The following is a 141,557-nucleotide window of genomic DNA, read 5'->3' on the forward strand; positions in this document are numbered from 1 at the left end:
TATTTTTCATTTGCACTTGAAAGTTTCGAACGCCCATGTTCGTAGTGTAAAAAGAGCTTACGGATATCCGTATCCAAAATAGGGTATTGCATTCCGGATGTAGATATTCTGAATGATGCTGAATGTGTTCCGGATTTGGGGATGCGGATTTTTTTTTGTAATGTATTTATTTATACGAAAGCTAAGTGATTTTTTTTTTCAGCATTCTCAATGGATACAACGGACTCATACATGGGAATTTCAGGGGAGATTGATGTGTGGGATGGATTAGATGATGTTGATCTGGAACAGTCAATAACTTATAACGCGTTAGACAATGGACATGGCACATGAGTGAAGTGAGACATTTACTAGAAATGAGGTATGGTAAATGTTAGGCTTGTCAATGTTATTTTTATGAATGATTTTAAAATTTGGCATATGTTATTGTAGGTATTTCGTGATCGAGATAAGTTGTTAGAGTGGGCAAGAAGTGTTGGCTATATTTATGGGTTTGTTATTGCTATATTGAGGTCAGATACATGGACGGGGCAACGAGGAAGGATGTCCTACGTATTATTAGGTTGTGAGAGAGGAGGTAAATACATACGGTATAAAAAAGACATAGATATCAGTCGAACGGGAAGTAGGAAGTGTGAGTGTCCTTTCAGATTGCGAGGCAAACCAGTGAAAGGTGGTCAAGGGTGGATGGTTAAATTAATTTGTGGTTCTCACAATCATGATTTGGCAGAGACAATGGTCGGTCATCCATATGCTGAAAGGTTAAGTGTAAAGGAAAAGGTTATGGTTGAGGATATGACTAAAACTTCAGTGAAGCCAAGAAATATTTTACTAACCATGAAAGAGAGAAATGAGAAGAATGTCATGACGATAAATCAAGTTTATAATGCAATGAGTGTTCACCGAAGATCACAACAAGGTCACAGAACAGAAATGCAATAATTCATGTTGTTACTAGAGCGAGACATGTACGTGCATTGGTGTAGGTGTGAAGAGGTGTCGAATGTTGTGTAAGATTTATTTTGGACACACCCAGATTCAATAAAGTTAGTGAACTCCTTTAATATTTTCATATTAATGGATACTACGTACAAAACGAACAAGTATAGGATGTCGTTACTTGAGGTTGTTGGGATTACATCAACTGGTTTGACTTTTTCCGTTGCATTTTGTTTACTAGCAGCAGAAAAGGAAACTAATTTTTTGTGTGCCCTTAATAGACTTAAAGGGTTGTTTGTGAGAGTTGATTCATACCCTAGGGTGGTGGTATGTGATAGAGATATTGCCTTAATGAATGCAATTAGAATCGTGTTTCCTGAAGCTTATAATTTGCTTTGTCGATTTCACATTGATAAAAATGTGAAAGCAAAATGTAAAATGTTGGTTCATCCAAGAGAGGCATGGGATCAAGTAATGCAAGCTTGGGGATCTGTAGTGGATTGTGATATTGTTGAAGCCTTTGAAGATCATGTGAATGCTTTTCAAGTTGTATGTTCTCCATGGCCTATATTTGTTGATTATGTGATGGGTACATGGTTACATCCACACAAAGAAAAATTTGTGAAGGCATGGACAAATAAGGTTACACTTAGGAAACACAACAAGTAACAGGGTTAAGGCGGCACACGGGAGCCTAAAGAGAATTCTTCAGAATTCCATGGGGGATTTATGTTTCTGTTGGGATTCAATCAATAAGATGATTATTTTACAACATAATGAAATCAAAGCTTCATTCCAAAAGAGTCTGCATGTGGTCGAACATCGGTTTAAGGTTACAGCTTACAAAAAATTGTTACGTTTTGTGTCAAAATATGCTTTGAACCTTATTGCCAAAGAGCTTGATAGGGTTAAATCAGTGGGGTTTGATAAAGAAAAGGTGTGGATGTAGTCTTACATGTACTCATGGTATTCCATGTGCGTGTGAATTGGCTTCGTTTGGTGTGGGTAGCATACCACTTAAATCAATACATGTCATGTGGAATCGATTAAGCTTTGAAGATATTGCAACTGAACAATGCTCATCTGAGTTGTCAATTGACAAAGAGTTTGAGGTGATCGCGAAGCGGTTCAAAGACTGGGACCTTGCAGGTAAGGTTAATATCAAAACTAAATTGCAAGAGATTGCCTTTCCAGAGAAGACATTTATTTACGCACCACATGATAAGGTCAAAATAAAAGGTGATGTAAAGATGGCTCGTCCTACCAAATTCATGAGATCAACTAAGCGAACCCCTTCTTATTTTGAACATGTGAATTTCTTACACTCACAACATGATAGTTCTTCAAGTATAAAACCTAATCAAGGACAGTTACCATAAATTCTACTAGTAAAATCCATTCCTTTCCTTGAACAATTCCCTGCAGGGTATCATTCATACATTGTTGATGTTGTCGATGTTAAGGCTGATGACCATTGTGGGTACCATGTTGTTGCTGTGATGACTTTTTACGACAAGTGCACCGTGTTTGTCAAAAGTAATAATTGTCCCTAAGGACGGATATCGATCCCACAAGGAACAGTGAATTATCAAGTACAATAATCGCTAAATATAGAACAAAACAATTAAAAGTGTATTGAAAGTGGTTGTGTTGGCAATGATCAATAAGAAAACAGACAAAGAATTAGTTGTTTCAATTGGAAAAATAGGGATTAGGTTTCATCTCTCTCACTCTCATGTATTTTGATTAGCATGTCAATATTAAGTTCTTTGATTGAAATTGATGCCCGTATAAAAATCATCTATATCGATTCCTCGCATATAAAATCCTTAAGAATGTCCCCTAACTATCGATCCCTCGCATAATTATAAGAACAACTTAGAACGAAGCTCAGACGTTTAATAGCAATTAACATTTCAAGTCTATTCCTAGCACTGAAATATGTTAAGTATTGTTGTTTAGGTCCGAACCCTAAAAATACCTCCCGGTCAGATTTAAGATTCTCAATTTGTCACGGAAAATTAAAAGTAAAACAACAATACCAATAATCAATCAAGAACTGAATATTAATATATAAAATATCACCTCAATACATAAGAGTTTGAGCATATTACTCCAAATCCCAAAGGGTAGAATTAGCCACGCATACTTCTATCACCTTCCATTCTCCCAATTGGGTTACAATTCACTCTATGGTGTTTTCCTCTCAATCTCGCACACTAAGGTTGAGCCTCTAGCCCTCTATTTATCCTAGATTTCTAGGGTTGGGTTGTTTATTGTGTCGCGCTAATGGGCTAAATGATAAAACATAAAAAAGGCCCAATCTTTCTTTGCATCTTTTTCCATTCTGGGACCTTCTATCTTTATCTTTTTAGCTCCAATCATTCATCTTTAATCCAAATCTCCAATCTTCCTTAGAAATATGCAATTAACACCAAATTTGGGAATAAAATACTCTTATTCAAATAAAGATCATAAAAAATGTAAAAAGGTATAAATTCATAAATTAGGGATTATTTTATATGTAAATTAGCAATAAATCATCATAAGTGCCTATATTTTAATATGAAATATTACTGAAATTAGACACTTATCATGCTGCCAAATTGGGCAAGGGAGAGGAGTCATGACAGTTGTTTGAATGAATTTGTTAAAAGAACTAAGTGAATGGAGACAAAAATATGTTGAACTGTTTGGTGGTGATGAACGATATGAATACTTGAAGAAGTCACTTCTAGTTGACCACATGTCTATGGTACCAACACTAACACCCTTTCATTTGTACTTTGCATTTATTCATTTACCTTTGTTTGCCATTTGTACTTGCAGGCTGGAACAGATAAGTGGATGACAATTCCAAACATGGGATACGTTATTGCAAATCGGTATAATGTCATTTTTGTTTCATTGTGAGGGATACAATTATTGACTATTTTTCCTTTAAGAACCCAAGCACCAAGTAACTTTAGTCATCACCGAATCATTACAATTGGTCATGTCCACGGAAATCATTTTGTCCAGCTATACTCTAAACGAATAAAAAAGTAAGTCATACTGCTAAATTAAAAGTTATGTAACCTATATTTATTACCTTTATAGGTGAAGTTCAAAGATGGTTGTCCAATTGATAAGTGTCAAATTTCAGTAATATTTCATATTAAAATATAGGCACTTATGATGATTTATTGCTAATTTACATATAAAATAATCCCTAATTTATTAATTTATACCTTTTTACATTTTTTATGAGCTTTATTTGAATAAGACCATTTTATCCCCAAATTTGGTGTTAATTGCATATTTTTAGGGAGGATTGAAGATTTGGAGTAAAGGGGAATAATTTGAGCTAAAAAAAGAAAGCTGGAAGGTCCCATAATGGAAAAAGATGTAGAGAAAGATTGGGCCTTTTTTTTAAGTTTTATCACTGAGCCCATTAGCGCGACACAAGAAACAACCTAACCCTAGAAAACTAGAATAAATAGGGGGCTAGAGACTCAACCCTAGGGTGCCAGATTGAGAGGAAAACACCATAGAGTGAATTGTAACCCAATTGGGAGAATGAAAGGTGCTAGAAGTATGCGTGGCTAATTCTACCCTTTGGGATTAGGAGTAATTTGCTCGAACTCTTATGTATTGAGGTGATATCTTATATTAAAATATTCAGTTCTTTATTGATTATTGATATTGTTGTTTTACTTTTAATTTTCCGTGACAAATTGAGAATTTTAAATCTGACTGGAAAGTATTTTTAGGGTTCTGACCTAAATAACAATACTTAACATATTTGAGTGCTAGGAATAGACTTGAAATGTTAATTGTTTTTAAACGTCTGAGCTTCATTCTAAGTTGCTCTTATAATTATGGGAGGGATCGATAGTTAGGGGACATTCTTAAGGATTTTATATGCGAGGAATCGATATAAATGATTTTTATACAGACATCAATTTCAATCAAAGAACTTTATATAGACATGCTAATCAAAATACATGAGAGTGAGAGAGATGAAACCTAATCCTTATTTTTCCAACTTAAAACAACCAATTCTTTGTCTGTTTTCTTATTGATCATCGCCAACACAACCACTTTCAACACATTTTTAATTGTTTTGTTCTATATTTAGTGATTATTGTACTTGATAATTCATTGTTCCTTGTGGGATCGATATCTGTCCTTAGGGACATTTATTACTTCTGACAAAGCGGTGCACTTGTCGTAAAAAGTCATCACCAATGCCACTTACAGATATATTGTGGGCATCACATTGTTATCCTACGGTTCAATCTTGGTCAACATACTACACTAGCCGGATGCAAGTTTATACACAAATAATGTCCATTAGACGATACTTTTAATCATAACATTTGTAATAGATACTTAATGATAACATTTGTAATAGATACTTAATAGATAGTTAACATTTTGCGTGTTTTAATATATGTATTTAGTAATGCATTATGGATGGCAACATCCGGAATAGATAGTGATGCCTACGGATGTGAAAATACAGATCACAAAATGGCACCTACATATATGGATATCCGCAAGCCGCCGTGAAGGTGTTACGGATATCAATATCCGTAAGTCTTGCATGTGTCTACGAATATGAAGATTCACAAGTCATGGTACACAATGGAAATCAGGTGCCCACGGATATGAATATCCACAAGTTTTGGATTAATATATTCATAACTGTTGGAGGTGCCTACGAATGAATATATCTGTAACTGTTGGAGGTGCCTACGGATGAATATATCCGAAACTGGTTATGCTGAACACAGGTATTAACAAGTTTTCTTTAAAGTGTTGATAATTAAAAATCAAAAACCATTTTAAGTAACATAAATAAAAACCACATTAAATAATATAGATAAGGTGCAAATACATCATCATGGACACAAATATTACATAATAAGGAGTCCTAATACATTGTCAATCATTCCTATGTCACTCATTCCTACGTGAATGTCTCCTGACATATACAGCTCTATCATCAGTTGCTCATCGTGCTAATATAATGGTTGCTTGTATCCCTTCCCACACATGACTGCCCTCCACGAAATCACCATGATTAAGTGATGGTTGCAATGTTTGTGTAATTCTATGACAAATACCCTACAAGCATGAATGTCATAGTTGCTCCCTGGCAATGTCTTGTTTCTTCAGATGCAACTCCACGGTCAACACGGAGGGATTCTACCAATAAATCATTTGCAGAATCTGAATCTAAGGTCTGCTGGGTGTAAAATTGACTGACAATTGGTAAATGCAACAAATTTGACACATCATCAAGAGTGATGGTCATCTCCACGACCAGTAAATTAAAGTTGTTTGTTTCTGCATGTCACATCTCTACAAAAGCACACAACAATCCTCGGTCTAAATTCTCGTAACTAGCATGAAGCAGACCACTTAAGCCAGACATTTCTACAGCAGCCTGTATACGCTCATGAGGTGCTCCTAATTTATTTATCTTCTTCCCATGAGAAATGACCTTCAACTCACCACGATCCTACAATAATGAACATATATCATCAAAAAATACCTACATACCACAGGCAAGAAATTAAAGTTCATTACTTACCAAATCATCCCATAATTGTTTGACTACATGAACTTCATAATTAATGAGTAAGGACTTATCCACTGGCCCTCCTATATAGCCTTCATCATCATCAATTTCAACTTCTTCTTGTTCAATGTAATCTTGAAAGTCTTCATTTGGAACTGAAGTACTAGGACCGCCCCGTCTTCTTCTAACCGATGCAGTTGGTCGCACACAGTCTGAATTAAAAAGTCTTCCACCTCTAGTCCTCACCATCTTACTATTCAGAAAAATAACATTCAATCAAAAATTAGAATGGAACAAAGATACTATAAAAGAACAAATAAAATATACCATATAACACAAATTTTAAGGACACACATAGTAGGCACATTAATGAACATAAGCACAACTATATTCCGCACACAATTACACGAAATGCATTCACACCCTTCCAGATGAAGACAACCGCAACCCACCACGACTACCTTCCGCATACAAATATTCGAAAGTCATTTAGACACTTTCGAATGAACATATCCGCAACACACAACTCCATTCCGCACAAAAATATCCAAAAGTCAAAAATGACTTCCGCCTACAAATATTTGCAACGCAATGCAATGCACACACATACTGACCTTGTCTTCTCCGGTGCCTTCCTTCCAGTCAAGCCTCCGTTGCCGGAGAAATGCCAACGCTGGTGCGAGGATGCAAACGCTAGTGCGACGGTGTTGGGTGCGAAAATGGCAAAACGAAGTTGAAGTAGCTGAAGCTGTTGGATGTGGGATTGGGTGCAGAAATAAATTAATCTAATTTCATATTCGTTAAAGGCATATCGGTACTTTCACAAATACAATTGCTAGATGAATCAACCTTTTTAGGCATATGAAGGCCCAATTTGTCGAAGCCTCAACATCTAATAGCCTTCATAATTAAAAAATAAATACAAAAATCTTAAAAGACATAATAGAAGTGTGTCTTTAGCTCGAAACACATTATAACATTGTGTTGGAAAATTTCTTAGCAAATTTTCTCAACATCCAATTTTTTAACTTGCAACCTACATAGTTTTAAATTTTAAACTTTCAAATTTGTTCTTATTCTAGAAATGAAAATCTGAAATTAGAAATAATACATTCCAGAAAAATAGATCTAGAAGAGATTATTGTGTTCCAGAAATGAATATTTGGAAACAAAATTTAAAATCCCATTTCGGATAAAAAAATTCATAATACAAAAATTTGTTATGAAAACATATTTAAAAAAAGGATTCGGAATGTATTATTCCTTTTTATTTAAGGGTATTTTCGTCTTTTCATACTGAAATTGGGTGTGTGGTGCAGGAAGTAATTGCCATATTCCTTTTGAACCCATTTTCTCTATCTAGCATCCCTTATTTTTTTTTCAATTAGTTTTTTAAATATACTACACGTATATAATAGTTTATACACTAACGTAGAGTTTATCTTATCGGGTCAAATATCATAAATTAGATGTTGACTTTTACTATAACTAGTTAATAATGTTAAAATATTATACTTAACATTATTTATAATTAGTTAACAGTATAGACAATATATAATAAATGAACTATAAAAATAAGGGTGCAAAAATAAAAAAGGAAAATAGAAATAGAATCACTTGATAGACTTATTATTCTTTAGTTAAACTTCACGATTTCTTCCCGTAATTCCATAATTATAAGAACATTTTACATTATCTATATATCTGGAATATTTTTGATTGTATAATGTCAAAAAATATTTAGATTGTGTAAGTTAAAAATTAAAAATACATTTTAAATTATATAATTTAAGAATACATTTGAGATTGAATATATTTTAAATTTAAAAATATATTTCGAAATATATAATCCAAAAATTATTATGAATACATAAAAAAATAGATTGTAAAATTTAAAATTGTAACGGACCATCCAAAATATGTTTTTATATTATAATAAAGAAACTATAGTAGTGAAAAAAAAAATGTGTTTTTTTTATCAGTAAAGAATAAAATAGAATAAAAGGGGTACTTTAGGGGTACCCCAACCCATATACAAAAACCAAGTAGTTCAAGATAAGGGTAATTATACATTCTAGTGATGTAGCATAACAAACAGATCCTAGCTTTACTTTCCTATCTACTTCAGACGACCCCACATTACCTATTTAACCACATCTTCAGAGAAACCCAAATCTTGACCACCTAGCCTCTTTTGTTACGTGTCTTTATATGCTACCTCCAGCACAAGTTTCTTGTATGCCCCTTGATATGGATAAATCTGGACGGCCAACGAGCATTGTCTATCACAGATCAGCTTCTTCACGCTCCCATCTACACCTCCACACGGCTTGTCACCCCAACTACTGCAACAGAGTTCCTGGAATCCACCTCGCACCAAAACAACCTTGTTGCAGCACCTTGAGCCAGCTCCTACTATGAACCAGTGGCACCTTATTTCCTATCCTCACGTCCACCGGAAAAACTGCAAGCAAAAAATTACTCCAGCAAGAATTACCAATTCCTTTACTGCAGCAACACAAGAATAGCTCATAATCCACCCTGCTTCCCCCTACTTCTCTTTAAACCTGAACCCTGTAACTTTTGACATCCTTTCCACCGCACCTGCCAACCATTCAGCTAACACACCACCTTCATATCAGCAGCTTTGCAGACAAATGCTTGGATTAAGAATCCAATCTGAGTAGGAAAAGGTAAACGAACCCGCACCAAACTTCAAGTATAACCACGTGGCCAATTGAGCTGAATGGAATACTTCTTCAGCATCCGGTATCCCTTGTTTGAACACAGTTAAATTTCTCTGATCCCATATGCTTCTAATGATTGCCACCCAGAGCCCCTTCCAGACTTGATTCTGCTTATTATTTAAGTGAATTAAATGGAAGCTCTCAAAATGAATTAAGAGATCCTTATGCTGAACAGACACAATACCCATCCACCTTAGACAAAGACCCCATATCCGTTGTGCAACCAGACACGTCATAAAAATATGTTGAACTGATTCATCAGCTACCCTACAAAAAACACACAGAGGGGAATTGACAACTATACCTCTCCTGGTGAGATTATCATACGTTGGTAACCTCCCAATTAGAGCCCTCCATGCCGTACATAAATCTTTGGGTACCGCTTTGACTTGCCACAACAACGAAAAAACATTATGCAAGCTGCCATTGGAATAATTACACAAAGTAAGGTATGCAGATTTGACAGAGAAAACACCTTTGGGATCCCCACTCCATTCAATAGTATCCTCAGAATCTTTGTTCAAAGTCTTCCTTGTAATGAGGTTCATCATTTCTTCCTTTACAGAATTTTCCCACTCAAAACTAGACATTCTCCACCCTAACCTCCAAGACCAGCCTAACTCCCCCCACGAGCCTACCTCTCCCACCAATTTTCCTTACTCTAAGGATATGGTGTACAATCTAGGAAACAAAGCTTTAAGCTTATTATTGTCCAACCATGTATCTTCCCAAAACATGATTTTATCCCCCTTTCCCACTTTCCATGAGACATGGTTACGGAACCAACCCTCACCTTCTCCTTCTTCACAAACCTTACGAAGATCACTCCACCACCATGAATGATTCTTACCACAGCCTTGAGAACTTGTCGTACCATTACCGTACTTAGATACCAAGATCTCTTTCCATTTCCCTTTTTCTTCACTCATCATCCTCCACTTCCATTTTGCTAACAAAGCCCGATTGAAATTTTGTATATCCTTAACCCCCAACCCCCCTTCCTTCTTTGATTTGCATACATTTTCCCACCGAACCCAGGCTATATATTTACTATCCTTGCCCCACGCCCAAAGAAACCTCCTCTGAATACTAGAAATCTTATCACAGGCTGACTTTGGCGCTTTATAAAAAGATAGATAAAACAGGGGTTTAGAAGTTAAAACCGACTTAATCAAACATAACCTACCGGCAAACGATAGACATTTCCCTTTCCACGCACTAAGTCTGGCTTTAACTTTCTCCACCACCGGTTCCCAAAACTGCACCCTCCTTGGATTACCACCAACCTGTATTCCCAGATAGATAAAAGGTATTTGCATGATATTGCAATTGAGGGTTTTCGCATATAGCTCAAGATTGCTTCGATCTACCTTTAACCCTGCTATCTTTGATTTATGAAAGTTAACTTTGAGCCCAGAAGCAAGCCCAAAAACCCTGAGAATTGCCTTAATTGTAAAGACATTGGAAAAGGAGTCTTCACACATGAACAGGGTATCATCTACAAATTGTAGTAAGCAGCAGTCCACCTGAGCTCTTCCCACCTTGATACCTCTTAACAGATCCTCCTTTACAGCTTTGCGAACTAGACCCGCCAGCCCTTCTGCTACAATAAGAAAAAGAAACAGCGCCAGAGGATCTCCTTGCCTCAACCCCCTTGTAGGTCTGAACTCCTCTGTTGGGCTACCATTGACCAGGACTGACACCGTAGCCGTCTCCAGACATCCTTTCACCCATTTTATCCACTTGCTATGAAACCCCATTCTTTGTAACATGTCCAACAGAAAAGTCCACCTAACCGAGTCATAGGCCTTTTCAAAATCTACCTTCAGGCACACCCCACTCTTCCGATTTCTTCGAACCTCTTCAATCACCTCATTAGCCATCATGACACTGTCTAGCATACCCCTATCTTCCAAGAAAGCTGATTGAACATCATCTATAACCAGATGCAAGACTTCCTTTATACGACACGACAACACCTTAGTGATTATCTTGTAAAGAGCTCCCACTAGAGATATAGGTCTGAAGTGCTCAACCAAGACGAGATTCTTCATTTTAGGGATAAGAGCAATAAATGACGCATTGCAGCCCTTTGAGAAGCTCCCAGAATCTTGAAACAAGTACACAGCTTCCAAGATATCCTCCTTTAGAATCTCCCAATTACTCTTGATGAAATTAAAATTATAGCCATCTGGGCCAGGACTTTTCGAACCCTCACACAACCACACTGCAGCCCTGACCTCCTCCTCGGAGAAATCCTCTACCATTTTCAGACTAATGGCCTCTGGAAGAGTCTTGAAGTCCACAAGACCAAGCCTAACACCATAATCAGGTGTGGCCTTGAACCTCTGTTCAAACACACATTTCGCTTCTCTACGCACCGCTTCTGGTTCTTCGCACCACTGATTATCTATTTCAACACCTTTAACTTCATTCCTAAGCTTCTTCCACCTAATAATAAAGTGATAATACTTGGAATTTAAATCCCCATGCTTAAACCAAGTAGATCTAGCTTTCTGCCTATTTATAGATTCCATCTTTTTATCTAAGATCTTCTGTTGACTTAGTAACTCCAATCTTCTCAATTTTTCCCCTTCCAGTAAATCACATTCAGCATCCTTGACATTGAGGTTCTCAATTTCCATCATGATTTTGCGCTTGCACTCCTCAATATTTCCGAAAACACTCTTGTTCCACTCCTTGATGTCGGTTTTCAGCAACTTCAATTTATCTTTGAGCCTTGACATTTTGTTTCCCTGTACCTCATAAGTATTCCGCTTACCTTTCACCAAGTCCTTAAAACTAGGTTCCAAAAGCCAAGCGTCAATAGATTTGAACGGTTTAGGACCTCAATCTTTAGCCCACGATTTGGCCACTATGGCGCAGTGATCGGAGACTTCCCTCTCCAGTACATATTGCTTACTCGTAGGCCACCTTTGTAACCATTCCAATGATACTAAAAATCTGTCTAATCTGCTTTTGGCAGACCCATCTGCCTTGTACCAGGTGAACTTTTTGCCTACAAGAGGTAACTCCACCAACACATTCCTATCAATGAACTTATTGAAGTCTTTAATCTCCTTCTTTTGGCTGGACAACCCTCTAACACCTTTCCTTTCCTCCATAATCCTAACCGCATTAAAATCCCCGCAACAACACCACACCTCATTCTGACTATAACTTTTAATGGTTGACAAAGCATCCCACATGACAGCTTTATCACTATTCGAGCAAGCAGCATACACATTCACAATAACACATAAGCAATTCATTTTAACATAAATCCCAGGTACAACTATGAAACCTCTTCCTTTAACATGAGACCTATACTCAAACACTTCTTTATTCCACATAGAAAGAATACCTCCTGCCCCATTTTCTCCTTCATTAAGTACCCAACCAATGTTATTATCCCCCCATAAAGCAAAGCATTTAGAATCAGAGAAATTCATAACTTTTGTCTCCTGCAAACATACAAACTCGGCACTCTCCTTGTAAATAATATGCTTAAGATATTTAGCTTTTACCCCTCCTCCTAGCCCTTTGATGTTTAAATTGATAACAATCATAGACAACCTGATTTCATGCCCTTCTTCATCTTACTCAAAACTTGTCTATCCCTATCCTCCATCACCTCCACTTCTTGTAGCATCATATCATCTCCCCATGGGCATGTCGTACCTAACCTTTTGGCTAAACCCCATAATCTAACTGATTTGGATTCAACAACTTCTTTCCTAATTCGGTTATTACATTCAACAATTTCAGAATCAGACAATGCATAGGATAATGAACGTGACCTGATTGGGTATTTGTTCCCAGAATGTAACGATCATGTGCCCCCTTTTGAACGACACCGCCGCTGGATTGTTCGGCCCCTTGCTCCCATAGCGCACGTATGTGACGCACCCTATCTGGGGTTTGACGATCGTCCACCTCTATATGTTCCTCCTCGCCATTATGAACGTCGCCCGTCTTCTTCCCCAAATCTCCCTGGTACCCTTCATTGATCGAATTCTTCCGGCAGCTATTCGATTTAGAAAGAGAATTCTTTACTCGATTTGATGAACAGGCACCCCCTTTACTAACATTCAAGGACAAATGTTTTAATGGATGCTCCACCCACGGGCTCTCCGACGTCGTTGGTTGTCCTCCGTCAACACTCGTTGCACAAACGCCTTCAAAAGATTTTCCTGAAAGTGATACACGCCCAGCGTAGGTGTCCACATGGGCCTTAGTTCCAATAACCTGTAAGTGGGCCTCAGATAGCATTGGGCTTTCATTAAAAGAGTCAAACGACTCCACCTCTTTTACTAAGTCTACCAAGGGGCTTTGTATAGCCCCACACGCCACATTGACATGCTAAAGAGCAGACGCTGCTGTCCCCTCCTCTGCCCCCCCCCCCCCCCCCCCCCCCCCCTCCCCCAGACTCACCTCTTTTTTTGAAGGAAAATCAGACTTTCCCTGACCTGACACAAGATCTTCTGCACCTTCCTTTTCTAGATCCATTTTTGTCTTATTCATAGACCACCCCTTCTCTTCCCTTATGTTTTCCTTCGGCCACCCTCTGCTACCTTCTCCGTCCCCTCCCCTTTCATTACTCAGTTTTGCAGAACAGAGAGAATCTTCCACAAAAGTTTCAAAGGATGAAACACTACCCGATGACCCTCCAAGACTAAGATCACAGTTGCATCTGGACTTAACTCCATCATAATAGTTCGCTTCCTCCACCAATGTAATATTATACAAACATCCATTAATCTGAAAACCTTTGGACAGCTCTACCTTACTCGATTTCAACATTCTTACTTGAAACCGCGCATACTCCAACCTATTCCATGATAAAGAGGCTTCATCCACCTCCACCAGCGTTGCTACATCCTCTACCATTTTTGAGAAACACTCCTTGTTCCATAAGTGAATCGGCAACCCATAGCATTTAACCCACACCCGTTTGTAGCTGACCACAAGAGATTCTGACCAAGGCTTGATGTCTTCAAAAAAATAGTCGAACCATTCTTTACTAGATTTCACAATGTCCTCTATTTTCTCGATAGACTTAGAGGTCAGTAAGACAAGATTATCTCCCAAAAAGCGAATTATGATCATGCTCATCCCTCCCTTAATACATTCTTCCTGCAAAGTCTCATGTTCCCACTCTGCCTTCATACGACCAACCATGCTGTTCTTCATCCACGGCAAGATGTTCGCCTTAGTCGTAAAAGAAGGCCCTTTCCACTGGGCACGAAGTGGGCTTCTTACTACATCAGCATAGGTTTGCTTACCTAAAACATAACCATTAGCATCCTTTCGTACTCCACTCCTGATAACTTCTTTCCCTCTTTTTACCATCCACACCTCCTTGTTCTTCCTCTGATAGTTTCGAGAGGGAAACCCACCACTTCTACTCTTCTCCTCCAAGCAAGGAGCATTTCCCTTATTCACAAACCTTTCCCTCCTGTACCTTGGTACATTAACATGAAGTTTCATGTTTCCGATGAAGCAGTTGTCTAGCTCCCTCTCCAGGCTTGGAACATTTCCCACCTAAAAAAACCTTACAAAGCCAAACCTTCTACCCCATCTATTCAAACGTTTAGAAATGAACACTTCTTTGACCCTGGCCCATTTCTGAAACAGTCTGAACATTTCTAATTCACCATGATTTTCTGGAAGGTTTGAAAAGAAGAAGGTTGTACAAGGCTTTGTCGACTGTTGATGAAGATGCTCCGCCTGTCTTCTCCGATTTTCCTGTTCCTCCTTCGCCCCACTCCACTCAGCCATTAAAGACGGTTTCTTTTTCTTCAAGTATGTAATAAAAAGTGTGTTAATTCAAAATGTAAGCCTTCAACTTTTAGGTCTCACCCTTCAAACCAAATGTGCATTTTTGTTGACCACGTTATTTATTGTACTTTATTCTTCTCTAGTTTGGAAGGAAAATAGAAAAATATAATTAGTTATCATTTATTTATATATATATATATTTTTTTATTTTTTTATTTTTCATTATTAAAACATGAGATTAATCTTTAAAAATTTAACTAGTAAGAAAGATATTCCCTTTGAATTTGATATTTTTACATAATGAGGAGGTAGAAGTGAAAATTCAAGTAATTGAATTAAATAATTTTGATTTGAGTGAAGTTATCGAGATTTTAAGAAAGGTGGGATTGGAAGTTTCCTGGAAGAGTTTGAAAGCGCAGTAATTGGTTGACTCGATCTCAACATTGATTTTTTATTTTGACTCAAGTTTCCTACTTTTGGATTCTTATTCATATATGCATCCAACAATTTCAAATTAAATTAAATATTTTTTTTATATTATAATATAAAATTTAATTTCTGGTTTTAATTTTAATTTTATATTTTTAATATATATTAAAAAATATTAGTAATATAATATCCGTGTTAACTATAAATCAAAGTAAAATATTTTAATATTTTAATTTACATTGAAAATTTATTTATTATATAAAATAAATTGATAAAAATTCATTTTAATAATTTTATTACAATAAATATTTAGAAATTCTAAAATTTGAGACGAGATTTAAAAAAATATTTAACTATTTCATCTATTCAAACATTTTTCTGAGTCTGAAATTGACCTTTTAAGTTTATAGAATGAGAAAAAGTAGATGGAATGTTGAAGAAAGATGCCAACCAGATAAATTGAGAAGCCAGCCAAATCCAACCTCACAGATGCAATTCCAGCTTCACACAATGCCACCACTATCCTTTCTTTATCCATTTTTGCTTTAAACCTTAACTCTTTTTACACTAATCTTTAACTTCACCCAAATTTAATGAACATTTAAATTTATATATTACAATAACTTTATTATTTTTTAATATATTATATTCATATGATCATTTTAGTTAATTTTTTATCATTATTATCAAAATAACTCTTGCAGATTCACTGCACGAGTAACAGTGGCAGATTCTGCATGTCCGCCACGTGGCAGAATCATAAAGCATTGCTTACTTGCTGATTTAGAAGGATAGGGATGAGTTTAATGCAACCATTTATTTTTTCAATTAGAAAAACATTTATTGCACTATATTGTAAATTAAAGTTTTTTAATTATACGCCGTATTTTTTACTTTTGGCTAGTCTGAGGTAACAAAGATTTTTTTTTAAGTAATCTTATGTGTCATGTAAAACTAAGAAAAAGTGATTCCGGAAGAAATTATTTGATAATTAATATTTAGAAATTTTAAAAAATATATATAATAAAAATAGCTTTTTTGAAAATAAAATAATTGATTTTATGAAAAGATATTTAAATAGTTTATAATTTTAATTAATTATAAGAAAACACAAAAAAAAGTAATTATTTAATGAAACAAACTTAATCGAACGTCCTTTGTTTTGTTGACTTGACTAATTTTAACGGAGAATGGCGAATAGGGAAAACTATGGAAAAGTGGGAATAAAAAAAAGGAAAGTATCAGCGGTTCTGGAAACGGGCTTTTGAGTGTTGACTTGGCAAACGCAGCGGTAGTAGTAGTAATAATAAATGTACATAAATAACGTTTGGTGATGTTCATAAGATGTCTCTCGGTGAAGTCAAGGTCGCTCTTCCAAGCACAAGCACAAACCGAACATAACTTAACAAAACATTTCTTCTTCTTCGTCTTCAAACCTCTTCTTCTTCATCTTCAAACCTCTTCATCATCCATTTTCTGTTCCAAACAATACAAAAGCTGTAACCACACACACCGTCTTCGCTTTGAATTCCGAAAGGTATGATTCTTCTCTTTCATAGGGCCGATTCCTGTTTCGGGTTTTTCCTCTCTTTGACTACTTCATACACTCTTTTTTTTTGTTTTTCTACTCGTTTTGCTGGTTACCCTTTTCTTCTCATGTACACGCACGAACATCGAAACTGGGAAGTTTTCTTTTTTAATTCTTTTTTTTGGGGTTCAACTCTGTCCCTTCTTTAACGGTGAGATTGCAGAGTCTCTCTGTAAGAAGGAGGTGACAGTGTATATATTAAACCCAGAATTCTCTTTAATCGGTTTGATTTTTCGCATGATTATCGCTGTGTGGGGTTAATTGTCTTTAAAGTAGTTGTTGTGGTTGTTGGGTTAATGGTCTTTAAAATAGTTGTTGCGGTTGTTGTTAGTATTATTATTATTCTTAACTGTTTTTTTGGGGGGGTGGGGGAACATGTTTAAGGTAGTTCTGCATGTTTGTTTTTCTGTCTGGCCAATTATCTTTTTGGGATTTACACTTACAGGTGATGTGTTGATAGTATAGAGGTATAAGTATAAATAAGAAATTTTATACTTTTTGCTTCCACAAGTTCGAAGGTAATAGGATGCAACTGTAACCTTAACTTTTGGTGAATTTTTTTCTTCTTTCTTTCCGTTTTCTGAAAGTGAAATTTGTTTTCACCACATTTATTTACTGGGAATGATATAATGTGCCGCTGTTGGTTTTGATTGGTGGGATGGTTAGTGATTGTTCTGAATTTTGATTCGTTTGTCGGTGCTCCTGTTTGCACTTTGACTAATTGCATGTCATTTGTTGTTGTCATGCATCAACAGATTAAATAGGAATGTGTTTCTTTCATGGTGTGTATCTTTTAAATGTCCATGTGAAACGAAATAACCTTTTTGTAGTCTAGAGGGGCTAGTTTTCTCGTCATTTCCCTTTCTGGTTTTGAAAGAGACTGAGTATTTTTCTTTTATTTCATTTTATTTTATCATGTTGCTGCAAATTTACTTTCAAATGGCTCATTGGTTCATGTCTAAATTATATTTCCTTGTTTTGTCTGAAGTATTTTAATGGTGCAATTTATGTTCGTGTTCCTAGTTAGAACAATGAATGTTTGGTCATTAAGTTTCTGTCCAAAAAGGAAATGATATTTGATCAAAATTTAGTTTATCGGAATAGCCGAAAAGGCGATTCCACCATGTGAGAACTTCAAAATTCTCCAAGAAGTATGCGCAATAAAAATGGTTGCTATCTGATACACTTAAGACATCGTATATACGCTAGCACCGTGTGGTGTTGTCTATCCTTAGGGGAAGGGGGAGTTGGTATTGATAATATGTGCCTAGTCTTATTGATACTCTTGCAGTAACTTAACTGTTCAATTTGAAACTTACCTCCAGAATTCAGGATCATGGGTTGCTTTGGCTTCTGCAAAGGAGATGACAGTGTGGCAATTTCTGACAGAGGACCTTTCATGCAAAACACTCCCACTGGTAATCCGCTATTTCCAGTATTTTTTCCTTCTTTAAATTTTCTGTTTAGAATGGTATGTTACATTGACTTTCATGCAAGTCATGATTTGAAACGCAAGGGTTCATGCTTTGAGTATACTGTCTGTTCAAATTCTCATACAACAGCTGTTTGAACTTGCTTCTCATTGGCATTTCAAGTGTTATATTTAATTTTGTGCCATTCCCGAGTGGCACCTTCTAAATTTGGATCTTCCAAAAATAGCCTGTCCTAACTTTACATCGCTCTACCGAGTCTGTAGTTTAAGTGATTGTATTAATTGTTTATATGTATTTCTGTTTGCACTTTAATAAATCTGCTTTTATTTTAGTACCACTTTTGTTTGGCTTTAATTCTGTGAGTACAATGCAGGGAACGCAAGTTATCATGGCAGACATAATGCAGTGACTGCTCCTCGGCCAATAAATTTTCAACCTATTGCTGTCCCTTCTATTACAGTAGACGAATTGAAGTCTTTAACAGATAGCTTTGGCTCAAAATCTTTCATTGGTGAGGGTGCATATGGGAAAGTATATCAAGCTACATTGAAAACTGGGCGTGCAGTGGTAATCAAAAAGCTAGATTCCAGTAATCAGCCAGAACAAGAATTTCTTTCTCAGGTTTGGATCAATTGTTGTAGTTGTGAATTTTCCAATGATAAAATTTGATAGTAAGACATCATTGCATCACATTCTACATAGCAGCAACTATATTTTTATTCAGTACTTTTGGCTCCTAACTTGTATAGGTCTCCATAGTATCAAGGCTAAGACATGAAAATGTTGTTGAGCTTGTTAACTATTCTGTTGATGGTTCTTTTCGTGCCCTTTCCTATGAGTATGCTCCTAAAGGATCCCTTCATGATATTCTACACGGTAAGCCATACTTGTAATGTATTATTATCCCTTATTGATGTCTTCATTTTTATATACAATTTAATGATAACTGGTGTGTATAGGACGAAAAGGTGTCAAGGGTGCACAACCTGGTGCATTACTCTCGTGGGCTCAGAGAGTTAAAATTGCTGTTGGAGCAGCCAGGGGACTTGAATATCTTAATGAAAAGGCAGAGATTCATATAATCCATCGTTATATTAAGTCTAGTAACATACTTCTTTTTGACGATGATGTTGCAAAGATTGCTGATTTTGATTTGTCAAATCAAGCCCCTGATGCAGCAGCACGTCTTCATTCTACCCGTGTTCTTGGGACTTTTGGTTATCATGCTCCTGAGTAAGTTATTCCTAGAAGCCTAATCTACTTGTTTGAGAGCATGCTTACTTCTTCACACACTGTTAAAATAAAATAACTTCTGCTTTAGTTAGAAGATGGAAAAGTAGATCATAAGAACATGAAAATCATAATTGAGTAAACTTAAAAACTGATCTGTGGACAGTGAATGTAATGAACTTCAATCCACTTTATGGTTAATTATAATTTGGCTTATGGTCTCTCTTTACTTTTTAAAATTATGGCTTTTTAGAACTTATTGGGTTTGTACTTTTCTTATGGCAGATATGCAATGACGGGACAACTCACTTCAAAAAGTGATGTTTATAGCTTTGGAGTTATACTGCTGGAACTCTTAACCGGGCGCAAACCGGTTGATCATACACTACCCCGAGGACAGCAAAGCCTTGTCACCTGGGTACCAATATTTACTTGTTCTGTGTTCTGTTAATATTACTGTTGTGTTTTCTTCTCCTTTCAAATTTTGGATTTTGCACATTTTGTGATTCTTGTTCGTTGGGTTTTATCAGGCAACACCAAAGCTTAGTGAAGATAAGGTGAAGCAGTGTGTTGATGTTAGACTAAAGGGAGAGTACCCTTCAAAGTCCGTTGCAAAGGTAACTAACTAGATTATATTCTTTGAAATAGAGTGTTGTCTTTTAGTTAAACAGAACACTTGCTTTTGCACATTTTGCTTGCAAACCTTTTATTCTATTCTCAACAAAGCTTAAAAGAAGAAATATATGCCACTCTGAATCTTTTGTCCATCCAACTACACAATTATTTGATGATAGAAAATATGTGAATGGTGTTTCATGTCATCTAAAATGTTGCTTTTCATATTTTGCAACAGATGGCTGCTGTTGCTGCATTGTGTGTACAATATGAAGCTGAGTTTCGGCCAAACATGAGCATTATAGTGAAAGCTTTACAGCCTCTACTGAATACTCGTTCTACTCCCTCAAAGGAATCACCAAACATGTAAATTCTAAAATCATTCATTCCTTCTTTCAGATTGCAGATTGCAGATTTCATTCACCAATTGTCCTTGTGACAGTTGTCAGTAATTTACTCGTTTTGTGGCATACAGCATTAAAGTACCATTATTATATTTGTGGCTCAACTAACCGATGCTATATAAATAGTGATGTAGGTGACAGGAGCCTATCATAGATACTTAAGTTTATGGCTTTTGAATACTTTTTTTTTAATTTTTGTTTGGATTTCCTTTTCGACAAGTCATGTAAAAGTGAATGTATATTACCATATACCTTTCATGGACAACACATGATGTCTGGTTGAATTGCAATCTTTAACTTACATTTCTTCATTTTTTTCCTTTTTGATGTTATTAAGTTTTATATTGAATAAGGTGTTTGACAGAATTTAATACGCCATAGATTTACGTTTAGATAAGTTCCTTTCTATTTAATACACCATAGATTTACTTTTAGATAAGTTCCTTTCTATTTAATACACCATATATTTACTTTTAGATAAGTTCCTTTCTATTTAATACACCATAGATTTACTTTTAGATAAGTTCCTTTCCATCAATAATAGTACTGATTTTTTTTTTCTGGTTTCATTTATACCATTGAGCAAAAACTTTCTCAAAATTAAAATTAAATTATCCGTGTACTTATATTGTCCATACTTCGGTTCATCAACTATTCTTTCTCTTTTTAGTTTTGGGCTTTTAGCTAGATTATTTGTTTAAAACATATTAGTAAAATATTTTAAATGTCATTAATTTTGGTCTTACTTTTTTTAAACGAATTAAGAATAAATTTTCCTTGTCTAAAACATATTAGGAAAATATTTTAAATGTCATTAATTTGTTCTTATTTTCATAAAACGATTTAATAATAAATTTTCCTTTTAAATGAGTAATAGAATAATATTACTAGCTTTAGGTTAATAGAAGTTTATAAACTATTTTTTTGAGATGATGATAAAATTGAGAATATAAGAGAATGTTTAAAACAAATCATAGTAGAACGAAAAAGGTTATTAATTTATTTGTTTACCTTTTATAAATCAAAATACCTCTTCTCTTTAATTCAATAAAACTAAGTTTTTATTAAATGGTCCCCATTCCATCATTATTTCTCATTTACGCATAATTATCTTAATCTTTTATTATTTCATAATTAAGACATTCAGTTTTACATATTTTTAAATTAATAAAAGATTATGGAAAGAATGGATGTTCAAATTTCATGAACTCAGTCCTTTCTTACAACCGTATTATTTTTAAGGAATCTATCTTTTGGATTACCTCCATAATTGCATCATTGAAAACATTTGGTTAATGTTTGAACAAAGTTTATCTTCCTTTAGACCAAACGTCTCTGTCTTTTTTAAAACAAAATCGAACCCAACTTGGATAAAAAATGATAAAACTTGTGATTCTGATTTCAAAATAAATGCTACTTCATATTCTTATTCACTGATTCAAACCCATGGTTGATTTAAAAATGGAAAATCGAAAAGAAATTAGGAATGTAAAATAAATAGAAAAACCTGCATCTCTTCGAGAGACATTTTTACTTGTTCACTCTCCTGTGTTTCAATTGAACAATCTACAGTATTATAATCATTTAACCATGTTCTGTTCTATGATTCAAACTGAAACTGTCACAATCACACATATGCTCCTAGTTAAAAAATAGGTTGCCTGCATTGCTGCCATCTTCAAAATTGTGTTATTCAAAATGCATATTAGAAGACTCTAACTTTGTTCACACTGAAAAGTCCATACCTAACCCCACCACAAGTCAGGCATGAAAACTAATTCATAGTTTCACCTATCTCTACCAAAATCCACCTACTTATTTCAGTAGTTTGACATGGTTTGATCCTTGTTTATGTTAATAAAGCAAATCACTCTTACATGTCTACAAAAGTTATTATGAAACAAATGGTTATCATAGTTTAGCATAAGTTATAATTGAACCTTAATCTAACCAAGCTAATGTAGGTAAACAAAACTAAAAGCCATAAATAAAAAGTTGCAGAAGCAAACGGTTGAACCACTGGATTCAAGACAGGTCAACTTTCTGTAGTCTCTTGTTGTTATAAAATGGCAAGCTATGCCTTCAATTATCATCACATTGGTTTAGCTTGAAGACTTGCAATTAATTGCTGCGATGGGTGATGTGGTAAAGGAGCGTGAAGGGGCAGAGATAGTGTATGGTTCTGAAGAGTGTTATCGGCACTCCATAGAGCTCTTGGAAGAGTTGGGTTTTCCAAAGGGTGTTCTTCCCTTGCAAGACTTGGTGGAGTGTGGGAGAGTTAGAGAAAGTGGGTTCGTGTGGATGAAACAGAAGGCCCCTTATGAGCATTTGTTTGAGGGAACCAACACGAGGGTGAGTTATGCTGTGGAGGTCACTGGCTATGTGGAGAAGTCTAGGATGAAGAAAATGACAGGCATTAAGAGCAAGCAGATGCTGCTGTGGGTGCCAATATCTGAGATGAGCATTGAAGATCCTAAGGGGAAGAAGATACTCTTTAAGACCCCTCTGGGAATAGGAAAGTCCTTCCCTATCATCGCATTCATGACCCCAGAGGAAAAGGAAAAGCACCTGCTGTTGCAGGATAAAGAGATTAAAGACTGATACATCATTCCAGTGAGGTCTTCATAATGAATAATGAGCAACCAGAGTATTTAAGAAAATTTTACTGGTTTAATTTCTATGCAATTTTTACACTATGAACTAGTGAGAAATTATTGTTGGTATCAACTTTAAGATAATTAATATAAGAATCATTGATTATATTATACATAACTGTTTGTTTGTTATCAGATTACAGTGTAAAATTCCTTTATACTTCTGCTATAGATGCTATTGGCTTTTACTATGCATACATTCCTTAATAACTTGAATCAGAGGGCCTTTCCAAGTGTAGTTGTTTGTGTAAATAAGAATTCAAGTTTTTGTATCGAATATGATGTGTTTTATTTTTGTAATTTGATTGCTGACAATAAATGAAAAAATGTGTTTAAGTTGATTAAAATAAGATGCTTAAATTCTCTAGAGTGTCTTATCTCATTACGAAATCCAAACTCTAAACTAAATCATATGGATAAAATAATTTGATGTCTTGATATATATTATAATTTAGAATGCACATGCACTTTATTAACAATCTAAGGTTCTTATTTTACCATCTAGACAAATTGTTAATTGACTCCTAGTGCCATTGTTGACATTACGATCAATGGTTATCATTGTTGATGTTGTTATTGTTGCCACTTCCAAAATCATTTTTATTTTCATTATCACATTTATTTCCTCAAGTATAATTTCTAATAAGTCTGTTGCCAATCCACCACAATAATAGTTCACTAGTTGTAACAAAAACGAAAAATTTGTGCGGTTTAAATTGCAAATTTGGGCTGCTTCTTCCTGCACCTCCATACCTTCTTGTGCCACCCCCATAAATTTTTCTTATTCCAAAAATACCCTTTTCAATATTCCGGATTACATAATTCGGAAGTCATTTTTCAGATTCAAAATTAGCTTCCGGATTATGTAATTCAGAAGTCTTTTGTGATTAGCTTCCGGATTACATAATCCGGAAGTCTTTTCTATACATAAGATTAGCTTCCGGATTATGTAATCCGGAAGTCTTTTTTTTCGATGTGTTATTAGCTTTCGGATTACATAATCCGGAAGTCTTTTCTAAATATGAAATTGACTTCCGAATTATGTAATCCGAAATTTATCCGGATTACATAATTCATAGGCTTATTATTTCAAATCCAAGGGGGTGAAAAAAAAAGGATAAAATGGTATTTTCATATTTAGTATGGGGGTGGCACAAGAAGGTATGGAGGTGTAGGAAGAAAGAGTCGCAAATTTGATATCGAAATTTGAAAACGGAAAAGCCTTATTCACCCATGTTTTTGAACTTTATGTGAAATGGTTTGGGTTTCAGCATTCGATCATCATGTTTTTGAAGGTTTAAGTTTCATCATTACTTTCAAAAGAAGAGTTTTACTTTAATGGTTAAATTGTAATTTAAATTTATTTCTCCCGTAAAAACAATGATTCATTCTAATAATTTTCTTTCCATATAGTATATATAAGTATTTAAGATGTCTAAATTATGGAAAATTTAGTGCAAAAACGAAAAACTTAATTTTAACAAGTTTTTATGGAAAATTTAGTGCAAAAACGAAAAACTTAATTTTAACAAGTTTTACTTTATCAAAAACTAGTTTTACCTTACTGGATCAACATGTCATGTATGGATTAAAATCTCTAGTTCAATTCCATTAGGTTTAATTTTAACAAGACTCTAGTTGGCAAGGGTTTGTTCTTTGGAAACAGAACTCCAACCAGCAGCATGTGAAGACAGAGAAGAGACCAGAACAGGTTTAGAGAGAAGGATATTTTTGTCGACAATTAGATTAATTATATTTAATAAATTACATTTAGTTAACTAATAAAAAGTAATTATAGATCTATAATAATCTTTAAATCTGATGCATTGATTTTTTTTAGTTAACTAATAAAACACAATTATAAATTTATAATCTTTAAACCTGATGATACATTGAATTTGTTAATAATACATCTAAAAGATAGTATCAGTGGTGAACCGGTGAAGCACCAGTTTGATATTATTGATTCATAAAAAATAATTATATTGCTATGAAGAAAGCAAAAAATAAGCATTATTTCAGTTTCAATGGTTTTGGTGGTATAGAAGTGGGTGCCACAACAATTAGTGGAGAGAGGTTGCCATAACCATGCTACCTTAATAATCAAGAAACTTCCTCAATGTAATTATAGACAAAAACCACATCTTCTGTCTTTCACGCTTTGGTAAAATTTTCTGATAATCTTCTACACAGGGAAACATGAATTCCTTATGATCCTAATGAGTGATGAAACAAATGAAAAGACAAAGGAAAATGTATGAATAGCAATGATCTGTACACACTAGTGTAATGTAAGGGATCTTTTTAATCCCATATTAATACACAATAATCTACATTCTAACATCTATATCTATGCTATAACAACAAATAGGTATACAAACCATCCCAAAGTAACTCATTCCTTTTCCATGTCTTTGGTTCAAACCTGGCAGTTATCTCAGAAGCTCAAAGGAATGCAAAAAATTGACCTTCAAAGAGTGTACCTTATCCTGGAATAGGCACTTTAGCTTTAAGTTTCGTTGATCTACTTCTTTTGGTTCCTTCTGCCATTGGACTTTGGATCTGGACTGTCACTCTTCTCTGTATCAGAAATCTCCTTCTGGGCCTCCACCTCCATATTCCCTGTTTGACTCTTTCGGCGTCTTCGATCCTGAAATGTCACCCACTTCATTAGAGAAACATACCATGTTTCTTAACAAAAAGAGTTTTTAATGGCTTTTGCAAAGGAGCAGGATGAAATGTTGTTAACATAATAAACAACTGCCACACAAAGTTGGAAAGTTATTGTGATCTGATATCAAACCTCGCGGGGTATGGGATATTCCTCTGATTCGAGCATGCGGACAACTTGACTCATCTTTGGTCTTTTCTCAGAATCTGGATCAACACACCTCAAAGCAGTCAGAAGGGCACGTTTAAGGGCACTTGTTGAAGGCCTGGTCTCAATGTTAGGGTCTACCACCTCTTCTGCGCGCCTATTCCCAACCATCATCTTGAGCCAGTCAACTAAATTTACCTACAATAACCATCCAATGATCAGACACAGTGTTGAGGGAAGTTTGATGAGTCCTAAGTATGATAAAACAGTGTCATGAAAACAAAGTAAAGTCACCAACTACTCCATGAAAATTTCTAATGTATATATCCTTCTTCACATTTTAAATTTAAGTGAAGATTTGTACTACTGAAAAGTTCCTTAACACAATTTGACAAATATCCACATTAGAGTCTTGATTTAGTAAATTCTTTACAGGACCAGTGACACACCTCAGTTGCTGGTCGGCTATAATCCACTGGGTCCCTTCCCGTGATCGCTTCTAGGAGCAACACCCCAAAGCTATAAACATCACTCTTCTCATTTAGTAAGCCAGAATTGGCATATTCTGGAGCTACATATCTGAAAATGCAATTGAAACACAAAAAGAAGAACGCAATAAGCCAACTACAGCAGTTAAAAAAGCCAATTCGGACAATTTAATAGAACGTTGCAATTTTTTCATAAATATTAAGGTAATATGAAATGCTTGTTATTCCATTTAATCTGGTGCTCACTGTGACATTCATGGTTAAATTGCTGAGAAAATGTAACCTAAGAGATTAACTACTTTGCACTATAAAATATACTAAAAAGAAAGTAAAAAGGGCAATAGTGAGTGTCTTATAAAATGAAAAATACCAAGAAAAAATACTTCTGAATCATAAAGAAGTCCCTAATATGTAAGCATTAGAAAGACAACTTACCCAAAAGTACCCATTACGCGAGTTGTGATATGGCTTTTTCCAGCACCAAGTAACTTTGCCAGCCCAAAGTCAGATATTTTGGCATTGAAGTCATCATCAATTAGAATATTGCTTGATTTAATATCTCGATGTACAACTTTTGGCTCAATTGCCTCGTGCAAGTAAGATAGCCTGTAATAGAATCATAAATCAGAAAAAGGAAACTCACCAAAACCCAAGAAGGAAATAAAAAAAAAGGAAAATTAAGATGGTGGTAAACAAGCATACGCTTTAGCTGTTCCCAGAAGAATTTTAATTCGAGCATCCCAAGTAAGAAAACCATACTGCCGCATGGCTCCATGAAGCCATTGCTCTAAATTGCCATTGTTAACATACTCATAAATCAACAACCTGAAATGAACAGGAAATTCACTAGGGGTCAATAATCCAAATCACACAAACAGTACCCAACTATGCAAACTATAAAATGAAACAATGGACACTATTTACTAATAAATTCTGTTATAAAAATTCTCAACATCATTTGTTGCAGTTAATAGATTTACAAGATACTACAAAAATTATTTTGTAAACTATTTCAATCAAATGGCTAATCAATGATGACAGCAGACACAAACAGTTAAACACACATGCATGCACAATTGGTGACAAATGACAATTCATCTTTGCCAATTCCAAAAATAAATAGAATAAAACAACAGTGGACATCTGAATGTTTAACCGAAATAAAATGACAAAACAATATGCTACCTGTGAGTCCCTTCAATGCAATAGCCCAAAAGTCTAACCAAATTCTTGTGTCGCACATGGCCAATAGCCTCAACTTCCACTCTAAATTCCTTTTCAGCTTGTCCTCTGCATGATGGGCACAAACAGTATTAGATAAACTAACCCGAAGAAAACATGCTAATAAAAAAAAACAAGAGATCAAAGACCAGATTGAAGCTGAAAAAAAAAAGCAAAAGCTGTGACATACTTAAACAATTTAATGTCAAAACTTACAGATTATTGAGTAGCTTCTTAACAGCCACGGGGCTCCCATTGATTAACTGGCCTTGATAAACAACTCCATATCCACCTTCACCAATAACATTGTCTTTCGAAAACCTGTTTGTTGCAAGTTCTAGGTCCCTTAATGTGAACCAGTGTCCCCATCCAAGGTGAGAGAATTCAGGAAGACCAGACAAGGGAGATGGTGCAGTTATAGGATGTGAAGAAGACCTGTAAGTAGAAACAGACTTGGCACCACTTTCTTCACCTGATTGAGAGCCACCGTCATCTTTCTTAAGATGAACAAATGAGCCCGATTGACTGCTATTTTCCCCATTATTTGGTTGGATCAAAACCTTTTCAGAGTCCCTGTCACTAAACCTGTCATACAGACTCATAAAAGCTCCATTCTGAGGATGATTATTGGACGAAACTTGATCAACTCTAATTTCCTTGATTTCATCTGAAACAGATAGCATATGGCTAAGGGGAAGCATGCCATTGACTCTTCTGGATTTCTTTCGTGAAGTAAGACATATTGATACCACCACAAGAATGATTATAATGAACAACCCAACCAGGATCCCCATTAGTTCCCATGCTTTCAACCCAAATACAGACGTTTCCTTGGACAGCCCCGAACTTAGATCAGATGCCATTCGCAGCTGCCAATATATATCTGCAGAAGTCAATGTTATATATAAGAGATCACTTCAATGCACACAGTAAATCATGTTGCAAAATAAAGGACATTATTTGCAAATTACTGGGAAAACACCAAACTCTTGCATTGGAGTCCTCGCACCGTGCATACAACTATTATGAGAAAGAGAATCTCAAAATCCAGTCATACCAAATTCCAGCAGGAAACTAAATTTTTTTATATCCTTCTCATGTGTGAAAGCAAATAGAGAAAGGGCATTCATTTGTTGAAAGAAACTCAGTTCCCCAATAAAAGTGCAAATATAAAGAAAACTAAATTAAATATGACAAACTGAGCATTCATATCCCAGAAAACCAAATCGAGAATCAACCACAGCTGTGAAAGAAATCTGCAACAAGTTGACTCAAAAGCTTTTGGACATTACAAATCTCAAGTGTATAAAATCGGTTTTATGTAGCACTTGATAACCAAATTAGAAAGAAAGACCAAGGCCTCATTCAATTTGTACACATGAAAAACGAGGCAAATAAAACTTCAAATTATCGAACCGAGCAAAAAACCAATGACCAAAACAACCCATTTGAACCATCCCTTTGTTGTTACCTTCCAACAACTTAGCAGAGATTTAAAGAGAAAACACTGTTCACAACCAAAATCCTTCGGAGATTTCGCTGGAGCCTGTTTTCTGACCCCGAATCCACTTAAGCGCCAGATCTCTTATGCAGTCAAAATCTCCTCTTGGATGTGAACCCGGTGGCACATGCCCAGTGAAACCCCATTGTCAAAATATGATTTTGGTTTGTGGGATTCCTCAACTGTGCCAATGGGTCTGTGTTCCCAATGTAAAAAATGGACCTTCTCAGAGCAGCAGCATTCCCCCCTCCTCACAGAAACAGAAAGGAGAAGGTAAAGACAAGGCACCGACCCTTGTGTGTTGTGCAGTTGTAGGAGGGAATTGAAGAACACAAGAGGCACATGAAATTGTGAGAAGAGGGAAATGGTGTGGTTGGGTTAATAACAAGGCATGGAATTATCAGTGGTAGGTGATAGGCAAGTGACATGGACTCACATTGCCATATGGTAAAAAATAAGCATCAAATTGGAAACTTTCTTTGCTGTTTCTTCAAATTTCTTCCCTCCCCCACATCCTCTCTCTCTCACATTCTCTCTGTGCGTATACCTTTCCCTTTCTAATTTCTATTTCCACTCCCTTTTTTATTGTTTTTATTATTCCTAAGGTTTCTTCAGACGGTGACAGATAAACAGATGCTTCCATGGTACTATTTGACATTAAATACACAAGTGTGGAAAACCAAAAACAAATAGTGGAGTGAAATTTTTTAGACATAGTAGTAGTAACACTGCTATTGCAAAAATCACTGCTAATCATGATGTAAAAATTGATGAATATATGTTTCTTTTTCTTTTCTCCTTTCGTTTTATAAGTCAAACGTCAATTTTAGAGTATCATTATTACTGCTACTGGTTTTACATTACAGAGGAAATCACTGTGATCTTGAATAGTGCATATTTGTAAAAAAGAAAAAGAAAAAGTTGAAAAGGTCAAATGAACAGACTACACACCAAATAAGCCTAAAGTCATTTGTTTTTGCAAATTCCAATTTCCTTGAATTGCGTAAATCACTAAATTTCATTTGAATCTCTATATTTAATGAGACTTTGTTATCTCATTCAGTAGGCTGGATAGTCAAGGAAACAGACTGGATACCATACCACTTTTTGTCATACCTATAATACCCCTATACCCTATTCTTCAAGTCCTTGTCCTATGCATCCTAGCTCTGGAGGATGTAAACGTAATCTTCTCTTCTTACCATTAAAACTTGTACACTCTCTTCTCATCTTCACCCACATTCCACTCAATTCTACTTTCCATATTCTGCCTTCCTCTTCTTCCAAAGACTAGGGCAAAAATTAAGAACATAATGGAAAGATAAAATTGTTTACTCTAAACTTTTTAACTTCTACTGTAAAATTGAATAGTTTATTGTTCCATAAACTGTTTACTCATCTATATAAATAAACAACTCTGCATTTCATCGTACTAAATTCAAACACATATATAACATGATTGGTTGGACTTAGTATGAGAAACTATACACAAATGAATAATAAACGGCCGTTTTAGTTTATGAAAGTTCAAAGTTGTGAATTCTTAAAAGATAATAGTTTATTATTATATCACTTTATTGTCTAAATTTAACACTCACTGTCACTTTGATTTTTAAAAAATTGATATTATGCATGTTTATTTTTTTAGTGTTTATGTTTGGATAGGAAGATCTTCTTGTTTTTCTACTATTTTAGGGTCTTAATTTTCAGTTGAAATGTTAGAGAAATATTTGTAAAAAGACTTTTAACGCTCAAATTAGTTTTTAATATCAGATAGTTGAGTGTAATAAATTTTTATCTTAACATGATATTGGTCAACTTATTTATAGTGTTGATTAGACTGTGTGCCTGTATTAATACAATTTTCATAGTTAATATTCTAACATTTTGTAAGATATTATTTTTAATTTTCGTTTAATCTATTATTAAGGTATTTAATTGTGTATGAACAAGGAAGTCTCGACCTCATTACATGGATGCTTAACTTAACTTACATTGAGGAGAGGGTCTTGACCTTATGTGATATAATCTATATACATTCTTAAGTCACACTACAAGAAAATCATGAAATAGAAACCAATTTTTAGAGATCAAAATAATTAGTTGCAATAGTAACTAAATTAGAGATCATTTTGGAAACTAAAACAAAAATTGGTTTCTAAATTAGTTTCTATTATTGTTAAATAGTTTCTAAATTGGTATCTAATTAGCAACAAAGGTTTTAGAGACTAAATTTATAAACTAAATAATTGGTAGTTAAAACTTTGGTTGCTAATTAGATACCAATTTAGAAATTATTTAAAAATAATATAAACTAATTTTTGTTTTAGTTTCTAAAATGGTCTCTAATTTAATTACTATTGCAACTATTTATTTTAGTTTTTAAAAATTAGTTTTTATTTGATGATTTTCTTGTATTGTAACACCACATCATACTTCTAAGATAAAAGTAGGGTATATTTACATTTCTAATTAATCAATATAATGTTTACAACACCGTGATATACCAATTGTACCAAACTGATAATTTGAGAAGCGAGCAACTCTTTGACGAAGAAAGTACTGCTACTTAATACCTAACTAGGGATAAGGGTCTTGTAGAGTTTGATGTGAAAGAGATGGTGTAGAAGACAAAAAAATGTTACAATGTGATGAGAAATATATGACAAATTTAACTTATTAAGGCTATACATTCCATACTGTATGGAGCAATGATTGGTTTGGAAGGCTTAAGCTTATTGCATACATTACACAATATAAACAGATGACACATATAGGCCAGTTTCAGTGATTTGCTTTTGTGGTCCCATGCATGCATCATATTTCTTTTGGCAAAATTATTCTGGTTTGGAAGCAGTGTGACACAGCTAGATCAATTGTTTCATATGCATTGCTTCACATTTCAGTTAAATCTAATTATTTTATGGATTAGTGTTAGTGATTATAAAGTTCTCATCTATTTGCAGAGAATCAGTTGTTATATCGATATGCAAGGATGAATTTTGAGTGATTTTTGTGGGACTTGTTTGTGGGTGAGGGATTTTGTTTTGTAAATGTGTTTTTGGGTTTTTCTTTATATTAAGGAATGTTTATATTAAGGAATGTTTTGTGTGTATTGTTTTGATTAAAGACCGGTTATAAGACTTTTGATAGGATATATGATGATTTTTGTTGATATGACTTATTGTACTTTTCATTTGATGATTGGTTTGGTGGTTTGTAGGGTCTATAATATGTTTGTAGGTCAAGTGTTGGACTGGTTGATTTTGATCACTTTCGTTTAAGGGTTAAGACACTCCTAAAGTGTATGTATAAGGGTTGAGACAGAAGTGTCTCATTTTATTAGATTAATTTTTTGTTAAAAAAATAGCTAAAAGAAGAACATGTAAGATAACGAATAATAAGTTAATTGTGGTGTGTTATGCAACTATTTTAAAAATTAAATAAAAGTATAAATGAAATAATTCAAATAAATTATCAAATATTTCGTTATATTGAATTCAAATAAATTTGAAAGAGACAAGTCTTTTGAAATTAATTAAATAATTGTAGGAACACGTTGCTAAAATCAAAACATATTTGTTTCTATATCAAAATTTGAAAGTTGATTCAAATTGTAAGATTTATTAAAATTTAATATTATAATAAAACAAAAGCATCCACTAAAAAAACAACACCAAATAAAAACTAATATTAGAACTAAAAAATAATTATTCACTATATTAACTAAATATTATTTTAAATACTAAAAAAATTATTAATATCTAAAATAATTTATGTTAATAATAAATTTATAAATTAATTTTAAAATTAATATTTAATTAGCTATCAACTTTAGAATCTAAAATAATTGATAACTAAAATATTTGTAACTAATTAGATATTAATTTATAAATTTTATTAATAATAAAAATTATTTTAAATATGAATAATTTTTTTAATCTCTAAAAATATAGTGATTAAATTATCTTTTATCTCTTGATTTTTATTTAATAATTTAAAATTTAAATAGAAATAAAAAATACAAACCTGTAAAGAATAAAATTTAGTTAAATATTCAATGTTACACCACTTGAACAAAATAACGTCTAACAAAACAAGGACTCGGATTTATAATACAAGAAAAATATTTTCCCAATCACTTTTGTTTATTATTATTATTATTTAATTATAAGAATTACTTGATTCAAAATATCAAGTATTGATATAAAATATTAATAAGACTTCTTTCACTCAACTACTAATTAATATAATATTCTAGTCTGCATGCATGCTACTCATGCGTGTTTATACTTTTATTTTACACTGTGAATCATATTATACTTATATATATGTATTATGAACAACTTAAATTTCACCAATTTGAATTAAATTGTTCATCTAAAAAGACGCGTACTGTGCTTTTGACATTGTTCAAAGCATAATTATTTTTGTTTTCTTTCTTCAACAGATCTTGCAGTCAATGCCTCTTTTGAACACTGATTAATTATTGTGTTTTTTTTCTCCATAATTTTGTTTTAAGTTTGATTTATATACTTGGTTAATCATGTGGTGCTTCTTTATTCAATTTAAACGGGCCCAGTGAAAAGAAAAGTTAGCAGAAACAAAGGTGGTAAATATACATATATACCATGATAAAGCACAACTTTATTTTGATTTAATAAAGCTATTGGCATGCTTAAGTATGGTTCATTCTGGTGTAAGCGTAACAAGGAAGAGTTCCAGTATGATTAATGTTTCTATGTTAGTGCAAGAATTTTTCCCTAATACAATTAATGTTCTGTTTAATTTGACACAAAACCAGAATCTTCTGCCACACGATACAAAACAAGAAGGTTTTTAGGTTTCTTTTCCTTTGTTGGCAAAGGTTAGAAAGCAAAATTAAGGTGCATGTGAAACATTAAATTTTTGGGCTTTCTTTAGTGGAACATCTTTAGCCATTGATGAAATATAATGGAAGATTTTTCTTTGACCAGACAGACACATTAGAAAAGGTGACAAAGGAGGGTGCTTATGAACTAAGAAACTTTACATGTAATTGCATTTTTTTAGGTAGTGATGGAACATTGCTTAATTGTTGTGTTTACTTGGATGCACGCAATATTGTTGACAGGGTGTAGTTAGGTTTTGGATAATTGCAATTATAGAACCCAAAATCATATCATTGGCAGCACACAACTTTATTTTGTAAACCTTAAACTCTAGAAAATTATGTATGTGATAGCTAGTCATCATGTTCCTGCTCACCATTTTCTTTCATTACAGTTTCTTTCTTCAAAAAGGGCACTTAGTAAAACTGCTATTTATTCATGCAGCCAAATTTTAAGTTATACCATGTTTGAATTTAGCTATGGATTTGCATTATATATTTAGGAAGGATTTTTTATCTATTACAATTATTTTATGTGTTTGAATTATCTATTCAAGTTATTTTATTCAATTTAATTTATGTAAATTAAAACAAAAGTTTGCACCTGGATTTCTCATTTCTCAAATACAAACAATATGTTGTTTAAGCAATAACTCTCATCTTTTGAATGTTAAAACAATACTTGATAATCCTGACTTATTTTAGTTAAGATAATAAATTAGAAACTTACTCAACCTACAAAGTTTCATCACTTAAATCAGTTGTTGCTTGAGTGATTACCCTCCATAAAAATAGGATAAATACTATGTTTGAGTATTCTCCTAACTTAAGTAAGGAAGTATAATTGATCGATCAAATGATAGTGTTATATACTTAGGATTGAGTTCTCACTTGAGCTTCACTTACTCAAACGATAATTCGATGCTAAAACAATATATGCAAAATAAAATAAAATTCTTATATAGCTCAAAACTCCTCCAAAATCACTTTTAACCAATAGAACAATCCTAACAAGTGTAAAATACTATTTTGTACTTAAGTAAAAATGCAATTTACACAAAATACTTAATAATACTCAATTTCACAGTTACAAACCATTATCAAATTTAAGGATTGATCTTTTCATCAAATTTCAAGTCAATATAACTAAAAGTCCGTTGTTTATAACACACAAGTGCTTTTTCAACACACAATTAATCAACAATTTTAACATAAAAAGACAATTTTATCCTTCAATCACAATATAATATATACTCATAACATTTCATAAAAACAATAAATTTTTTCTTCAATTATGTAATTTCATAACACCCAACAAATATATAAATATCTATAATTTTTTTTTGTTTGGCAATAAAAAATAAATAAATATGAATCACTTTAGAGATGATTCAACCCTTATACAAAACATAAACCCTAAGCCTCCCTCACCCAAACCAAACCACTCTGCTAGACGCCTATAAACAACCCACGTGACTGGACCTAGAGAACCCACCTAAGAAACAAACACTTGGGAAAAAACTTCAATAAACTATCCTCGTACAAACTAGAAGGTCAAAACATCAGTCAGAAAAGGAGAAAAGCGCAGAGTGAGACCTAATGGTGACCCACGACCAAACATTTAATTGAATCAAGGCAAACACTTCTAAAACATTGGTCACATCCCCATTAAAAATTACATTGTTCATATACTTCCCCGACTCACTTACTACTATAGCCCAAATCACACCCCACACATATTTTGCATAAACGGGAGCATTACTCAACCCGAACTGAAAAAACCCTAAATCCTAAACTCTAAACCTTAAACTCTATCTATAATTATTCAATTATTTAATCTGTTTTATCCAATATCTATTCTATTCTAATTGACTTGATTAGATTCTCATAATACAATTTTCAACATGAAATCAATTTACACTTTAACCGGAAAATCCAAATTGTTAATCATGATTCGATCTAAATTCGTTTAATTTACATGTTTTACCATCTAACATTTTGTCCTTTTTGCAAATATTGTTATGTATATTTTTCTCGTAATTGACCGTTATTTTCATGCATTTTACCCGTCTTATAGAACATCTGTTATCATTAATTGATTGCCCATTTTACTATTTGACGTGGAATTTGGATGCTAGTGTACAATCCACGTCACATTGATGTGAATAAAATGCATAAAAATTTGAAAATATAAGATAAAATGTATAAAATTTTGAAAATATAAAGAGAAAACGTGTAAAACATGATAAGTGCTAAAAATAGAATAGAATTTATTCTTATGTTCTTACTCTAAAACTTCAAAATCACTGTATCTTTTTACTTATTTAGTTAAAAAAAAAACATTAATTATTTTTATAAGCAATAACAAATATATAAATGCAAATTATTTTAGGGGTGGATGTACCTTTCAAACCAAACATGAAAAAACATAGTCCACTCTAAGAACCTAAAAACCTAAAAAGCATCAAATAACCAGACGCATACGTTCCAAAAGTTCAAACACCAACTGGAAAAGAAAACCAAAGCAGTGCGAGATTTTGCAGAAATCTAAGACCAAACATTTGCTTGCATCAGGTACAAACTTTAGACGCGTCTTAAAAATAATAGAATTTATGTGATACGTAATTATTGAGTTGTTTATATTAACTAAATTATAAACTATTTTAGAAATTAAAAAAATTAATTTTAAAATTAGTTTTTATTATTGTTAAATAATTTCTAAATTATTATTTAATTAGTTAACTACCAATTATTTAAATTCTAAATTTAGTAAAAAAAATTCTGATTGCTAATTAGTTATCAATTTAGAATTTATTTAATAATAATATAAACTATTTTAGAAATTTTTTATTTTTTTTAAATATTTTTTAATTTATTTAATATAGTAATTAATTTTTTTTAATCTTTAAAATTAATTTTTATTTAGTGATTTTTTTTAGTGAAATAAAAATTGTCCACGTTAATGAGTGCTGGTTGCACATTCAACCATATGTTTATTATGTTTCAAATAATATTTTTAAACAAAGTAATTTACTTTTCAATGAAATCCTATTTTTCTTTATAAGTTTTGGTGTTTTTTAACCGGAAAATTATTTTTATTCAAAAGTTTTAGATAGATTTAGGATGGATTCAGATAAATAATTTTTTAAATTTTAATTTCTTGTTTATATGGAATATTTTAATTATCATTAAATATAAACAATATTTTCTTGGAATTATTTCTTCGTAAATTCTGATAAGGTTTTTACAATTAATATTAACAAGAGCTTTCACAAATTTGTTGATGTATATTTGTAACATCCAAAAAAATATTCTCTCTTACATTTTATATTTTTTTATCTATGAAAAAATGTTGTTTTCCTCGAAGCTAAGTCATACTTTAATTTTAAGGGTTTGCGACGGCGCGTTAAGGGTTTGCGAAGGCGCGTTTAGGGTTTGTGGCGGCGCGCTTAGGGTTTGCGGAGGCGCGACAGCGTTCCATCGGACCAGTGAGGAGCGGCGATCAGGGGCGGCGGGCGTGCGTTCACGTTTTCCACCAGCGCAGCGGCTCTGATCGCGTTTTGTGCGAACCTCTCCACCAGGTGCAGCGGACGACGACGACCAGGGGTTGTGGGGGCGGCGCGCGACTGGGTCTGTGCGCAGTGGTGGTGCGGTGCGGTGGTGCGGTGAGCTTTTGAAATGGCAGAGGGTTCTAATGGTTTCATCATCCCATGGAAGTGTTTAAAGGATAGGGAAGAATCTCCTGCGAAGACTGTATATGCTAAGTCTGGACAAAAGAAAACTTTTGCTCAGGCTTTGGAAACTACATGTGATATTCCTTTGTCCGAGTTACCCACTCCTTATATTAAGGGAGACATGATTGTGGTCCGGATCGATGAAACAGAATACTTGGCTGGCCTTGAGGATTGCAAGACTCATTTACATGGTCGGGTTATTCTTTCTAAGGGAGATAAACCTCTCACACACCTAGACTTAACTAAAAAGTTGCAGCCGATGTGGAAGGCTCTTGGACCGTGGAAAGCAATTCCTCTTGGAAAGGGTTTTTATGAGTTTGAGTTCGCTTCTTTAGAAGACATGCGGTGGGTTCTCGGGATGGGTTCCTTGAAGTTATCTCCGGGTTTCTTGAGACTTTTTGCCTGGACGAAAGATTTTGTTCCGACCACCATGAAGAGTACAAAAACTCAGGCCTGGGTTAGAATCTATAGTTTGCCTTTGGAGTATTGGAGGCCACATGTGATTTTTTCAATCATAAAATGTCTTGGTACTCCTTTAGTTTTGGATGAGAATACTATGAGAAAGAAAAGGGGTATGTTTGCTAGATTACTGGTGGATATTGATATGTTGTCCCCTCTTCCTGATCATCTCTGGGTTGAACGCTCAGACTTTACCTTTGTAGCTGGTGTGGAATATGAATGGCTCCCTCCTTTTTGTTCTCACTGTAAGGTGATAGGCCATGAGCTTGCTTAGTGCCGAGTGATTCATGATCAGGATCGTGCTCCTAGGTCTCAACATAAATCTTCTCATAAGATAATTTCTGATGAACGAGATCAGGGGAGGATTGAGGTCCCAAAACAACGTAAAGAGTATCGTAAAAAAGATCCGCAGCCGAAGCAAGTGGAAGGTTACATTGATAAATTGACCATTAATGCTTCTGTTGGAGCTAAAGCAGGGTCACTCTTGGGTTATACTGCTCTTGATAAACCAGGTGGAGTGGAGGACGATTTTGCTGATATGCCTTCTCTTGAAGATGCCTCGGATCATGAATCCATGCAAGGATTGCCCACTCACACTTCGAATTTCCCAGAAACGGGGACGCTAAGGAATTCACCTGCCCTTATGCAAGCCAAGGGCTCTGATCATGTGGAGGTCTTGACTCCTGTGGTGGTACCCATCTCTCCTCAGCGGGTTAAATCACCTGTTCCTACTACAACCCTATCCAATAATCCAATTGATGGTCATCATGAGGAGGTCTCTGCTATTGTGACTGTACCATCCCCGTCGTTGGTGCTAAAAAATCACTTCTCCTCTCTTGATGGTTTAGACACTACTGATGTGGGAGGTGATCCTTATATTGGTACGTCTAGTGCCATTGTTGAACCTCAGAAGGCTAAATCTTCTGCTGATGTTAAAGCACTATCGTTGGTCCTGCAAAATCACTTTTCCTCTCTTGATGGTTTGGAAAATACAAATGTTCTTTCAGAGATGGAGGAGGATGACAATGATACTGGGGAGGAAATAGTTTGCACTAAAAGAAACCCAGGGAGACCACCTAAGAAGAGTGGTAAATCCAAAAAAACTGCTAAGGCAGTTCTCTCCACAACGTCGCAATGAAAGTCTCTTCATTTTTCTGGAATGTTAGAGGATTGGGAAACCACAAAACTGTGGAGATGTTGATTAGTTTACTCAAACTACACAAACCTCTTCTGGTTTTTCTTGCTGAACCTATGGTGCCGTACACTGATGCTTTTGAAGTCATTTTCAAATCTGTTAATATGCATTTGGTGGCTACGTCTCCTATTGTTAATAAAGCTGCTAAGCTTTGGTGTTTGTCGGTTCCTAATTTAGTTCGAAATTTCTTGGTAAATGAACAATTTATTTCTGTAACTTGTCATTTGCATGATAAATGTTTTAGTTTTGCAGGTGTTTATGGTGCTACCACATACGTAGCTAAACGGGTTTTGTGGAGGGATCTTAGTTCCTTCATAGGGTCTTGGTGTATTATGGGTGATTTTAATGTTGTGCTCTCAGCCGATGACTGTAAAGGAGGGGTGGCTCCTAATCAGGTTTCTTGCAATGAATTCCTCGATTGGATTAATACTAATGATCTTTCTTGTATGCCTTTTACTGGTACTTGCTATACTTGGTGTAATGGAAGGAGAGGGCTCCATAGAATTCATAGAAAATTGGATAGGGCGTTATATAACGAAGTGTGTTTGGATGAATGGGATTCTTGTACTTATCAGGTTCTTGTTAAAAATTGTTTTGATCATTCCCCTATTCTTACTAGTCTTGCTAGTAATTCTTTGAAGAAGGTTAGCAATTTTCGTTTCTTTTCTATGTGGCTTCAAGACGCTTCATGTATGAAGCTTATTCATGATTCTTGAGCTAATAAGGTTGTTGGTTGTCCTATGTTTATTTTACATCATAAGTTAAAAAGGTTGAAAGTTGAGCTACGTGACTAGAATAAAAATTCTTTTGGTAATGTTCACAATGCAGTTCTTCTTAAACAGGGTCTTCTGCTTGGTCTTCAACAAACCTTAGAGACTGCTAGTATGTCTGATATTGATGGACTTCTCTGTCAAGAAAGGATCGCTAAAGAGGAGCTTGATCAGGCTCTTCACTGTCAATATTTGTTTTGGAAAGAAAGGGCAAAAATGCTTTGGTTTAAAGATGGGGATAGAAATACTGTTTTTTTCCATGCTGTGGTCAAGAGGAGGAATAATTTTAGTGGGATTCATCGTCTACGAATTGATAATGTTGTTACTGTGGATCCTACACTCATTGAGGAACATATTTTGGACTTTTATAAAACTCTTTATGCCGAGTCTATTTCTCATGATCAGGATGCAAACAATATGGAAGATTTTATTGGTACTTATATTCCTGAGCTGGTTTCCTCTGAGGAGAATATGATGTTGCTTAAATGTCCTGATTTTTTGGAAATCAAGAATGTTGTTTTTAACCTTAATGGTAATAGTGCTCTAGGTCCTGATGGCTTTGGTGGTGTTTTTTTATCATTCTTGTTGGGATATTATTGGGACAGATGTTTGTAATGCAGTCCAACATTTTTTTAAACAAAACTGGGTTCTCCCTGGAATGAACAGTAATGTGGTATCTCTTATTCCTAAGATTCAGGGTGCTGAATCTATTAAAGATTACAGGCCGATTGCTGTTGCTAATTTTAAATTTAAGATTATTTCCAAGATTTTGGCCGATCGGCTTGCTCTTGTGGCTGCCAGAATTATTTCTCCTAATCAGTATGGGTTTGTGCAGGGCAGACAGATTCAAGATTGTATTAGTATTGCTTCTGAAGCTATTAACTTGCTTTCTAAAAAGGTTCACGGAGGCAATGTGGCTTACAAAGTTGATATTCACAAAGCTTTTGACACTCTAAGTTGGAAGTTTTTACTATCAGTTTTGTCACGCTTTGGTTTTCACCCCTCGTTTGTCGGTTGGATTAGTACTATTCTCCGTTCAGCTATGCTTTCTATAAGAATAAATGGTAGTTTGGTGGGTTTTTTTCCTTGTAGTAGAGGTGTTAGACAAGGTGATCCTTTGTCTCCTATACTTTTTTGTCTTGCAGAGGAAGTTCTTAGTAGAGGTCTCTCAAAGCTTGTGAATGATAAGAAGATTCTACATATGGCTAGTCCACAAGGTTTTCTCACTCCCTCTCATATTTTATATGCGGATGACATTTTTATTTTCTGTAGGGCGGATACTAAGTCTCTTAGAAATTTGAGAAATTTTCTTAAAACATATGGTGATTTCTCTGGTCAATATGTTAATAATTCTAAGAGTAGTTTTTTCACCATGGATAATTTTACAAGATTTGTCACCAAAATTCAGCGTATTCTTTCTTGTAGTCATGGTTGTTTGCCTTTCACTTATTTAGGAGTGCCTATCTTTGTTGGTGCTCCAAGGGATCGTTTTCTTCAACCTTTGGCTGATAAAGTCAAATTGAAGTTAGCTTCTTGGAAAGGTAAATCTCTTAGCATGATGGGTCGAGTTCAGTTGGTCAATACGGTGATTACGGGTCTTCTAGCTTATAGTTTTAATTTGTATAAATGGCCTGTTTCTCTTCTTAAGCAAGTTGAACAGTGGTGTCGAAATTTTATCTGGACTGGTGATATTATGAAAAAAGGTATAGCTACTGTTAATTGGGATACGATTTGTTCTCCCCTTGAGAATGGAGGTTTGAAAATTATTAACCTTCACCATGAAAATAATGCATATCTTCTTAAGCTTGCTTGGAACTTTGCTTATAGCAACAAGCCTTGGTCTCTGCTCTTGAAAGCTAGGGTCCTTAAATCAAAATATGAGTTTCGAATGGTTTATAGATCGTCATCTCTTTGGCCTGGAATTAAGCAGTTTTATTCTACTATACTTGATTATACTTCTTGGACTGTTGGTACAGGTTCTCTTATTAATTTTTGGAATGATAAATGATGTGCTACTACTTCTTTAGCAAATATTGCAGGATTATCTGATGGTGCTAGTATTCCGGATACAGTCTCTCAGTTTTGGACAGGTAGTGATTGGAATATTCCATTGTCTTTACAGCAGATGCCTCATCTTTTTAGTCATATCATGGTTAGGTCGGTACAGGATATTCCTAATTGGATTCTAGATGAGTCTGGTCGTCTCACTCTTAAATCAGCTAGGACTTTTTTCTTGGATCCAGGGGTTTCCTGTGGTTGGGGTAAATTTATTTGGTCTTCATATATTCCGCCTTCCAAAACTCTTGTCCTTTGGAAAGTTTTCATGGGCGACTTCCTACAGATCAGCATATTCAAAATAAAGGTTTGCATATTTGTTCTATGTGTACGCTTTGTGAAAAGCACGAGGAATCTATTCAACATTTATTTTTTTAATGTGCTAATGCTTTGCGTATTTGGAGTTGGGTTCAACACATTTTTCCTACTTATCATTTCTCTAATAAGGATGATCTTCTTTCTTTTATTAAGAGTGATGGTAGTCCGTTGGTTAAATTAATTAAGCTAGCTGTGATAACTTTTTCTATTTGGATGATATGGCGTATGAGGAATTATGCTCGCTTTCAGGATAAGATTGAGGTTTCTAGGGCTATTTTGGTTATTAAAGACTTAACTTGTCTAGTGGGTAATTCGTCTAAAGCTTCAATGAAGAATGATATGTTTGATTTCAATGTGTTAAAGTGTTTTGGTATTAACACTCGTACTGGTAAAGTTCTACGTCCTCTTCCTATTAGATGGGAATTTCCTTCACCAGGCTGGGTAAAAATTAACATTGATGGGGTTGCTAGGGGATATCCTGGTCTTGCTACTTGCGGAGGTATTTTTCGTGGGAGTATGGGGGAATTTATTGGAGCTTTTTCTGCGTTTCTTGAAGTTCAGACTGCTCTGGTTGCTGAGTTTTATGGGGTTATACATGCTATGGAGGAAGCTCAAAAGATGGGACTTACTAATGTCTGACTGGAATGTGATTCTGCTTTGGTTTGTGCTGCGTTTACTGCTAGGACAAATGTTCCTTGGATGCTTCGTAATCGATGGAATGCTTATCTTAATTACTGTGGGAAAATTAGGTTTACAGTTACTCATATTTTTCGTGAAGGAAATGCGTGTGCTGATAAGTTGGCTAATTTAGGATTTTTTCATAGAGAACCTTTTCTTTGGTATAATAGGTTTCCACCTTGTCTGTTCTTAGAATTCTTTATGAATAGGTATAGTCTACCTATGTATCGTTTTTGTTAACATATGGGTTTTTGTCTAGTCCCCCCGTATTTTTGTATTTTTTTCTTTTTCTTTTTTCTTTTGTTTAATAATATTTTTTTCATGTGATGGTAAATGATTGTTGTTACTTGAGGTGTCAGCCTAGCTGAGATCTTAAGTGGCATAGTGATACCTAACATGAAAGCTTTTATTTAAAAAAAAAAGTCATACTTTATTTTAAGAAAAAAAAGAAGATAAAAATGCAGCCAATATAGAAGAAATTGAACATTAAAATCAATCCAATTGAAATTAAATTCCACAGTAAAAATCAATTGAAAACAAATGAGATAATAATCACAGACGCATCTTTAAACATAAGTGACGGTGATATCAAATGAAGAGAGAAAGGAAGAAATAAAAAAGTTAAAGAAAAGAAAGAAAAGAGAGGAGAGAGAAAAAAATATAACCAAAAAAAAATTAAAAACTTTTAATCCAATTTAAGTGCATTTTTAACAAGATATTAAAGAATACATCTATGACTTTTAAATGATTTATTTGATATTACTTTACGTATGAGGTATACCTAACCTTATCTTTTTTATATTGTTATTTATTTTATGGCTATAATGGTATACTCCACTATCTTTAAATATTACATACAAATACAACTATATAAAGGTAATCAGCCGCATGTTATATATATATAATAATATATATATACAGGTGAACTGCCACACGTTATATATATATATATATATATATATATATGTATTATAAATAAAAATATATAAAATAATTTATATACATTGACGCATGTTATATAAATATATTATAAACAAAAAATATATATAATAATATATATACATCCACGCATGTTTTATATATATATATATATATATATATATATATAAACCTTAAACAAAATTATTTAAATTGTAAATTATGAGAAAGGAAACTAGTAATAGTTGTACTTAAGTTTAAATTAATTTGTACTCGAAAATGTTAGGTTAGAGATTTAAATTAAATAATTGGTAGTTAAAACCTTAGTTGCTAATTAGATACCAATTTAAAAACTATTTAACAATAATAGAAACTAATTTAGAAACCAATTTTTTTTTTAGTTTTTAAAATGATCTCTGTTTTAGTTTCTATTGTAACTAATTATTTTTGTATTTAAAAATTGATCTATTGTAACTAATTATTTTGGTATCTAAAAATTGATTTCTATTTCATGATTTCTTGTAGTGTTTGTAAGATAAAATAATCTTGTATGAATTTATTTTATTACAAAAATAAATTTAGACTTGTCTGTTTAAAAATACAATGGAAACTTATGATATCTAATTTTATATTATTTATTTATTTTTATGATATTTGTGTTCACTTTCTTTATGTTTTTTTAAATGATAGAATAAACTTGTATGTATAGTTTGAAGTGAATAGATGATCTCCTTATGCATTGGATAATTATCTTATATGATACAAGTTACATTTTTGGATATGTGTAGACGTCCATAGCAATACCGTAAATACAACTACAATATACATGACGTATCCTATAACTGTTACTTTCAATATCTTTGCAACTTCCCCTCGTATCAATCCATAAACAATCTGAAAAATAAAAGAGTTAGAATTTTAAAGAATATGTTTATATATATATATATATATATATATATATATATATATAAAGGAAGAATATGATAATATATAAACGTAGTTAGGATTATGTATAAAATAAAGATATGTAAAATGCTTAATAGTAAATAAAGTATTATGTTTTATAAAAAAAAATAAAAGAACAAATATAAATTAAAAAAAGTAATAGTTAAAAATAAGAGACGCACAACATTTTTTAACTTTATATTTTGTTTATGATATTTATGATTATATTATTAGACCAAAAAATCTTTAAAAGTTAGTAGGGGTAATATTGATGGTAAAAGATAGTAAAAAAATGTTGATAAACAATTAATCCATGCATATAGGATTTGGTGGGTGTTTGGCGGTAGACAATTAGGGTTTTGTTCTCTTAATATATAAACGTAATCCATGCCCTATCATTAAGTGGTGTAGTTTTTTGGAGGTGTGGTTGTCTTGGGTTTTTTGTCGTAGTCTGGTTTGTAACGCTGGTCCTCTGATCAATGTCTTGTTTGCCAACGTTCTTGCTCGCGGCTTGGTTTGTCGCACACTTGATGCACTGGTTCTCTTTTGTTGGATGATACTCCTCTTTCTCTTGATGACTGCACTATGAATAAATCTATATTTTTTTTTGTTAGAGTGTTGATTGATATTGATATGTTATTTGTTTTGCGTAATCAAATTTATGTAGGAAAACCTAGTTTTGCTTTTATTGCAGATATTGAATTTGAGAAATTGCCTCCATTTTACTCTTCATACAAAATGATAGGGCATGATATTTCTAAATGCAAAAACGACATCTTGATAACTTCAATAACACCAAACCACCTATTGTTCTATCTAAAGCTGTTATTGTACAATATAAACTTGTGATTGTCTAGATCAAATAAATTAATGATGCCCTTCATAAGGAATTGATTGGTGTCATATAAAAACAAAATTGTATGGTAGAGATAAAAATATATGATCGTAATGCAAGAGTGATAGAAGTTGAAGGAGTTGCTATTGATTTGATAACCTTGTTGAAGTTATTGTTGGCCAGGTGGAGGATGAATCTCTTATTGGTCAAAAGTTTAAAATTTTTGATGAAGATATATGGGCTTATTCAAGGATGATATTTTTGTTGATATGCCTCCTTTGAAGGATGTCCATGAATTAGATGATTTGCTAAAAAAAAAAAAAGACTCAAATCCTCCTTAAAATTATGGTCTTTTAGAAAAGTTCTCTCGTCTCAAATTTGCAACTAATGTAACAAGTCCTAAATTAGTTAATATGTCAAACAAATTACTTCTAAATCTGTTTCTCAAGGTTTAGTCTTGCAAAATTATTTTGAATCTCTTCCAAGTGATAAGAGGTTTAAGAATCATGTCTGACCATCTTGACAACGAATACAATTGAATTTACTTTGATTGATATTTTCTTAAAAGAAGTCAATTTGGTTTCTAAGTTCTATATTGAAAAGATAGATAAGGAGAAATCATTAAGTGAAGACAATAAACTAATTCAAACCTCTAAAAGGCTTAGATGTCCTCCTAAACTCCTAAAGCTGGAGTGAAAGCCAATAAAATGATCTCTAAAACAAGTCAATCCAACAAAAAATAATGGTAGTGACGTTCATCAATATTATAGAAGATGATTAATCTGATTGGATTGAATTTTTGGGATTCAATCGTTTTTCTTTTTTGTTTTTATGAGAGTTACGCATTATAAAATGTTCTTTTGTTCCTCTTCATGTCTTTATTTAATTCTTAATTTTTTGGGTTTAAACTCTCAATGCATAAACTACTCTTGCAAGTTTCTTTGTTTTTTTATTTTTTTCGCATGAGTTTGATCTAGTTCCCATGTTTTTTTTTTCTTTTTTAATTTAATATTATTTTTCATGTGATGACACATGTTGCCTAGCATGATATTTATAAAAAAATATTAATTGAAAATTATTTTGATATACATATATATATAAAAATAAATTTAATATATGTTAATAAAATTTATTGAAATCAGTGAAAAAATTAGGCTAACATAAATACGAGTGATAAAGATTATGGAAAAATTTCAATTTTTTATTTATTTTTTAAATAAACTTTGAAATTCTATAATTTTTAATAATCAATCAAATTTTCAAAATTTTAATTTTTAAACATTTATCATCCAAAGTACATAATTTTTTTTCATAAACTATTTTAGATCATCTATAAAAATAAATTATCTCCAAAAAAAAAATCATCCTAACACATTATTGACCTTTAATCACTTTCCCAAAAGTTGGACATACACTATCATATAAACCTCCATTGATTAACTTTTACCATTAAAAAAGAATTACAGTTAATATAATAGTCTAAACATGGATTTTGATGCTATATAAAACATGCACTAAATTAAATTTTTCACATTAAAAAAATCCATTTGAATGGGTTTGGAAAAAGCTAAAAGCTTTAGAAGATATTCTGAAGAAGAAAAACATAAATGAGCTTTTCTTCCCTTTTGTGTCTGATTACATTTTTGGTAAACAAAGCAAGGAGACAGTGGTGGCAGCAAAGCCACCTCTTCTACCGACAACAACCCCAATTGGCCACTAAATTTCATTTTTCACAATCATGTAAATTCACACTCAATCTTTCACAACATTATTTGCCTTCTATTCTTAGATTTTGTCAGAACCAACTTACATACATTAAGAACAACTCAAATTTGTACTTCCTTACACACACATAAATAAATAACCAATTCCTATTCATTCACTTCACACACTAACAACTCACATTCTTTTTTACTCAAGGACAAAGAAAAATAAATAAAAGAGAAATTACCCTTTTTGGTCACTAAACAAATTCACCTTTAAAGTTATATTCTTATCTTGTCTTCTTCACCCTCATGTATCATACACATGTACTTAAGAAAGTTCCAAAACCAACCCTACTCATGCTTAACAAAAATAAAAAAAGGGGAAAAATATCTCACACTAGACAATACCTTAGTCATAGACATTTCATTAATCAAACTCATCCGAACAAGAACAACATAAGAAACCAATCATTAGATTACATGATCTTTAATTTACTTGTTTGATATCTTTATAGTTGAATAAATTTTGGTCTTTGTTAGTTTAAACAATAAAAAAAGATTATAATATGGTGTGTCCTAAAATAAATTAAAATGATATGTTTTCTTATTAGACAAGTTTATAGGTAATTCAATTTCATAAAATTTAGTTGCAAAATAAAGTTTTCATTTTATTTATATACTAAAATTTTGTCTCATGTAAAGATAAAATCTTTAACATATTTAAAGACTAAAATAACTATTTTTTAACATAAAAGTTAAAAACTAAAATTTGTTTGAAAATTATATCGATGTGAATAAAAACATTTCATATGAGTATAAATTTTGAACTGATTTTGTGAAATTTAGGTAGAATTAAAGTGATTTTTTAATAAATTAATTCAATATTTTTATTACCAATTACAAATATTCATATTGAAACTATATATGATGTTATAAAAAAGAAAAATCTTTCTCAAAATATTAATTGAAAACTCAAATATGAAATGGTGGATTAAGGTGACACGAAACGATGTTGCATATATGAATTGACTTATGTGTTAGATGGATATGAGGAAGATTTGATGGAAATAGAAAAGTCCCCATCATGGGATTCTTGCAAATGATTTGTTCTAATGAGTCCATGAAGAAGAATCCTTGGAGAAAAGCTTTCCCTGGAAGTGGTGAGTTTTGAAAATTGATCATGTGAAGCATTAGGGTGGAACTTGTGGGTGGGGGATATCAAAATTAGGATGTGGTCTTGCCGTTTGAGACATGTCCACACATGGTTTTTAAGTATAGTGTGAACACACACGCAACATTCTGCATTCTGGTTTGGTGCTGCTGTTGCTTATGCATTGTGGTGTTAGTAGTTGAAACTCCTTTGTCCCTTCATCTTATACTTATTATATAGTTAGCTTAGCTGGTTTTGTCATGACAGTTCCATTCATCCATCCATTTTATATCTATTCATAATTATTATCAATATTCATTCTTATTTATAACTGTCACACCCTCAACACTTCACCAAGATTCCTTTTAATAATTATTATGCAGAGGTTGCCTCTGGTTCAGGTTTATGCATAACTCCAACATTTCTACATACTTTAATGTGTTTTTGTTTTTTAAAACATGTCTTATGCAGAGGATAGAAAGTGCTTGTCATGAACCATGATGCTGACTGCAATCCCCTCCTACCTAAAACTGGCCATTTTCTTATTGGAAGTTCAGTTTTCAATTCTTCAATTTCTGCTTCTTTCTGGGCTTCTAAAGCTGAGATCATGTTTGTCACAAAAGAACTTTTCAAACTGTCAAATATATATGGCACTAATCAATTTGGTCTTTTGAATGAATTAAGATTGATTTAATTGGTTGATGATAAGAATATAATATATTAATCCAATGTCTTATTTGTAAGTATTAATTTAGCTCCATATGTCATCAATTTTTACACATCAACCTGTGATTTGCATTACACAATGATTTTGATGTCACTTTTTCAATGATTGAAGGATCAAAGTGATGGTGTCAACTCTTTCAGGAAATAAAATAGATGATAACTCTCAAATGTAGTATTAAAAAAAGACTAAAAGAACTAACAGTAAGAGTAATAAACAAATTCTGAGATATTAATTGTGAAAATTGAAGGAATCATAGACATGCCAGATTGTCTTCAAACTAGGTTAGTTGTTTTTTAAGGTTTGTTGTTGTTCCATCAGTTTAGCTTTGAAATATGAAAAATGAAGTTGGCTAAATTTTTGGCCACCAACTATATATCAGAAGCTATTGCTGTTCCATTTATCAAAAAGTTTCCGTAGTCCATAAGAAAAATGGGCTGGATCAAACATTCGTGGCAAAATCAATACCCAATATGTCAGAATTTTTTTATAAGATAATTGAGTTCATCAATCATATATCAATCTTCATATTAATTTCCAAATGCATCGTATCGATTTATTGAACTACTAATTGAAATATTTCTTATGTTCGCATTCAACCTTGATTACAATTAGTTATTAGTTTGCTATATTTTTATATAGATGAATAATTTTAAATAATATTAAAATCATCTAAAATCTATTTTATTATAAATTTATTAGATTACCGGACCATCTTATATAATTATATGGATATAATATTCCAAAATATTTATCTAGTTAATTTTATTTTATTTTTCTTCAAATTAAGAATTTTTTAGAATCACGTGTCCTATGGTTTAATAAATTTTTTATTCCAATTTTAAACTATTTGAATATGAAAATTATTGACTTAAATTATAATTTTTTATTCCTATCCTCCCTCTCCCTTGGGAGCAACATCATCACCGACACAACGCCATAAATGCACCATGTATCCGTAACGTAAGCACAATAACTACATAATAAAGACACAAAAATTAAACAGAATTTTTACAAAGTTAAGATCATCGCAAGTCAATTTTTATCTCAATTTAATTACAAACTTACATGGATGAATGATAGGTTTAGATAAAATTTAAATTCATTTTTACAAAGACTTACAAGGAGTCTAAGTCAATATATGCTTAAACTTTTATATTTAATTAAATACAATAAACTACAATTATTTTTGTTTAGAATCAAAAAGTCATTTTTAAATTCGGTATAAATAAAATTATTCTGAAACCAAAAAATAATTTATAAGAATATTATACATTTTCTATACATAAAGTTTGAAAAGTATGGGACAGAAGGTACAGTACTGTGTAGTACCAATGTTGCAGGTCCGTTACTCGTCCTATGCAGAATAACATTTCACACAGACACATGCTCCCACACGCTTCTTCTCCTCTTCACGCGCTCTCTGCTCCATTTGAACCCCACTCGCGCGAACCTGGATCTTCCCTTCATTGCTTCGCTTCGCGCCATAGATAGCCACAAACCCATATCTTCTTTGTTTTTCTGCACGTGCCCTTTTCTCTCTGCTTCATGTTCCAGCGTTTGAATCGATGCTGCAACTCCAAAGATACGAGCTTTGCTCCATTTTAGGAGATGGGTCTTGAACAACCGCGTTCACCTCATCCCAGTTTTGGATCCTCGTGTAACTGAACCTTTTATGCTTCTGAAGCTTCTTCTTTCTTTGGGACCAAAATGATTAACAAAACGCTCTTCTTCACTTATTTCTACTTGTTTGTCTACATTTTGCTTTCTTCTGGAGTCATTTTGTACAACAAGGTATATTAGTGACTATATATATACATAGCAACCTTCAACTAGATTTTACTTTTAGTTACAGCATCTCTAATGTAGTATCATGTTTTTTCTTTTCAATAAAATTTGCAGTGGGTTCTATCTCCAAAGTACTTTAACTTTCCGCTTCCTATAACACTGACCATGATTCACATGGGCTTTTCTGGGGCAGTGGCATTTTTTCTTGTCCGGGTCTTTAAGGTATGTTGTGCCGTTTTTGTTTTGGTGTAGTGTTGTACTTTGAGAATATGCTCCTTTTGCTGGTTTATTGTCAATTTTGAGTGCCTTTAGTATTCAGTGTTGGCTTTATTTTTGACCAAAAAGTTGAATTGTGTGCTAAGTTTCTACAGTGGATGTTACTGTGTTCTTTATTCGAGTGTATAGGCTTTGATATTGATCGCATCTAGGGGCACCGCTATCATGTTCTGTTTGTTAGTGTTACCATTAATTATAGTTTTCTTTTGTGGGTGAATCTCAAGTCAATGATGTGATTTCTAAAAAAACCTTTTTATATGCTTACGTGCTTGTGTAAATGTTGATGTTAGTGTTTCACTTTCATTAAGATGTGCTTCTTTGTGCCATTTGCACAACTCTTCCTCTTACCTGAACTTTTAGTGCCTTCCTTTCACCCTTGTTTTGGTCACTTTCTTTGCCTGGTTATTTGATTATCTTAAGTTATTTTCCTTTTCTCTGATTGCAGGTTGTATCTCCTGTCAAAATGACATTTGAAATGTAAGTGTGTCTTTGAGTTGAAGCCTTTTTGAGCTTCTTCTCCTTTGACAAGTTATTTCTTAAAACACTTTCTTTATTGCATTGCAGATATGCAACTTGCGTGATACCAATTAGTGCTTTCTTTGCTTCAAGTCTTTGGTAAGCAGTACAACATGGGCAAACTGAAGTTGCTCTGAGTTGGGATAAAACTTATCCTCAGATTTGATAATGGGAGTATCCTTCACATTTGTGAAAAGTCTGGTTTACTTCTTAATTAGTTTTGACTGTTTTTGGCCTACTTTTTACCCTTCTTTTCTGTGCCACACTTCTGAATAATCTAGACTGGGGACCTAACCAATTTCTTGTCAGTAGGATTTGGTTTTCAAAACTTTTTTTCTAATGTAACCTTTAAGGATATTCGGACATTAGCCCGCATTAGGATGGAGATGACACTCCTGCATCGACTAAAACTATTAAGATGGTACTGTAGGCATGAAGTTATATGATCTCAAATGAAAGCCCTTTTTCAAAGAATCTGGCATAATAAAGAGTGAAGTGGATCATTTAGTATTGGAATGATCACGATTCTCTATCCAATGAAAGGTCATTATCAAACTCTGGAATAGATTGTCTGTGGCCTTAAGTTATTATAATATGCTTGCCAGAAAAGTATATTTTACTTTTTGCGTCACCTACACATTTGGAATTTGTTCATTTTCTACCATTTTAATTAATCCGTTCAATCTAACTATGATGTTTCTAAGAAAATTATGATAAGTTGTACTACTTTGGTGAAACTTGTGTGCTCTATTCACATTCTCACACCTTCTGCAATATCAGTACTTCTGAAGAAACAATCATGTTTTTATGAAGAATTTATTCTGTCTTTACAGGTTTGGTAACACAGCTTATTTGCATATTTCTGTGGCCTTCATCCAGATGCTCAAAGCTCTAAGTACGTTTTTTAACAGACGTCAAATGCTTTGCTTACTCTCTGAATGATATTTTCTTGATTCTAAAACATGATTTTTCAGTGCCCGTGGCAACATTCCTCGTGGCTGTTATTTGTGGCACTGACAAAGCGAGGTGTGATGTGTTCTTCAACATGTTGCTGGTCAGTGTTGGAGTTGTCATTTCCTCCTACGGAGAAATTAATTTTAATGTAGTTGGTACAGTTTACCAGGTCACGGGCATTTTTGCTGAAGCTTTAAGACTGGTCTTAACACAAGTCCTTTTACAGAAGAAGGGCTTGAGTTTAAATCCTATTACAAGCTTATATTACATAGCTCCATGCAGGTATAAATAGTTAATTGAGTCTATGCAGAGGTCATATTAACACTGCTACCCATACAAAGCATGTTCCTATCAATGATAATATAGTGCTAATGTGTATTTTGGGGCGATGTACCTGCACTGCACAACATGCACATACGTGATTAGATGTATGATACACGGATACGAAGAGTATCTGATACGGGGAGATGCACTTTAAAAATAACAAAAGTACGTGATAGATGCATACTATAAAAATCCTTAAATTATCCACTTCAAAATTCGGAATTCCGTTAGTGTTTTATCTTTAGAAGACACATCAAAAGGTTAAAAGAGGAAGGTGTATATAAACTGTTATTGATCTCTATTCTTAAGCGATGTGAGAATATATTGGATGTAGAATATATTGGACGCACCGGAATAATTATCATCATACATCAACAAGTATCCATGAAGTATCTTAGAGTATCAGAAAATACAAATAGAAGTATTCGTGCATCAATGTGTAATATGCAGCAGTCATTCTTGTATTTTTAGTTTCTTCTAAGTATATGATTTTTCTCATATCAATGTTATTGCCTCCGTTATTAGTTAACTGTTATTGGTGGTATCAATGCTGCATTTGTACAAAACCAGCTTACCATATGTGATCTGCTCATTCATTTGTACTTTGTTGAATGCAGTTTTGTGTTTCTCTTTGTGCCTTGGTACCTGCTGGAAAAGCCCGTGATGGAAGTTTCACAGATTCAGTTCAACTTTTGGATATTCTTTTCCAATGCTCTGTGTGCTTTAGCCTTGAATTTTTCCATTTTCTTAGTAATTGGTAGAACCGGTGCCGTAACCGTACGGGTTGCTGGAGTGCTTAAAGACTGGATATTAATAGCCCTTTCTACCGTGATATTTCCAGAGTCAGCAATAACATGGCTGAATATAATTGGCTATGCTATTGGTAAGTTTTGTTTGAAAAGATCAATTCTTTTTAGTCTCCCTCCCTCCTCATCCTTTCATATTTTACCTGCAGCACTATGTGGAGTTGTGATGTACAATTACATTAAGGTTAGGGATGTCCGAGCCTCTCAATCACCGGCTGAAATTATTCCAGATCGAATGACAAAGGTATCTTCTTGGCATAACTTCAGTATTTGTTTGAGCCCATGTAAACTTGTTATACATGGTAGCATGAGTTAAGAATTAAGTAACTGATAAAGATCAAGAAAATTTTCTCACACATTTTATGCATGGTCATTTTAATTTATAGTTTATTTATCTTATCTGATCAATTCCATTGACATACAGGACTGGAAATTCGAGAAGAGGTCATCTGATTTGTATATGCCAGATAATGTTAGTGGAGGAAGTAGTGGGGGCAATGGTTCTCTTTCTGATATGAATTTTGATGAAGAAGCACCGTTAATTTCTTCATCAAGGGTATCTCATATTGGACGCATGCAGCTAGCCAACCATGCAAAATGAAAACCCCAATTCAATATTTATCATATATCTTTCTCCAAAATGGAGAAAGAACAAGTGGAAGTTGGCGAAAACCACTCTATTCTTTCTCAAATAATGGAATCCTTCGTGCTTGCTCTTTGTAATCACATTCATGTGCTGATCCGAGGTTTAAGACCAGAGTGGGGGACCAAATCTCCTCTTAATTCCTATATCAGTTTAAATTTATTACCACCATTTGGGGCACAAAATTTTGAATGAAGGTTGGTTTTCTCTGAAAAGGCCTCTAAGAGTCTATTGGTATAATTATCATCATGTATTGCAAGTATATATATTTCCTATAATATTCTTAAAACTGAATTAACAGTTGATTTTAGGGATAGAGCTCCTCAGAACAATATATACTGGTCTTCTCTTGACACGTAACATATCAGGGGAAACTTATTTCTTCATGTATCCATAATTTATTCCACCACTTCTCAAAGTAGTGTAACAAAGAAAATAACTTTCAAAATTTCTAGACAAGTCGTTGCAAGCTACTGTTGGAGAAAAAACAACACTTCATTCCACCCCATTTCAAGCACCGTGCAACCGTCACACCAATTTAGTCACCAATCTTTGTCCCTACCAGAAACATCATATTTCCAGATACCATCAGGAAAGTTGATTTTAAAATTTTAGGAAGAAATTAAACTGTTCCTAAAAATAATTGTTCTGTATGATACATTATATAATAGAGTATTCCAGAGTGAATATTCAAAATACTTGTAAGTCAGACTTTTTAATACATTCCATTTGGACTGCGTCTTCTGCAGTAAATGATGATCCCTAACATAAAAATTAACGAAAGAATACTTAGATAATTACTGGAATTTAGAGAACAGAGTAGGCTCCTTCGCATTCAAAGGCGGGTCAGGTAACTGAAAATATAACCGACACGTATCGGTTTTTTTTCAAAAATATTTAAATTAAACAAATATTGGGGCTTGAAGGCCGAAGTAAAGAAAGTTGATATGAACAACTGCAAGCTCAACCCTGAATGTAATTTACAAAACCAATCCATCAGACAGTTTGGAATGCGTGTGTACATTAAAGAGAAATAGGGGGGAGGGGGGGGGCAAATCTCCTTTGAATTAGACATATACAGAACGAATTTAACAGTATTACATTCTCTGGTCCTACACTTTTGGAATGATACAATAACGGAACATGGCACTCGAAAGAAAAGCAGAAGGCTCTCGTGTGATTTACATAAAATCACAAACAAGGGTATGCAAGTGTACATATATTTAATTAATTGAAGAGACCAAAATAATGCCTCCAGACAGCAATCCTCCAACTTCCGCATTAATGAGAGCAAGAATCAATTGAGGAGTAGGATGCAGTTCACTCTTGTTCAAATATAAGAATTAATTGAAATGATCTGTTGTCCTTGCATACAAAAGCCTCCTTGTGGGAACCGGAGGTGCCAATCCCGGGATATCCCTAATATCTTTGTTGCCGGGATGCACAATCTACAGAAGATAACAGTTAAAACAGAAGCACAGTGTAGGTGTTGTGCATAAATATGAAACATTCATTATGCACAACGGAAAATCTGTAGATGGCGCATTGAACATAACCATTTCTTTAATAGGCAATCACTAGTGCAGATCATCATGCAATATAAGTTCTCACCACGTTAGATTGTATAATGATATTCCAAATTAAGTTATTTCAAATGTTTCCTGTAAAAGGCTTCTTTCAAATAAATTGTCGGAGCATCTTAGTTCTTTAAAAACTGTACCATAATTTGACAGGAAAAAAATATCCAGAACAAATCCATAAAGTAATACATGAAAATGATACCTTTACGACAATAATGGCAATTACACCACAGACGATAAGGAACAGAAAAAGCATGATGCACTTGTCTGTAGCTACCTGAAATAGGGAAATACAAATTAGTTCCATGACAGTCTTGAAGGAAAGTAAACAGTGCATGGAAGAAATGAAATTGAAGCCAACCTGTCTACTAATCTCCTTAACAAGTTGGGAGGCCTTTTTAATTGAGAACTGAATTGAATCAAGTTCATTAACAATACGGCCCATTTGGTCAGTCTGCAGAATAATAAACAGAAAAGTGGTCAAAATTGTTATCTAGCACTTATTTATAGCATACTCAATGCAAATCAGACTTACTTGGCCTTTCAAGGTAGCAGCAGTTTGGGTGCCAACTTCAATTGTTTGATGTACAACCTACATTGAAGGAGTAAGAACAAAGGCCCAGCAGCAGCAATCCAGGTGTAAGTATGAAGAGACTCACCTGCTTAGATCTCTCAATAGCCTGGTCAGTTTCATCCATTGTCTTTGTCCCAGAATTGATTAGTTCTTGATTTGACATTTCTATAATAGAGGCAAAAGGCATTATTGCTAAGATAAATAGGACATTTACTAGTTACTTTACTACTTGCTACACAGAAATATAAATAAGCATGCCAAGGGTGTGCTTGGAAGAACTTATGTAGACTAGTTGTCTTATTATGACACAAGTATTTGTGTAGGTGTCGAGACTTGGAGAACGTATGAAAATATCTATGACAGTGTTGTCAAAAAAAGCAGTCATGCCATGGAGGATTTCCGTGGTGAATATTTTGCATGGCAGTGCTATGTTGTCTTGGGTGTCACAGAATGGCGGTTCGGAACGGCCATGGCACAAATCACAATCCCACAGTGCAAACATCTTCGCAAAGAAACCCAGGGACAGTGCGACCAGACCCAACCTGAGGCATTCAATCCCTAGTTTCTTTTCTCTTTTGGTTTCTATATTGGGTTATACACCCGGCCCAACCCAGTAGTCAACCCAATTGTATTTGTTTTTTTAGAAAAAAGGTTGGGTCATACAACCCGACTCAAACCCAAACACCCTACCCCACAACCTCCTTTGGTTCATGTACCCCCACAGCGCACCCAACATTGCCGTTACCTCCATCTGTGAGTTCTGTCACAGCCCGCAGCTATTAAAACAAGCTCTCCAAGATAGCTTATGAAAACCGCTTACAGCTATTAGCTCTTCATCTTAGGTACTTATTCGATAAACTCTTAATTGGTCATTTACTACAAGATAAGCTGTTTACCCAAATGCACACCCAACCCCAAGAAGGACACACCAATAAATATAAAAACTTGAAGTATGCCTTTGCAAAAATCAGTAATCACACAATGCACAATTTCTATATGGAAACTTATTACAACAGAAGCACAAATATACTGTGAAATCGATTTCATTAATATGGCAAAATTCTGACAACACCTCATTGCACCAATTACTAATTCCATCAAACACCTTACCAGATGCCATTCGAACGTTTTCATCTGCTGTAGGTTCGCTTGCTCCAGCTCCATTGTCAAAAAGTTCAAGTTTTTTATTTCCAATGGTGTTCATGTACCTGTCAATTATTGAAGTGATAACATAAATCCTCCTTTCAAAGCTCCAAAACCTTATTTAGCAGTAGAGTTAACAAAAAGGGAAACTGAATTTTGCTTTGTTCGTTCTGCTAATCTTTGCAGTAACATTTGTCATGAATTCATGATTTAGAAAATTGAATATGCCCATAAAGAAGCTTGGTCTTGACAATCTGATTTGTTCCATAACTTTGAAGAGAATCAATTTGAGTATGTTAAAGAAAGAAATGGAAAGATAAACTTACGTTTTTCGCAATGCCACATATGAGTTTAGCTCCTTGATCTGCAAGAAGAATGTACATTAGGAAACTTAAAGAGTTGGCTGTTTGTTTAAATGCACATGCAGTGTGTAACAAACATGCAAAATTCTCAGACACGAGCTACTTTCTGATAATCTGGGAATCACTTTATGTGTCTTGACAATAAGTGTTCTGGGTACTGACCATTGATTGTTTTTCATCATTCAGTTGCTTATTCACTTCTGGGGGGTTTCTCCCCTCTTCATCTTTAATTTTACGATCAAATTCCTTTATCAACCTGAAACCATTAATCACAGGGAATTTGACTTGTTTCAAAAATGAGGCATTGAAAAAAAGAAAATTAATTCTACCTGACAAATAAGAAGTCTGGAAAGCACATCAACAGCATGATAAACAACAAAAATAACCATCCATTTCTTTTCCATAAAATATTCACCCATGTTAAACATCATCAAATCCTGGGAAATTGGTATAAGATGTAAATTCCATTACAGATCTCTTGCTATTACGTTTAACAGTAACAAGCAAATTTTCCACCATGCCAACCTATGGGGAGAAGAAAAGGTGATATTTTGAATAGAGTGCATTTCCCTCCCATTCACAGTTTTATTATCTTGTTCAGAGAGATATAGTTTACACTGAGTGATAACAAGATTAAAAATATAAAAATGCATATCTACTAACCTTTTGGACTCCCTCATCTTGTCCGTGAGTTCTTCAAGCTGATTAGTTTGTCTATTGGCATCTTTAATCTTATCCAGCTTCTGGAAGCCATTTCTGGATGCAAAAGGTAAAGCTTGTCAACAATAAATAAACTAAGCAACACATTACAGATCATCCACATTATAAGACGTCCCCAACTGCTTAAACAATGGGATCTATTTACCAAAGATCATTAATCCCTGGTTCCTACGTTTCCTTCTCCATGAACTAACATTTGATAACTATAATCGTAGCACCAACTAAGGATACATTATCACAAGACTAAAGCAAAAGAAAAATACAACCAAACCACAAGTCACTTGTATAAAGATAAACAAAGGAAGGATAACGTAACTCCCAACAACTGGTTCAACCCATATTTTGAATGGGAGAGGGAAATCTAGGCCATCCAAGTCAGTAATATTCAGAGTTTCAAGAGATGAAAAATAAATCACTGTGACCGGAGAAAACATGTGTAGTGGTAAAAAAAACAAGCAACTCCTCCCTAGAGTCTCACTACCCGTTAAAGTCCAGAAGAAAACTCTTTTCTTCTGCATAAATAATACAAACGAATCCCCTCAATAGAAAAGTTAAACCACCACCAAACCTAGGGGCTAAACAACCCTAAGTCTAAAATCACATAAAATTACATTTCAGAGGATAATCAATCCCCGAATTTCAACAATCATAAAATCACAAATCACAACATCTACCACTACCAATATTATCATTTATCAAATTAATTCCTAAATCTCAACGAGTACGACAAAACACGTAATGATAGGAAGAGAGAATTAAGAGAGGGCATACGCGAGGGCACGAAAGTTGTCGCGAATTTCACCGTGGATCTGCTCCACCTGAGGACTCATCTGCAAATTGGAGGCCATAGCTGCCGGAGATTAAGTCTGCCCCCAGAATCCCGGCAAAAAAGCAAAAACCTAAAGTGGGAGAGAAACCCTAGGTGGTCGGTGAGAGAAGACGATTAGGACGATGATGCATAATAATTGTTGAGAAAGGAACGGAGAATGCAGAAGGAGAATGTGGAAGGTTTGGATTGGATGAAATTGAAAATTGAAGATTGAATGAATAGCGGTGGGAGAGAAAGAGAAAGAGAAAGAAAGAGCAGAACAACACACGAAAACAGAACACAACACAACACAACGAGGAAGTTCGACCTGTGTGCTGTACCATGAGATGGAACAAACAATGGAATTAGGAAAGGAACCGTTGTCAGATAATATTTTATTAATTATTAATTAATCAATTACTTATTTAATCTCATATTAATCCACCTTTTTTTATTTCTTATTTTTTTAGCGATGAAAATAATATAAACTTTTAAATTAAAATAGAATGGATGACAGCTTGGCACAACGGGGGAGAGTTTTGTTTTCATTCGTCTATCTTCTTTCATCACCCAATTTTTTTATTTGTCTTATCTTATTTAGATTAATTTATTTATCATTAGTGTGCTTAGAATGAAATTTTTAGGATAATTAAATTTTTATAAATAAATTAAAATATTATTTAAAAATAGTCTTAACTAATATTATTTCAAATAATTATAGTTGGTGAAAATGGCATCAAAATATCTTGTAGAATTTGATTGAAAAATAACATTACTAAGTAATATTTTTAAACTGTAAAACATTGTTTATTAAGATATATTTTTATATTTGATGTTAATAAAAATTTAAATTCAACAAAATTGGATTATTGCACCGTAACAAAATATTTTTAAAAAAAATTAACAGATTTTCTATCAAATACCTGTATTAAAGGAAAAAAAATACCAAATTGTAAATAAAATAAAACTGGTTTAAGTATAAGTTATTTAATGAAAAATATGTATTAACTTTTTAAAATTATTAATTAATAATTTATAAAAAATATTTTTTAAGATAATAAATAAGTTGAAGTGGAATGTGCTGTTTGTGGGTCTCACTACTTTTACCTTAATCTTTCTCTTCTCATCTCTCATGGTCCCATCAACCATTTTTGCAAACCTTTCACTTCACTTTTAACTCTAATTTCAAACATTATCATCATCACCCATCAATTTTTGGGACATTTATTTTATTTTTAAATTTTTAATTCCTCTAATTAATTTCCTCTTTGTATCTAATTGCTCAGCTAATTTTTCCATTCTTTCTTTAAGAAGAGTTATAGAAGAATAAAGGAGCTAGTTAATCAGAAAATTATATAAACATCTTACTATTATATTATAGTGAGAAAAAAAATCCAACTACAAAAAGTTAATTAAAAATAGGTATAATTACCTTTTTATATTTACATTTAAAATCGATGTTCAATTTAATATAATATTTAGTAATTTAAAAAAATCAATTTATTTTTAATTTTTTTTAAAAAGGTTTAATTTAGTTTTTTGGATTAAGTTTCCACCCACTACGTTAAAAGTTACAATTAAATCCCCTAAAACTGCTTACGCATATTGAAAATGTTTAGCAGAGTTCACTTTAGCTTCATTTTATTAAATTACACTAGATGAAAAAAAAACGTAATTACACCTTAAAAATATAAAAAAATTAAACCTACTTTTATTAAATATAAGAAATTGATTCTGACATATAAAATCACATTCAAATTGAAAAAAAAAAATTAGAAAGAAATATTGATTTAGTTACATTTGAACGTAAAATTAATTTTGAATGAATTGACTCTAAAGTCAACTAACAATTTCATAAACTATCACTGAACTCATCATGTTTAAAATAAATAATTTTAACACTATAACAATTTCTTTACTGTCATTACTAAGAAATCATAATTTCTCTCATAAGATTTTACAGTATATAATCTCGTGTTAATAAAAGTCCAATTTATTCAATGTTTTATCTATTATGGATTTCTATGATAACGTAATTTGAAGATAGGTAGATATTTACAATAGCTTTTATATTAAAAATATAAATTAAAATGGTGTGTGAAATTAATTTTAATCACTATAAGAAAACTATTCATAAATGTAGAACAAAAGTCAGCAAAAGTTTATAAAATTATAGATGTTAATTATAATTTTGAGGTAAACCATTGATAAATAATAAGATGTTAACCTGAATGAACATAAAAAAGTTCTTCAAGACTAACTTGAAACATGTTTGTTGCCTCTTTTCATACATCTTTCATATTTATATTTATATTGATGATGACCTATAAATTAGCAGTAACCATCACATTATAGTGACTTTTTCTTTATATATTTTTTTGTTGTATGAAGTTTTTTCACCTACATTATCAATCGGACATTGTTATGAAATTGTACAAAAGAGAAGATGGAAATTTAAAAAAAAAATAGAAGTTTTTTAAAAAAAATATGAAAAGGAAAAAAAATAATTGAGGAATAAATAAATGATATTTTTTAAAAAGACGAAGATAATATTTTTTTTCTTCCTAAGATAAAACTGACACTAGTGAAAAAGAACTTTTTATGACAGTTTTACAATATTTTTTATGACGGTTTTGATGGTAACATAAAATCAAGCGATATAAAAATTCAACACTTTCTATATCGGTTGAAAGACTAACATAGTAAGTTGACTTACTATGACTGTTGTATGTAAACCGTCATAAAATGTGTAAAATATTTGTCATGACAACACTTGTTATGACTGATATTTCTAGAATTGTCATAAAAATATTATTTACTATCATAGTAAGTGATTTTTTATGAAAAATATTACTACTACCCTTTATAGTAAATCAGACTTTTTATGTCATATATTACACTAACTGTCATAATAAGTTTATTTAAAAAAAAACGTTTGCTTTATCATTTTTTTGCATTCATTAATAACAATTACCTGCATATTAATGTTATCCAGACCATTGTATACAATTTCCAAATAAACTCATTCATTGATCAATTTTTCCTCATTCATTAATAACAATCACCTGCGTATCAATGTTATCCATACAATTGCATATAATTCATAGACAAACTCATTCATTGATCAATTTTCCCTCATTCATTAATAACAATCACCTACATATCAATGTTATCTACAATTGCATACAATTTACAGACAAACTCATTCATTATCAAATTTCCCCCATTCATTAATAACAATCACATGTATATCAATGTAATTTAGACAATTGCATACAATTTCCAGACAAACTCATTCATTGATCAATTTTACTCAATTCATTAATAACAATCACTTGCATATCAATGTTATCCATACAATTGCATACAATTTATTGACAAACCCATTCATGGACCAATTTTACTTCATTCATTAATAACTATCACCTGCATATCAATGTTATCAAGACAATTGCATACAATTGCCATACACACTCATTCATTGATATTCAATAAACATTGTGCAAAAAAGATAAATATAACATTCATTGTATATTTAAATAAACTAACAAAATTTACATCTTATCATAAACGTTTAAAAAGAATGAAACACAATGCATTCTAATGTATGGAGATGGGTTGTTGAATAACTACAAAAAAATTGACTTAATCAATAAAAAGTGAAATTCAAAATTAAATAATTAAGGTATTTGAGTAAATATTTTATTACCTCTCTTCATGAGTCAGTAATGTTTGCGGATATGATTGTCTACATGTGTTTCATTACATAATATCCAAACTTATAGCTTCTCGATTGATGTGAACACTGCAAATTAAAATACTAACATAAGATATATTTTATATCATAAATAAATAGTGGTGAGACAAATAAGTTACATTAGCTGCAATTAATTGTATATTCTTTCTAGCTACATGTGCAAGTCCTTACAATCTCGAATGAGCCTCTAGAGTCCTATAAAAAGTAGACATTCTTTAATTTATATTAATTATTAAGATAGGAAATATAATACAATAAAAAAAACTTACGCGTCTAATAAATGTTTGATGGCCAAAGTGTTAGTTTTCTTATGCACTGTCAATGACCCCTACAAGTTATAATAATATTAATAATAAATAAGTTCTAAATTAATTAACTGTAGTTTAAAATTTTATACTTACTCATGCAAGTAAGGTGCTAAATACACTTCTTTGCCTAAATTTAGAAATGTCCCTATTAAGTATGTTTGCACTTCACTCACTTTATTTCCTACACTATAAATGGCAACCGGGTCAAAAAATCCATAAAGATAAGCATTCTTCTTCTCAATGCATAGGTTATGTAAATAACTTGGACATTGAAAAAATAATGTTAGAGTAAAATATGAATGTATTAAACTATTTTAAAAGTTAATGAAATTATACTTACAACAACCAAAGTTGTAGAACCGATATAGATAGTTGATTAGTACCAGTAACAATCTCACAAATATTCTTATGATATATATATATATATATATATATATATATATATATATATATATATATATATATATATAATGATGTTATTGGCCCTGCCTACAACATCAAGAGGCATATCTAATTGGAAAATTTGTTTTCCCATTGTCACTACCACAACACCAAGTTGTTGGAGATAAAACATTTGTGGTTCTAAAGGGTTGACAACTTTTGAATTTTTAGACTCATCCTAAATTTAAATAAAATTAGTATATAAATATAACTCGTGTGAAGATATTAAAAAGGATAAAAACATCTCTTACTACAATCGGCCAATCTAGTTGACCAAATGATAAAACTTCTTGGGGTCTGTCCTACTATTTGAACCTCCTCAATGGGCATATGAACTCTACTACAAGAATCTCGAACATTTATAACCACCACTCGTATCATATCATCCTTAATCGTCTGGTGGTGAATGGTCAATCCTAACTTAAAGATTTTACCTAAGACCACATAAATATATGAGAATAAACAAAGTCTACACCAAAAAATATAATTGGAATAAAATTTACCTAAGGCCACCAAATGTTGGGGAGGATCATTAACGTACAATTTGCAGTCAACATGGATATCAACACCACCATCCTCTGTTTCTTCAACAATAGGACAACTTCTCTTTGTGCTAATAAGAATAGGGGAAACCTTAGGAGGTGAAGGTGTAGGAGGCTGAATGGACACTCCCATGGATACTAACTCTGCTTACATTTTCGAAAACAACTCATCCCTCAACTCATCTTTGAGAAGTTTTTTGTCGACCTCACTAAGTTGTGATAAAGTAACATGTTGAGCTGGAGTACCAAAGAATTACATAATGCCTATCCCTCATCCAATACCACGAACACATCCCAGATGCTCTGGACAATCAATGACAACCGCTAATATGTATTCATGTCCTTGCGTAATGAATGTTCCCTAAGAATTTTGCTCCACCGAGTCATCCTACAAAACAAACATTTCTTCCTTGAATTAATTGTAATATTTATGAGGTGAGTTAGGTTTCTTACTTTCATTTCATTAATTTAAAATGAGTTTTACATAATAAAAATCAAGTTAACAAGTATTTCTTAAAAAAAATCATTTTTTCTATTGTTATCTGTAATATTTTTATTTTGTTTAAAATATATTAAAATAATAAAAAAGAGTATCACTGTTTCAAATTGAATTTCTTCTCATATAGTATTATTCACATGATTTTTATTTTATATAAAATCATAGGAAACAAACAATTAACAAATAAAAAAATATCCTCAGTGTTTATATATGATCCTTTTATTTATTTATTTTTTACAGATATTAATAAAACGTAAAAGATTAACATATATTTAAATGATATACTTTTATAGTTATATGTAGATTTATTTTATAAAAAAATTAATGTTTGGTTTTAATTTTATTTTGGTCTCTCCAATTTAAAAATAAGCTGTTTATAAATTACTTTGATGACAAAAATAATATATTTTAAAATTATAAAAATAAAATATTTTTCAACTAGGTAACATAAATGGAATGGTGGCAGGATAAAAGATCACTGTTTATAATAAAATATATCTCGTTACTTACTAAATTATAAATGTAATAAATAAATAATACATTTATAATAGAATAAGATTATAAGATTGTTCTTATATGAAGTTACTATCATTATGACACAATGTATCACTCCTTCCTTCATAATATCAATCAACCTGTTATTAAATGAATGATTAATTATTAAGTATAGTATCCTAATAAATAATATAGTACATGGTTGTATCACAAGAACATATGTTATATTACCGTACTAATATATATATATATATATATATATATTTAAAAACTATGAATATATAAATTTATAATAAATTAAAATATTATAATATAAATTTACAGTTCATTTTAATAAATATAAATACACATATAAATCCTAATACATTATGTATTAATAATAAAGTGTGCCATTGAAAGAATGTGGATAAATTTGTGAAACATGCAACATGTTTTCTATTTTAATAAACACTTATACATTAGTATAATATTTAATTTTTAATATTAAACATAATTATATATAAATGATAAAAATAAAATATGTGATACACATATTCTTTGAAAAAAAAAATAAAGAAGCAAAAAATAAACTTATTTTTTCATTGAGATAAAATAGTTCCAATCTTATTAATTTTACATTTAATTTTTAAAAATTATGACTTAACGTAAGTTAAGTTGACTTTAAGTAATAAAACAATATTTACTTAAAAAAAAAACTGAAATATCCTATTGATACTAATGTTAAAACCCAATATAAATTTTAGAAGCGAATAATCTATATTCTTATAGTGAATACAGAATTAAATGAAACATTTGGTTAGAAATATTTGTTAGTGAGGGCTTAGTTTTTCTTTTTTTTCTTATTTATATACAAAAATTTAATAATGTTTTGCCATGTTCTTTTCCCTTCTGTTTGGGTAAATGAATATTGAAAAAAAAATGGAATAGCTCCACAATGAAGGCAAAAGTCTTGTAATATTTATATTTAGATGTTATTAGGACAGTTAAAATAAATAAACTTTATCATACATTCTTTTCATTATTGCAAAAGGCATAGTTTGTTATTATTGTTTTATTATTATTATTATTATTATTATTATTATTATTATTATATTCAGAGATAGGGTGACGTCAAATGTTTAAATTTTTTACTAAATTGTTATAAATGATTAATAAATGAGAATTATCTACATGAAATGGTATAATGTCAAGAAACATAAACATCTATAAAGCTTAATGGCTTCTTTTACCATCTACAAATGTTTTCATTTCTTTTTAACTTATATTTACATATATATATATATATATTTGTATATACATACATATTTCACAATAAAAAAAAATTATTACATGATTGAAGTTAAGTAATTAATATGATTTAAATTGATAAATCACATTAAAGTTGTGATCTATATTATATACATTTACATTGTTTATGTGAAGTTTTAGTTGACACCGTGTACAAATTTATAGGTTTTTTAATTATATAAGTTCATATGCCTTTCTAATTATATACCATGCATATCAATCTCTTAAAAATAAGAAAAATAATTTCTGAATTTTGATTTTATAGATGGTGGGATGTGAGACTTGTCCTTCACAAGTAATTTCTGAATTTTGATTTTGTAGATGGTGGTTTATTGATTATTGAATTTTGTGGTACTAATGTTTTTATGTTTTTAGGTTAGAGATTGGTACTTGGATTCTTTCCAGAGACCTTAGATCTTCCTTTGAGATCAATGATACGGATGATGAGAAAGAAAACACTGAAATGATTAAGGTTGTGAATGTGAGACAGAACACTGTGATTCTTACAATGGCTTCAAGATTGTTTCTGAGAATCCTAATGAGATCGTGAGTTTCTTGATCACGATCCTAATGAGATGGTAATCGATTAGTTCCGACAATGCACTCCCTAACCTTATGCGAGACAAATTATTAATGTATCTGTTCCTGCACAATTTGTGTATTTAAATCTTCATATTTTTCATTTGAATGGAAGTTGCTCCTCCAATTAGAATAATAACAGCTTACAGGGGGAATGGACTTACATTTGCTGATTGTTAAAATGATTATATCAACGGTGCAAACAGAAGCAACCAAGTGTCTATGAGACCTTAAAATTGGTATTAGTTTTTAAAACAATCACTATTTAATATTCAAACTAAGATGTTGGGTGTGCCTGGCTCATTATTTAATATTCAACCTTAAAATTGGTATTAGTTTTTAAAACAATCACTATTTAATATTCAAACTAAGATGTTGGGTGTGCCTGGCTCATTATTTAATATTCAAACTAAGATGTTGGGTGTGCCTGGCTCATGTAGCAGTGCAAGACATGAGCGACACCTGAGATTCCCAGTAGCAAGCCACTGTTGTGAAATCTCCCCTTCAAAAGATTAATTTAATATCGTGTGGGCCAATAGCCCACATATCAGATATTAAACTGATAAGAACAGATACTACACTTGATCTTAGCCAAAAGGCCGAGAAAGGTATGAGTGTTAAATTCTAGTAAAGCTCATTTTATAATACGTTATACAGTGATTCATATATCATCTTAGCAATGTGGAACTAGTTCATTGCAGTTTCACTCTACGCACATCAGATATCTCCTGTATTTATTATATCATTAATTACCGGTATTCTCCTCAATATTCCAACATATGCAGTGATGATAAGTTAAAATTAGATGGTAGAAGTGCGTGCATAATCTAAGAATGAGGGTCATAAGAGACTATCACAACTTGCAGAGAGAAGTTCACTTTTGTTCCTGGAGAAATAGGAGGCATCCATATACCAGTGGAATAATGCTGATTTTGCATGCTACAAAGTATGCAATTAACAGGGGAAAAAAATCAAACAATGAACTTGAGTATTTGTTAATTATGAAGCACGAATACGATCCAACATCATAGTTTTCGTGGTTTGAAATACATATATGAACCTTACACAACTATTAAGCTGATGATTAGATACATGGACAAAATTAAGCATTCTCCTTGGGCGACGATCATGAGTTATTCAAAGGCATGATTAAAAAAACTACTATAATAAATTCAAACTAAACCTTATATATCTGATTAGAGAATCTTTTACAGAACTCTTCAATTAATGGTGAGATTACTGCTTCGGAGCACTCTTTATTCTCATTTAGGCCTCTACATAGTTTAAATTTGAGGAGACAAGAACCAACCAAGGAAACTGCTTGCTACTGATATGGAAGAGACATATGATCCAGTATGACAGTTTTATTTAGTAGAAGTACAAAACATACACACACATGTATATATTAAGCATACTGCTTGCTTTCGGATTCAAATGAGATGTACAGGATTTATACATTTTAAGAAAAAAAAAGAAAAAAAATTGGTAACTGGTCACTGTTGTAGTTACCAATAGTCTTTACATGAACACTCTCCATTACTAAAATGGTGGAAACGATTTCTATCCCTTATTATTATATCACAATCATAAACCCTAGAGATCAGTTTACTTGCTTGGTGACAATCTTTACAAACCCTAAGATTCTTGGTGACACGTAGGGTCTCCCCTCGTTTAGTCTTCAACAAACCATAAGCAATTGCAAGTTTTTCACTGTGGTAGAACAGAGGATCCTCCCTTTCCTCCTCGACAAGATCATGCAACATACCATCTGTGTCAGGAACATAACCAACAACCCTGATTGCTTCTAACATCTCACCAACCTTAGCATATAAAGCATCAGCCAGAGGATGATCTCTCCCCCCTGCAACAAATTCATTCACCTCTCCCTCCATTTCAATCATGGAAAATCCCGGTTCCTTCTTTACTCCTCTGTCGTTCATCAATTTCCTCACACCAGCAACTTGTTCCCATTTTCCACAACTAGCATAGATATTACCTAGTATCACATAACGCCCACTATTTCCAGGATCTAGTTCAATCAGTCTCTTGCCTACCTCCTCCCCCAACTCCAAATTCCCATGAATTCTACATGCTCCAAGAAGGGCACCTAACACAGCAGCATCAGGGCTCATAGGCATTTCATCTATGACCTTTTTTGCCTCCTCTAACCTTCCAGCTCTAGCAAGCAAATCAACCATGCAACCGTAATGCTCCTTGGTGGGTTGAATGCCATGAACGTCAATCATGTAACAAAAGTAATAAAACCCTTCCTCAATCAAACCCGAATGAGCACAAGCAGTAAGAACATTCACAAAAGTGATGTCATCAGGCACAACCGTTCCTTCTTCTTCCATCTTCCTAAAAATCCTAATAGCATCCTCTCCTTTGCCATGCATTGCAAACCCCCCAATCATGCAATTCCAAGAAGAAACTCCTTTCACTTCCAACTCACAAAACACTCGAAACGCCTTGTCCAAACAACCACACTTGCAATACATGTCAACAAGGGTTGTGCCAAGCTTTGAATCCAACAGAATCCCACTCCTCTCAACACATCCATGTATCCATTTCCCTTGCTCTAAGGCCCCCACTCCCGTGCAAGCAGAGAGCATAGTAGCAGCCACAAACCTATCCACCTCCACCTCCTCCACCCTCATCCTCCGAAACAAATCAAACGCCTCACGGAACCTGTTGCTCTTGACAAAACACGCAATCATGGCGTTCCAAGAAACACCATTCTTGGAAGGCATGAGTTCAAAAACACGAAAAGCCTCGTCCACGAGTCCCCAGTAGGAGTACCCAGAAACAAGGGTTGTCCAAGACACCACATTTGGATGAGGCATGGTGTAAAACACCCTCCTAGCATCATCCAAGGACCCAAAAGCGAAATACACATGGATCAAGTTGTTAAGAGCGAAGGTATCTGCTCCAAACCCGAATTTAAGAACGTGTGCATGGAGCTGCTTAACTTGTTGTTGGAGTTTGCAAGTCCTTATGAGAGAGGGGAAGGTGAAAGAGTTGGGTGTGATGGAACGTTGCAGCATGTGGGAGTAGAAGGGGAGGGAGAGGGAAGGGTTGTGGGAAATGAAGAAGGCTTTGAAGAGAGTGTTGTAGAGGAAGGTGTCAGGGTTGGGAAGAGTGGTGAAGAGTTTGAGGGCGTAGTTGATGTCGCCGTGGTTGGAGAGGGAGCAGAAGCTGAGGATGCCAGACATCGCGTGGTTGTCGGTAGAGAGTCCCAAACGGAGGAGGAGGGAATGATGCTGCTTCGCTTCCTCCATGCTTGAACATGGCCATGGTGGAGCAACCAAACAACTACTCATTTCAGCTCACAACACTGCACACATTATCTCTTCTTCTTTTAATTTTTATATAATATATATAAATAGAAAAAATTCAGTGAAGCTACTACACTTATGACTAAAATAGAAAGGGTTGATTTTAAGAATTTAAATAAAATTATATAAAACATAAATGTATTTGTATTTTTCTTTGTTTTAGTAAAAATCCATCACATGAAAAAAATAATGTAAGTCTATATTGTGGTCGAAGTATATCATTAATAAATGTCGAATTTAGTAAATTGTTGAAGTGTAATAAAGCTAAACGTATATTTGTGGGTTAGGTATATACTTAAAGAATTAATATCTCTCATATAAATAAATTAATATAAGATATATTTTAATAGAAAATTTTACCAAAATGGTGTAGTTTTTTTTTTTTTAAAGTTACGTAGGCAGATTCAGACAAAATTACAGGAATGATGTTTTCTTGTCAAAGTTAGGAATTGACATTTTTTTGTCACAGTTGTCAATGATGTAGGCAACATAAATTAAATTCATTAATTCTGGTACACTTGTCTTTTTAATTAAAGTTGACAACCGGATTAACAACTTCAGTTTAAATAAAACTGAATACTGGAGTGGCAACTTCAGTGTATTTTATCTCAATTAAAGTTGACAATTCAATTGGCAAGTTCACTTGATTTTATTTTTTTTAAACAAATGATAATTAATATTTTTAAAAATAAAAATATATAATTAAAAAAATTATTTTATAAATAATACCAAAATTTAATTTTGTTTTATTTAAGAAAATGATATATAAAGTTGAATAATTAAAATGAATATTTTTTACAATAATTTTAAATAAATTGGGTTAAAAATGATCTGTTTGATAAATTAAAAATATTTAGTATTTTTTAAATATTGTTAAAGTTAAAAATAAACTTATAAAAAATGTGATATAATTTATGTATAAAATTTTAGATTATATAATATATGAGAGTATAAATTATATAATATGTAAAAAGTAATAATATACATGTATTTATGTAAAATAAATGTATTAAAAATAAATTAAATTATTGAATATAAGTCATTAAAAGAAGATGATATTAAAATATTTGATGAGAACAACATTACAAAGGATGACTCTACTGTCTGAATGAACAATTTCCTCTGTTGTGACCTTCATTGCGACAGTAAGAACATTTTTTTTGTCTTGTTCTGAATTGATTGATCCATTTCATTATGCAAACGAGTTGTAATTGGTCGTCCCGAGTTTTTATGTCGCATGTGGGATTCTGGTATGAAATTTGGCCTGGTATAAGTAGACCAATAATCCTCGTTTCGAATTGGTGATATTCAACTTGATATGCCTTTTTAATCGTGTGGAGGTTGTAAACTGAATCAATGAATATCGTCATTTGTAAATGACAAGAGGAACAAACGACATTAACATGACGATGGGGAAATCGAAGAGCTTGGAAGTGGCCACAATCACACCACCAATCATTTAATCTAACTGTATATGATTGAGGTCGCCGACCATGTTGGGGGTGGCTAATTCTTGGACATCAAATTCATAATTTTTTGCATTAAACCTTTCCACAAAACACATAGCCGAATCTTGTTGATTTTTTCTAAGTAAGGTTGTGATATCTTCTGAATAATAATGACCTGCGCGTAACATGGTGTCTATTTTGAAGACTCGTTCAACAAACCATGTTTTTGTTTTTTTGAAAGTTGCCTTAACCAAAGCAGAAATCGGCAAGGAACGAGCTCCCTTAAGCACGAAGTTAATGCATTCAGCTAGATTTGTGGTCTTATGACCATACCTCTTTCCCCCATCATATGCTTGAGTCCATTTCTCTAATGGTATGCGATCTATTCAGGAAAATGCTTGTTTGGACTCAAATCGCATAACTGATAGCTTTGTCTGTACTATGGGTTGTTTCATCTCATAAGCTGTCATAAAGAAGTAAATGAAATTAGTTAAATGGTAAAAGGTTGTAATTGTATGTGAAATAAGGTAAGGAATGTCATTACTCATGTTAATCAACTATCGTTTGAGGTCAGCATTTTTGAATTTTTTGTTGAAATTCGATGCTATATGGCGTATGCAATACACAGAAACGAGGTCGTCTCCTTCCCATCCAACTTCTTCGGATTGTAATGCTGAAATTATACCGGTTCCTCTATCAGTAATCATGCACAAATTCGGCTGAGATGTCACATATTGTCGCAATAATTGGAAGAACCAAATTAAAGCCTCCCAAGTCTCGCCTTCAACAATCGCAAACGCCAATGGAAATATGTTTCGATTCTCATCTTGAGCGGTTGCGGTCAACAATGTTCCATGGTATCTTCCGGTTAGAAATGTCCCATCAACTTGTACAATGGGCTTGCAAAAATTGAAACCATCGATACAAAGCTTGAAAGACCAAAACACACGATCCAACGTGTAAGAAGAATTTTCTTGAACACCATCAATCATACAAGGAGAAGCAATATACTGCACAATTGTCCCCGGATTGATTTCTTTTACTGCTTCCAACCATCTAGGAAGATCATTGTAGGACTGTTCCCAATCGCCAAAGCAAGAGCTTTCTGTTTTCCCAACCAAGCTTTTCTATACATGATAGTATAGCTATGCAAATTTTTTATTTCTGCAATTAAGTTTTTAATTGGGACGGAAGGGTTTGCTTTTACTGAAGTTAGCATCATGGACACAATATGGGTTGAATCCAAATTAACATGGTCTGCCGTAAGATTTGTTGACAAACAACTATGTTGTGCATCAATTTTTTTTATCTCCCATTGACTTCGGATTTTACTAAAAGATGCACGTAGTCTCCATTCGCACCCTCCATCATGATGTATGCACCGAGCCACATATTTATTTGGCTTTGATTTCACGACAACAAATTTGTAACCGTTGTCTATGTGGTATCGTTTTATGGCATTCAATGTCGCCTCCTTTGACATGAAAGACGTGTGTTCATTGAGGTTGCAATCAATGTTATGTCCGGATTGACTGCCAGACGGAATATATTGTGAAGATCTGTTGAACTGATCTTCATCATCCAAATCAAAATCGTAGTTATCTCCATCTTCACTTATGTCGTCCACGATGTCTCTAATTATTGGTTCTTCATGCTGGCTTAGTGACGTTCCATCGACATTCCACGTGTCCGTCTGCATTTTTAAAAAACATGATAAACAAGAATGTTATGGAAAATTTACTTTACCTTTACAACTTTCTTTGAACTTTATACTAAAAGGAGAAAATAATATATCTCACAAACCTTGTCCTCAATTTTTTTACTTGGAAGCAGGAATTAAGATAAGAAAAAGTGTAGAACAAAGAAGGGAGTGCAAGGCTACAGGGTTGCATTGTTGTTTCATTATATAACAAATGTTTTGTATGTACAATATAATTTTAACATAATTTTTGAAATTTTTATTCATAAGTCAAGTCCTCAGGTACTTGTGATAGAAAACCATCACTCCACGCTACACTTTGTTTAATTTTTTTTTCCAATTTGATAACAAAGAAGTTGACTTCACCATTAGCAACTTTGGAAGAAGTTGCATTCACCATTGACAACTTTGGAAGAAGTTGCATTCACCATTGGCAACTTTCAATAAGTTGCCTTCATGGTTGACAACTTTGCATAGGCACCAAATGAAAAAAGTTCATACACCATTGGCAACTTCAATTTCAATTTCGTGCACCACCCAACAATGCTTTATTTTCTCTCCAGCTTTATGTTCACATGGCTATAGTTTTCATGGCAGAGATTCTTTTTGGAAATGAAGTTTGAATTCAAACTTTCATTTATTCAAACTCACAGGCAACTCTATTTAATAGAGTTTATCTCCTACACAAAACACTTTCCAACTTTGTCATTGTTCCAAAGTACTTAGGTGTGACATTCAATCACAAAGGTAAGTTCTCTCGAATATTTTATCTTGGTTTTGACCAAAATTTAGTTCTATATGTACATGTAAAAGAATTTAGTTATAATAATTTAGTTCTAATGTACTAATATTTTTAAATTTGTAAACAAAATTAACTACTTGAAATCTGTTTTAAAAACATTAACAAAATTCAACTAATATTTTTTATTTTCATACAATGTCTTCCATTATAGCTGATTATTAAGTTTAAAGAATAGAGTATGAGTATGAGTATTTTATAAATAGTAAGGAGTAGAATAAGAATCTCTGACGATGGAATAGAGACAGAGACATAAATGAATTGTTCTCCATTTAGTGGGATATAGCCAGTGGTAGAAGAGACCTAGTTCTTGACCTAATACAGAAAAGGACAAAGAGGAAGGTGACCACAAGTTATCCACGCAGAAACTTTAATTTTGAATATTAAAATGAATATGGTTGAATGAATGAAATCAGAAAAGATGCACATGTACTATATGTTATATTTTAATACTTTTATTTGAATACTTATATTTTAATACATTATCCACACACAAACATATTTAATACTTATATTTTAAATGAATAAAATTATTTAATATATTATATTCAGTATTCTTTAATTAGTATATGTAAATATTTTTTTTTATCTTTAATTTGAAAAAATTAATGTTTATTGATAATATCATCGAAGTCATGCGAATTGGTAGAAAATGAACAAAAATTAAAATAAAAGTTTAAGATAAAATTCATATTAACGTGTGAGAAATATATTATTCTGTTAAAAAAATTTAAAAATGATAGTTTAAAACATGAAATTTAATCAGTATCAACTTATAAAAAAGGCAAGTTAATATAATTAATTGATATCAAATCCCTCTGTCAATTTTTTTCTCCTTCGGGCCGGTAATGGAGAAAGAAAAAATCGTCTAACAATTCAAACATTGACAAACAATTGCTTAAAAACATATTTTTATTTTATTTTTCTTATATTTTTATTGTTCGTACATAATTTATTACTTTCAATAATTTTTTTTATAATATGTTATATTAAGTACTCTTTAATATGTTATATTCAGTACTCTTTAATTAGTATATGTAAATATCTTTTTCTTATCTTTAATTTAAGAAAAATAATGTTTATTGATAATATCATTTTTAATAAGAATTATCTATAAAGGTACTCTAAAAATTGGTTATATTTTCAAGAATTATTTTATTAAAATTTTATGGCATCTCATCGTCTTCCCGCGAATATGTTTGTATTGCGATTCCAAAAAAAAAATGTTACTAATATACGTATGGGAAGGTAATGAAAGACTATTGAGACCCAGAAGACATGCAAGTTGGGTACTAAAGCATGAGAATATACTTGACCAACAAGTCAAACATTTAATTGATCATTCTGGTTTTGGACATTTGTTAAAATTTAAGCACATTGACTTCAACCACGTACTAATTACAGCATTAGTGGAAAGATGGAGAACGGAGACTCGTACCTTTCACTCTCCTCTCAGTGAAACAACTGTTACTTTGGAAAATGTGGAATTAATATTGGGTTTACCTAGTGATGGACAGGCTGTCATCGGGATTACTAGTGGTGATTTAGTATCTTTTGTGAGCAGTTGCTCGAATTTATAGCACCCTCAACAACACTTTTTAGGAACTTGCACAACCGATGATGTTATTGTTCAACATGCTCGAGCCCCACATATTAACACTTATAGGGAGTCTATTGATGCCTGATTCTTCAGGTAGTAAGGTACATTTAATGTATCTACTATTGTTGGCTGACTTGAACAACGTCAGGTATTATAGTTGAAGGTCAGTTGTATTGACTTCTCTGTATCGTGCGCTCGATCACGGAATAGACTTTAATCAAGATATTATTGGAGGTTGCACGCTACTTTTTACAGTGTTGGGCATGAGAACGCCTAACATGCATTTCTCCGCAACTTCAACCATTGATCGATGAAGAAGTTCAACAAGGAGTTGGTTTCCCACTCGGGAAAAGGTATGTTATTTTTGTATTAATTTTCGAGATAAGAAAACAAAGTTCTTAATATTCTTTTGCTTACGTTAGGTGGACTCGGAGGATGCATAGGACGCACATAGGAGGAACCACTGTTCCACAAATACGAGCAATGTTTGATGGCATTAAAGCTAAAGAGGTTGTGACTAATATATAAACTAACATATCATTTTAACTGAATATTTCATATTACTGATGTTTCAAACATTTATTTACAGTTTCTTTGGACTCCATATCGAGTGGATTATGTTAGGCGCTTAATCACTATTGAGGTTTCCCCAACTGTACGGGCTGTAGTTCCTCTCATATGTTTTGCAACTGTTGAATTTCATCAGGTTGATAGGGTTATGCGTCAATTTGGATTTCGACAGAGTATTCCAAGTGACTCATTCAACCTTGATCAACTTCACAAAGAGAATATGAGAGGATGAACTGATCGATACTGGCCACAATATCATGTCGCATGGATAGCTATATGGAATGACCGTCATAATCATCTAATTCACGAAAATCAGTTTAACGGAAATGGCCATTTGCATGACAACTCAACATACATGCAATGGTACATCAACCATACTATCTGCTACATCACGCCTTTACAGTCATCGTCCGGTGATGATGTAAGTTCAATTACTAAATTATTTATTTTTCTTCATTCACTCATCCAAAATTAACACATATTTTCAAAACAGTATGATATGCCACAAAAGACTACACAACCTCACTATCAACATCATATCAGGTCTTATTCTCAAGTTCAATAATTTGAATAACAATCTTTTCGTCCACCAGGTGTTCAACCGACCCAGTTGTTCGGATATAGGGATCAATGTCACATGTCATTCCAATCATCATTCCATCAACCACCTTTCAACTACTCCACATTTCCATCTCAACAACAATTTTTTGTTGCCCGTCAAATCCCTTTGCAACCTCTACCATGCATGACCCCCCATCTGCCTACAATCCAATGTCATCTATGCAGTATTATCGACCAACAATGCCTTCATAAGTGATCGCAAATCCGAGTGATGACAATGAAATTGAAGGCACTGACGATGACATTCCACCTCCGTCCTTTCCTACTCTTCCATCCGAACAACAACCACAAAGACGACCACGAAGACAACGAAGAAGACCACCATGTGGCACAACTTCTCATATATGACAACTTTTCCTAAATTTCTATAAACGTTACTTCACGAACATAATTTCATTTTTTTAAAAACAACAAAAATATTTTTAATTTTAATAATATTTAAAAAGTAATAAATATTTTACATTTATTACACAACCTATTTTAAATCCAACTTAATTTTAGGTAACTTATTTTTTGTGAAAACAAAATTTAGTTTAGTTTTTTAATATTAATTATCTATAAAAATACAAATTTTCTCAATATTCTTATTCTTATTCACTTCATGTCATTTTAAATAATTATTATATACATATTTTAATTTTAAAAAATATTAATTATTTAAAAAAATCAACTAAACTTACCAACAGAATTGGAAACTTTAATTGAGATAAAATATACCTAAGTTGTCATGAAGTTGTCAATCTGATTGAAAACTCTAATTAAAAGAAGAAAAGTAGGTGGATTAATGAATTTAATTGATATTGACTACACCATTAACAACTTTGACAAAGAATTGTTCATTCTTGTAATTTTTTCTGCTTTTGCTAGGTAAATCTAAAAAAAACTGCACCATTTTTTAAAAAAAAAACATTTTAATCTACCAAAAAGTCATGGATTTAAGTGATAGTGCCCATTTGTGTATAAATTAGTTCGGTAAAAATGAATTATAGTATGAGAAATCAAATATGTATATTATAGATTAAATAGTTAGAAACTTTATGGACTTGTTAATACATATCTTTAATACTGATAACACTTGCATCCCTTTGAAATATTTTTAGGGATGATATTGTGATTTGGAAGAAAAATAATTATCACGTAACTTATAAATAAATTACCAAACACGCTTTTAAACTTTATTTTGGAAAAGATATAAAAAAGAAAAGGTATGAAAAAAACTTAAGGTCTAGGAACAAAATTTAATATTACGTGTGACATATTTTTCACTTAGTGTTATCCATTTATGACAACAGATGTTTTTGACATCTTATACCTCACCTTTTATGTATGAGACTTTTTTTTTATTTGAAGCTATTTTTTACGTTTAAACATAATGCACTTGGAAGAATTGTGGGTTCGTATAAAATTTTTAATATGAGTTTTTTTTTTGTAAATATTGATAAACACTCTTGTTAATTAACATTTTATTAATAAAAACCAATCTCACTTCTTGGAAATTCTTTGGTGGGTTTGAAAATGATCAAATAACATGATATTTTCACCATATCATAGAAAAATGTCTAGTATATATAATTATATTTGATAGACAATTCCAAAAATTCATTGTTATGTCATAAACTTTATTAGAAATCAACTTATAAATAATATTTTGATCTTTGATATGTCTTTTTAAGTTGAAGTTAATATTAATAGGTCCAACCAAGTTATGATGCAATGACAAATTGTCAAGTTATCGAATATAATCACAGTGTTCTTATAAATTATGTGGATTTAAGAGTACAATAATTATACATTGATCATATTTAGCTTTTAGAATATCATTGATAAATTACTTTCATGTTCTTGGTGTTGGTGGTAAGTTTGTAATAATTAGTGACAGAAAAAACATTCAATATACTCATAACATAATATATTAGTTTGTAATTAATATCAAACTTATTTATATTAATGTTTTTTTATAAATTAAAAATATTGATGATCGTTTAACAGTTAATGATCGTCTAGATATGAAATGACAATTATTTTATATAAATAGGAATTTGTATTTAACTTTATGACATAAGACTGTTAGTTGGACAAAAGTTCAATAGAGTAACTTCAAGTTGTAGTTCTATTTCATAATGAATGATTTGTGTCATAAACACATGTTGAAATTCATTAACATTTCAATTGAATTATGTTTATTTTGTGTGTTTTTTTTGTGATACTCTTGTTACCGTTTTCTTTGTGTTTATGATAAACATTGTGGAAAAGTTTGTTTGAGTTATTTTCATTACAAATTGATAAAGAAAAAAACAAACTCACGGTAATATTTTTACCCTTCACACTCACCTCACCCACTTTTTGTTACTCAACTTGTATTAGCCTTGATTATTTTTAAAAAATATAGAAAAACATAAACTACTTCCTTTCTTTTAGTTTTGAATCAAGTGTTTTAATTGATATTTAATAAGAACACCTTTTTAAAAATAGTTTTCTTTAGCAGAAATACATCTTTTTTTCTTTTATCTATTTCATTGATCTTTTCTTATATTTAGCTTTATATTGAAGTTAATATTTGAAAATAATTTTAAAAAATTATATCATTAAAATATTAGTTTATTTAAATTAGAATTATAAAAATTGTTATTAAATATGAATTTGAATTATATCAAATGAGCATCATACTCGTACTAGTAAAAATATTGCATGTGTCCATATTTTGTATGATTATTATTAGAACATTTGATACAGTGAAAAATAATTACTGTATCAATTAATATAACAGAATATATTTATCAAAACATAAAATGTAAAATATGCAATTTATAGTTGATAGCAATTAATAAAAAAAAAATTAGTAAGTGGTTTTTCATGCACACATTTTTTATATTTATATTCTTATTTTTTCACTAAATTTATAATTTTAATAGTTTGCAAGAAAATATTCATAATGATATTAAAATTGTTTTATTATATGATTTTAATAATTAAATTATTTTTATATTTATTTTATTACAGTTTTACTCTTTATATTTAGATAATTTTTTATTAAAATAATAGATATATCAATATTAGTAAGTAAGATGATCCATTTAACCTAATAAAATTTTATTTTAAAAAGGTACATTTCTCAATTATTATTTTCAATAAAATATTAATTTGAATGAAGGGTAACGACCCAACCACAAATGTTGTTGTTGTTGGCGTGGTCATCGTGGTGGAGAAGACAGAGAGAGAAAGAAAGGTGAATTGAATGGAGTCATTACAGTTCGTGGCTCTCCATTCCCCCATTCGTCACTCCCTTTCCAAACGCACCGTTTCCCTTCCTCCCGCTCACTTGCTCGCCGTGGTGTTCCGGCGCCGGAGAGGAAGCGACGGCGGGACGCGGTGGTGGGGTCCGAAGGCCTGCGCCGTGGAGGTATCGGAGGGGGGGAAGATGGTGATGGAGCTGGTGGGAGCGTTCAACGAGTTGACGGAGAGAATGAACGTGTTATCGACGAGCTCCTCTCGTATTCTGTTCAAGTGCCTCAAACTCTCCATCCCCATCCTCCAAGCTTCCCCTCTCTCTCCCGATGGCCGCTCCCCTCTCTCCAAGGCCTTGTCCGTCGCCATGCTCCTCGCCGATCTCCAAGTTAGTTAACACTCCCACTTACTCTTTCTACTTACCACCACTTTATGCTATTCTAGCTTACACACTACATGTTTAATTCTTATATGATTAAGATCTTAATAAGTAAATTTTGTTAATATGTTATATATTTAATATATAACTGTTGATATTTTCTTCTAAAATAGAATGCTGAAATTCAGCTTAGATAAAAAAATTTAACCTAGGACTACTGAAGTCTGATTTATAACCCAGGAGGTCTACTTTAATTTAATAACTTTTAAATCATATTAGTATTTCTCTAATTCAGAGCATTTAATCAAGAACTTTATCTGGGGTTCGTAATTCTCTTTCAGTATACCCCTTGTTATCATATTAAATTTAGGAATATTCACTAATTTTTACAGAATTCAACTTGTATGGGAATTCATTGGTTTAAATGGTATTCTCCAATTGCGTTCGAGTTGTTCTTATAATTTCGTCCTTCCTTTTTTATTTTGTATTTATTGTTATTATTATTACTTTCGTTACTGTTTATCGTTTCTTTATAGTAATTGTGAATGCAGATGGATGCTGAAGTTATCTCTGCCGGGATATTGAGAGAGGTGTTGGAAGCAGGCCAGTTGAGTATACACGAAATCCGGAATCAGATTGGTTTGCCCACTGCTCATTTGCTTCACGAGAGTTTGCGTGTGAACAATATTCCATCCAGAATAGATGTTGTGGATGATGACAATGCTGCTGCATTGAGAAAGTTCTGCCTCACTTACTATGACATCAGGGCTTTGATCCTGGACCTGGCTTTGAAGCTTGACACGATGAGACACCTTGACTATCTGCCCAGATATCAGCAGCAGATACTTTCCTTGCAGGTTATGAAGATACATGCCCCTCTTGCTCATGCTGTGGGAACTACCTACTTGTCACTGGAATTGGAAGATCTATCGTTTCAGTACTTGTTTCCTTATTCATATCTTTACGTGGATTCGTGGTTGCGAAGTCATGAGACTGGGGGTGTATCTCTTATTGACATCTACAAGGAGGAACTTCTCCAGACTCTGAAGGCTGATCCCTTGCTCTCAGAACTTGTGGATGATGTATCGGTCAAAGGTCGATATAAGAGTCGTTACAGCACCATGAAGAAGCTGTTGAAGGATGGTAGGAAGCCAGAAGAGGTGAATGATGTGCTTGGGATGCGAGTGATATTGACCCCTAGGGCCGGAGAGAATACATCAGAGGCTGGAAAGAGAGCATGCTATAGGTCATATCAGATTATCCAATCTATGTGGAAGGAAATTCCTTATCGGACAAAGGACTATATTGCCAGGCCAAAAGGAAATGGGTATAAAAGTTTGCACATGGCAGTAGATGTGAGTGAAAATGGTAAGATCAGACCGTTGATGGAGATACAGATAAGAACAACTGAAATGGACAGGTTAGCAGTTGGTGGAACAGCAGCCCATTCGTTATATAAGGCTGGCCTTACTGATCCTGAGGAGGTTAGTGTCTTCTTTCCTAGAAATGAAAATATCTAAAAACAAAAGCTATGAATTCTATACATATCTAAAAAAAGGACACATGAAGACATTGAACTTATTTTTTATTCTTTATCTTCTTGAGAGATTACATGAAGGGAATCGGCATTTATGTTTTACTTGTTGATGCTCAGGCGAAGCGTCTGAAGACCATCATGCTTGCTGCGGCTGAATTGGCTGCTCTGCGCCTTAAAGATTTTCCAGGTACAAGTCATAAAGGGATTGAGATTGATCAGAGGGATAGAGTTTTTCGCCTTCTTGACAAGAATGGAGACGGTAAAATTAGCATTGAGGAGCTTACAGAAGTGATGGAAGAGCTTGGTGCCCCAGGAGAAGATGCCCGAGAAATGATGCAGCTGCTTGACTCAAACAATGATGGCTCCCTTAGCTCTGACGAATTTCATATGTTCCAAGAACAGGTGATTTGATATCCTGTATAAACAATAAAATATGTTTTGTTCTTTGTTAAGTTTGTCTTCGTGCCTTTCAGAATTCCACTTTTCATATTTTGGTCTCTTAATGAACCAAGCATCAGATTACCGAAGCTTACTTTCTCTACATGTTCATGGTTAAGTCAGAATAATAGGATATCCGTCAATTGGTGCCTGACTTGTCTTCTAGATTTCATTATTGGTCCAAACTAACTATTATTTTGGCCTGAATTCTCGATTGCTGTCGCTACATGTTGTAGGTTGAGTTGGTGCGCAATCTAGAAGCCCGAGATGATCAATACAAGAAAATATTGGATGAGAAGCTTCGTATGCCAGATGAGAGTGGTTTGATTCAGGTTTATAATAAGGAGTTTGGCAACAGGCTTGCGAGCTAGTGCTGCTGCATCTTTTGAAACAAATGACCCAACAAAAACACAATTTGTTCCACTTGTGATATGATCATTAAGCAGCCTCGTGTAAGTGATTTATTTTCCATGTAAATTAATTGTAATTAATGGCATAGTGAAATTCCAGTGGTTAAGAAATTGTGGCAAAATCATAAATTTCCGAATTAGAATAGAGGAGAATCTAGAATCCAACTTAATATCAATAAATAACAACTATACGGCCCTATAATGAGGATTGATGAATTGTTGGGTAACTATTCAAATGGTTTTAAACATGTTTACTGTTATTATTGATATTTTTCACTAGGTAAGTACATCAACATCTGTAGTAGGGTTATCATTCCTTACAGTTAAGGCTCCATTTCCTATTAGTCTGAGTTATTTCATCTAACTTCCTAATTCTGTTTGAGAATTTGACTTGTCTGAAGTAAGGAGTGAAGAGAAGAAAAAAAAAATGTTTAATATTAATTTGAATAAAATATGTTTTAAACTTGATTAATTAACAAAATCTTTTTCTTTTTCACTTCACATGTTTCTTGTAACAATAATAGTGAGAAAACATTTACTTTATAATCTCTTTCTCTTAGTGTGCCCTTGGGAGTAGGGATGTTTTTAATAGTCAAAATACAACCATACTCATTTTTCAATCGCATTAAACTGTCTTGATAGACATTGTAATGTAACTATTCATTTACTAATTTGTATCAAAAAATTTAATTTATCCTCGCTTGATGACAGGAAAAAAAGTTTATTTTTTTTTTGTTATAGATTAAAATTATTGTTATTATTTTAATGAAGTTGAATTATTGTTACTATGTTATAAATGCTTATTCTTGTTTTTCTGAAATTAATTTTTTTTATTAATTATATTTAAATTTGTTGTTTTGCTATAATTTAAATCATGTTGTTTAATAATAATATTGTTATATATGAAATTTTGGGAGAAAATTAAACTTTATATATAATTTTTTTATGTTAAAATAAGTTAAGTGAAATTTATTTTTGTTCAACACTTTTTTTTATGTGAGATATGAGTTAAAAGTTTTAAATATATATATATATATATATGTGTGTGTGTATGTAAAATTAATTAATCAACAAGTTAATATTTTTAGGAGGGGGAATTAAGTTGACGTCTTGTTATACTAATATCAATCAAGCATAGTTTAAATTAATATAAAAACTCTTAATTGGGCATTACTTAAAAGGATTAACGAGATAGTGATCAAATTACTCAATTTTGTAATGATATTGTTAAATAATATTCATTATTATAGTTATTTTTGGGTATCAAGTTATGTTTTTTTAATAAAAAAACAAATACTGTGTTGTTAATATCTAAATTTGATCAGTATGATTTTTTTTTAAATGGTGTAATATTTTATGGTAAATTTATTTTTATTATATATAGAATTTATTTATATATATATATATAATAAATTTGGTTATTTTATTTATTTATTTATTGTTTAATTTATATTTTATTGTTGTTAGTTGTATTCAATTTTGTTCTTTTGATATAATTTAAATTCTATTGTTTATAATAATATTATTATTATTATATATGAAACTATGGGAGAAAAAAAGAGTGAAATAAAATTAATATGAAATTATTTGTTTTGAATTGAAATATTTTAAAGATGAAACTTTTGTGATTAAATGAAATCGTGAAAACAACATTATACTAAAAAATGTTATGGGAAAGACCTCTCAGTTAAAAAGGACTTGTAAAAGATCCTTAATCACGATAAAAATAAAATGAGGAAATTTTAATATAAATTTTTATCTAAAAAATAGTTTTCCAAAAGACAATAAATTAATTAATTTGTTAAATAATTATAGAAATCAGAAATATTTTTTAGTTTAAATATATTTAGTTTTATTGTGTTTAATTTTGAACTTATTTTTATTTTCATTGTTGATAATAAATTTTAAGAATTACTTAAATAAATCACAAAAGAACAAAGGAGAAGAGTCAAGTTTATGAATGTTTGCCACTTCATCCGTTTGATGAATTGCTCAACTCAAAAGTGCAGCCGTATCTAACATCTGTGCATTTTTCTTTCTCTTAGTAACTATAGGAATGCATTTTACAATTGATTTTTGTACCACCTCTGTACATATTATCTGCCATCTACTTGGCTGAGGGAACACCCAAATCATTCAATAATTTGTTGCATAACTGTACCACATGAAGAAGAAAACATCAGTCTCTGATTTCAGCAGATGAATAGAGAAAAAGAGTACAGACAAAATACCTGTTTATATACAGAAGCATCTCCACAAGACTTCCTTAGTTCTACCACGTACAATGATAGGCTTATTTCAAACACCTGTTATATTTGAAATAAGGTTACTTTTCTTAGCATTAACAAACTATATGTAAAGATTAGCTCATTCTAAACATGCATACCTCTACTGTCACTGAAAGGCATCCGACAGTTTTCTGCACCTTGTTCTCCCAACTCACTTTCAACTGAAATATTAAATTGTTAATGTTATTTAATTTCAGTTCATTTGCAAGATTGTCAGAAATAAAAGCAGTCTTAACCAACATACTTTGCCATTTTTCCTCTGGACTATAAATTCCATTTCTGTCACAGTGTCCTCAATCCTCTCAATCAGATCTTTAACTGAAAGATTCGATGTAAATCTTATCTTTCTCTCAGAGACATCCTGTTAATCAAACCACATTGTGCATAAAACTTAAATTTTTTAAGTAGATGGTGACTGTTTAAAGACAGGAAAGTTGTGCACAAGATTTGTAATGTAGAAATTGAAATGCATTGAGAAGGGTTGGTGATCCTGAAATTCATGCTCACCTCTTTTTCAAAGAAGCCAGAGAGGTCTAGGCATGAAGACATCCCTATCAACTGAAATGCATTGAGAAGGGTCGGTGATCCTGAATCTTCTGCTTCATTTGGCTATCACCACGGGAATAGTTTTAGATTACAAGAGAAAAACAAAAAAGAGAGGGTGAAAGGGTGAAAGTATAATACCTCTTCATGGATGTAAAAGGCTTCATTGTCAACATATACATCCTCATCTTCAGGATTTGCTGGAACATAGCCCTTCTTAAACCACGGATCTTCTTTGATCCCAGCTATTGTTATCCGTTTTTCAGGGTTGGGATCAAGAATCCTCTTTATCAAGTTTTGGGCACCTGGTGATAGCCATTTTGGTATCTGAACATCTCCTTTGAAAATCTATATTATCCCTCGCAGACAAAAAAGTGTGAATTCATCTATGAAACGAATATACTAACTATGTGAAAGAACATTGTAGCAGAATATGAATATACCTTCTGATAGAGAACTACCATATTTCTATCATCAAAAGGAAGGCATCCTGTTAGGATTACATATAACAAAACACCACATGACCATGCATCTGATGTTGCACCATCATAGCCCTTATTAGCAAGAACCTCAGGTGCAACATAATTGGGACTTCCACAAGTTGTATGCAGCAATCCATCTTCCTGAAAATTTTCACATGGTTAAGCAAGTAACAAAAATGATATGCTTTACCCAAAGTGGTTGAAAGCATAGTAACATCTTACCCTAAGATGCTGGGGTAAAGCACTAAGACCAAAATCAGTTATTTTCAAGTTTCCTTTGTTATCCACCAGTACATTCTCAAGCTGCAAGGACATAGCAGCACTTGTGTAAAAAATGCAAGACAAAAGATAACTATGTGATGCAATTTTTTGAAGTTGAAAAGGGAGAAAAAGAACCTTGAGATCCCTGTGGAAGACACCTTTACTGTGGCAGTAGCTCAGCCCATCAATCAACTGTTGGAACAGCTTTCTACCTTCACCTTCCGAACGTTTAGCTTTGGATGCCTATGAATACAATTAATTCATCAAATGCCATTGGTCATAAATCACAAGAGGAAACATGTTACCATGAAGCATTTTTACACCACTATAAATTTTTAACTCTGAATCCCAAAATCAATAACAAAGTAACTTAGTCTTACAATTATGTCAAATAACTCCCCTCCATTCACGTACTCAAGTACCATATAAATTCTTGTTTTGCTAGCCAAGACCTGCGTGATTATAATAATTGCCTATCATAATTAGAAGCATCAATGATAGAAATGCATGCGACAATTGTAAGTTCCAGAGTAAAGATTACTCTACCAAATACATAAATAAATAAATAAATAAAACGCAGTAGCTTACTTTAATGTTAAGGGTTCAACCCATAACCTTTTTATCAAGAGAAACAGAAGCAATAAAATAGGGAACAAAATTTATACGCATATGGTGGGACCATCGGGTTTGAATCAAATATGTGCTCATGACGTACTTAATCACGTCTCATGCAATATTTTCTTAATTGTGGACATTTTCACAATTGTGATAAATAATAAGTTTTAAAGAAATTAATAATACTTTATTATTATTTATCATACATATTCTAATAATTTATCTGTCAAACTCTGAATGAATATAGAAAAATGAAATAAAACTATTTGTCACCGTCCGTGCCATTTAATTAATGTATGTGATATCAGAATGGTAGGAACTCACTCAGTTCAACATCAACAAAACCCATTCATGAACTCAACTATGCATAATAATTGATTCAATAAAAAGGTAGTAGGAAAATGGTAGAGAGATAAACACATGTAATAACCTAGGGTTGCCATGAGTGTTCAGTGCAATTAACATTAAATTAAATATATACATACACACAGTATGACATGGGAGTGAGGTAAAGAGAGGTAAAAAGTTATTGTAAAAAAATTAATCTAATATGTTTATTAATTACACTTTTTAAGTTTTTTAAATTTAAATTATGTATGATTTTAATTTTTTTAAAATTAATTCCTTTGTTTATCCAAACAAAAGCATGTGCTATACTAATAGTTTTTTGTTTTTTCCTACAAAAAGTAACTCTGACATGTCACCTACTGACATCAATAAACCTAATTTACAGGTCAGAATTTATGGATTATGTTTTTTACATCATTATGACCTAATAACGCTGCTATGCAGTTATAGGTGTTCAAAAGTCATCGTGAAAGAACAAAATTCTGCATCACTTCAAATGTTCATTGTTCATTCTGCTAAAACACAGTGCACATATGGTTAAGTTTTCGTTGTAATATATATCAGATCCAATGCCAGACGTAGGTTACCTGTCAGATCCGGAATTGGATTTGCATGTGAGACCCAATAGTAATTACTCACTACAAAAAAAGTTAACTACACTAACATTTTAACTTTTCTCTCTATATCCATCTTCTTTTATCCTTTTGTTAATTCTCCTTAATTAATTTAAAAACACTACAAACTTATTCTTAAAAAGATTCCGTCCACAAAAAAAATCAGTTAATTTTGCAGGGAAAATAATAATTTAGTTTTCTTATGCATTCAGATGTGAATTGGAATTTGCAAAAGTGGCATATAAGCTTCCATAAGATTAGTGAATGCAATAACCTGGGATTCGGATATTGTTTTTTCAATTGAAAAAGTACCTCGTTTAATCTGACAACGTTGGGATGTCTGAGGAGCTTTAAGGTGGCTATCTCCCTCTTTATCTGCAATTTTCACCAGAGAGACTCAAGTTATCTTATGATGTTATGGTGCATTTGAATGAAGATGAGTGAAGATGAGTTTTGACAGAAATCTGAATGAAGAAAGAGAAAAGCAAGAGAGAGAGAGAGACCTGGTTGGTAATGTTGAGATGGATGATCTTGTTCTTCTCAATGATCTTAACAGCAAAAGGTTGACCAGAATCAGTATGCTTAGCGAACTTGACTTTACCAAAGTTGCCTTCACCAAGGGTCCTACCCAACTCGTATTTCCCAAGTCGCATTCTTTCTTTCTTCTTCTTCTGCTTCTTCTTCTTCTTCTTCTTCTTCTTCTTCTTGTTTTTGCAAAATCCTTTTCTGCAAAGATTGCTCTAACTTCTCTTCTTCACCACAAAAACAATCCAAAAGAAAGAAATAGGAAGGAAACAACCAATCTTGTTGCTTTCTGGAGAGGCAAGTGCCAATTTCGTCGCTCCTTTTTAGTTTTTCTTAACTACCTTACGACAAAGTGGACGACACAATTAAGGATGATTTCGTTAGATTTCCCCAACAGTACAAAAACCGAAAAGAAGATTTCAAATGCGTGAATTAGCCAAACAAGTTATCTACTGGGTGATTATGCTTTAGCATCACACTCACGCTTCACTTTTCCACCCATTGCTTTCTACAAACTTCACAATTCACACTGATTTATATACTTTGAAAACTAATTAATTTAATATTGAATTACAAATTTATTATTAGTCAGGTATAGACTCTGAATGGAATTTTATGCAAATTTCTACTATAATAAGTAATAATTAATATTTTGTCAATTTTATATATCCTTTTCCATAATTTCTCATGGAAACATTTTCCTTAGCAATGATTAGTGTTTTATATTATAATAATTCAAGAGGATGTTAATTATTTGCCTTTTTTATTATTTTTTAAATCCTTGAGTGTTGGTTTTGTTACTTAAGAAACAAAAGAAACAGCAAGTGATGCCCTGCACGTAAAATATGTAGAATATGTTTCTTGCAATTCTCAGCCATTCATTCTTTTAACCATAAAAATTTTGTTAGGTTTGGTTTGTTGTAATCTAATTTACTGTCTTGTTAGGTTTGGTTTGTTGTAATCTAATTTACTGTCTTGTTAGGTTGTACAGTCACTCTCAAATCATTGTGAATGCATGTTTTAGCTTTAACAACGAATACTTCTATTTAACTATATGATTTAAAATTTGAACATAATTCTGATATGAAATTTTTAATTTTTCATTCTGTCACTTTGTTGTTGTCCTCTTTCTTTTGTGGTTGAATTTCCAGTTTGGTGTAAGGTGTAAATTAATTTTGAGATATAAAAAATGATGAATTGGACCATAAAGGAAAAACATGTTTTGGGTAAGATAGAAAAACTAGAAAGGTATAGTCAAGAGATGTTGGAGACATTTTAAATTAGAACACATTTTTGTGTCTTGTCCTCTCTTGATTTTTAGGAGTTTTAGTTATAATTGTTTCTTAAATAATTTATTTAATTATGAATATTTAATTATTTCAATTATTTGGCTGATTTTATTAACTAATACCTTAATCTGAATGTTCTTTAAACGAAGTTACATTAATTAAATTAAGTCTTGTGATCTATTTATATTAGTTTGGTTGATTATTGCTGATAAAAAAAAGTTTGGTTGATTATAAAAAAGATTATTAAGGGGTTTTTGAGTTAGATGTAATTGTCTCTTGAAAATAATCTTATATTTTCTTTAATGAATGCTAACGGATCCGAATAATATGAATAATTAAATTATTTACAGATATTGAAATAAGATGTATTACAATATTCATTCATTAGACTACTTACAATTTATTGGGTTGATAAAATAAATTTTTACAATATTAAAATAATGTTTAATAAATAAAAGTTATAACAGTTTTAATATTCAAAAGATATTTTTTTATTTACTTGAAAATTGAAAGTGATTTGTTTAAATTTAATTTTTTTTTTTTAAAATATAAAAACTTTAATATTAACACAAGGCTATCAGTTATTTTATATATATACACTCATTAACATATACTATTTATAAATATGAAGTATTTAATAAAAGTATATAAGATATCAACAAAACATAAATAAATTAAAAATACATCAAACTTCAACTTCTTCGATTTTAAAACATTAAGTCTAACTCAATCTTAAAAAATCAACTTATAAAATGAAGTTTGTACTCACTTATATACTATGAAATATTTTTATCTCTAATCGATGTGAGATCTTCAATACAGTTCTTCGCGTTGAAATCTGTTAACTCGTGCGTGAGACTATATAATATGAATGGTTAGATAGCAGTTGACTTAATTTACAAATTTTTTGTTGGTTATTAATTCTGATTTTATTACTCTTAAACTATGATACCGTTATTATTGCATTAATGGTCAGTTTATAGGGCGATTAATATCTATTTTATAGCTTCCAGTAATTTTAATTTTATTATATATATTATTGAAGTAAATCAAATGAATAAGATCAGTTCAGCAATTTTGCAATCTTTTGCAATTACGTTCAATCAGTTGCTACAACCTTTTGCCTTTTGTTATTTCCTTCAATTAGTTCCTACAACTAGTATCAAGAGCCAGTCTGCTATCATGAATTCTACCCAATTATCAGTCCCTATTCTTGATGAAAAAATTACAATCAGTGGTGTGTACAAATGAGAGTTTTGTTTGATTATCATGAGTTATGGATGTCGTTGAGAGTGGAGTGTCTGCATTAGCGGCTAATGCAACTGAGGCGCAACGAGTAGCGCATCGTGATCAGAGGAAGAAGGACAATAAGGCTTTGTATCTCATTCATCAAGGGATGAATAACGAGATATTTGAGCAGATAAAAGGAGCAACAACTGCAAGTGAAACTTGGATCATTTTGTAAACCAATTATAAAGGTGATGACAAGATCAAGAGGGTGCGTCTTCAAACCCTAAGACGCCAATATGAATTGTTGCAGATGGAAACCACAGAGACTATTGATGTTTATATAAATAAAGTTTTTGCCTTGACAAATCAGATGAAGACCAATGGTCAAAGGTGGAAAAGATTTTGAGATCTTTAACTCCCAGATTTGAACATGTTGTTGCCGCAATTGAAGAGGCCAATGACATTTCAAAAATGACAGTAAGGTTATTATCTGGTTCTCTACGAGCGCATGAGCAGCGGATGAATGACAATAAGATTGAAAAACCAATTGAGCAGGCTCTACAAGCACAAGCCTCTCAATTGGTAGCTCCTATCATAAACATGATACTTATTCCAGCAAAGGTTGTGGTGGCCAGAATCATGGAGGCGCTGAGCAAAACAACTTTGGTTCCAATCACAATCCAAGTTCAAATAACTATTGGTGCGGAGGACACGGTCGCGGAGGACGATGAGGCATTTATAATAAATCAAATGTGGAGTGTTATAACTACCATAAACGCGGCCATTATGCAAATGAGTGCAGATCAAAAGGTGATAATCATGCTGCCAATTGTGCTCAAGAAGATAGTAATCACGCACAAGATGAAAAGGATCATGCAGTACTAATGGCAGCCACATCAAATGAAACTCCAAACAATAAGACTTGGTATTTGGATACCGATTGCACAAATCATATGTGTGGTAAGAAGGAGTTGTTTGCAGATTTGGATGACGCATTTCTCACAAAACTGAAATTCGGTGATGGCAGGTTCGTTAAGGTGACTAGAAAATGGCGAATTCTTATCACATTGAACAATGGTGATCACAGGTACATCTATGATGTTTTCTATGTACGTGATATGAAAAGTAATTTGTTGAGTATGGGAAAGTTAGCTGGAAAGGATTACGTGATGCACATAGTTGAAAATAAATTATAAATTTTTGATAAAAAAAAGGTAGTTTGATTCTTAAAACCTTTTTATCAAAAAACCGCATGTTTCCAGTAGATTTGCATATGGGTGATTTTAAGTGCTTGAATGCAATAGTCAATAATGAATCGTGGTTGTGGCATTTACGCTTTGGGCACTTAAATTTTCAGAGTTTGGAAAATCTCTCCAAACGAAATTTATTTAGTGAATGGTTTACCCCATATTCATCACCCTGATCATTTGTGTAAGACTTATTTTTGGAAAGAATCACAGGATACCATTTGTTAAGGAGCCTTGGCGTGCAAAATTTCCTTTGGAGCTTGTTCATACAGATGTTTGTGGCCCGATGAACATATCATCAGTTGGAGGTAATAAATATTTTTTAACCTTTATTGATGATTTTTCAAGGAAAACCTAGATTTATCTATTGAAAAGCAAAGGATGAGGTATTCCACTACTTTAAAATATTTAAAGCATTTGTTGAAAGACAGAGTGACAGAAAAATTAAGATGGTGCGTAGTGATGGAGGAGGTGAGTACAAGTCTAATGAGTTCAAGAGGCATTGTGAAGAACTTGGGTTGCAGCATAACATAACCTGTCCCTACACACCTCAACACAATGGAGTTGCTGAAAGAAAGAATAAAACAATCATGGGCATGGCGAGAAGCATGCTTAAAGCAAAAGGTATGCCAAATTATTTTTGGGTTGAGGCCGTAACATGTGCGGTATATTTGATAAACAGATCACCCACTCGGAGTGCTCCTAACACAACTCCGATTGAGGCATGGAGTGGATTCAAACCTAATGTGCAACACTTGAAGGTATTTGGGTCAATTACTTATGCTCATGTCCCCAAGGCAGCAAGATCGAAGTTGGATGATAAGGCAGTGAAGACCATTTTCGTTGGATATAAGCATGGGGGATACAAACTGTACAATTCAATGACAAAGAAGGTGATTGTTAGTCATGATGTTACATTTGCCGAAGATGAGGAATGGCAATGGAATGCAGCAACTGAAATGGATTCAAAACAACGATATATTTATGTTTTGAATGATGATGTGGAAGATGGAGTCACTCTTGAAGCACCTACAGTTCAACCTGAAGTTGCAACTCCAATTGCAACTATGATAGAGCGACCAAGAAGACAGCAACGACAACCTGTACACCTTCAAGATTGTGAAGTAAATCTTGATGATGAAGTTGATGACAATGGAGATTTAGTTCACTTTGCTTTTCTTGCAGAATCAGAACCTGTGAGACTTGTAGATGCCATTCAACACCCCCAAATGGCAAGAGGCTATGAATAAAAAATTGATGGCGATTGAGAAAAATAATATCATGACTCAAATTGGTTTTAATCTAAATATTCCAATTAAGATTTATGTTGACAATGTCTCTGCAATTAATCTTGTAGAGAATCCAGTTTTTCATCAAATAAACACATTGATATTCGATATCACTTCCTGCGATACCAAGTTGGGAAGAACATGATCAAATATTTTGGAATACTGCATATCAGAATATGATTTTCATCAAGTTAAGAGATATGTTGGACATGAAGGTTCTTCCAAATCAGAATTAAGGAAGGATGTTGATTATTAATTCTTATTTTATTATTATTAATTCTTATTTTATTACTCTTAAACTATTATACCGTTATTATTACATTAATGGTCAGTTTATAGGGCAGTTAGTATTCCTATTTTATAGCTTCCAGTAATTGTAATTTTATTATATATATTATTGAAGTAAATCAAATTAATAAGATCAGTTCAACAATTTCAATTACGTTTAATCAGTTGCTACAACCTTTTGCCTTTAGTTATTTCTTTCAATTAGTTTCTACAATTTTTACTAATATAAACTCTAAATGACTTTGATATCATATTGAGAAATCAACTTTAAGTTTAACTCAATAAATATTTTCTTATTTTATGTATTTTTTCACTTTTCAATACCCAATCCCTACACTTTTTTTGCCCGTCTCTCCTCAATATTTCCGTGCTTAGACACAAACAAAGGATAAGCCAAAAGCACATGTATGTACGTATCTGGCAACGGGTTTGGTAAAGTAAAAATATATACATTTCTTCTATACCATTCTTACTGCTTATTCCATGTTAGAAAATATTAAGCAACTCATAATCAATATTATTTAATTATAACACTCAATTCATAATAAAAAAAAATTTAAAATACACAAGAAAACAAATCAATATGTAAATTTATCAATGCCTACTAACAAGGGGTTAGTTGCTTTTTTCAATTTTATATATTTTTATAAATTTATATTAACAATATATGTATATAAATTAATTAATTATTAGTATGGGACATATAGATATTCATGGTTTCTTTAAGCCAACAATCTATACAAAAGTCTGAGAATAAAAAAATAGAATGTCAAACTTACCTTCAACGAAGAATTCATATCGAATAGAAATTAAGACATTTCACAATATATAAGTACGTGCAAATTTCACTTCATAAGCCTGGTTTTATGAGGTTGAGTTAAGCTTAAAGTTTACTCACTAATATGTTGAGTTTATTAGGTCACCCGCTATCTGACCATAATCGAATCACCCATAATATGTTGTTTTACGCATGAGTTCACAATATAGAAGTGGGTGCAAATTTCACTATGACGGATTGACTTTAGACTTAAAAGTTGACTTCTTAAATAGAAACTATTATATTTTTGTTATTTTGTTCAATGAGTTAACATAGTTCAAATTTATATATTATATTAGGTGTAAAAAACCAAAAAAAATCTCTCTATGGCCGGAACCCAACTCGTGGATGATGGGTCAACTGGTTCAAGACACAAATCATATTCTTCTTCTCATACTCTTTCACAAATATTTATATTTTAAATGGACCCTAATATTTTATTAATTTATTTTCATATTAAATTCTCATTGATTATAACTGTCAATTAGGAGATTAAGAAGGATCACTTATATATCAAAATAAAAATGAAGATAATAAGATTTGCTTTATAGTAAAAGTGGAAGAAGAAAGAAATAGGTAATTCATTAACAAAATTAACATATTAACAAGTAACTTTTACCCATAAAATAATTAAAGAAATTTAAGCATAAAACTAAGTTATATATTTTATCAATCTATTTGTCCATTATATATAGTTTTATCACTCAACTCCTCTTATATTTGTTTTTTTATAATAGAGTATAAAGAAACATGAATAAAATGAATATGATAAAAATACTTCATTATTGTAGTGTATTTGAAAATAAAAAATAAGAATGAGGAAATTATTTTAGTTTGAACGCCAACAGAAAAAAAAAATCTCCATCAGGATAGAATAAAATGGGAATGAAATGATTTGTTTATGCTTTAATTTTAAAAAAACTACTTTAATTAAATATCATTTTTAACAATAATAAATAATTTTATGTTTAAAGAATATAGTAAAGTTACAGTTTTGAACTATCATAAAATATTTTTCATACAATTTATTTATTTGAACTCTCTTTTATATTAATCCAAATAAAAAAAAAATCTTTTTTCCCGACTTGTAGGAAAAAAAATCATTTACTTTCTTTTTATTTCTATTAATCTAAATAGCATATTTTCATTATTTGTTCCTATTTTATTATTCGTTTTCATTTACTTTCTATTTATATTTTGATATTCCTCATTAAAACAAAATCTCAGTCCAACACAATCACTTAATTAAGTTACAAAATAATTAGTTTTGACAAGATATCAGTCCAACAACACGGATTTAAAGACATGCCTATTTCACTAAAATTTCTTTTAATTTATTTTAATAAAAACGTCTTATACGTAATATTATAAATTAACATACCTTTTTAGTTTATATAAATAAAAATTACTCAGGACAAATTTAATACACCACTATTATAAAAAAAATATTAAATAAGAAATAATTTTAAAAATAATAAAAAATCATATATTTTATTAACTAAATTAAATACCATTTTATAAGTTAAAAAATTATTAATATTTAAAAATAATTTTTATTAATAAAAACATTATAATAGTTTTTAAATTAATATTTAATTAACTATCAAATATTGAATTACCAACTTTAAAATTTAAACTAATTAATAACTAATTAAATACTTATAAATTAAGTTATAAATTTTCATTAATATTAAAAAATATTTTAAATATCAATAATTTTTTAATTTATTAAATAGTAACAAATTTAATAATATAATAATTATTTATTTTTTGTTTTTAAATTAATTTCTATTTAATATTATTCAGTAATTACATAAATTGATTACCATTAATGCATTCTATTAATAGTAAAAAGTCTTAATAAAAAATTGGAAGGAAATTTAAAATAAATTTAAAAGTTCATGATACTTGTTTTACATATGACAAACTATTTATGCTGTCAACATCAGTCTCCATCCCACCATCCAAGGTGTAAGAAGAAAGCAAGAAGCACACAACAAAAGATGTGAATTAGTTTTATCACATTTTCTGCAATCTCATTGTATGTCACGGACCACATCCAAAAAGTATAAAAAAAATCCAAAAGTCGGTAGTGATGTTCTTTTCTATCAGAAAAATGGTTTGAAAACCTTAATTAAAACGAGGAAGATGTGCCAATGTGTTAACTAAAGAATGTGGAATACAACAAAAGTGGAATTGTTACACATCAAAAATATTGTTCGCCAGTTTAAAAATGATAAGTTTTGAAGAATGAAAAAGTTTTAATGTGGTCTTAATTCTGTGAAAGCATTTTGAATGTGATGATGGGTCATTATTACCTGCACTATGAGTCTATGATTATGGGCTTGGGCTTCACTTAAATGTTAATAGCAAAATATTAGAGAGTAATAATTGATAATTTAAACTTTTTATATAACTATATTATAACCTTTAATATTATTATTTTAATATTTTTTTATATTATTTACTAATAAATTTATCTTTTATTAAAATAATTTCAAAAGATTGTTAAAGGATATTTTGCATGATTAAAATATCCTCTTTTACTTTTACTGCACCATTGTATGAGTTGGAATGGTGTTACAGTGAACATGTGGTGGCCAATGAAGCCAACCTTGCCATCCAGAGTTGCAAGTTGGAGCCTATATTAAGGAGATACTGGGGACACTCACAACAAAGTTATAGAGAGTAAAACCTTGAGTTTCATGGAACTATAGTTTTATAGTTTTTTAGAGTAAAATTTTGAATTTGAAACTACATACTTTTGTAGTTTTTTTTAGAGAGAATATAATTTTGAATTTGTTGGAGATTATACACTTTTGTAATTTTCTTTTCTTTTGATGATTTAATTTATAAAATAAATTATATTATTTTTGGATAATTTTTTTACAATTTTAAAGATTTTTTAATATATTGAATTTAAATTGATATCATTTTAACTGTTCCATTTTTTAAAATATTTTGTTTGAATAAAATAATTTCAATTTAGTAAACTTTAATTTTTGTAATAAAATATTTTAATTACCATAAAATTTAAAAAATTATATAAATATAAATAATTGTTAAAAAATTGAAAATATCAATATTGATAATATTTTTGTAGTAGATCTTGATCAATATGATTTTTTTTTCAAAATTTTTAAATATTTTTCTATTTTTATTTGTAAAAAAAAATTAAGTTATAAAATACTAAGTAAGATAACACCAAATGAGATTCATGGAAAATCGAACTGAGTTAGTCTAAGTTACCGTTAAACTAAGTTAACCTACACTCTCAAATCGAGTTGAGTTTGTCTAGATCCAGGTTAGACCGGGTCGAGTTGGGATCAACCTATATTTAGTCAAGTTTGGCAAAGTTCAGGTCAGTCCTAGTTCGATCAAGACTATGTGAAGTCTAGGTTGATGAATACAAAGTCAAGTCGAGTCGATCCCAAGTTTGTCCAAGCCCAAATCAAATTAAGTCAGCTTGGGTTAAGAATAAGTTTAGTCAGCTCGAATCCAGGTCAAGTCGAGAAGGGACAAGTTTACACCCATCAAAGTTGGAGTCAAACTACGTTTAATCAAGTTAGGTTATGCCTAAGTGGATCCTAATTTGATTAAGAGCAAGTCACGCCTAACTTGATCGAAACCAAATTAAGTTTTGCTCAAATCTACCAAGATAGCTTGGATCGTTGGAATCAAAACAATTTAGACTCAAACTCGATCAAGCTAAATTAGTTTAAGTCCAAATCAAACAAAATTAACTCAGATCCAGATCAAACTAAATGGATGTTAAATCAAGTTCATATTGAATCAAGTTCAATATTCATATTGATCAAGTCAAGTTAATCCAAATATATTAATATATTGAGTTGAAACATCGGAACTATATAAAGCTAAATTAAGTTTGAGCCTCAATCATATCAAAGAGTCCAATATTGACCCAAATTACAAATATTAGAATATAAATAAGAATCTAAAAATTTCAAATTTTTACTTTTTATATAAAATTTTATTTAAAGTAATACTTTTACATTTACATGGTTTATGAGGTTTTAGTAGAGACAGTGTACAAATTTATAGGTTTTCTATCTATATAAGTTCATATACCTTTCTAATTATTTAGTGTGCATAACAATCTCTTTAAAATAAGAAAAAAAAAATAATAGAAAAAAACTATTTTTCCCTCCTAAATTTCTCTCACAAACACTAAAATAAAAAATAAAAAATTGACCAAACAATGTTCTTTTTAACATGAAAGATAATTTGTTTTCTTTGTGAGACTTGTCATTCAGGAGTAAATTTTGATTTCCTTTCTGTAGATGGTTTATTGATTACTGATTTTTGAATTTTGTGGTGGTTATGTTTTATGTCTTTACGTTAGGGATTGGTACTTTATTCTTTCCTAGACCTTAGATCTTTCCCTTGGATCAAGAAACAATGTGATTCCTACAATGGCCTTAAATGATCCTCCCTAACCATAAATCTTTATGCATTAGTTTCAAATTCTAGAAACCCTCCTAAAAATTGGAACGGTTAATATACAAGGAATGTCTATTATCCCTTTTTAATACTCTATATTGCCCTAATTAGTAATTTATTGGAGGCTTTTCACTTGCTATAATCAAAATATGTATCAATTTTAAGAATCTAAAGACATTATCCATAATAATTAAGGTCAAATTTCAAAATGGAAAAACATTAAAAAAAATTCAGTTAAAACAAAATAATTATTTAAAAGGCGTAATGTAAAAGTTCTGAATTCCTTTAACTTAATTGGTAGGGTGTGCCAGGCTCAAGCTATAGTGCAAGACTTGAGCGACACATGAGATCCCCAATAGCAAGCTATTGTATTGGAATCTCCCCTTTAAAAATTTAATTTAATATCGTGTGGATTAATAACCCACATATCAGATATTAAACTGATAAGAACAGATACTACACTTGATCTTAGCCAAAAGGCCGAGAAAGGTATGAGTATTCAATTCTAGTCAAGCCCGTTTTATAATAAGTTATACAGTAATTCATGTATCACCTTAGCAATGTGGGACTACTCATTGCAGTTTTACGCCACGCCAGGTATGTGGAATAATGCTGATTTTGCATGCTACAAAGTAAGCAATTAACAGGAAAAAAAAATCAAACAATGAACTTGAGTATTTGTTAATTATAAAGCACGAATACGATCCAACATCATAGTTTTCGTGGTTTGAGATACATATATATTAACCTTACACAACACAACTATGAAAGTGATGATTAGATACATGGACAAAATTAAGCATGCACTTTCCAAAGACTACTGTAATAAATTCAAACTAAACCTCATAACAGAACTCTTCAATTAAAGGTGAGATTACTGCTTCGGAGCACTCTTCATTCTCATTTAGGCCTCTACATAGTTTAAATTTTAGGAGACAGTAACCAACCAAGGAAATTATTTGTTTATGCTTTGATTTTTTAAAAACTACTTTAATATAATATATTTTTAGCAATAATAAATAATTTTATCTTTAAAAAATCTATTAAATTTACAGTTTTGAACTATCATAAAATATTGTTTATACAATTTATTTATTTTAACTCTCTTTTCTATTAATCCAAATAAATAAAAAATCCTCTTTTCCGACATTAAGGAAAAATAATTTACTTTCTTTTTATTTCTATTATCTAAAGAACATATTTTCATTATTTTTCCTATTTTATTATTAGTTTTCATGTACTTTCTATTTATTTTTTTTATATTCCTCATTCAAACAAAATATCAGTCCAGCACAATCTCTTAATTAAGTTACAAATTTATTGGTTTTGACATTGTTTGAGAAGAAACTAACACACAGATTTAATGACATAATAGATTGGGCATAAGTATTTATGCTATCAGCATCAGTCTCCATGTCATTCCCAAGTGTAAGAAGAAAGCAAGAAGCACTGAACAAAAATGGTAAATTGGTTTTATCATATTTTCTGCAATCTCATTGTCTGTGACCACATCCAAAAAAATATATAAAAAAAAATCCAAAGTCGGTGATGACATTCTTTTCTATAAAAAAAAAATTGAAAATCTTAATTAAAACGAGGAAGACGAGCTAACGTGTTGACTAAAGAAGGTGAAAGCAACAAAAAGTGGAAAAAATAATTTTGTTACACAAAACAAAAATATTGTTGTCCAAATGATAAGTTTTAAAAATGAAAGTCCAGTTTTTAATGTGCTCTTGATTCTGTTGAGAGTTGAGAAACCTTTGGGAGGTTTGAGCCTTTATTAGGAGACACCTGGAACACTGACAACAATGTTATAGAGTAAAATCCTTGAGTTTGATGCAACTATAGTTTTATAGTTTTTTAGAGTAAAATTTTGACTTTGTTGGAGATTATACAATTTTTGTAATTTTTTTTCTTTTTGATGATTTAATTTATAAAATAAATTATATTATTTTTGGATAATTTTTAACTTTTAAAATATTTAAATATATTGAATTTGAATTGATATCATTTTAACTCTTTCATTTTTGTAAAATTATTTTGTTTGAAAAATAATTGAAATTTAAAAAATTTGAAAAAAAATACTAAAGTATTTTAATTATCACAAAATTCAAAAAGTTATAAATATAAAATAATTATTAAAAATTGAGATATCATTTTTTTTTTGTCAAATTCTTTTAAGAATTTTTTATTTTATATCTGTAAAACATCTTCTTCAATTTACATATTTTCAAGTTATTTTGAAATAACACCTTAAACTAAGTCAGTCTAAAATAAAAACAAATCAAATTAATTTAAACTCAAATCTTGTTGAGTTTGTTTAGGTTTATGTTGAACTAAGTTCAAATCTAATTGAATCAGTTTAAATTCAAGTTGAGCCAAAAAAACTCACATAGTCAAATAAAATCAATCTAAACTCAAATCTAATTGAGTTTGTTTTGGTCAACTCGAGTTTAAATTTAATTGAGTTAATCAACTAATTCTGAGTTGGTCTAAATCCAAATTGAGCTAAAAAAGTTCAAACTTAGATCAAGCTAAGTTACTACGATCCAAGTAACTAGATTTAGACTTGTTAAGATAAATAAAAACAATCATATATACATTTTATCGAGTTAGAGCAAATTTACAATCATCATTGGATCAATTTTAAGTTAGATTCAAGTCAATATTAATTAATTTGATCAAGACTAAGTTGAGCCTAACTTTAAATTAAAGTTGGATAATTTTGGATTAGGTTCAAGTCAATCCTAATCTGGTCAAACCGATCAAAACTAGATTAAATCTAACTTTAGTTGAATCAATTCTGGATCAGATTCAAATTAATCCTAATTAAGTCTAACCTTCAACTGAGTTGAATCAATTCTGGATCAGATTTAAGTTAAGTCAGATGTAAACTAATCCTAGTCTGATCAAGACTAGGTTAAGCCTAATGAATACCAATACTATGTTTAGTCCAATCAAGATTAGGTTAAGCGTAATCTAATGAATACCAAAATTGGGTTAAGCCTAGCATAGAATATCAGGTCAATTTGGGTCTATCTGAGTCTACCCGAGCGTGGCCTGGGTCAAGGTTAAGATGAATCCCGGGTGCAGTAAGTAAAAGCCAATTTAAAAGGCCCACAAATTCATGGCCTAATTCATGACAGTAACCCATAACCCAATTAGCTCATACCCTATTTCTGCTATTTTCAGCTCTGTTTTTCCCATTTTGAAAAAATAAAAACAAAGACATGTTTTCATTAGAAGTTTAAAACAAACCAAACTTTTTATTATGTATATATATACTCCTCCACCAACTTGGGTTAAATTTAAAATTTTCCTATTTACGCTTTCTACTTGCTATTTTGTTTTAAATTTTCATATTATAAACATCATTTATTAGAAAAAAGACCATTTCTTACATAAAGAATAATATACCTTGACAACTTATCTAATCTATTTATTCTTTTCTATTTCATATCTCATTTTTTTAACTTGTAAAATGAAATACAGTAAAGTATTATTAATTTTATCTCAGTTCAGTGAGTACTGAATAAAAATGAATCGAAATCAGAAATATTATTTTTTCTCTACAATGATATTCTTATTTCTTTGCCCTTATAAATGAAAGATAGTAAACTTTATTAATTTTATCTCACTTTCAACAAGTATTGAATAAAAATTAATCAGAACCATAAACATAGTGATCAGAACTAAATAAAATTTCCCAATTCAAACATGTTCCAGCCTGTAGATCCTACTAGCTAGGCACTTATTCAAAGAAATGACATGTAGAAAATCTACTATTTTTTGAACAAAAAACTAAGAAGAAAATATTAGATACTTAGTACAAAGTACTTGTTCATATCAGACCAAACCCCGGTCCATGCACTACACAAAAGACAAACACTCCCATATATATATATATATATATATATATATATATATATATATATATATATATATATATATATATATATATATATACATACACACACAACATTATTTCTGGCAGAATTGGACAACATTTTTTGTGGCGTAACTAAAAGTACAAGGCGATCAAACCACTTCAAAGCTCAGCATCCCTGATATTCTCTTTCACTTCTTGTGATTTTTGTTTGGCAGCCTTTGCTATGTCACTGGCCTTTTGTGCTGCTGCATCCTTTATTTCTCTCGCCTTCTCTGCACTGTATTGACCTGCCTCTGTTCATCATCATACAAGAACAAATTAAACCAGCTTTACCACAAGTGTGCTCTTAATTATGCTTCAAATCCTTTAGCTTTTGAGTTAATAAAACTACACTTAACACATTTTTATATGCTTCACGTGTGTTTTGCTACGTGAAAGAAATCAAACACAACATCATTGATTATGTTTGTGAAAATGGTTTTTGTACGCTGTATACTGTTTGCAGAACAGAAATGTTTCTGAAGTTAGTGTACCAACCAGACGCAAAGTCATGGAGCTTCTCTTTGGCTTTTTGAGCAGTGTCACTGGCGTATTCATTGGTCTTCTGAGCCGTGTCACTGGCATAATCACAGGCCTCTTTGCTTTTTCTGGTAGCCTCACTGGAATAGTCTTTGGTCCTCTGAGCCGCATCATTGGCATATTCAGATCCCTCTTTGCTTCTCCGAACAGCATCGTCAACATAGTGTTTGGTCTTCTCAGCCGCGTCACTGGCATAATCAGAAGCTTCTTTGCTCTTGTGAGCAGCATCACCAGAGTAGTCTCTGGTCTTCTGCGCTGCATCACTTGCATAATCTTTCACATTCTGGCCTGCATTTTGAGCAGTATCACTGACATAGTCCTTGGTCTTCTTGGCAGCATCACTGGCATAGTCCTTGGTCTTCTTGGCACCATCACTGGTCTTTTGAGCACTATAATCTTTGGTCTTCTTTGCAGCATCACCAGCGTCACTGGCATATTCCTTGGCTTTTTCAGCAGCATAATCTTTTGTCTTCTTAGCAGCATCACTAGCATCGCTGGCATAGTCCTTGGTCTTCTGAGCAGCATCACCAACATAGTCCTTGGTCTTCTGAGCAGCATCACCAACATAGTCCTTGGTCTTCTGAGCAGCATCACCAACATAGTCCTTGGTCTTTTGAGCAGCATCACCGGTATAGTCCTTGGTTTTCTGAGCAGTACCACTGGCATAATCCTTGGATTTCTGAGCAGCATCATCTGCATAGTCAGAGACTTTCTTGGTGGTGGATTCCTTGGGTTCTTGATCATGTTTGAAGCCAAGTCCCTCGGTGAGTTTCTCTTTAGCCCATTCTGTCCATGACTCTGTAGCTTCTTTCCCCTCTTTAGCAGTGTCCATGGCCTTGTTGGCTGTTTGTGTGGTCTTGGCTTTAGCCTCCTCAAAATCACGACCTTCCTCTTTGGTTGAAGGCATGTGGCCAACACTAGTGCAGTAACAGTTCATGGCAAGCAACATCACCGCCATCACCAAAACCGAAATCACCCTGGAAGCCATGATAGTATCTGAAAGGTTAAAATGGAAGTTTGAGAATAAATAAATGAACAAGTTTGTGAGATTCGAGAACAAATGAAACAGAAGTGGTGGTGGAGACTGGTTGGGGGATTGGGAGGTTTATATAAGGGAGTGGAGTGAAATGATGAAGATGGGGGGTGTGATGCATGCAACGTGGCATCTTTACAAACATGTCAAAATTGAACGTGTCAGTTAGAGGAACAAATAATGTCTCAAACTGCATGCCATGCCATCATTTGCTTCTTAAGATATAGTTTTTGAAGTAGACACGTGTCAGTGAAAGTGAAAGCATGGTAGATTGGAAGTAGTTATAATTTTCTGGTTGCTTCTTCTACTCTCTCTATTTTTGCCTTTGCTTCTTTTATTTCTATCCTTCACACCGCCAAAGAACTCACCCTCATCTGTTGTCTTTTATTTACTTTCTTCTTCTTCTCCAATCAATCAAAGTTTTCTATAAAATATAACCACCACTTTATCTATTTTTTTTTCAACTTTTGTTCAATATATCTTTTGTTTCTAAACTTATCACGCAAATTCTTACTTTACCACACCTACCATTCCAATTTGAATGCTACTTATACCTTTTAAAATTTTCAAAATTATTCTTTATTTAAATTTAAAAATCTGAAATTTAAAAAATATATTTCAAAGATGTAGAAAACACAAAATCTTAAATTCTAAATCTAAATCAAAATTTTATTCTGTAAAAATAAATTTGAAATATAAAAAATTATATTTTAAAAGAAAAATTCAAAATTAAATATCTAAAAATATATTTCGAAAAAAAAATTGAAATTCAAAAATATATTTCGAACAAAAGAGTGTCAATATTAAAATATAGAATGAATAAAGCATGTATTCTTCAACTTCTTTCAACAATATTGGATATAGGGCAAATAATTATTGTATTTTGAAAGAAGTTTCACATTATCTAAAACAATTTTGTTTCAGAAATTTATTTACAATATTGTGAAAGTGCCGAACAAGATGAAAGTTTCATGTAGCTTTTCCACAGTTGGCTAGTCAGAATGAATTTGTGAACCAGTTTTTAAATATAAAAAAAAAAACATTTGTGAAAATTTAAGATTTCAATAAAAAAAAATTAATGAAGATTATTTAGTGGGATTAATATAACTTAATGGAAGTTTTTCTAATTTTTGATAAATTTTAATGTTTATTTTAAAACCTTATCAAAATAATAGATTTTTTTTTAACTTTCGTTAATAAAATCTTGAAAAAATAATTAATTTTTTTTAAATTTATTTAAATTTCAAAAGTTTATTTTAAAAATTCAATAAAATAATAGAATTTTTTTAAATTTTTGTTAAATTTTAAAGATTTATTTTAAAACCTTAATAAAATAACAAAGGTTTTTTTTAATATTTATTAACTTCCAAAGGTTTATTTTAAAACTTTAATAAAGTATTTCAACAACTAATCTTGTTTTCAACAGTATTTGCATATTTTTTTTATATGATTGATGGTAGTTGATTTATATAATTCTTAGTTTTTTTTTTACAAGTTCATAACTCAAAAAACTTATTTTGTTTTAAGTTTTGATGTGCAATTCTAGTTTAAGTTATAACTATTAATATTTAATTCTTATAATTTGAAATATTTTAAATTAAGACCTTTATTCAAAATGCATCTAATAATTAGTTCATTGTGAAAGTGAAAAGTAATAAAATTAATTTCTCTTCAGAATATGTTCTTGCAACCTTTAACCAAAAATACACATGACTTTGAAACTCGCATCTAATAGATAATACAATTATTTAGGATATATAAAGTCGTGATAAACACTAATTGTTGTCGAACTAAGTAACAATGTGACCCAAATTATGGTAGTAAGGTGATGAAAGAAGCAATATTGGAATAAAAAGAATATAATATCTTATTTAGCATTTCTTTTACTTATCTATAATAGACATAGTGACTAAATTGTGATTCATTAGGATGCCATTAATTTTATTAAGATTGTCTACTCTATTGATTTTGACATATTGATATTATAGAGTATGACATATTGATATTTTTGGGTGTTTTCAAATCCAATCAATAACTTACACTACAAGAAAATCATCAAATAGAAACCAATTTTTAGAAACCAAAATAATTAGTTGCAATAGTAACTAAATTAGAAACCATTTTAGAAACTAAAATAAAAATTGGTTTCTAAATTAATTTCTATTATTTTCTATTATTGTTAAATAGTTTCTAATTTGGTATCTAATTAGCAACTAAGGTTTTATCTACCAATTATTTAGTTTCTAAATTTAGTCTCTAAAATCTTGGTTGCTAATTAGAGACCAATTTAGAAACTATTTAACAATAATAGAAAATAATAGAAACTAATTTAGAAACCAATTTTTGTTTTAGTTTCCAAAATGGTCTCTAATTTAGTTACTATTGCAACTAATTATTTTGGTCTCTAAAACTTGGTTTCTATTTCATGATTTTCTTCTAGTGTTAATTGTATATTCTGAAATTATTTTTTTACTAACATGACAGTTTTTTTTTTGTCAATGTTATTTTTCAATTTACATCAATCTAACAAACATCATTTATGAATTGACATTGATGAAAGTTTTATTGGGCAACATTAATAATATTTTTAATGAATATTTTAATTGTTAATTGGGGTTATTTAAAGTTGCTGTTATTTAATTTGATTTTAAGGAAGATGTAAATTGGAGTTATTTCTCACTTAATATTAGTGGTATTTTTTTAATTAATATTAGTCAAAGATTTTAAATAAATTTTTTAGTCGACATTGATAGATTTTTTTTTTCGATTAATAATGTTAATATTATTTTTTTCACTAATATAGATTAGGTTATTTTTTAATAGTTAATCAAGGTTTTTTCAAATATATTCATAAGTTATTTGATAAAATTAAATCAAGATTGTATCCTATGTACTATTTTCATTCTAAAGTTTAGAACCTCATCATATGAATCATAATCTAACATTTTTAAATAACTTCAACTACATCATATACCCCTATACCTTCCTTCTAGCTGCAACATTTTCATTATTCTTCAGCCGCAACGTTTGAGAGAACAGTTTCATCATTTGACATGTTAAATTTACTCCATATGATAAATTCACACTTACTTAAGGACTTGTGTATCTTGTAATTAGAAGTTTTTCCTCAAACAACATCTTATAAATTCTATCAAGAAAATAACTATTATTTCACTACCAATAGTTTCATAAAGTAGATTGTTATTGCAATTTGAAACAAAATGTGAACCCTCGGAACCAAAAGTTTCTTCTACAGAGTAAAGACATTTTTTTTTAGTTTTGTACTCCATTTTTGCACATTGCTAGTTTTTTTTTTTCCTGAGTTTTATGGTTTTCAGATTGTACAATAAACGAATGAAAATACAGTCACCACCAATGAAAATACTACAAAACTTACCTCAACCACCATCGTTGATGTGAGTTGATTTTAGGATTGCACATTTTTAGAGGTTTTTTAATTGGTTTATGAGTTTTGATTTAGCAAGCTATGGTCAGACTCAATGAAGATTGTTACTGGACACGAACTTAACTAAGTGGTTACGTAAGTGTGAAAGTTCTCTTCAAAAGAGCAAAAAGAAAAACACAATTAAGATGATGATGAACACGAAATCAAAATAAGGCAAGGTTAAATAAATGGTCGAATGTAAAAGGAAGATAAAATGAGACAACAAAGGAAGCAAAATAATGGCGAAAGAAGAAAGAAAAGAAGGAAAGATATAAGAAGCTTATGGAGTGAAAAAAAATGGTGATTGAATAACGCCATTTAGGGAGAGAGCTCTAAGATGAGTAAGGGTGAGTCGCCACTTGAAGCACACTCTGCTCAAGATAAGACTCATAGGAAATTTGGGAACACTCGAGAATTCACTATGATAGAGTTTCTTTACTTCAAAATTCAATGTGATTTAAAAGAAGGGAGACACCCTATTTATAGATGAGTGCCTTGGGGAGGAAGAGAGGAAGGGTAGAGGCGTAAATGACTACAAGCTTCTAGAAACTAGGTCTAATGTGAGTACATGGGGGAGTCTTATAGAATCTAGGTCAAATGTGAGCACATGGGTTATCTTCTAGAAACTAGGGTTAATAGAACCCTAAGCTAGCTTATTCTTCTTCTAATTATGCCAATGTGTGCCCAATTAATTACAAATTAAACTTGTCTTAAAAAGTTTATACAGAAAAATAATTGATACTCTGGCCCATGCCCGATTGTTTTTCTCCTGAGGAACTTTTGATGGATGGTGGGGCCATGTGTCTCCGCCTGAGATGTTTGACCTAGCCTTGAATAGTCCTTTGGGTTCATTGTCAACTTCTTGTAAAGTTGGGTCATATCAACCGTTCACCACCAGCCACCACAAACAACCATCACCAATTGAAAATGAAAAAGAATACATCACACTTTTCACAATACTTAGAAGAGTATTGTTGTAATAAAAAAAAGTATGAAGGTGTAGGGAGAATTTGTCATGTTTTGCCCTTAAAAGGTGCCTCAAAGGATTAAGGGAGAAAATGTATTTAAATTGCTCTTGACCTTGAATCCTAAGTGATGTGAGACTATTAAGCGTACTAGAATAAGCTCCCAGTAGAACTCTAAGGAATGAGGGTTCGTTTTTTGAACCAATTTTCCATTCTCTTAGTCAAGGGATAAGGGAATGAAGGTTCGTATTTGAAACCACTTTTCCATTTTTTTAAACGGTGTCAATGTTTCGACCTCAAGTCCATTGAGATAACATCGTTATGGTCAATCACCACATTCAAGGTATTATCCGTTTTGAAAATCAAAGTTTCATCATAGTTTTATCCATAAAAGGTGCCTTAATGGGTTAAGGCAATCTCAACGAACTTGGGGAGAAACATTATCTACCATCTGTGGGGAATTGAAAAATGTTTCCAAATACAAATTATCGTCCCTTTAAATCTCGACTAGTGGGCTTGTTATAGTACGTTTAATAATCTCATATCACTTATGAGTCAAGATAAAAAAATAATTTAAATACATTTTCATCCCTTAATCCTTCGAGATGCATTTTAAGAAAAATTGTGATGAAATTCTGAGTTCCAAAACATTCAGTGTACCTGATATCGTAATTAATTCTAACGATATTATCTTAATGGACTTGAGGTAGATATTAAAAAAAGTGTTCTTAAACACAATAGGGATGTAAATTATGAAAATATTCTAAATTGTTAAAATATATAACTTATTTAAATTATTATGAGTAAATATCTTATTTTGAAATATATTTTTTAATATTATAAATCACATTTCAGTTTAAAAATGTATACTGAAGAGCAATTCAATTTTGAAAACTAAATTAATAAAATAATTTAGTACAGATTTCTTTTAGATATTTTTTTCCAATTTAATTCACTTTAATATTAATTTGGTTCAGAAGGAAGACATTATACAACGTACAAAATAATGAAATTGAAAACTTTGAAGATGAGACGCATGCTTTATTATTTATTTTGTCCTATTATTGATAAAGAATTTAATGAAAGAATTTAATATTTAAAAATATAGCCACATTCTATCCCAATAACACTAATATTGTTACTAAAAAATATTAACGATTTTACTTTAACATATAATTAATTAGTAACTAATTCTTAATGATAGTTTATAAGATTAAGATCGTAATTTCATTATATTGTAACCTATTTTTAAATTGAGAGATTTTTGCTAAGGTTTTAAAATCGAAATATTGTTAAGGTAAAAATTCAACATCCTAGAACTTTGATTTAGTATTTAAAATTGCTAAATGTAAAACATTGTCATATTATACACAGATAGTTTTGTGAAAATAAAAGATACTGTAAAATATAAGCACACATATGATATAACATTGTGTTGTTTTTTCTTAAGTTCGATAAGGCGCACATAAAATTAAATGAAACACGCATAAAATATAAAATGATATGCAAAAAGTTTAAGATAACCTTATGCCAAAAAGATTCATTATAAGCATAAACTATAAAGTCAACATTAAAAGATCTATTAGAGTTTGAGTTAAAGCTACTTCTTTTTTGCAATATTCTACCACTGAACATTGACATCTCTCCAAATTATATATATATGCCTTGTACGTACAAATAGGAAAAATCAAACCAAAACACATTGTTTAAGTAAAGATAATTGAATCCAGTTAAATGTTATACAAAGTGAATTTAATGCATTCCGGTCAAGCAAGTTCATCATATCAAAGGTAAGACATAAAAAAACTCGAAGCTAATACCATGGATAGAAACAAATTCACAATAATAACTTTCTTAACAGCCTATATAAAGCAATCCAATGAGAAGAAAAGGGTGAGAGACCACATTGTATAAGGTTGAAATGTTGCTTAACTTTTATTATATCTAAAACTTCATAGAAGAACATTGTTTGTGTTTCAATCAACTAATAAAGAGAGAATGAGTAATTAAAGTCTACAAAAGTATGCTTGAAATGATTATCCTCTCTTGCAAGTTTCAACATAATAAGTTGATCACTATCTGCATACCTTTTTCATCTTAGTCAATAATAACTTATATCAAGAATATTCAAAGAACTAGTCACGAGTGATTATGAACTCAAATGATACTCAATTAAGTTAAGAATAATTTATGTAAAGAATATTCATCTTATATTTTACATCAATAATATTGAAATTCAACTTAACAAATCAGTATAAAATTTAAAGTGTGTATTTTTTTCACTCTATGTCTTTCTTTGCATTTAAATGTACTAAAAAGAAGAAAAGTCATTTAAGTATTACAATTAACCAAAGCCTCTCTAAATAAGCAAGTTCGTTAAATTAAATAGCTTTGTTGATACACTGCATCGCTCACAACTGCCATTAACTAATTAACTAATTTATAAAATTATCGTCTCAATTCAACATTTTCTATGAGATCATATTTGTGGAAAGTGGTCAAAAGTTTTCTAAAAGAGAATTCAACCCTTCTAAAACACAAATCAACCCTTATTGTGTTGTTTTTATAACTATTTAATTAATTTTTATTTAGTGATCAAATTAAATTAAATAAGTAAATAAATAAAAAATTATTAAGTCGTTTTTTTAATGAGTAAAGGGATTAAAATGTAATTTACTCAAAAAATATTTTTCTTGATTAAAAATGGTATTTTTTTAGGGAATAAAAAAAAGCTTTCACCAACTCCTGAATATATAAATAAACAAATGGGAGTCTTGGAGTGATGAGAGGAAAGAGTTGAAGAGAAAGAGAAGTGAGAGATGGGTTGCAGGCAATTGTGGGCTTCAAGAGCTGTCTCTTACCTGAGGATCTCTGTCTCTCACAGACCCTTTTCTAATGGTCATCTCTCCTTCTCCTTCTTCTTTCCTCTCTCATCTCTTTTTCATTTCTTCTCTTTCTTTCATTCATCACTTACACATCTCATCCATCTCTTTACTTCAATCTCGCATTTTAAATCTCCCCTCTCTTCTTTTCTGGATTACAAATTCACATTTCTTAACTTCTTTTTCTGTGTATAATAATAGGGATCTTAAATATGTTGGCCCTGTTCACGTTGCTTTTTCCACTGTTTCCTTTACATTGGCTATATATTTTAATGGCAGGGAGCTTTCTAAGCGGTGGTGGGAAGGGAAGTGCACCACCTACCCACCCGCCAACAAAATACAATATCCAATTTGTTATTATTAGTTTTTGACCTTTTTGCTACTGCTTCACATTCTTCATGCCACTATTATCTGTCACCTACTAATTATGTTGCACTCTAAACCTGGTGGGCCTTGCTGGTCCAAATGGTTGCAATAATCAAACTGGAGAATGAGAATGGTTGAGCTGGTAATCATAGTGTACGTTGTAGAAGGGGCAAAAATAAATGTATAAAGGAAACTAGGATGAGATCCATTCAAATTGAATATATATAATGTTTGTATACTTTTAGTTATCTCTCTAACTTAACTACCCTTGTTGGCTTCTTCCATGTTATACTTACAGTTGTTAAAGATTTGAAGTATGCCGATTCCCACGAATGGGTGAAAGTTGATGGGAATTCTGCAACCGTTGGCATCACTGATCATGCCCAAGATCATTTGGGTGATGTTGTGTATGTTGAATTGCCTGAAGTGGGAGCCACCGTTACACAAGGTGATAGTTTTGGTGCAGTTGAAAGTGTGAAGGCAACTAGTGATGTTAACTCTCCTGTTTCTGGAAAAGTGATTGAAGTGAATCAAGAGCTTAATACCTCTCCTGCTTTGCTGAGTTTTGTTGCCAACTATGTGCATTAACTATTTTTTTTTCTCCCTGCTGTACTTTTTATGTTTCACATGCTACATTTTGGATCACTATGCATGTGTAGTGCGAATTCTTTTTTTCTCAACACCAAGTGTTTTCATGTTGTTCTACGTTTCTTCATACAGGTAAACTCAAGCCCTTATAATGATGGATGGATAATTAAAGTTGAACTGAGTGACAGTAGTGAACTAAACAACTTGATGGATTCAGAAAAGTACTCCAAATTCTGTGAAGAAGAAGATTCACATTAAGATATTTCAGCACTCTGCATGGTGTACATCATGTTTTGGTTGGGAAAGCTAAAAATGGATTGTTCCCTTTTCTACACGTGTCACGTCTTCACTGCTCTATTTTTACCAGCTTCTGATTAAATGGGATGATTTTTCACTCTATGCAATGGAAATTTGAAACTGATAGATGGTTAGTTTCTTTATAAGTTATGCTAATTTTGTTGGACAGTAGTTATCAAGAATTGAAGATGGGATTGAGATTCCAAGGTCCACCACATTCTTTACGCATGATAGACACCATTTTTCATATATTGCATGAAGAAAACTACTCTTATTGCTAGTTTAGAATAAAAATCCATTTCACCTATTTCTTCCATGATTAGGTAGGTGTCTTTTCCTTAATATTCCAGAAAGAATTTAATGAAAAAAACTATGCCTAGTTTAGAAGATCATAAAGAAGTAAATCCAAAAGAAAAAAGATTTACTTATCACGTTAGACTGATGTGGTACTAAAAGTAGGTACAATATCGTTGTGGAGTCATACTAAGAATTAGGGTTAAAAGCTTCATCGTGGTTATAAACTCACAATACTCATCTTAGTTCATAAATGAGCAAAGTAACAGGCTTTGGTTAAAATACTTCAATATTAAATTTAAGATGTTTATTACTAACAATAAAGTATCTTACTAGAAAGATATCAAATACTGTGTATTAGTTGTCCCTTTTAGCGGCTTTGGAAAGGCATTAGACATCATAGAAATGTATTGTGGTGTAATTTTTATAGACAAACATACCTTAACCAACGCCTATCATGGATCTAGTTTACCACATTTTAAATTAAAATTCTGTTTAATGGTCCTCAATTCAATTAGTAGCTGTAGTACTCACTCTCCTACTATCTAATCGATAGTAAGCTTGAAGGATAATCATTAGGCTTATAGTTAATTTAAAATCTTAAAGAAACAGCAGCCATATACTATCGCTTACGGCTATTGCAGCACTGAACGCTAACACTACTTATTAAAGTTGTGGTTGTCCTTGTGCGCAACACTGGCAGCTCATACTAGCAATTAAAAAGGAAGCATGTTATGTTAACTATAGCTCCTTATACTCAAACATTCATATAATCTACGCAACATAAAATATGCTCATTGTTCAAACCTTTTTTTTTCAACACCAACGCTGATGAAGATGCGACGATAGAAAAACAAAAAACTATTTTGTCGCCTTAAACTCTGCAATTTTAAAAAAATTACAAACATATAAACAAAGACTCTAGTCTTTTAATATAAAATAATTGTGTAGATTAAAATTGATTTAACATGTACCTTACCTGCCTTGTAATCCGTTCCTGTCAATAATTACATTAGCACACAAACTTAAGCACGGGAAATACAAGTTTACAACCCATCAAAACCAATTCTGCTGCCAAATTTTGCTCAATCAGTTACAACCACGAGGGCCTTGGGAACTGGATTGAGTAAGGCCGCCTCATGATATATATTTGGAGCTGACCTTAAATCTACATCAGTTTGATTAATTTGCCCAGAGAAAGGGAGAAAGGAAATTTTATGAATACACCTTAAAAAATCATTAAGAGAAAGGCATTCAGTCAGGCCTGCAAAAGACATTTCATATAAGCACTCTTGCAGACTTGTATTGTGTGCAACATATATCTCTACAGGTACAATGTCTTCTACCCGTCATGAAGATGGCTCCATAAGAAAAACAGAAGCCAAGGTTAACTTCTAAGTGCATACCTTCAACCCAGAACTAGATTCCACTAAATAAATAAAATCAAATAAACAGAAAATAGTAACAGGGAAAGAAAGCCTAAGCTGGAACTCTTGGTTTTCTATCTAAATAGTATACAAGAAAATATTTACTCCTCGAGACCAACTAATTTGTTCTCTCGAAATAACACTGGACAGGAGAAAACAAGAGAAAAACTGACTAATATGGCAAATTGATAATCTCTATATACTCAGCAAAGGAATTTAGGAGATTCGAACCAAATACCATGCAGCCACTAAAATGTATCTTACTATCTCAATCTCAATTCTCTACTGTTGTTGGAAATAGCTCACAGATATCCAATGTGATTAAAGAAGATTCCCTGTGGCACAAATGTTTCAGACTTCTTGTATCAGTTACTGGTTAAAATAATATAATTCCAAATAAGCAGCATTAAACATATATATGTATGAATATACATCAGACATGCTATTATGTAAAGATTAGAATGTATGCATGACATTACTAAAGAATAAGACCTCTAACTGCTGAGGTATAAAGGCTATCATAATGTCAACCCAACAGATAGAATCTCTATCCCTGATTAAGAACATGTGTAAAAGTTATAAATTCAACAGCAATTGGCTAGTAAGAATAATTTGTGAGGCATCAAATTAAACCAACATTTTGTTAAAACATGTGATTTTTAAATGTGGTAAAAAAAATATTAAACAGCTTTGTGAAAATTTAAGGTTGAAAGATTTATAAACTCAAACTAAAATATGCTTTGAATGAATTCTAAACCATGTTTTCACGCAGTGACGGTCCCAAAAACGCTATAGCAAGATACGTGATATCGGGATAACTACAATATCGATTTTTTTTTATAGTCTTCTTATATAATATGATACAATCGCGTATCACGGAAAATGGTGGAAAGCCAAATATGCACAATGTCATATGGCTGATAGCGTCACAAAACATGCAGAACTTATGTAGCTGTTGAAAAATGATATATATAAATTATACATGTGTAAAAAAATTAAGTTATATGAAAATAAAATAAAAGTGTATTAAAATTTGCATAATATTAAGTCAAGTTCAATTGGCCAGAGTCTTGCTGGAGATGACAAGAGTATGCTCAGACCATGACACCCATTGCGGCCACAACAGTGGACAGAGTTGCTGTCACGGATTCAAGGAATTCCGCAATGCAACAGCACCATAGAACCGCTAAAACGGTCATTTAAGGACACTGATATGATATATAAATTCTGAAAAAATTAACAAAACTAATAACAAAGAATTAACGATAAACAGAACGTACAAGTAAATACCAACAAAACTCATACAATTGTCCTAGATAGGAATCATTGTGGTATTTGAGTTTTTCAACACTGACAAGCATTCCAGGGAAAGAGAAATTATTTCCTCCTCATAAATGTTGAGTTGGAAGTGTCTGGGTGCTTTGGAAGGTGTGTGGAAGTGGACTTGTGTTAAAAGAAATCCAAACCCAACAGATTATAACAAGTTAGAAAGGTCTAAAAACTCCATTAGTCCAACCCAACAACTTTATGCAAAAATCTAGCTTGGTAACAAGAATACATACATAGAAGTCATACGTTGTACACAGACACCCAAGTGTTTGCACAAGGAGAGAGAGAGGGCTGCTTACTATGTTAAGAATTGTGATACTATGAAACTTTGCACGTCTTCCTATTGTGGCCAAGTCCCTTGCATTTACTACACTGAAGCTGACGTTTAATTATGTCTATCGATTCAACTTGCTTTATTTTTGGCCGACCTGGAGGGCGCTTAGTTGGTGGAGGGGTTACCATAACTAAAGCAGTGGATTCACCCTGGACAGGTGGTCTGTCAACATTTGGCACAGGGTGAATAGATTCTGCATATGTTAATTGATAATTGTCAACTGTGAAGTATCTTGAACAATAATCATAAGGATTCCTACCAACACATTCAAAGACAGCAATGGCATGACAGCACGGGACACCAGTAAGTTGCCACCCCTTGCAGCTGCAATCCCAATGATCAATATCAACAGTATCAACAGATTCTCCACGGACCTCAAATCTGCTTCCTTCTGAGAACAATACTTGAAGTGAACGAGCAACTAATGTTTCCTTTTGGAGCAATTCCTCCTTGGATGGTGTCAACTTTGTCATCCATTGATTAGATTCTACACGTCGTGTATAAATTGTTTCCATCATCTTACCTCGTAATGCATCAATCATTTGAGTAATCGGCAACTCATGTGCCTCTGACACCCAACTGTAGAACTGTTGTCCAAAATTTGATGAAAGGAGATTATACCTTGCTCCATTAAAGAATGCATTTGCCCAGTGCTCTGGCTCACTTTGGATTACCCAGTCATAGGCTTCCGGAGAAATACCTTTAATATTCTCAATACTACGTTCAAAAGTATCCAATTTGGGGGCATAAGCAGCAGCATAAAAATCATTAATCATGAAACGTCTGGCCTCATGAGAAAATTGTCCCTTTAAGTCCTTGTTCAATTTCTCAGCAAGGTGTCGTAAACAATAGCTATGGTAGCATTTTTCAAATATATCAGACAATGAACTTTTTAGGCCATTTTGGAAATCTGCAACAAATGTGATCTGCTCAGATGTCGATATTGCTAATTTCAGTTCCTGCAGAAACCAGCACCAATTGTCTTCAGTCTCAGTGTCTACAACTGCAAAGGCTACAGGAAAAATGCCATCATTTCCATCCACAGCAGTTGCAGCCAATAATTCCCCTTGGTACTTCGAGTTTAAAGGAGTTCTATCAAGAAAAATGAGAGGGCGACAGCCTAGCTGAAAACCAGATATTGAGGCATGAAATGCTACAAAGAGACGATGGAAACTTGAGTCCTCTTTAGTTGTGAATGTTGCAAAACTCCCTGGATTGGTCTCTTTTATCTTCTCACAGAAAAATGGCAACTGTGTATATGCCTCTTTATAGGAGCCTTGAAGCTGTTCTCTAGCAATTTCTTTTGCACGCCACGCTTGAGAATAGTTTAACTGAATCCCATACTCCCGCTTTATGTCATCTGCAATATCTTTTGGCTTGTAATTGGGTGAATCTTTCAATTTCTCTTTTATAATACTTCCCACCCAACCCCTAGTTGCTCGATACCCAGCTTTAACGGCAGATCCTTCACAAGTATGATTGTAGTGCATTTTCTTAATGCAAATCAACTGAGTGGTAGACAACCTCGATGCATATATTCTCCAAGGACAGCCTTGACATTTACATTTGACAGTGACACGATGACTATCATTTTTCTTATATTTGTAAGCAAACCCATGAGCAATAGAGTATTTATGCAATGCTTCACGAAATTCACTAAAACTATTGAACCTTTGGCCCACACCAGTGATGGTATTTTCCCACTGCTGTGCAGCTTTACGATGATTGTCATCATTACCCCCAGAACAAACAGAACGTGCAGAGACATCATTAGCTACATCAACCTCTAATTGATCAATGCATTGGACAGCATCAACAATGACATCAATAGGAGCAACGACAGGAACAACGGCTTCCGACACAGTTGTCCTGCTTGACCTGAAATAACAAATGTTCTAAAAGATTTTCAATTGCACATGTGAATGCATAAGATTCTAACATATCCTATGACCATCCTTTTTTGGTCACAGCCACAGCATCCACTACTCTATAACATCCTAACTTCTGCATTTATGGGCCAAAACAAACTATATAAATGATAAATGGCTATCAGTATCAAGGAAAGTCTATATAAGAATGAGTGATAAACAAACAGAACTTGTGAAAAAATACCTACTACCAGGCATGTTGGAATTGTTATTTCGAGCAGCTCCTTCCTCCGACATAACAAACACATCAACCGTGTTAACATCCCCAATGAAACTGACCATGCGTTGCAAATCCTTGTCTTTAGACACTGTAATAAGTGTTTTCTTGTTGCCAGGAAGGAAGTACTTGATAATCATCGTACTTACATTGCAGTTGAACATTTCTGCTATCTCTGACTTAAAATCACTTAAATTTGTCTGTTGATCAATGTCTATTGCATACGCATCCCCTCCACTGTATGACAACGATCCATCCTTATCTGTCACAAACTCACCTCCTGATTGACATATAGCAATAACTTTCCTCGTAGTCATGGTCTGCCAAGTAGCAAACATATAATTATTATTTCTATACCAGTGACAAAATGCAAGTGTCAATGTCATAACTCATAAAGTCAAAATATCTGGGTAGATGATAATAAACAGTGAAAGAGGTTCTTGCATTTAGCGTTCTGAACTCCATACTGCAAGGGCCCAACAAGTAAATTTCACTGCCCAGAATCCAGGGTCACGTTTGGCATCAAATTTCAGAAGCGAAACACATTAAACAAGCACAACATAGTCTACAAAAGAAAATTTAGATAAAAATTCAATCTCTTTAACACAAATAACAGGAACTGCCCAAATGAAAAACAATGATTTAGAGAGAGAGAAAAGTTGATTGGTAGAAAATAGAAAAAACAGTGAACTACTATATTATTTTGATATGAAGAAAGCAGAACAAAGGTGGCAAGGATGCAATTGAAATGAAAAAAAGGGATGAAAGGAAGAAAACTCTGACGGAGAAGAAGAAGAAGAGATAAGAACCTAAAATGCAGAATGGAGGGTGCAATTGTTGATGTTGGTGTTTGCAGAGATGATGAGAGGGAAGCAATCGGAGAGAGAAGGGTGTGTTTTTGTGTGTTTACCCCCAAATTGTCTAAAGTCTCACTCTACGACGACGTATTGACAATGTCACTTCACTTTCACCCTTCTGATTTTATTTCCACAAAACACCACTATACTTCTTTTTATTACAACCATTCTACCCTAACAAATCTTTTTTCCTTTTTTATACTAACATTTTCTTTTCCTCCCAAACACCTGTCCCTTTTTCACACTTTTTTTTTATATTAAATTAATTATGTTTCTTATATTTTCTCTCTAAAACAATAACTTCTTTAAAAAAATTGTTTTATAATTCAAAAACATGCCACTTTTAAAAATAATCATAAACTGAATTTTTTTTATTGAAATGATAAATTATGACCCATACAAGTGGATATAGTTTAGAAGACAAAATGTTGAAATTGTAATTTTATTTTAAAATTTTAAACTATACATTTAATTTTATTTGTATTTTTATTACATTTTAAATAGTTAAGTCTTTTACATGTAATAAGAAATTTCTTATTTGAATTCCTCATTGTTGGATTAGCGTCAATGAAGTTAGTTGGCGATTCAATAATCGAAAACTCATAACAAACAAACAAAAAGTTCAATCTTTTTTGAATAACTTCTCATAAGATTAAATGCTATTAAATTTTTACTGATAGTTTATAAATAAATGCGATTCAATTTTTATAAATTTCGAAAGAATAATCAATAAATTAGTTTAGTTTATATTACTTATTTATAAGGATTTAGAAAATAATTTAAAAATATAAATTTTATAACTAAAATGGTATTTTAATATTTTATTATTAGAATGAAAAATGTATATAAATAAAAAAAAATAGTTATTCAATACTCATTTTAATATAATCATTATTTTTTTAAAAAAAATATATATTTTCTCTATAAGATTTTGACCACTATATCCTTCATTATATTTACGGTCTGGGGTCATTAATAGACTCTAACTATTGGCGGTGAATAGAACAAAATTGTCCAATTAGAATTAAGTTCAATTCTACTCCTTTTTTTATTTGATTCACTTTTGAGTTTTAATAGTTGTCTTATGTGTTTGCTTGCGGTGGTTATAGCTTCGTGATTGTCTTTGTTATTTTAGAGTCCTAGTGATAGGTTTGGATCATTAATCAAGATATTGTGGTGCAGGTTAAATTGTCCCTATTTTTTTAGGAGTTTGAATTCTTTGTGAGCACACCTATTTCAGTAGAATCCTTAGTTAGAAGATCTGAATGTTAAAGTAACATGGTCACAAACTTCAAATATTTTTGTAGGATTTGTTGTTGAGTGAATTAAAATGGGTTGATTGAGATTGATTGTGAAACTATAAATATAATGGACTTTGAAAATTTGGAAATGTACATATTGATTGTGACGTTGAAGAAGTTTTTGAATGTGTTTGAATTGTAGTAAGAATTATTTGAAGAGTAAACATTGATGAATGTTGATTGTTTGAATTTGAATTTGAATGAATTTGGTTTAGAATCATAAATGTATAGACATATATGTGTTAGAAAAGATGGCTTTAAACTAGAGGGGGGTGAATTGTTTAAAGAGGGTTTTCGCAAACTTTTCAAAACTAGAATGAATTTATCTCAGGAACCAATTGATTCAACAATTCAGTTAGCCAAAACAGCAAGCAAAACTGTAATACTAGAAAAAACAATCGGTTGTTTCTTCGAAACAATCGGTTGTTTATACCAGCAAACAACAAACAAACTGAATTTAAAGAGTTAGAGATAGAGAGATTGTACACAGTTGTTTATACTGGTTCACTCCAAACTAGAGCTACATCCAGTCTTCTCAGAAACCCTGAGGATATCCACTAAGCAATCACCACTTGATCACTTACACAACAACCAAGAGAATGACCTTGAACACCTCAAAAAACACACTCTTCTTGGCCAACACTAAGATTGTTGATCTTGAACACCTCAAGAACACACAACCAATCTCAACAAACATAGAAACGAAATTGTTCAACAGAGTACAAGGATTACACTTGTTACAGAAGATAATCTGAAATCAATACAAGCAGAATCTTATTCTAGCACTTTGATTAATCACAAACACTTAGCAATCTCAGCACTTTGAAAAACTCTCTTAGAAAAACTTTGTCAAAGATTCTTAATTCTTAAATCTGTTTTTCCTGAATATATTCAAAGATGTAGTTTGTTATCAAATCTTAACAAACTCTTAAATTGCATTAAAAGATTGGTCAAAACATTTAATGACTGGAGCGTAAGCAGTTAAATCATTTAAAGCTCAGTCAAAGAAAACAGTTTTTCTGTTATGGTCCCAAAACAAACAATCGGTTGTTTCCTCGAATCAATCAGTTGTTTTGGTACTTAACAGTTCAACCAGTCAAAACAGTTTTCAATATTTTTCTCAAAACACCCAAGTACAAACAATCGGTTGTTTCGACAAAACAATCGGTTATTTTTATTTAGTTTGAAATCATTTTGTTTTCACAAAGATTGAGAATGCTAATGCTTTAGATTTAATCGTAGGGTGGATTACAACATATAAACTACCCCAGAACAAAGCTTAAACCAGCACAGCAACATCAAGCACAGCAGAGGCTTCAACATCCTTCAAAGGATTTGGATTCTTCAAAGCTTGAACACCACTTGGTTCAACAATCTCCCCCTATTTGATGAAGACAAATCCCTGATGCTTGTGTTGTACCTGATTAAATCTGAAGCAGTTCTTGCAATAGAACTTTGAGCAAAACATTGAACTTCTGATATTTTGTTAGCATACAGATTAACAGTTAAAGATCAAAACACCTAATATCATAAACATATTACATAACCCAAACTGTTTTATCCACTGAAAACAGAAACTTAAAACACAACATATATCTCCCCCTATTTGTCTTCACAAATAGACAAAGATAAAAGATAAAAGATAAAAGATAAAACAAGATATTGTTTTCATTACATCAGAACTAAAGCAGCAACAGCAGAAAGAAGGAAATAAAAACCAGAAAGATTAGCCAAAAACAATCGATTGGTTATCGAAACAATCAGTTGTTTTTCCTTCATTCTTCTTCATCATCAAACTGAAGATCAAAGATTTGATTCTGAACAACTTCAATCTGTTCATCCAGAGTCATAAACCTTGCATCCATGTTGTCAAACCTGGTGTCAATCCTTTGGAAATTACTAACATAGAGATTATGGAGGCTCCTTTGATTTTCAGCAAAGCTATCAAGCCTATTCATCATGAGTCTTTCAAAAGACGACATGGTTGACATCCTTTCTCCTTGATGTCCATCATCAGCACTTGGTTCAACATATTGAAAATCTTCAGGTGGATTTTCATGTTGAACATCCATATCAGCAGGTTCATCTTGTTCAAGATTTGCAGCACCACTAGATGAGGCACCATGATCACCATCCTTGTAAAACTCATCTTGCTGAGTGATCCATTGTTCAACTCTTCAGTTGAATTGACCAGCTCAGAAGTTTCATCTTCAAGATTAACTGATTTTCAGAGAGAGAGGACTTGACTCGGCTCTGCACAGAAAAAGTCAGAAAAAGCTGAAAATCACATGGTCTTCACATGTGATCTTTGACTAGTCATTAAAGCTCTTGAATTTCCAAGATTTTGGAATATTCTCCTTTATGACTGTTGTAACTTCTCTCTGAACGTAATCAGCTTTCAATTACAGGTTCTTTGACCAAGATTCTCCCTTTGAATTGATCTGCAACGGATAGAAATTCAAAATAGTAATTAAAAGGATTTCTTCACAGTGCTGTCAGACCCAAAACAATCGGTTGTTTCGAAGAAACAATCGGTTGTTTTTCTGCAGCAGTTAAAACTGTTTTTGAATTTTAACCATGAGCAGAAGCAGTTTAAAGCAGATGACATTAATCATAACAAGATTGTTTTAACCATGAGAAAGAACTTTGAAACAGAAATTGAGAAAAAATAAAGGAAAGTCTTATCCTTATGTTGATTTTTCAATGAGCCATGTGCTTTTTGATCAAGAAGCTTCTTTTCACTGTTGATGTCTTTTGCACAGTATTGATTCAGCTTCAATGACTGCCTTTTTCTTCAACAGCTTGATCAGATGACTCAGTTCTTCTTTTTCTCTTTATTTTTCCTGCATAAGCAATTTCAAGTAGCAAGATTTGGTCCCCTTACAAATGTGGGTCCATTTGACTTTTCTTTGCAGTTAGAAACATCACATCCCTTAGGAATCCATTTCATAAAACCTCTTGGAACAGAATATTTTCTAATTTTACAGAACCTAACAGAGTGGCCTTTCTTCATCCAGTAAAAGCATGTAACAACCGGTTGTTTCGTCTTAACAATCGGTTGCTTTTCTGATTTTCTAAAAAAGCTTTTTGAAAACCTATCTTGCTTGTTCTGTGGATTAAAGCCTAAACCAGCCTTTCCAAAAACACAGCTTTGAGATGCCAAGACATTCTCAAAGTTTGATTTCCCCTTTAAAAGCTTGTCCACAGTTTCAACAAGATAGTGAACCTTTTTCTCAAGATTTTCACAATTTGTGCAAATGAGAGTATCACACTTGCAAGAGGCATTTTTGAAATGATTTTCCAATTTTTCAAAATCACTTTTTTCTTTTTCCAGATCCTCTTCAAGTGATTTAACTTTCTTTTCAAGCCAACTGTTAAGATCTTTCAATCGGTTTTTTGAAAGAACCAATCTATTAGCTTCATCATGTGTTTCTTGAAAAGCTTCAAGCAATTCACTGTAATTTTTTTCATTTAAGGAAGCACATGAACTTACCTCACTTGAGCTGCAAGATTCATCATCATTTTCAGCTACCAAACATATGTTTGCTTTTTCCTCTTCACTTGATGAAGAACTTGATGATGACACCTCATTTTCATCCCAAGCTATGTAGGCTCTTTTTTTCTTGCCTTTCTTCTCCTTGTAACTAGTCTTTTTCTCTTTGCTCTTGTTGGGACAATCTGCCTTTATATGACCTTGCTCACCACAACCAAAACAAGTATAGTTATTTGAATTGAATTCATTGGGTATCTTGTTTCCATACCTATCCTTGTTGTTGTCTTTGTTGTGGTTTCTCTTTAGGAATTTGCTGAATTTTCTTGACAGCAAGCTAAGGTTTTCCTCATCATTATCATCACTTGAATCTTGCTTTCCCTTGTGTTTGGATGCTTTCAAGGCTATGCTCCTTGTGTGCTTATCTTCACTCTCTTGAACATTGAGTCTATTCATCTCTAGCTCATGTTCTCTAAGCTTTTCAAACAAAGAAGCAACACTTAATGATGTTAGATCTTTAGATTCGGAAATAGTAGTTACCTTTGGTTGCCATGCTTTATGAAGACATTTCAAGATCTTGATATTCAGCTCTTCTTTATCAAAGGTCTTGTCTAGGCTCATAAGGTGATTGATGATGTGCGTAAACCTTTTCTGCACCTCAGCAATTGTTTCTCCTTTAAGCATTCTAAACATCTCATACTCTTGGATGAGAGCATGCTTTCTAGCTCTTTTCACCTCATTTGTTCCTTCATGAGTGACTTCCAAAGTGTCCCACATTTCTTTTGATGATTTGCATTGTGAGACCCTGAAAAACTCATCAGAATTTAAAGCAAAGGTTATAATATTTTTGGCTATGCAAACGAATTTGGCCTTTTTGCTTTCTGCATCAGTCCATTGAGACCATGGCTTCTCAATGACAGATCCATCCTTTTCAAACTTTGGGATAAAAGGACCATTTTCAATTGCATCCCAAATTCCTTTGTTAAGAGATTCCATAAATATTTTCATTCTTACTTTCCAAAACTGGTAGTTCAAACCACAGAACAAAGGTGGTCTGTTAATTGAAGCACCTTCCCCAAAAGGTAGTCTATCAACCATTTTAAAAGATTTTTAGGATCAACTTGAATAACTTTCAAGAACCAAGCTCTTGATGCCAATTGTTAGAAAAGATGGCTTTAAACTAGAGGGGGAGGGTGGGGGGGGGGGGGGGGGGGGGTGAATTGTTTAAAGAGGGTTTTCGCAAACTTTTCAAAACTAGAATGAATTTATCTCAGGAACCAATTGATTCAGTAATTCAGTTAGCCAAAATAGCAAGCAAAAGCTATAGTACCAGAAAAACAATCGGATGTTTCGTAGAAACAATCGGTTGTTTATACCAGCAAACAACAAATAAACTGAATTTAAAGAGTTAGAGATAGAGAGATTGTACACAATTGTTTATACTGGTTCACTCCAAACCAGAGCTACATCCAGTCTTCTCAGAAACCCTGAGGATATCCACTAAGCAATCACCACTTGATCACTTACACAACAACCAAGAGAATGACCTTGAACACCTCAAGAAACACACTCTCCTTGGCCAACACTAAGATTGCTGATCTTGAACACCTCAAGAACACACAACCAATCTCAACAAACACAGAAACGAAATTGTTCAACAGAGTACAAGGATTACACTTGTTACAAAAGATAATTTGAAATCAATACAAGCAGAATCTTATTCCAGCACTTTGATCAATCACAAACACTTAGCAATCTCAGCACTTTGAAAAACTCTCTTAGAAAAACTTTGTCAAAGATTCTTAATTCTTAAATCTGTTTTTTCTGAATATATTCAAAGATGTAGTTTGTTATCAAATCTTAACAAACTCTTAAATTGCATTAAAAGATTGGTCAAAACATTTAGTGACTGGAGCGTAAGCAGTTAAATCATTTAAAGCTCAGTCAAAGAAAACAGTTTTTCTGTTATGGTCCCAAAACAAAAAATCGGTTGTTTCCTCGAATCAATCAGTTGTTTTGGTACTTAACAGTTCAACCAGTCAAAACAACTTTCAATCTTTTTCTCAAAACACCTAAGTACAAACAATCAGTTGTTTCTACTTAGTTTGAAATCATTTTCTTTTCACAAAGATTGAGAATGCTAATGCTTTAGATTTAATCACAGGGTGGATTACAACATATAAACTACCCCAGAACAAAGCTTAAACCAGCACAACAACATCAAGCATAGTAGAGGCTTCAACATCCTTCAAAGGATTTGGATTCTTCAAAGCTTGAACACCACTTGGTTCAACAATATGTTGACATAGGAGTTTAATGAGACATATATCATTGTGGTCCTATATGTTTTCATAAAATAAAAACATGAATATTGATTTTTGGGTGAAAGCTTGAAAAGTAATCAGTTCTAAGAAATTTCTTCTGATATTTTCATCAAGTGAAAGATTTTCGCTCAAGCTAGAATATGATAGTAAAATTATTTTTCTCTCGGATTCATTTTTGCTCAAGCAATGAGATTCTTTGATATGACCCAACTTTACAAGAAGATGACCAATAATACAAAGGATTATTCGAGGCTAGGTCAATCATCTCAGGATTATTCGAGGCTAGGTCAATAGCACAGAGCCCCACCATCCATAAGAAGATCATTAGAATAAGAAAAATCGGGCATGGGCCAAAATATTATTTGTTCCTCCTTCTAGTATTTTTAAGACAAGATTAATTTGTAATCAAATGGGCTCGCATTGGCCCAATTAGAAGAAGAATAAGCTTGTTTAGGCTTCTAGAAACCCTAGTTTTTAGAAAGTCTTCCCATGTGTCGTCCCATGTGCATCACTCTTGACCTACTTTCTAGAAGCCTCTCCATGGTGCGACAACCCTTGGCTAGACCTAGATTTTAAAGCATCTTGCTATTGTCGCCCCTCTCCTTCATTTCTTGCTCCCCAAGGCACTCATATCTATAAAGAAGGTGTCTCCCCTCTTGTAAAACACATTGAATTTTGAGTAAAGAAACTCTGTCAGAGTGAATTCTTGAGTGTTCTCCTTTTTCTCTAAGTTTTATCTTGAGTAGAGATTGGTTCAAGTGGCGACTCATCTCTCACTCATCTTGGAGCTCACTCCTACAAGTGGCGTGATTCACTATCATTCTTTCCATTCCATAAGCTTCTTCATCCCTTCTCTTTCCCTTTCATTAATTTGCCCACTTTCTTTCGTTATTGTTCATTTATCTTATGTTCAATTTAATCTCCTCTTTCCCTTTGTATTGCTTTAATTCCATATGCATCATCATCATCATAGTAATTGGGTTTTTCTTTTGCTCTTTTGAAGAGAGTCTTCACACTTACTTAACCACTTGGTTAAGTTCGTGTCCAACGACAATCTTCACTGAGTTTCACCATATCTTGATAATTAAAAATCATAATCCAAATTAAAACCCTCTAAAATTGTGCAATTCTAAAATCAACTCACATCATTCTTGCTCAAGCAAAAATGGAGTAAAAATTTGGCTTGCTCTAGAGTCTATTTTTACTCAAGTAAGGGGATTCTCACTCAAGTGAAAATCTAAAATTTTGTGATTGAATTGTGTACTTATGTATGATGTGAGAGTTATGAAAATGTCATTGAGACATATTACAAAGTGAACTTTAAACTTAACTCAACCCCATAAAATCGATTCATGGGGTGAGGTTTGTGTTGAAGATGGTTGCTACCCCTTCAAGAAATGTGTTTGATGAAGCCATGTGTATAAATTTCATTTGTATTTGCTTTTGCTTTAAGAATGTCTTAGGTATAGTATAGAGGTTGTTTAAAGTAGGCTTTTTGCTAGGTAACTCTCCTCTTAACCCCATATCATGTGATAAGAGCAAGCACAAGTTTTCTGAAACTGTTTTTCACATGTTTTGCAAAAATACCCTTACTGCATAGAAAATGAATATGCGCGAAAGTTTTAAAAGGTCAATTCACCCCCCCTCTTGAACTTTGACACTCTTGAACCCAATAGTTTGCACCCACTTATATACAATGAAATGTCCTAATCTCTAGTCGATGTGGGATCTCCAACATGATATTTGCAAGAAAAGAAATACCGTGTTGAGAGTGTTAAGATGTCCATTGATTAGGGATTCGTCTAGAATGTTGTATCATGACTCTATTGGTATATTAGAATCATATAGATGAAGATTATGAGGTGGTGAGAGTTGAAGAAGGTTTATATGAATGTGTATATGGTGTGAAAGATATTTAGTCTGACTTGTTATTTGAATTAACCCTCTCATATGAGATGATTTGGTACTAATATTATTCTGCACGTAATTGTGGATTTCACAGTAGAGTACTATAATAGATGTAGATCTCTAAGTATAAGTCAATGTACTAGTATTCCAAGAGTAGAGTTAAGTGTCTGTGTATGTTGATAAGTGAATTTATGAAAACTGCTAGAGTTATATATGAAGTTTTACAATTTTCCTTTAATAAATAAATATTTTTATCTTTTAACAAATAAAAAAAAACTTTTTTATTTAATAAAAATATTTAATAGCATAATCTCTCCTCTCAAATACCACGGTTTATTTTTGTTGGAAATTCCACATCGACTAGAGATTAGAGCCTTTCATTGTATATAAGTGGGTGCAAACCTCAACCCTATGAGTTGGTTTTATGGGGTTGAGTTAGGCTTAAAGTCCACTTCGTAATATGGTATCAGAGCCATTTCGAGCCTATCCTAACGTCTAATTGTTAGCCTTATCAGGCCACCCGCTATCGGGCCGCTATAGAAATATATGCTATAGAAATATATAGTCCCACTTAAAGTCCATTTCGTAATAATTTTCTCTGTTTAAAATGATTATTGTAAACATTTTTTTAGTTTTTAAAGTATTCTTTTAAAATTATGTATATATAAATTAATTTAAATTTAAGAATAGAATACTCAGAAAGCGGGAGTGTGTTTCCGTTGTTAATAAATTAAAAACACTTTTTGCGGTCCTCAACTATCAATGTTGATAAGAAAATATTAAAAAAAAGCTTTATGCATTAGTTGTTTTAAATACTGCCTTTGTTTTCGGATTTAAAATCTGACTTGTATAATATAAATATTCTCTTTTCATCATAATTTTTTTAATAATGACATCACTAAAATTTAAAATTGTCCTGTGATTGTTATCACTATTTATTTTAAATCTAAAAAAAGTTAGCATTTATCTTTTGGTCTAAAATATAAACTTTATGGCAAAGTTGTAGGTTGTCAATGTATATTTTTGGAAAAGAGGGATGATATATGAATAACTTGCTCTATTTAATTGATGATATTAAAAAGTGGTATTTTTATCATTTCATAAAAAATTAAAATTTTAGATAAATAGAGAGATTGTAAACTGGAACAAGGTTGTCAATCTATTTTTTTTTATAAAAAATATTCTAATGATAAAAGTGGGACCCAAACAAGTTATAAAAAAAAAACAAAGAAACTGATATCAATAGTTTTATCAATAAATTTGGTAAAAAAGATCAAACATATCTTATTCAACACTCTCAATTGCATGATAAAAATAAGAAGGTTGAAACTTCAACAAGTTCTATCACACTATGATCTAGAGTGATACTGAGGTATAGTGTATTTATCATCTAATGATATTCTAAGTGTTCTTAGAAAATCTTAATTTTACACTCATCCAAGAAACTATAAAGATATTTAAAGAATTATGAATCTAAAAATAATAATTTTGAAAAATTAAAGTATAAATAATTTTTTTATTAAATCATTATATTAAAATAAAAGGCCAAAAAGTTTTAAAAATAATGTAATACAATAAGATTAAATAAAATAAAAATTATTACATTAAAAATGAGTTTATCTTATATAGGTAGTTTGTTGGTATATTAAAAGATTCCCCATTAGATTTTTAGATTGGTCTATCATATTATAATCTTTTCTATCATAAGTTAGAAAGTCTAAATCTTAATCTTATATTTAAATTAAGATTTAAAGTGTAATTATTTTAAATAAAATGTATTAAAATCCATGTTTAGTTATCTTCTTATATTAAGGGTTAAAAATCATTTTCATTTCTCATATTTTAAAATTTTCATTTTCATTCTAACTTTTTTTAAAAGTTTAATTTAGTTCCATTTAAAAATAAATAAATTAATATGATCACAACTTTTTGAAATCGATATAATAAAGTAGTTTAATTATTTTTAAATAAATCAATATGATAACAATACATATAAGTTAATATAGTAAAAAAATAGTTAAAGTAAATATGTTTTAATGAGAATAATCTAATAAAAATAATAACATTAAATATTGAATTATTGTAACAAATTTGACCATATCAAACTTTTTAAAAATCTTGAAACTCAATTAAGTTTGAACGCTTGATATAATAATTAAAAAATAATTAAGCATAAAATGTATCACATTAATTATTATTACTTACCAATACTCATCTTATTTCTAAAATATTTTTCATTAAATATTGTCCTGCCTTAACAAATGCAAGATAATTGTGAACTTATGCATTTTTTCTATACGAGCAATATAGAGTTTTCCGTCTTGCAACCAACAATGTCATTCTCCATTTTTTTCCCAAAAGAATACGATTCACAACGAATTAGAGTAAGACATTTTTTTGTTAATTTTAAATGTTTTTTATCATCTAATTTGCAAGAGGTGAGAAAAATCCTTTTTGAACTCTTATTAATTATAAAAACTCCAATAATTACCTTTCCTATAGCATTACAAATAATAACAAGCGTGAAAAAGGTAAATAATTCCACAAAATATCAATACTAGTATTTTACATTTGTTTGTTTTTAATTTAAATATTCGCAAAACAATTTTATATTTTTTATAAAATATGAGAAATATATTTCGAATTCATTCATTTGTTAATAGTATTTTTTGACTTTTATAATGGGGCTTTTGGGCCAAACTCTATTTGAATGGCTAATTCTAATTTTAGATTAATAGTTTTTGAAAAATTATAACTTTGAAGGATAGTTGGTTATTTAATTATTACTTCATAGTATAAATCTTTTCTTCCATGATTATATTATAAAACTTGTAAACAAAATTAGAGCTCAATTTTCTTTTTAATGCAAATGGATAAATAAATATTTTAGTTGTTTTTGTGACATATTGTATTTAGTAGATATTAGTTGTTCTTTTAAAATTTGATGTGAAGATTGTTTATTAACTTAATTTCATTTGGTTTTATTTTCTTTTATTTAAAAATAAAATGAAACAATAATGAAATTAATTATATTGAATCTTGAATTGTTTATTTAGACGGTTTAGAAAATTAAATAATTTTTTTCTAGTTGATTAGTATGTATATTTTAATAATATCATGTATATTTCATGAAATTTTGGTTGATTGTATTTTTATTGATCTTCAGTTAATATTTGGAAAGCTTCCAACTTTGTCTTAATCTCAACATCTTGATATACACTTCAATGATCATATTAGAGGTTTCATATATGCTATTGCAAAAAAATAAAATAAAATTGTATTTTAGTTTTTTTTTACCAAGTATGAGTCATTGAGCATAAACTTAATTAAAGAAATTATTCATAAATGGTCATGATAAAATCCTTCTTTAATTTCTTATTGGGCCTTATATTGAATTTTGTAATTTTGTTTTACTTTGTCCCTTTTAAGTACACATTTGTTTTGCTTTTTTTTTAACAAATTCATTTTACGAATTTAGTTTTCTCACTTTTTGCCTTTTTGCTTTCTCTCTTTACCTTTGATTGTTCTCTCTCTTATCCTCGATTAAGGTTTCTTGCCTTAACTCTTGATTCTTAACTTTGCCGATTACTTCTCCTCTGCACTCTTGCGACGCCCTCTTAGGGTTCATCTGCTTGTGTCAGTTAATTGTATTATGGTATCAGAGCATGTGCATATAGGGACAAACCTAAAATTATCTAACTCGTCCCAAATGATCCTTAATTTTTATAAAATACTCAGTCACAAATAAATCCCCCTGATTTAAAGAAGCTACCTCAAGTGGAAAATCATAAATTCTAGATAAGTCACCCTGAGAGTATTTGGTTTTCAAATCATTCCAGATATCTAGGGCAACATCCATTCAAATGATGATTTGCTGAATAGGGAGAGAGACAAAGTGCACTAACCATGAAACCACCATATTATTGCATCTATTCAGGTCAAGAAATTTGAATGGTCTTTTGTTGGGCAAGGATTTGTTCCTAAAATAAACTTCACTTTGTTTTTGGACTAAGATATTCATAAGCTAGTGTATAAGTGTACTTGGGAAGTCACAACTTGATACATTGCGGGATGAAAGACAGGGACCATGATGATTATAATTAGGTATTTATCAAGTAGATGAATATATGAATAGTCCAAAATAACATCCTGGATTAGGATATTCATAGGCCAAACTTAGGACTATTCAATACCTGCTTAACATCGCCAATGTTAGGTAACAAGTTTATATATTTTTTATTGGTTGATAAATTGTCAATATTTTCAAGAAAAATAATTATGATTACACTAATGTTTTTAATGAGAAATAATTAACTACCCAATCATTTTCCAAGTAATGTTTGATGTTCATAGTTGATCATCAGAAAAAAAATATGGATCCATATGTTTGATAAAGTGAGATTGAGTCTTATGGTTATAGGTAAAGTCATAGACCTCAATGTTTATATTGTATGTTAAATTTATTAAAATTGATATGTAAGATTTATTAAAATTGATATGTAAGATTTACAAAAATCTCACTCTTTTTCATGTTTTCTTTCGTATGTACATGTCGTACAAATAGAAACAAAATCTATTTAGTAAGAATTATTTAAGAAAATTTTAAGAGACATTCTCTATCATATTGATTCATAAAAAACCTATTTTTAATACCCTTTAGGATATATGATGTAAAATATTTAAACAATTCTCTATTATGATGTAAAATTTTTATATTTTGCAAAACTTAGATATTTTTGTAATATATCATGAATTTATATCTAAAAAATTATATTATGATTATGTTATGTTTGAGAAAATATTATTACAGAAAATTATACTCCCAATTTCTAATTAAATAACAATCCTATTACATGAGTTATCAAAAAATCTCTCAATTTAAAAAATGTTTAACTTTTTACTCAAATAGAATATATTACATTAACCTTTTTCTATAGTCAAAGAGATGTAATATTTGTGAGTATTCACAACTTTTGTAATATTTGTACATATTACATTATTGTTGAACTAATGTATAATATTTGTATGTTGGTGACAATTACACTGATATCTTATCTTAACTGATGTAAATACTTTTGACATAATGAAACAATGTATTTTTATTTAAGATTATCTCATAACTCATTGACACTTTCAAAACAGTAAGAAAGATGGAAGTTTTGTACTGCATAGCTGTCAATTATTATTAATATCACTGACATTGAATAAATTTAGAATCTAAAATTATTTATTTTTATTTTAGGAGTATATAAATATGCATTTATTTCACAATCGCTTTTTATGTGTAAATGACATATAATCTATAAAAATATAAATAAGGCCATCAGTTTGTTAAATGTATTATTTTTACTAAATACAAATTTAATACTTATACTATATCTTTTATATAATTTTTATTACTATTGTTATTTATTTATATAATTGAAAAAATTATTCTTAAAGAGCTCGGAAAACTTGGCTGAAAATAATTTGAACAGGTGTAGTTGAAAATGATTGAGATGAAAAAACCTAAAGGTATTTGTTAATGTATTAATTCAATTAGTCTAAAGAGACATACTTAACTTGACTAATGTATGCTAATTATGTGTTTTTTATTTTTTATTTTATTTTATTTTAACCTATTACTAGATAGAGTTTGCTTATATAATGTTGATATTGGCCAATAAATAATAAATAATAAATAGAATACATTTGATCAAAGTTTCTTAACTTACCATTTTTCATATTGCGCAATTGCCTATTAAATTATCGATGAATAACCATAAGGCAATATTAGTTGTTTAGGTTTTATTAATCTAATTAAGGAATTCAAAATATATTGAAAATTACACGAGAATGTATTAAAAACCATAAAGAAACATATTTTCTCACATCTCAATAAAAGAATTATTTATTAATTTTTTAATTAATATTCAACTACAAGTATTTGTCAAAATATCTATCTTTCTAAAAAATATACCTTTCTAATTTTTATTTATTAATGAAGTCTTTATAACTGTTTTAAGACTGCCTGGGTATATATTTTATTATCAATTTTACTCTTATAAATATATTTTATTTTATTAATTTTATTATTTAAATAACTATAATTATTAGCAAAGATTATTTTGTAACGCTTGTTATCTACACAGTTTATTACAAATTTTACTTTTATCTATATAACTTATTTTCTTATTTAAATAACTATTAATAAAAATGATTCCTTCTGTGTTAATGAGTATTTTGTAAGGAATTTTAGTATACATAATTTGTTACAAATTTTATTTTTGTTAATATAATTTATTTATTAATTTTATTATCTAAATAACTATTAATAAGGACGATTCTTTTTTATGATTATTTTCTAAGCATGTAAACATTTTATTATCAATTTTATTATTTAAATAAATTACTTAAAAGTTGAGCAGATTGGGTGTATGTTCCTTTAACTTTCAAAGACATTGATTGTTTTAAAAGTTGGTATTCACAAAAATTAAAATGGATAAAGAAGAAAAGGGAGTTGATTTTGTGAAATGAGTTCTGCAATAGGAGCACTGCTTGCTCCATCTTCATCTCCAACTTTCCTCCCTTTGGTAACACTATTTTCTCTTCCCTCTTTCCCTTTCCACATCTTCTTCCTTTTGGTGTCATCATAACATTCTTTTTCTATTCTTTTTGTGGATTTTAGGTGAATTCCACTGCTTCTGTGGAACTGGAACAAGGGGTGAAGCCCATTGAAGATGGGTATAAGTGGCGCCTGGTTTTGGCTTACGAAGGAACCCGATACTCAGGTTTCCTTCTCTTTTCATTTTCGCACTCTGCCCATTCCATTTCATCTATAAAGCCTTCAACTTTCTCATACATTTTCACTCGGGTCGTTATCTTTATATCTGGGTCTTCTTGCTTCACTTGGCACTTATATTTGTTTCTGAATTCCATGCTTTGGTTGCTTGTTTAATTTATCTTCTCTTTCTATTGTTTTTGTACATACAAAGTGTCAATGAAACTGCTTTGTTTATTAAGATGTTTGCATTGTTGCATACATTCAGTTCTCAGTTGCTTTGAAGAGGTTTAAACATTGTATTTATCGTTTTAGGGTGATCTCATTGTATTTGGCATTGTGATTATAGTCATGAGGTCAGAAATTTATAAATGCACTTTAAGAAGTAAGCATCTTACTTTTCCAATGTCATTTTGCACCCGAAAGAAAATACTATAGTTAATGATGCTTGGCTAATGATGAAAGTGACAGATATTTACAATTTTTAAGGACTGAAATGGGGGGGTTTCTTGAACTTCCGGAGGATAACAATTCCTTTTGTCTTAAGGCCATATAGAAAGGTGCACTTTTCCAGTATTAATAAGTAAATATATAGTTTAATAATTGAGCTCTTTCCTTTAACCCTTGAATGGTGATCATATTTCAGGCTGGCAATATCAACAGTCTCCCCCTACTGTTCAATGCGCTCTGGAGAAAGCTTTAACTCAAGCAACAAAGCTTCAAAGGAAGGATCTCAGTTTGGTTGGTGCGAGCAGGACTGATGCAGGAGTCCATGCTTGGGGTCAGGTCTGGTTTCGTTTCTTTTGTGTGGCTTCAACTTTCAAGTAACAAGCATCGTAAATTTATGACTTGGAAGAACTTTCTACTGCAGGTTGCTCATTTTTTTACACCTTTTAACTATGACAATTTAGAAGACATTCATGCAGCTCTGAATGGCCTTCTTCCTTCTGACATCCGAGTTAGAGAGATCAGCCCTGCATCAGCTGAATTCCATGCTCGATTTTCTGTCAAAAGTAAGATTTACCATTACAAGATATACAATGATAGCATCATGGATCCCTTCCAGCGGCATTTTGCTTACCATAGTATATATAAACTCAATAGCGCTGTTATGAAAGAAGCTACAAAATATTTTGTTGGGAAGCATGATTTCTCGGCCTTTGCCAATTCATCCCACAATGATCGGGTGCCGGATCCAGTGAAGCATATATTCCGATTTGATTTGAAAGAAATGGTACGTTACTAGTTCTACCACTGAAGTATTTTGCAGTCTATTACCCTCTCTGTACCTTTTTCTTTATTTTCTGTGAAGACTTTAAAGCTTGAAGAGACTGATTACTTCAATATCCTTGATTAGGGAGCTCTTTTGCAACTTGAGGTTGAAGGCACAGGTTTCTTGTATAGACAAGTCCGAAACATGGTAAATAGTCTTGTTCCTGATTAATGTAGAAGATTAGTCAGCAATTTCAAAATCACTTAGTAGTTGTTCCACTTTTGCAATGAATATTTCTGTTTGCTTTTCCAGGTGGCTTTGTTGCTTCAAATTGGTAGGGAAGCTATCCCTCCTAACATTGTTGCACATATTCTGGAAAGTCGAGATCGCAAAGAGCTTGCAAAATACTCATTGTCTGCCCCTCCTCATGGCCTCTGTCTTGTTTCTATCAACTACAATGAAAGTCACCTATTGCCTCCACCAGGGTGTCCTGCAAACAGTTTTGGCAGGTATCATACCATAAGGAAATGCAAGGTTCCATTCTTTTTGTGATAGGCAATAAAGCTAACAGTCTAAGGTTTTTTGGTAATAATAATGACCTTAGGACTGAGTTTTTTACATTCAGATTTTAAGGATATTTAAAAGATGTAATTTGATTGAAGTACAGTCTTTGTTTAATTCAAACATGTAGTTCAGTGCAGCCACCGGTATTTACTCCATATATTTTAGAGTTAAAGATTAAATCCTTAGTCCATTACTACATATATTACAAAAACAAAGAACATAGTCCATAATAAATCAATTTGATCTCTTGGCATTGCAACCACAGCTCATTTTCATTTATCTCATTAAATCAATTAATTTTGCAATTGTAAGTTTAAAATCTTTTAAAATTGAAAACAGATTTTGGAAATTAGTTTTTTTCCCAATTTTATTTAACATTTTTGTCATCTTATTAAAATTAATTTAATGGTTATGACAATCTAATGACGTTAACAAAGATACGTGTTGCCAGTGGAGGTAGCGACAATATTAGATTTGCGGCAACGATGATAGCAAGACAAGTGATTCTCTAAAATTAAAATCAAATCACATAAAAAATAACTTTTTAAAAATTAAATTGCAATTAAAAAAAATAAACTAAAATAAAATTTATTATAAATATAAAAAGTTATATTTGAAAATAAGTAATATATAAAAATAAACTGTTTAATTTTTTTAATTAATTGTCTACTATGAATGAATTGAGTGTGAGTGAGCCTAGACTAAGACTATGTTCACAATTAAATATAGTTAAAAATATATCTACCTATATTCGAATAACACAAATAAGTAACGGATAACTATAAATGGTTAGTTATTCATAACTAACAACTACCGATTGTACAAGAGCAATGGATTGTACAACATGTCAGAATGTGTTTAAACTGTAAAACAAGCCACAGCTGGAAACAGAATCTAGGATTTTTTGATTGAGACACTGTTGTCCTATAACACTACTTGTAGTGATGTCCTTCGTGAACATCATCACAGCAACAAATACCATCACAATGAACATCTGCTCATAGTGTCAACAGCAGTCTCTTATTCCTTCTAATTACCCTCCGCTTTCCCTAGGAAGAATGCTCATTATTAAGTTGTGAACAATAGTATGTGTACGAGTCATGCGCAAGGTTCTGTGGAACACAGACAAACATAACTAGGTCAGTTTAAGTCCAAAGAATTCAATAAATGATGAAAAAATAGTAATCACAATACCTGTTCTTGAGAGCGGAAATACATGAAGGGCGTATAATGCAGAAAGTTTGACACCCTAGATGTGTATATGTCGGCATATCTGTCATAAATTTAAAAAGTTCAACATCAAAAGAGAAATAAGATGAAATAGAGATCCGGGGCATCAAAAAGCAAGCACATACTTCTCAATTTGTCTCATCAAGTGGCTTTTATCCCACAGTCCAGCACGAGATAGAAAACCCCACCTAATGCAGATATATACACCAAGTTAATAACAAATGCAAATGGTAAAAAAACCAAAAAGCAAGACAAGCAGTATCCAAATTGTTATGTAAAAAATACTCTCCCCTAACCCATATAGCAAAGGAGAAAAAAAAGATGTCCCAACTTCCTTGCAACTTTTAAAAAGCGCAAAAACCAGGATATTGTAATGGTCAATAGTATGTTCATGTTCACTGTAACAAGAGCAGTTTCTTATTCACCGTGGATGCCACAGAAAGAGAAGTAACCAGAGGGGAAGGGGGTTGAAAGTTTGCTATCGTAACAGAGGATCTTTGGTCTTTCTAATAATATCAAGTACAGACCGAATACAATTAGAGACCTTCTGAATAAAAAGTTCTATCCTCTAAGCTTACCTTGAATTGAAGAGCTCCCCGTCAGCCTCCAGCATTGGAGCAATTTTCTTATCCAGTCTTTGCATAACAATAAGTAGCTTTTGCATGCTATCGGTGAGGTCTTCATCATTCATGTTAGTTGCTGCAAGGGTCTTTTAAGAAGATAGAAAATATTACAATCAGTACTGAAGCAACAGGCCAACAGTATATGTAGCCTGATCTGGGTAACTTCATAAAATAATAATAAAAAGGTATGCTCAATGTAAGTTTTCTGAGATTTTTTTGAGATTTTTAGGCACAAGAGTCACAGTTGAAGCATTAACAAAAAGCTTCAATATATGAAAGGAAGGTTAATAATTAGGCTAATAATGTCAAAGTTTATAACAAAATAACTAGCATTAATAACTGAGATATGTGGGAACAGCGTTGAATGATTATCTTTAGAATAAGACTATAGGCAACAAACTAATAGCAGCCAAAGATTGACCAGGGGTGTATTATCACACGAATGCAAAAGAAAAATCCTAAGTGCCTTATGCTTTTCGTATCACCAACAATGGCAAGAGGTATTTCCATTACAGCAAACAAAGCATAGAAAATATCAGGATTATATGATCAAAACTTACCTGAGCAGGACGGTCTCTATTTCGCCTCTGCAGAGCCAGCCGAAGTTGATTAAAGAGATCCCCTACAACCTCCTTTTGATTTATAAGCTCCACCAATGATTCTCTATAACTCCGGCTACCAATCAAGGCATTGTACTGCAAGTTTCAACATTTACAAAGCACAAGGATATTTCTTAGTTGTACCTAGTCATGGCATTATATTTGCTTTATAAACACATACAGTTCAATACAATGTATTACTGAAAGCCATTAAATGCATTTTAGCTTTGAGTCAACAAGCAATCATACTATTTGCTTATTTCGAGAAAAAAATTGAAATTCGGGAGTTTTTTAGTCAGAAATTAATCAAGCATAAGCTGGTATTACTAACCTCTTCTTCCAGTTCTCGACAAATCAATGCTGTTCGCCACCGCAAATGGACTTTGGATTGACTGACATCAGTGTAAATATGGTCGCCAACATACAATATCTCATCTCCATGAACACCTAGAGAATTTTCAACCATTTGCGCACTCCCCCCTGAATACAAACCACCTGCAGAAGATGGAGTACCATGATCATCAGTAGTAGCATGAGCAGCTCAATTATCCTTAGTGAAAAACAACATGATGATTGGATGA

The 141,557-nt window shown here is 31.9% G+C and overlaps 16 protein-coding genes and 2 non-coding genes across 33 annotated transcripts in view; 7 read left to right on the plus strand and 11 right to left on the minus strand.

Moving 5' to 3' along the window:
• Positions 1-210: 210 nt before the first annotated feature.
• Positions 211-942, plus strand: LOC137805535 (uncharacterized). Its single transcript, XM_090300128.1, has 2 exons — positions 211-276; positions 433-942. The coding sequence occupies exons 1-2, from the start codon at positions 211-213 to the stop codon at positions 940-942; spliced, it is 576 nt and encodes a 191-aa protein (XP_090156254.1).
• Positions 943-12,104: 11,162 nt separating this feature from the next.
• On the minus strand, positions 12,105-12,824 carry LOC137805536 (uncharacterized). The gene has a single exon (XM_068605480.2). It carries the CDS (start codon positions 12,822-12,824, stop codon positions 12,105-12,107), a length of 720 nt encoding a protein of 239 aa, XP_068461581.1.
• Positions 12,825-16,657: 3,833 nt separating this feature from the next.
• LOC137807073 (pto-interacting protein 1) lies at positions 16,658-21,046 on the plus strand. Of its 3 annotated transcripts, none has more exons than XM_068607521.1 (8): positions 16,658-17,002; positions 18,379-18,471; positions 18,860-19,107; positions 19,236-19,362; positions 19,446-19,719; positions 20,002-20,134; positions 20,247-20,333; positions 20,570-21,046. In XM_068607521.1, exons 2-8 carry the CDS (start codon positions 18,390-18,392, stop codon positions 20,699-20,701), a joined length of 1,083 nt encoding a protein of 360 aa, XP_068463622.1. In that variant the 5' UTR covers positions 16,658-17,002; positions 18,379-18,389; the 3' UTR covers positions 20,702-21,046. The 3 variants fall into 3 exon arrangements, with proteins under 3 accessions (XP_068463622.1, XP_090156777.1, XP_090156776.1); XM_090300651.1 differs by lacking the exon at positions 16,658-17,002 and adding an exon at positions 17,389-17,571; XM_090300650.1 differs by lacking the exon at positions 16,658-17,002 and adding an exon at positions 17,413-17,498.
• Positions 21,047-22,693: 1,647 nt separating this feature from the next.
• Positions 22,694-23,524, plus strand: LOC137807074 (DUF538 family protein (Protein of unknown function, DUF538)). The gene has a single exon (XM_068607522.2). The coding sequence runs from the start codon at positions 22,869-22,871 to the stop codon at positions 23,334-23,336; it is 468 nt and encodes a 155-aa protein (XP_068463623.1). The 5' UTR covers positions 22,694-22,868; the 3' UTR covers positions 23,337-23,524.
• Positions 23,525-25,489: 1,965 nt separating this feature from the next.
• LOC137807072 (putative receptor-like protein kinase At5g18500) lies at positions 25,490-30,048 on the minus strand. The gene is made up of 8 exons (XM_068607520.1): positions 29,388-30,048; positions 28,133-28,799; positions 27,881-27,985; positions 27,398-27,520; positions 27,131-27,301; positions 26,657-26,786; positions 26,193-26,405; positions 25,490-26,039 (listed from the first exon to the last, which is right to left on the minus strand). The coding sequence occupies exons 2-8, from the start codon at positions 28,777-28,779 to the stop codon at positions 25,914-25,916; spliced, it is 1,515 nt and encodes a 504-aa protein (XP_068463621.1). The 5' UTR covers positions 28,780-28,799; positions 29,388-30,048; the 3' UTR covers positions 25,490-25,913.
• Positions 30,049-51,089: 21,041 nt separating this feature from the next.
• On the plus strand, positions 51,090-55,296 carry LOC137807075 (putative sugar phosphate/phosphate translocator At3g17430). 3 transcript variants are annotated; one of them, XR_016519683.1, is made up of 9 exons: positions 51,090-51,568; positions 51,677-51,784; positions 52,284-52,315; positions 52,403-52,453; positions 53,188-53,249; positions 53,329-53,408; positions 54,250-54,515; positions 54,588-54,682; positions 54,863-55,296. XR_016519683.1 is itself a non-coding variant. In XM_068607523.2 (9 exons), the coding sequence occupies exons 1-9, from the start codon at positions 51,485-51,487 to the stop codon at positions 55,037-55,039; spliced, it is 1,137 nt and encodes a 378-aa protein (XP_068463624.1). In that variant the 5' UTR covers positions 51,090-51,484; the 3' UTR covers positions 55,040-55,296. The 3 variants fall into 3 exon arrangements, 2 of the variants coding, with proteins under 2 accessions (XP_068463624.1, XP_090156778.1); XM_068607523.2 differs by having other exon boundaries at positions 53,329-53,590; XM_090300652.1 differs by having other exon boundaries at positions 51,264-51,568; positions 52,403-52,897; positions 53,329-53,590.
• A 718-nt stretch (positions 55,297-56,014) lies between these two features.
• NPSN13 (Putative plant snare 13) lies at positions 56,015-60,668 on the minus strand. Its single transcript, XM_068607524.2, has 10 exons — positions 60,232-60,668; positions 59,404-59,496; positions 58,903-58,996; positions 58,705-58,742; positions 58,346-58,443; positions 57,321-57,400; positions 57,197-57,253; positions 57,023-57,115; positions 56,864-56,938; positions 56,015-56,529 (listed from the first exon to the last, which is right to left on the minus strand). Exons 1-10 carry the CDS (start codon positions 60,306-60,308, stop codon positions 56,425-56,427), a joined length of 810 nt encoding a protein of 269 aa, XP_068463625.1. The 5' UTR covers positions 60,309-60,668; the 3' UTR covers positions 56,015-56,424.
• A 7,924-nt stretch (positions 60,669-68,592) lies between these two features.
• On the minus strand, positions 68,593-68,788 carry LOC137808855 (U2 spliceosomal RNA). Its single transcript, XR_011080754.1, has one exon. It is a non-coding gene; the product is annotated as a U2 spliceosomal RNA (small nuclear RNA).
• A 787-nt stretch (positions 68,789-69,575) lies between these two features.
• LOC137807077 (pentatricopeptide repeat-containing protein At5g66520) lies at positions 69,576-71,524 on the minus strand. The gene has a single exon (XM_068607525.2). It carries the CDS (start codon positions 71,494-71,496, stop codon positions 69,682-69,684), a length of 1,815 nt encoding a protein of 604 aa, XP_068463626.1. The 5' UTR covers positions 71,497-71,524; the 3' UTR covers positions 69,576-69,681.
• A 1,992-nt stretch (positions 71,525-73,516) lies between these two features.
• Positions 73,517-74,658, minus strand: LOC137805537 (uncharacterized). The gene is made up of 2 exons (XM_068605481.2): positions 74,167-74,658; positions 73,517-74,086 (listed from the first exon to the last, which is right to left on the minus strand). Exons 1-2 carry the CDS (start codon positions 74,656-74,658, stop codon positions 73,517-73,519), a joined length of 1,062 nt encoding a protein of 353 aa, XP_068461582.1.
• A 6,717-nt stretch (positions 74,659-81,375) lies between these two features.
• CRSH (Ca2+-activated RelA/spot-like protein) lies at positions 81,376-84,359 on the plus strand. 2 transcript variants are annotated; one of them, XM_090300653.1, is made up of 4 exons: positions 81,376-81,861; positions 82,389-83,336; positions 83,507-83,791; positions 84,064-84,359. In XM_090300653.1, exons 2-4 carry the CDS (start codon positions 82,398-82,400, stop codon positions 84,196-84,198), a joined length of 1,359 nt encoding a protein of 452 aa, XP_090156779.1. In that variant the 5' UTR covers positions 81,376-81,861; positions 82,389-82,397; the 3' UTR covers positions 84,199-84,359. The 2 variants fall into 2 exon arrangements, with proteins under 2 accessions (XP_090156779.1, XP_068463627.1); XM_068607526.2 differs by having other exon boundaries at positions 81,399-81,861; positions 82,404-83,336.
• Positions 84,360-86,190: 1,831 nt separating this feature from the next.
• CIPK1 (CBL-interacting protein kinase 1) lies at positions 86,191-90,615 on the minus strand. Its single transcript, XM_068607527.2, has 12 exons — positions 89,892-90,615; positions 89,701-89,763; positions 88,192-88,263; positions 87,947-88,054; positions 87,773-87,853; positions 87,512-87,691; positions 87,210-87,416; positions 87,033-87,134; positions 86,770-86,886; positions 86,624-86,686; positions 86,469-86,543; positions 86,191-86,392 (listed from the first exon to the last, which is right to left on the minus strand). Exons 1-12 carry the CDS (start codon positions 90,039-90,041, stop codon positions 86,345-86,347), a joined length of 1,266 nt encoding a protein of 421 aa, XP_068463628.1. The 5' UTR covers positions 90,042-90,615; the 3' UTR covers positions 86,191-86,344.
• A 10,216-nt stretch (positions 90,616-100,831) lies between these two features.
• Positions 100,832-101,027, minus strand: LOC137808845 (U2 spliceosomal RNA). Its single transcript, XR_011080744.2, has one exon. It is a non-coding gene; the product is annotated as a U2 spliceosomal RNA (small nuclear RNA).
• Positions 101,028-104,305: 3,278 nt separating this feature from the next.
• Positions 104,306-106,081, minus strand: LOC137807080 (uncharacterized). Its single transcript, XM_068607528.2, has 2 exons — positions 104,961-106,081; positions 104,306-104,716 (listed from the first exon to the last, which is right to left on the minus strand). The coding sequence occupies exons 1-2, from the start codon at positions 105,988-105,990 to the stop codon at positions 104,583-104,585; spliced, it is 1,164 nt and encodes a 387-aa protein (XP_068463629.2). The 5' UTR covers positions 105,991-106,081; the 3' UTR covers positions 104,306-104,582.
• A 7,131-nt stretch (positions 106,082-113,212) lies between these two features.
• LOC137807081 (glycine cleavage system H protein 2, mitochondrial) lies at positions 113,213-114,795 on the plus strand. Of its 2 annotated transcripts, none has more exons than XM_068607529.2 (3): positions 113,213-113,343; positions 113,992-114,272; positions 114,414-114,795. In XM_068607529.2, exons 1-3 carry the CDS (start codon positions 113,265-113,267, stop codon positions 114,537-114,539), a joined length of 486 nt encoding a protein of 161 aa, XP_068463630.2. In that variant the 5' UTR covers positions 113,213-113,264; the 3' UTR covers positions 114,540-114,795. The 2 variants fall into 2 exon arrangements, with proteins under 2 accessions (XP_068463630.2, XP_090156782.1); XM_090300656.1 differs by having other exon boundaries at positions 113,992-114,255.
• Positions 114,796-116,132: 1,337 nt separating this feature from the next.
• Positions 116,133-121,095, minus strand: LOC137807083 (protein FAR1-RELATED SEQUENCE 4). 5 transcript variants are annotated; one of them, XR_016519684.1, is made up of 6 exons: positions 120,917-121,077; positions 120,552-120,672; positions 120,075-120,427; positions 118,222-119,840; positions 117,928-118,124; positions 116,133-116,634 (listed from the first exon to the last, which is right to left on the minus strand). XR_016519684.1 is itself a non-coding variant. In XM_090300654.1 (5 exons), the coding sequence occupies exons 2-4, from the start codon at positions 120,570-120,572 to the stop codon at positions 117,947-117,949; spliced, it is 2,268 nt and encodes a 755-aa protein (XP_090156780.1). In that variant the 5' UTR covers positions 120,573-120,672; positions 120,917-121,076; the 3' UTR covers positions 116,133-116,634; positions 117,928-117,946. The 5 variants fall into 5 exon arrangements, 3 of the variants coding, with proteins under 3 accessions (XP_090156780.1, XP_068463631.2, XP_090156781.1); XR_016519685.1 differs by lacking the exon at positions 120,552-120,672 and having other exon boundaries at positions 120,917-121,095; XM_090300654.1 differs by having other exon boundaries at positions 117,928-119,840; positions 120,917-121,076.
• Positions 121,096-136,430: 15,335 nt separating this feature from the next.
• Positions 136,431-138,660, plus strand: LOC137807085 (Pseudouridine synthase family protein). 5 transcript variants are annotated; one of them, XM_090300659.1, is made up of 8 exons: positions 136,500-136,559; positions 136,655-136,757; positions 137,063-137,132; positions 137,213-137,307; positions 137,394-137,533; positions 137,619-137,981; positions 138,105-138,167; positions 138,273-138,660. In XM_090300659.1, the coding sequence occupies exons 6-8, from the start codon at positions 137,799-137,801 to the stop codon at positions 138,510-138,512; spliced, it is 486 nt and encodes a 161-aa protein (XP_090156785.1). In that variant the 5' UTR covers positions 136,500-136,559; positions 136,655-136,757; positions 137,063-137,132; positions 137,213-137,307; positions 137,394-137,533; positions 137,619-137,798; the 3' UTR covers positions 138,513-138,660. The 5 variants fall into 5 exon arrangements, with proteins under 5 accessions (XP_068463635.2, XP_090156783.1, XP_090156785.1 ...); XM_090300657.1 differs by lacking the exon at positions 137,063-137,132 and having other exon boundaries at positions 136,441-136,559; positions 137,219-137,307; XM_068607534.2 differs by lacking the exons at positions 137,063-137,132; positions 137,213-137,307 and having other exon boundaries at positions 136,431-136,559.
• A 633-nt stretch (positions 138,661-139,293) lies between these two features.
• The window catches only part of LOC137807084 (uncharacterized), a 7,495-nt gene continuing 5,231 nt past the window's right edge, over positions 139,294-141,557 (minus strand). For both annotated transcript variants that reach the window (XM_068607531.2, XM_068607532.2), the window contains exons 12-17: positions 141,308-141,471; positions 140,938-141,072; positions 140,333-140,463; positions 139,880-139,942; positions 139,719-139,797; positions 139,294-139,636 (exon numbers count right to left, since the gene is read on the minus strand). In XM_068607531.2, coding sequence (XP_068463632.2) covers positions 139,574-139,636; positions 139,719-139,797; positions 139,880-139,942; positions 140,333-140,463; positions 140,938-141,072; positions 141,308-141,471 — 635 coding nt within the window. In that variant the 3' untranslated portion in view covers positions 139,294-139,573. The remainder of the gene's footprint in view (positions 139,637-139,718; positions 139,798-139,879; positions 139,943-140,332; positions 140,464-140,937; positions 141,073-141,307; positions 141,472-141,557) is intronic.

The sequence above is a fragment of the Phaseolus vulgaris genome, chromosome 3 (genome assembly GCF_051622355.1).
Source record: "Phaseolus vulgaris cultivar YP4 chromosome 3, ASM5162235v1, whole genome shotgun sequence".
NCBI classification, from domain to species: Eukaryota; Viridiplantae; Streptophyta; class Magnoliopsida; order Fabales; family Fabaceae; genus Phaseolus; species Phaseolus vulgaris.

What these genes read in the sequence shown, in the direction of transcription:
- LOC137807075 (XM_068607523.2), top strand. Translation starts at nt 51,485, where the DNA reads ATGATTAACAAAACGCTCTTCTTCACTTATTTCTACTTGTTTGTCTAC. An exon ending in CCAGATGCTCAAAGCTCTAA is followed by an intron (nt 53,250 to 53,328) that starts GTACGTTTTTTA and finishes ATGATTTTTCAG; the next exon opens with TGCCCGTGGCAACATTCCTC. An exon ending in TATTACATAGCTCCATGCAG is followed by an intron (nt 53,591 to 54,249) that starts GTATAAATAGTT and finishes TGTTGAATGCAG; the next exon opens with TTTTGTGTTTCTCTTTGTGC.
- LOC137807077 (XM_068607525.2), bottom strand. Translation starts at nt 71,496, where the DNA reads ATGAGTAGTTGTTTGGTTGCTCCACCATGGCCATGTTCAAGCATGGAG.
- LOC137807073 (XM_090300650.1), top strand. Translation starts at nt 17,429, where the DNA reads ATGTTTAAGGTAGTTCTGCATGTTTGTTTTTCTGTCTGGCCAATTATC. An exon ending in AGCAAAGCCTTGTCACCTGG is followed by an intron (nt 20,135 to 20,246) that starts GTACCAATATTT and finishes GGGTTTTATCAG; the next exon opens with GCAACACCAAAGCTTAGTGA. An exon ending in CTTCAAAGTCCGTTGCAAAG is followed by an intron (nt 20,334 to 20,569) that starts GTAACTAACTAG and finishes ATTTTGCAACAG; the next exon opens with ATGGCTGCTGTTGCTGCATT.
- LOC137807081 (XM_068607529.2), top strand. Translation starts at nt 113,265, where the DNA reads ATGGGTTGCAGGCAATTGTGGGCTTCAAGAGCTGTCTCTTACCTGAGG. An exon ending in TCACAGACCCTTTTCTAATG is followed by an intron (nt 113,344 to 113,991) that starts GTCATCTCTCCT and finishes TTATACTTACAG; the next exon opens with TTGTTAAAGATTTGAAGTAT. An exon ending in TGAGTTTTGTTGCCAACTAT is followed by an intron (nt 114,273 to 114,413) that starts GTGCATTAACTA and finishes TTCTTCATACAG; the next exon opens with GTAAACTCAAGCCCTTATAA.
- NPSN13 (XM_068607524.2), bottom strand. Translation starts at nt 60,308, where the DNA reads ATGGCCTCCAATTTGCAGATGAGTCCTCAGGTGGAGCAGATCCACGGT. An exon ending in GACAACTTTCGTGCCCTCGC is followed by an intron (nt 59,497 to 60,231) that starts GTATGCCCTCTC and finishes TTTTGCATCCAG; the next exon opens with AAATGGCTTCCAGAAGCTGG. An exon ending in AAGATGAGGGAGTCCAAAAG is followed by an intron (nt 58,997 to 59,403) that starts GTTAGTAGATAT and finishes TAATGGTTTCAG; the next exon opens with GTTGATAAAGGAATTTGATC.
- CIPK1 (XM_068607527.2), bottom strand. Translation starts at nt 90,041, where the DNA reads ATGCGACTTGGGAAATACGAGTTGGGTAGGACCCTTGGTGAAGGCAAC. An exon ending in TCTTCCACAGGGATCTCAAG is followed by an intron (nt 87,854 to 87,946) that starts GTTCTTTTTCTC and finishes ATGTCCTTGCAG; the next exon opens with CTTGAGAATGTACTGGTGGA. An exon ending in TCCAGAGGAAAAATGGCAAA is followed by an intron (nt 86,687 to 86,769) that starts GTATGTTGGTTA and finishes TTAATATTTCAG; the next exon opens with TTGAAAGTGAGTTGGGAGAA.
- LOC137807085 (XM_068607534.2), top strand. Translation starts at nt 136,500, where the DNA reads ATGAGTTCTGCAATAGGAGCACTGCTTGCTCCATCTTCATCTCCAACT. An exon ending in CTCCAACTTTCCTCCCTTTG is followed by an intron (nt 136,560 to 136,654) that starts GTAACACTATTT and finishes TGTGGATTTTAG; the next exon opens with GTGAATTCCACTGCTTCTGT. An exon ending in CGAAGGAACCCGATACTCAG is followed by an intron (nt 136,758 to 137,393) that starts GTTTCCTTCTCT and finishes ATCATATTTCAG; the next exon opens with GCTGGCAATATCAACAGTCT.
- LOC137807083 (XM_090300654.1), bottom strand. Translation starts at nt 120,572, where the DNA reads ATGGAGTTCAGAACGCTAAAT. An exon ending in TGGAGTTCAGAACGCTAAAT is followed by an intron (nt 120,428 to 120,551) that starts GCAAGAACCTCT and finishes GCTACTTGGCAG; the next exon opens with ACCATGACTACGAGGAAAGT. An exon ending in TCCAACATGCCTGGTAGTAG is followed by an intron (nt 119,841 to 120,074) that starts GTATTTTTTCAC and finishes TTGTTATTTCAG; the next exon opens with GTCAAGCAGGACAACTGTGT.
- CRSH (XM_068607526.2), top strand. Translation starts at nt 81,484, where the DNA reads ATGGAGTCATTACAGTTCGTGGCTCTCCATTCCCCCATTCGTCACTCC. An exon ending in TGCTCCTCGCCGATCTCCAA is followed by an intron (nt 81,862 to 82,403) that starts GTTAGTTAACAC and finishes TTGTGAATGCAG; the next exon opens with ATGGATGCTGAAGTTATCTC. An exon ending in GCCTTACTGATCCTGAGGAG is followed by an intron (nt 83,337 to 83,506) that starts GTTAGTGTCTTC and finishes GTTGATGCTCAG; the next exon opens with GCGAAGCGTCTGAAGACCAT.
- LOC137807080 (XM_068607528.2), bottom strand. Translation starts at nt 105,990, where the DNA reads ATGGCTTCCAGGGTGATTTCGGTTTTGGTGATGGCGGTGATGTTGCTT. An exon ending in GCTCCATGACTTTGCGTCTG is followed by an intron (nt 104,717 to 104,960) that starts GTTGGTACACTA and finishes GATGATGAACAG; the next exon opens with AGGCAGGTCAATACAGTGCA.
- LOC137805536 (XM_068605480.2), bottom strand. Translation starts at nt 12,824, where the DNA reads ATGATTGTTATCAATTTAAACATCAAAGGGCTAGGAGGAGGGGTAAAA.
- LOC137805535 (XM_090300128.1), top strand. Translation starts at nt 211, where the DNA reads ATGGATACAACGGACTCATACATGGGAATTTCAGGGGAGATTGATGTG. An exon ending in TGTGGGATGGATTAGATGAT is followed by an intron (nt 277 to 432) that starts GTTGATCTGGAA and finishes ATGTTATTGTAG; the next exon opens with GTATTTCGTGATCGAGATAA.
- LOC137807074 (XM_068607522.2), top strand. Translation starts at nt 22,869, where the DNA reads ATGGGTGATGTGGTAAAGGAGCGTGAAGGGGCAGAGATAGTGTATGGT.
- LOC137807072 (XM_068607520.1), bottom strand. Translation starts at nt 28,779, where the DNA reads ATGGCATCTGATCTAAGTTCGGGGCTGTCCAAGGAAACGTCTGTATTT. An exon ending in AAGAAGCTACTCAATAATCT is followed by an intron (nt 27,986 to 28,132) that starts GTAAGTTTTGAC and finishes CCCATCATGCAG; the next exon opens with AGGACAAGCTGAAAAGGAAT. An exon ending in CTTCTGGGAACAGCTAAAGC is followed by an intron (nt 27,302 to 27,397) that starts GTATGCTTGTTT and finishes ATTCTATTACAG; the next exon opens with GCTATCTTACTTGCACGAGG.
- LOC137805537 (XM_068605481.2), bottom strand. Translation starts at nt 74,658, where the DNA reads ATGCAGACGGACACGTGGAATGTCGATGGAACGTCACTAAGCCAGCAT. An exon ending in TGTCCATGATGCTAACTTCA is followed by an intron (nt 74,087 to 74,166) that starts GTAAAAGCAAAC and finishes TATCATGTATAG; the next exon opens with AAAAGCTTGGTTGGGAAAAC.